Source organism: Euleptes europaea, chromosome 2 (genome assembly GCF_029931775.1).
Source record: "Euleptes europaea isolate rEulEur1 chromosome 2, rEulEur1.hap1, whole genome shotgun sequence".
Taxonomy (NCBI): domain Eukaryota; kingdom Metazoa; phylum Chordata; class Lepidosauria; order Squamata; family Sphaerodactylidae; genus Euleptes; species Euleptes europaea.
Genome location: NC_079313.1, coordinates 16194015 through 16336579, shown reverse-complemented (window position 1 = coordinate 16336579; position 142565 = coordinate 16194015). Strand labels below are relative to the sequence as shown.

At 48.7% G+C, this 142565-nt stretch overlaps 4 protein-coding genes and 1 non-coding gene across 5 annotated transcripts in view; 2 read left to right on the top strand and 3 right to left on the bottom strand.

Moving 5' to 3' along the window:
- Positions 1–18753, top strand: part of ALDH9A1 (aldehyde dehydrogenase 9 family member A1) — a 24380-nt gene extending 5627 nt beyond the window's left edge. Inside the window, exons 3-11 of the mRNA XM_056845277.1 lie at positions 2407–2536; positions 4317–4451; positions 5069–5265; positions 7435–7575; positions 9486–9674; positions 13408–13495; positions 15626–15767; positions 17181–17293; positions 18631–18753. Coding sequence (XP_056701255.1) covers positions 2407–2536; positions 4317–4451; positions 5069–5265; positions 7435–7575; positions 9486–9674; positions 13408–13495; positions 15626–15767; positions 17181–17293; positions 18631–18725 — 1230 coding nt within the window. The 3' untranslated portion in view covers positions 18726–18753. The remainder of the gene's footprint in view (positions 1–2406; positions 2537–4316; positions 4452–5068; positions 5266–7434; positions 7576–9485; positions 9675–13407; positions 13496–15625; positions 15768–17180; positions 17294–18630) is intronic.
- Positions 18754–42456: 23703 nt separating this feature from the next.
- On the bottom strand, positions 42457–60840 carry CRIP1 (cysteine rich protein 1). The gene is made up of 4 exons (XM_056845282.1): positions 60760–60840; positions 48723–48817; positions 43945–44002; positions 42457–42504 (listed from the first exon to the last, which is right to left on the bottom strand). The coding sequence occupies exons 1-4, from the start codon at positions 60797–60799 to the stop codon at positions 42464–42466; spliced, it is 234 nt and encodes a 77-aa protein (XP_056701260.1). The 5' UTR covers positions 60800–60840; the 3' UTR covers positions 42457–42463.
- Positions 60841–77489: 16649 nt separating this feature from the next.
- Positions 77490–111692, bottom strand: LMNB2 (lamin B2). The gene is made up of 12 exons (XM_056845275.1): positions 111480–111692; positions 103446–103582; positions 95851–96007; positions 93928–94053; positions 93018–93188; positions 92492–92617; positions 84111–84331; positions 82282–82567; positions 81741–81848; positions 80758–80877; positions 78895–78993; positions 77490–77538 (listed from the first exon to the last, which is right to left on the bottom strand). Exons 1-12 carry the CDS (start codon positions 111687–111689, stop codon positions 77497–77499), a joined length of 1803 nt encoding a protein of 600 aa, XP_056701253.1. The 5' UTR covers positions 111690–111692; the 3' UTR covers positions 77490–77496.
- On the top strand, positions 102153–102221 carry TRNAG-ACC (transfer RNA glycine (anticodon ACC)). The gene has a single exon. It is a non-coding gene; the product is annotated as a tRNA-Gly (tRNA).
- A 17428-nt stretch (positions 111693–129120) lies between the features above and the next one.
- Positions 129121–130968, bottom strand: LINGO3 (leucine rich repeat and Ig domain containing 3). The gene has a single exon (XM_056845274.1). It carries the CDS (start codon positions 130936–130938, stop codon positions 129121–129123), a length of 1818 nt encoding a protein of 605 aa, XP_056701252.1. The 5' UTR covers positions 130939–130968.
- Between the last annotated feature and the right edge of the window lie 11597 nt (positions 130969–142565).

Sequence of the window (142565 nt, the reverse complement as noted above, 5' to 3'; positions counted from 1 at the left end):
GGCCCAAGGCCAAGTGGTAGCTGGAGATCTCCTGGGATTACAACTGATCTCCAGGGAACAGAGATCAGTTCACCTGGAGAAAATGGCAGTTTTGGAAGGTGGACACTATGGCATTATACCCCAATTAAGTCCCTCCCCTCCCCAAACCCCGCCCTCCTCAGGCTCCACCCCAAAATCTCCAACCCCGACCTGGCAACTGCAGATTGGGGAGTCAGCCCTGAGTCTCCCAGATCCTACCGAGATGCTTTAACCACTACTTCACTCTATCTTGTCTTGTGTAGTTACAAGGAGGAGTAAATTTTGAGGAAGTAAAGAACAGATAAACAGTATTTTTCCAAGACTTGCCTCTATAAAGCCATTTCTTTCTAAAAGATGAGTGTGGATTTAGAAGCAGCTTACAGCTAGCTGTTCTTCCATCTGTAAATACTTCCGCCCTCCTATGGCTCAGCTTTGCCTCCCAGCTGCTGGACATACCGTGGAAAAAGGTAGAGTCCTCATAAAGGGAGCAGTTTTTTCCCTCCCGTTTCCCCCCCTAGATTTTTTCCTAGACCTTCACATTTTTACAGGGCACATGTCTTTCTCCTGGCCACACCAAATGTGGTGAAAACAAAGGAAAACAATAGATTGCCCTTTGCCTAGCAACATGGAGTAGCTTTTGTTGGCTAAATGGCAGTTACATCACGCTACAAATAAACTCTCAAAGTCCCAAGCCTCCGTTTTTGGTTTTTCAGCACACCTGGGAGTTGACCAGCTGGCACCAGCCGAAGAGGGAATCTTTCCCTTTTCACCTCATCCAGGCTGCCTTACATTTCCTGCGATCCTTGCTCTGTGAATTTCTCTGACATTTGTTTCTAATTCCACTTCTCAAAGCCTCTTGGTGAGTTCTAGATCCAAACAAAAACATCTATCAGGACAGGCCTTTGGCTGACCCCGCTGTTTCTCCCATTGTTCAGAAGTCTCCCAGGCCTTGTTTTGACACAGCTTGTAAGCAGAAGAAATTCGATCGGCTGGTGTGCAGCAGTGCATTATGCTGATCCATGCTTGTGGGGCTTGTTTGGCAAATGCAGGACTTAAGTTTTATTACGTTTAGCCAATGATTCTCAAGAGAGAGCTCATCCAGACACCAGGCTCAGACCTGCGTCGCTGCAGTAAGATAGCTGGATTATGGACCTTCAACTATATCATGGTGACCTCTGGTTTAATGTTTAAAAAGAAAAAAGAGAAAACAGCAGCCTATTTGAACAGTGCATGATCAGAAGAAATAGAAGAGTAGGTTTTTATACCCCGCTTTTCTCTACCTTTAAGGAGTCTCAAAGCAGCTTACAGTCACCTCCCCTTCCCAACAACAGGCACCTTGTGAAGAAGAAGAGTTGGTTTTTATATGCCGACTTTCTCTAACACATAAGGAAGAATCAAACCGGCTTACAATCACCTTCCTTCCCCCTTCCCACAACAGACACCCTGTGAGATAGGTGGGGCTGAGAGAACTGTGACTGGCCCAAGGTCACCCAGCTGGCTTCATGTGTAGGAGCGGGGAAACAAATCCAGTTCACCAGATTAGCCTCCACAGCTCATGTGGAGGAGTGGGGAATCAAACCCAGTTCTCCAGATTAGAGTCCACCTCTCTTTAGAAATATCATTCAGTTGAATTATGTAGTCCCCTCCCAAAAAAAACCTCTGATTTTTTTTAATAGGTTCACCACATATGTGTGAAACCCGCTTCACCATACCCATCCATGCTGTAAAATTTAATGTAGTTTAAACAGACTTTGGTACCAGTGCTATTGTATATCATAGCAGCTGGTTGTTGTTTTTTGTTCGTTTTTTTGTAATTTACTGTCGCAGTATTTTGTCTCACTCATTGCATGTCCAGTTTCATAAATGTGGGACAAGTGTTTGGGCCAGCATGGTCTAGTGCTTAAGAGGGGTGGTCTCTAATCTGGTGAACCAGGTTGGTTTCCCCACTCCTACACATGAAGCCAGCTGGGTGACCTTGGGCTAGTCACAGCTCTCTTAGATCCCTCTCAGCCCCACCTACCTCACAAGGTGTCTATTGTGGGAAGAGGAAGGGAAGGTGACTGTAAGTCGGTTTGATTCTCCTTAAAAGGCAGAGAAAATCTGCCTATAAAAACAAACTACTACTCTTCTTCTTCTTCTTTGAAAGTAACTGTGCATGTGCTTTGGAAACCTCTTTTTAATTGCCAGTTTCAGGGCTCAGCTCTGATACAGCATTTCCGTCACCGAGGGACCCATACACAAATAACTGTCCTAGTCTGATCATTTGTATACCTTTGGCACAACCTCTCTCTTTGGTCAGGTTGCTCCATATAGGTTCTATTCGGCACCGGCATGTTCTGAACTGTAGCAACCAGTTTTAAAAAAACGGCCTCTCTGTTTGAATTCCAGGAACGGAAAGAAGAAATTGCCAAAATGGAAACCATCAATAATGGGAAGTCCATCTTTGAAGCCTTGGTGGATGTTGACATATCTTGGCAATGCGTGCAGTATTATGCTGGCCTAGCTGGCTCCCTGGCGGGTGAGTGGCCATGCTGGGCTCTTTTCTTTCTCCCCAGCAAACTCACTTTATCTCTCTATAAAGTGCCAGATGTCTCACAAGCGGCTGAGCATAACAGGTCCAGGGAAAGGGCAGGATTCTCAGACAGGAGATAAGTTAGTTAGTTTAAACGGTGTAGCTCCCCTTCAGAGTTCTTTTTTGCTTCGCGGTGCCTGGAAACCATCTAGTCTGGTGAAAAGGTAAACCACTTGTTTAATTTAAAATAAAAATATCATTAGCCTTTCTTCCACAAGGGGGCCCTCGGTGCTTGAAATGTTCAAAATGCATCATCCTTTTCCCTTAAAACATATTTACTGCAGAAGCATCTGGCAGGAAACACAGAGCCATTCCTGGTTTCCCACAGAGTGCTTCTTAGGGAGGGGCTGTGACTCAGTGGTAGAGCATCTGTTTGGCATTCAGAAGGTCCCAGGTTCAATCCCCAGCATCTCCAGTTAAAGGGACTGGGCAAGTAGGTGATGTGAAAGACCTCTGCCTGAGACTCTGGAGAGCCGCTGCCAGTCTGAGTGGACAATACTGACTTTGATGGGCCAAGGGTCTGATTCAGTATAAGACAGCTTCATGTGATCATGTGTTCTATGCTGTTCATATGAGCTTCAGATGACCAGCTGAGGCAGTGCACAAGGCATTTATGATGTACAATAACTAATCAAGTCAACACCAGGCTATGAAGACTAACCAATATATATTCACAAAAATGCTCATAGTAACAATGTAAGGGTCAAATGTACCAATAACCAATATACAGAATAAACGCAAGAGCGCCAGCCCAACCCCACAAGAGAGGTAAAGTAAATGGAAGAGGAAAGACAATGATCGCCAAAGATGGTCAGGTAAGTGTATTCTCCAGTAGATAACCTGCAGTAGACAAGGTAGATCAATGGATTTCAAGCTGCTATCCAGAATGTCAGTCTCCTTTGATCTACCTTGTCTACTGACAGTTATCTACTGGAGAATACACTTACCTGACCATCTTTGGCGATCATTACCTGCAGAAAACGCTTTACCACAGATTTTATTACGTACCTGCTGGACTCTTCCATTTACTTTACCTCTCTTGTGGGATTGGGATGGCGCTCTTGTGTTTATTCTGCATGTTGGTTATTGGTTACTGTGAGCATTTTTGTGAATTGTGGTTATTTTGTGGTTATTGGTTACTGTGAGCATTTTTGTGAATATATATTGTTCAGTCTTCATAGCCTGGTGTTGTCTTGATGAGTTATTGTATTATTGTATACAACACCGATTTTTTCTGTTTTGTATTATTTATGATGTACAACCATTAAAAGAATTCCATTGTTAATTACCCTTAATGATCCCCCAGTCTGTTGATTGGCTGAACTTAAAACTGTAGCCTTGGGAAACTGTAAGCTGATGGGTCAGTTTTTCTGGCATAGCTGTTTGCCACATTTCGGAATACCAAGAATGTCGTGTTAATGTTCTGTGGTTTTTTCCAACATTTTGCTGTTACCCTGCAGGCCGAACGGTGCCGTTAAATTTTTTAAATGTCGAGATTGTGACTGTGATTGTAATGTTTTAAATTGTTATGACATGTTGTGAGCTGCCCTGAGCCCAGCATTGCCGGGGAGGGACGGGATAGAAATAGAAATTGGAAAATAAATTTTAAATAAATAAATAACCCCTCTCACGGGCACATACCATGGGCTCTACCTGTAAAAACGCCGTGAGTACTGGCTGCTTGAAGTAATACGCCTTCTCATCTCGCGTTCTCTTCCCCTCTCAGGTCAGCACGTCCAGCTCCCCGGAGGATCCTTTGCTTACACCAGAAGAGAGCCTCTTGGGGTGTGTGTTGGGATCGGGGCCTGGAACTACCCTTTCCAGATCGCCTGCTGGAAATCAGCCCCTGCTTTGGCTTGCGGTAAAGGAGATGCTCTGTTTCGGGGATGAGAGGGCAGGTATCTTCCCCAAGAGTGAGTAGGCGAGCAAGAGTGCAGTCGTTCTGGCTGTGGGTGGGCGGCAAAGACTTGGGATGGGGCAGGAAACAAAATCCTATACCGCTTCCTTTGCTCTCTTTGGAGCCTTGGGAGGTAAAATTTAAAAGAAAGATTGAGGAGGGGTTAGCAAACGCAAAGGCCATTCTATGAACCTTTGTTAAGCGTGTAGGGTAGAAATGACAGAAGGGGTTGACCCCTATTTAAACCAGAGAATCTCTGGTGAGTAAATTACATTACAATTGGATTACTTTGTTCCTGGATGTATCTGAGGGACCAGATTGCAACTAATCCGGCAGATTTAATAAAGGCAGAGGAGCAAATCAAGCTTATTCCAGAAACTCAAGTAATCCGAACAGCTCTACGCAAAAGATCCATAAATAATAATGCATTTTAATGAAATGTCCTAAACTGTCGTCTGGTTGGCTGCACATGTGGTGCAATCAGGGTATTTTCCTAGTCCCTCCCCTTCGTTTTATGTACTCACTTCCGCCTAGAGGAGGCTAACGCGTTCCCTTTCCAATTTCCCCCCTCCTTATCCTAGGTAACGCCATGATCTTCAAGCCATCTCCCTTCACCCCCATCTCTGTTGTGATGCTGGCGGAGATTTACAACGAAGCTGGCGTTCCCAAGGGGCTTTTCAACGTGGTGCAGGGCGGGGCTGCCACGGGCCAGTTCCTTTGCCATCACCCGAACGTGGCAAAGGTGTCTTTCACTGGAAGCGTGTCGACGGGCGTCAAGGTAAAGAAAAAGGAGCTCTAGCACTGCTGAGCAGCCAATATAGCCCTTCCTCTGATCTGGAGAACCGGGTTTGATTCCCCACTCCTCCACATGAGCGGCAGAGGCTAATCTGGTGAACTGGATTGGTTTCCCCACTCCTACACTTGAAGCTGGCTGGGTGACCTTGGGCTAGTCACACTCTCTCAGCCCCACCTACCTCACAGGGTGTCTGTTATGGGAGGGGAAGGGAAGGTGATTGTAAACTGGCTTGATTCTTCCTTGCGTGGTAGAGAAAGTTGGCATATAAAAACTAACTCTTCTTCCTCCTCCGACTCCTCCAATCTTCCAAGGTATCTGTAATGGGGCCTATGATGTCAGTCCTCCATAGGAGGAAATGCATGGTACACTAAGTCCACCTTGGGAGTATCATAGAGTCTACCCGGAGACTTTTTTCTTTTTTTGTGTGTTGTTAGTGGGAATCCTCTAGAAACCAGACTTTGACAGTAAACCAGAAAAGGCCAAGGAGCAAATCAAGCTTACCTCAGAAACTCAAGTATTCCAAGTAAAACAGCTCTACACAAAAGGTCCATAAATAATAATGCATTTTAATGAAAAGTAATGGGGAAAAATATTACCCCCCCCCATCTTCGGGGGTGTCTGCAATGGAAACTATGATGTGGTCAGTCCTCCATAGGAAGAAATGTGTGGTACATAATGGCCAGTTTAGGAGTATCATAGAGTCTACCCAGAGACTTTTTCTTTTTTGGTGTCGTTGATGGGAATTATCTAGAAACCAGACTTTGACGAGTTTTTGCCTGTCGCACTTGTGATTACCTGATCCAGAGGTTCCCAAACTGTGCCCCGTGGAGCACTTGGTGCTCCCCAAAACATCTCCTAGTGCTCCTTGAAGAGATTGGAAAGAGGAATACTACTGTCGTTTGATTTAGTCTATAGATGCTGGGTGAAAATTAGTGCTTCCTGACTAATTTCTCTCCTGAAAAGTGCTCCATGACTCAGAAAATTTGGGAACCTCTGATTAGATTCTAATCTTTTAGCATCTCGCTGGAACTCTAGGCTGATGGGATACAGGAGGAGAGTGGCTTCAAGTGAGTCACCTCATGTGGGGAGCAAAGGGCCCGAACAGCTCGTCCATGCCATAGAACACACGATGGGTCAGTTCTAGCAGTCCAGCTTTATGGCTCTTTCTCATGTTCCCCTCCCTGTAGCGGTCTTTCTGAACTAAGGAAAGTTTATTCCCCATGTGAGCCCCACATTAATAGTGACAAGGATCAGGAGGCTGCAGTGGAGATGTAGACGGGTGTGACGTGGCCATTTTTGCATGTTCCATCTGCAGAAAAGGAAGACAAGAAGAGACTTTTCCCCCTGCCTCCTGCAGCCTTTTGTCCTGTATGGCTTAGTAGTCAGGGTCAGAAAGGACTGTCGAAGGGGGGATGCAGGAAAAATCTGCCATTCTTGTGTTTCCCAGACCACTACTTCCAACCCAGTGCTTGGGCCTAGCTTTCTGTGGATAAGAAAGACTGTAGTTCTTTATCCTGCCTTTGGGATCCTTATTGCAGGAGAACTGTACAGCTGATCACAGCATCGCGGGAAATGGGACAACATTTCAGTCCTGTCAACTGATCTTTCATCTAAGATGCATGATGCCTTTATGCATGGAAGGCAGAGGGACGATATCTATTATACCAGGTTGCTAATGCTCGCATTCCTACCATGCAGAATGGAAAGGCAATTCCAAGCAGAGGGTAGATCTGTATGCTCGAATGGGGGGGATAGACCTTTTCACCCATGTAGAGAATTTATGCCAGCATGGAGTTAAGAGCGGTGGTTTGGAGCGGTGGAGTCTGATCTGGAGAACTGGGTTTGATTCCCCACTCTTCCACATGAGGCTAATCTGGTGAACCGGGTTGGTTTCCCCACTCCTACACATGAAGCCAGCTGGGTGACGGGCTAGTCACAGCTCTCATAGAACTCTCTCAGTCCCACCTACCTCACAGGATGTCAGTTGTGGGCAGGGGAAGGGAAGGTGATTGTAAGCCGATTTGATTCTTCCTTAAGTGGTTGAGAAATTCGGCATATAAAAATCAACTCTTCTTATGGAGCTGGGGTAAGCTAATTCACATTTCTCTTACACCCTCATCCTGTTGTTGTTGTTGTTGTTGTTTTAACTAGATCATGGAGATGGCAGCCAAAGGGGTCAAGCCAGTTACTCTGGAGTTAGGGGGCAAGTCCCCTCTCATCATCTTCTCTGACTGCATCCTGAAGAATGCCGTGAAAGGAGCCCTCATGGCCAATTTCCTCACCCAAGGCGAGGTACGCAGAGCTTGGGGGGTAGGCAAACAGCCGCCTTTTTCCTTGCCCAGGAAGTCCGCTTCAGGGTTTGGCAGCCAGGTCCTTCGAGGCTGGAGGAAGGAACATGCTTGTCCTCAGTACTGGACAGAGTCCCGTGTACTTCTCTCCCAGTGCATCATAGCACGTCCTCTTGGATCAACGAGAGGCTTATCTGGGCATGAAGATCCTGGCTGGCTGCAAATGCCTTCCGGCAATGCTGAGCAAGTTGTCACGGCTGGGTGTAATTATGGTCAGGCCAATTCGCGCCTAATGGCTCAACTTTGTCCCTTCTAGGCCTCCTTGCTTGCCCATCTGTAAAAGAAAGCCTGCCTTTGTATTTGGAATTCGCTGAAGAGTCACACAGGGCATCTTCTGGACCACCTCTCCTGGTACACCCCTCAAAGAGCTTTACGCTCGGCTGATTACAATCTACTGGTGGTCCCCGGCCCAAAAAGTATCCGGCTGTCCTCAGCTAGGGCCAGGGCTTTTTCAGTGGAACTCCCTTTCTGGTGGTACTCCCTTCCTAATGAGATCAGGGCCCTGCGGGACCTGAAGAGTTCCGCAGGGCCTGCAAAATGGAGCTACTTTGCCAGGCGTATAATTGAGGGCAGCTATGGTTTTCCAACAATGGTCTCCCTACCCCCTCATCCTTTTCTGTGTCTTTGATTTATTTACCGTCTGATAGGGGGCCCCTGACTGCTTTCTTGGCCCCATAGCGGACCCCATGTGCATAAAGGAGCGCTAACTGTTGTTTTGCGCTGATTTTATGGGGATAGCTAAATTGTTTTTATCTGTCAGGTTTTGTTGTATTTTATCATATTTATTGTATTGATGTGTTGTTAGCCACCCTGAGTCTGGCTTGAGCCAGGGATTGAGGATTGACGGTGGGGTGAAAAATCTAAACAAATTAACAAGTCTTCTGATGAAGTTATCATTGGGATTCTTGTGGATACCACTGGAGAGGGGGGGAAGCAAAATGTTAATTATTAAGCTTGTGATTACATTTTTGATCACCATCGGGGGTGGGCAGAAGGCACCATTTGGAATTTTGGCCTTGAGTGCCAGAAAGTCATAAACCAACTCTGCCATGCCTCCTGCCACCTCCTGCTATAGAAAGCAGTCTTGGTTATTATGGGATGCCACGTTGGTCTGCAGCAGCAAAATAAAACTGGAGTCCAATGGCATTTGAGAGACCAACGACATTAGTCCTTTCCTTTATTCCGTTCTTCATGCTCGCAGACCAACAGTCATGAACAAAACAAATTCAATAAATTCAATAATACAGAAATTACCAAACATACAGAAATACAATATTTGAGTACAGTTAAAAGGAATTATAATTAAAAACCATAGATAAAAAATTTGCTACGGTAAGGGTTACATTTGGATCAGTATCAGCCAATAGCTTTGCAACTATCTCTTGCTTTAGGGCCTCTGAAATTATACTGTGATCCATTTCCAATGACATTAGTTCGCAATAATGGACTCCTGTTTTATTCTGGTTTTGGTTCCTGTTCACCGTTTTCCCCATGTGGGGGTGCTGAGGACTAAAAGAATCTCTCTTATCTTGCTCTGCGGCAAACCCTGTTGCTTATCTCGGGACAGGGTCAAGCTCGCATTGTGTTGGCGTGCTTGGAGCATGAAAGGGGATACCTTTCACGACTGCCCTTATTTTGACTTCCTTGCAAAGTGTGGTTCTGCTGTGGTTGAGCGGGAGCCGTCCAGTCACTCGTATGTCTGCACGAGAGCTGACTGTTGGGCGCTCGTTGCTAAATCCCACCCCTGCCAGCCGTAGTCCAGGCAGGCGATCCAACGAGCAGGCGGCACCCCGTGCCGGGGAGGTATGATTGACGGGCTCACTCTTAGACCAGGCCTCTCTGTCTCTCCCCCAGGTCTGCAGCAACGGCACCCGGGTGTTTGTGCAACGCAACATCCTTCCAGCCTTCACCCAGGAGGTCGTGAGGCAGACCCAGAACATAAAAATCGGAGACCCCCTGCTGGAAGACACCAGGATGGGGCCGCTCATCAACCGCCCCCACCTGGAGAAGGTGCTGAGCTTTGTGAAGCAAGCCAAGGACCAGGTGAGAGCGACAGGCTGTGTCTGGCGGGAGAGGCTTGGCTGTGGCACGGGTGCTCCGTGGGTCCTGCCCACGCTGTGTGAACGTCACGCAGGCGCTGTGTTCCTTGCCTGCCGTAGTACAAGAATGAAGCTGACATCTTCTGGTCAAGGGGTGCGGCGTCCGTGTCGTGCTTCCCCGTGACTAGTGGTCAGTCATGCAAATTAAGCACATGACGCATCACAGATTTTCTTTACCTGCATAACTTCTTCCCTTCATACCATTCAGTTTACCGGTACCCCCCTTGCAATGGAATTAGGCTTTCTTTTTTTTGAAAACTGTTTGAGCGTATGCAATTCTAGTAATACCATCTTGGGAGGGCCTGATTTCCCCCCCCCCACACCTCCACAATGTTATTAAAGCAAACTCAAACGACCATAAACACATTAAAACAAAACATAAACTCATTATAACAATATGTATAAAACTTGCCATTCAAAATTACTATTCTGTTGTCAACCTCATTGAATTACATTACTCCTTGTTTATCACATACTCTTCCATATCAGTAGAAAAGAGCAAGAGTCCAGAAGCACCTTAAAGACTAACAGAAATTTCTGCCAGGGAAGGAGCTTTCATGAGCCACAGCTCATTCTTCAGATATCTCCCATATCAGTCATCACGATTATTGCTTATTACCTAAAACTCTTTTATGTTCTCTAAATTTGATTCAGTTCCGTTCCAAATTATTAGCTGTATAATTAAAAGACATTCCATTTTTCCCAAAATTCTGTGATCAGCTTACTATGTATAAAATATGCCGATTTTGCCATAGTTGCATATCCTGTTAATTTGTTAATCCATTCATCTTAATCTTGGCTTTTCTTTGCGTTTATATGGATTTTGCTGCATATACCACTCTCGCGATTAATTGGCACAGAGGCAAGGGGGCCTTGCCCAGAAGCACCCACCTCTCCTAGGCATGTGCAATTAAAGTGAGTGGGACGTGGACTAGGGCAGTGAGCAGCAAGGATTGGCATTCTGAGGGCGGATGAGCGCGCTCTGGTGCCAGACGTCTTGGGGAGGGAGCCGAGATAAGCAAAGGCCTAAGGTCAAGTGGTGGCACGCTGCCAGTCGAGCACTTGCCAGTCGAGCACTTGCCAGTCTCACAGCTTCCGATCGTTACCTCCGGTGCTCTTCTCGAGGTCTGAAGTGCACTCCACTGCGGCGTACTAAGCGACAGCGCAGCCTGTGGGTTCAGAGGTGGCTTGCCCCACCCTGCGACGTGACTTTGCCCCCCTCCCTGCACTTCTCCCGGGTGACCCATTTCAAGCTTCGGTTAAAGTTTGCTTGGCACCGTGGCCAAGGGTTGGCGCCTACTGGCCTCAGACTGGCTGTTCTCAGCAGTGAAGCGAGGCTGTGGATAACGAGGGTACCCTACGGAGGCCCTCCTGGGAAGGGGTTTAGAAATGGGCTTTCCTCTGAATTGATTGTTTTTTTCCCATTTTTTAAAAAATGAATATAATATCTATTTTACATCCAACTTTCTTGAAGAACGTTGACTTTAAAATTAAGTGCAGAAGTTGAAGAAGGATACAAGGGTATAGAGAAAGCTCTATGGAGAATAGTTTCAGAGGGGGGAGAAGGAGACTTTTTATTTTCATCATTATTACATTTTTTTAAAAATGCCAAATCCAAGCCTTAAAAAAGCACATTATATACAGAAAGAGTGGGAGGACCAGAGTGAAGAAAAACTACAGCCCTAACAAGGGGAAGGGAGATCTTGATATATGAACAGAAAAGAAAAATTTGACAGATAAGTTTTGATATTCAAAAACTGTTTAGGGGTGGTTGATTTCCCCCCCCCCAGGGTTTTCTTTCCTTCCCATTCTCAGGTAAAGCCAGCTCATTAAGAAATCAAGAAAAAAGCAAGAAAAAATCTACCTTGGTTACAGCCAACTAGCCATTGAGAATTTAAATGTATAGAGGGCTGTCTGTTATTCCCCTCTCTTCCGCACCCCAGAATCAAATCTACAGCAAAAGCTGGAAAGGGAACCCAATAGGCAACAAAGCTACAATCTACAAAAACAAGAAGCTCTCAGAGACGTTTGAACACAAAGATTTCCATGCTCCATTATAATGAGTCAGGAAAATACCTAATGGCAGGGTCTGAATTCAACAAATGTTCATTCTGTTGGGGAAAGAACATACACACCTTTCCCCCTGGGCCACTGTGTACAGATACCTGGTCTCACCGCTCTCCTGCGTTGATTTCCCTCTCGCGGTAATTTGGGAATCTGTGCAAAGTTGCTGCAGGCTGGACTCCAGCCTGGGGAACGAGCTTCAAAAACAAGACCAGATAAGATGTCAGGGGTTGCATGTTCAGAGCTTCCAAACACTTTTCTTTGTGGGGGGCCCCCGATTCAGATCTAAACCCTTCCCCCACACCGTTTTCCTGATTTGAAAAGGTCCTGTGGAACGGCTGTTTGTCCTCTCAGCATGCAAGCTACAGGTTGAGTATCTGATATCTGGACTGATCCAGAAACCGGACATTTTGAGCCGGCACGCAGGCATTAGTCACAGGCCCTCAGCAGCGCCAATGATGGTTCAATGTACACAAAATTATTAAAAAATATTGTTTAAAATTACATTCAGGCGATGTGTATAAAGTATATATAAAAACATCAATGAATTTCATGTTTAGACTTGGGTCCCATTCCCAAGATATCTCATTATGTATATGCAAATATTCCGAAATACAGAAAGATCGGAAACATGGACCACTTCTGGTCCCAAGCAGTCCGGATAAGGGATACTGAGCCTGTACGTACTAAGTGCTTGTATGTTTGCCCAAATAAAGCAAACAGGCCCATGAGGCAGGTTCAGGTTGGGAAGGATTAACGCACGCACATACTTTGCACCATGGTTTTGATCTGACTCCCACAGATCTGCTGCCTTATCCAGTAGAACACTTGCTGTTCCAGATGTCTAGTTCGACCCGTACTGCAGAATGGGGCATGGGCATAGAAGCCGACGGTCCCGAAATATCCATGGAATGCCTCATCCATGAGAAAGTGTAAGCCTGCTTGTTACAGGCTCGTCAGCCCACATTCAAGTCAAGTTCAAGTTTATTAATACGGTCGACTGACCAATTCACGGGCCAACACATCAAAATTTCCAGACACAATAGTTTTGCACCGCAGAATCACAGACTGCCTGTACATATAAAGGTGTAAGGTCAATAAAAGCAACCCCTGATTAAAATTATCACATTAAAATTGTAAAATATTCTAACAATCATTCTCTAATAAAGCTCTGCGTATTTTAATAGCAACAGCGCAGAACTTGGCAGTTTGGAGCGTAAGTTGAGGGTCTTCTCCTAATAGGAGCTTCTTTGCCAAAAGCTCAACTGACTCATCAGGGAATTTACCAAGTAGGGGGGAAATAAGCTTTGATCTAACTTCGTGGTAGAATGGGCAACATATCAGTGCATGTTCAATGGTTTCAATGTCCCCTGTTCCTCACGGACATAACCTCTCTGATCTAGGGATCTTATATTTCCCTTCTCAAACAACCGATGGTAGGGCCTGGCATCTGGCAAGGGTAAAGGCCTTCCTATAATTAACCAGCCTACATTGAGAGTGAGGGTGGCGGTTGACTCGGTTAAAGAGCTTGTAGCTTGCCTGCCAGCCCAGATCAGGAGGGGGGGGGCTGCTTCAGCTGGCTCACGCTTCTGCTACCTTTGCTTCATTTTCAGGGGGCAGAGGTGCTGTGCGGAGGGGAGCCGCATGTACCAGAGGACCCCAAGCTGAGCGACGGCTTTTACATGTCTCCCTGCGTCCTAGGTATGCTGTTCAGCCGGGCCCTTAACTCTCTAACTTGTCAAATCCCCCCTGACCGAGTTTTGTTGGGGGGCAGTGGAAGGAAGACTACCTGATACAGAGATAGTTGAGAAGGCAGTATGGCCTGGTGCAACTCCCTAGCAACACCAGAGCCCTGCGGGACCTTAAAATGTTCCGCAGGGCTTGTAAGATGGAGCTGTTCCACCAGGCCTACAGTTGTGGACAGCCGCAGATGTCATCTGTGCTGGCCCCCCTACCTTCCCCACCCACCCCCCATTTTTATTCTAGCTAAGTTTATGATCTATGGGGGGAATGTCTGGCTGCAAAACTTTTCATTGCGCCATCTGTTTTTTTAATATGATTATTTATGATGGATTTTATTGTTTTTAACGAATATGGATTTCTGTTGTGCTGGTCTGAATGTTGTTACCCGCCCTGAGCCTGGCTTCGGCCGGGGAGGGCGGGATGGAAATTTAAGGCGATAAATAAATAAAATATAATTTTTCAACCTTGGAAAGGAAAACAAGAGCCCATTTTTCTAGGGAATGAAGCTGGCTTGCATTCTCCTCCTTTCTGAGGTTGAGGGAGGGAGGGGAATATTTCCCAGGACGCCCCTAACTCTACATGAGCTACATCAGAGGTTCCCAAACTGTGCTCCAAGGAGCTCTTGGTGCTCTGTGAAGCATCTCCTAGTGCTCCATGAAGAGATGGGAAAGAAAAATACTACTGTCATTCGGTTTAGTAAATTGGTGTTTGGTGAAAATTAGTGCCATGGCGAATTTCTCTGCTGAAAAGCGCTCCGTGACTCAAAGAGTTTGGGAAACTCTGAGTTACATAATCAGGAGAGTAACTTCAGATTGCAGGGAACGGGTTGCATATTTGAATACTTCTTTGCTTAAAGACCTGCATGAAAATAGTAGTATGCCAGGGCCTTCCTTGTGGCACGGCTGTTTTTGATATGCAGGAAGCTCTCGTTTGCACAAGCCTTTACGCTGCAGGCGAAAGAGGGCTGCTTTAGAGTGGGAGGAGTCCAGCAAGTGAGAGCCAGAGTGGTATAGTGGTTAAGAGCGGTGATTTGGAGTGGTGGACTCTAATCCGGAGAACTGGGTTTGATTCCCCACTCCTCTACATGAGCGGCGGAGGCTAATCTGGTGAACTGGATTTGTTTCCCCACTCCTACACATGAAGCCAGCTGGGTGACCTTGGGCTAGTCACAGTTCTCTTGGAGCTCTCTCGTCCCCACCTACCTCACAGGGTTTCTGTTGTGGGGAGGGGAAGGGAAGGCAATTGTAAGTCGGTTTGATTCTTCCTTAAGTGGTAGAGAAAGTTGGCATATAAAACCAACTCTTCTTCTTCTATCCTGATCATGAGGCTTGGCTCTTAAAATGGCTGCATCGTCATTCTTTCAGAACTGGTTGCAGTGCTGTGCATGCTCACTTCCAAATAATTTAAGGTTGCCAACCTCCAGGTGGAGGCTGGAGATCTCCTGCTATTACAACTGATCTCCAGCCAAAAGAGATCAGTTCCCCTGGAGAAAATGGCCACTTTGGCAATTGGACTCTGTGGCATGGAAGTCCCTCTCCTCCCCAAACCCTGGCCTCCTCAGGCTCCACCCCCAAAATCTCCAGGTATTTCCCAACCCAGTGCTGGCAACCCTAAAATAAGTCCCATCGAACAAAGTGGAACTTCCTTCCCAGTAGAGAGATATAGGATTGGGCAGCTAGTTCAGTGGCTGATTCTTTACCTTGGGCAGCCGCTGGGGCTTTTAAATCAGGCAGATCTGGATCTCCGCCTCCACCCCCAGCATTGCTGAGAAGAAGGCTGTCTGTCTGTCTGTCTTGTTGACTGTTGCATAGCTGGGGAGTTACTTCTACCTTCTACCACATGGTTGCTTAGCTGGGGAGTTACTTGGTAAAATATAAATTGCAGGCACTCTTACAGTAAGAGTGGCTCAGCAGAGGAATCGGCAGGCCAGGGAGATGCTGAGCTCCTCCTCTCTGGCAGTCTTCAAGCAGCAGCTGGACGAACACTTGTCAGAGATGCTTTAGGCTGATCCTGCATTGAGCAGGGGGTTGGACTAGATGGCCTGTATGGTCCCCCTTCCAACTCTATGATCCCCTGTGTTGCTCCCAGGAAACTGTGAAGACAGCATGACATGTGTCAAGGAGGAGATTTTTGGGCCCGTCATGTCCATCCTGCCCTTTGATACAGAGGAGGAGGTCCTGGAGAGAGCCAACAGCACCCGTTTTGGCCTGGCAGGGGGCGTCTTCACCAGGTACTATCAACAAAAAAGGAGTGGGTTTCAGGTGGGGGAAGCGGGAGGTAAGTCTGGGGCCGGGCAGGCAGCAGGGTCTGGGTGTCCTGCAGCGCGGTGTTTATAACAGCTGCTAGTCAGGAAACAGCAAGTCAGCCGGGGACACGGAGAGTGGTACACTGCGCTCCATCCGCTTTGGCTGAATAGAATCAAGCGCCACCCCGATCTGTCGGCACCTCCTTAAAGCGGCAGGATTTGGTGCGGAGAGCTGGCGGTGTGTGTTGGTGAGAGCGTCGGACTAGAGTTTAAGGAAGAGAGCAGTGGCAGACTGTCAGGGTGTCAGCTTTCCCGACGGCAAGTGGGCCCTGTGGGCCCCTGATGAAGTGGGGGCCCTTAAACATTAGACAATATGTTTAAAATGTTAATGACCTTTTAGTAGCTTGAAAATATAATAGATTTATTTAAAATTTAAAAAATAATTTAAAAATTCAATTATAACAATCTGTATTTGCATTTAGTATCTACTGTATACTGCCAGTAATATGTACAATATATGTACACTGTAATTCCTAAAAAATGTACATTTATTTCTTAAAAAGTTTAATTGTACCTTTTTCCCACTTATGTATTTTTTGAAAATTTAATTTATGTCTTATAAAAAATTAAATGATAGTCTTATAGTTATGGGTGGGGCCCCCTTTGTCTCCTGGCAATCAATATTTTTAGATCCAGTCCGCCACTGGCAGAGAGAGAGACGTATTATTACGCCATTAGCCAGAAAAGATACAAACCTTGTCAATAAAACCCATGACATGGTAAAATAATCTTACGGACTCAGGTTTGAAACACGCAGGATCGAACCCCCCGCTCTGCCATAGAACCTTGCTGGCTGATCTTGGCTCTCAGCCTAAACTACCTCACAGGGTTGTTGTGAGGATAAAATGGAGGAGAGGAGAACAACGTAAGCCGTTTTGGATCCACAGTAGGGTGAAAGGCCAGGGGAAGAATGAAGGGAATAAATAAGACTTTGCTGTTGCCTTAAAAAGGTAAAGGTCCCCTGTGCAAGCACCGGGTCATTCCTGACCCATGGGGTGACGTCATATCCCAACGTTTACTAGGCAGACTTTATTTACGGGGTGGTTTGCCAGTGCCTTCCCCAGTCATCTTCCCTTTACCCCCAGCAAGCCGGGTACTCATTTTACCGACCTCGGAAGGATGGAAGGCTGGGTCAACCTTGAGCGGCTCCCTGAAACCGACTTCCGTCGGGGTTGAACTCAGGTTGTGAGCAGAGCTTGGACTGCAGTACTGCAGCTTACTACTCTGTGCCACGGGGCTCCTACCTGAGGGGAAGTCTAGGGGATGTGGCAGGGATTTTCTGATGGGGAGCAGAAGGCTGTGCTCTGCCCCGCCTCACCCCATCTCTTTCCTCCGCAGTGACATCCAGCGGGGTCACAGAGTTGTGGCTGCTCTCCAGGCTGGGATGTGTTTCATCAACAACTACAACATCAGCCCCGTGGAGCTGCCTTTTGGGGGCTACAAGATGTCAGGTGACCAGCTCAGCCGCTCTTTGCGGCCTGTTCTGGTGTGTTGAATCTCGTGGTGCTTTTGCGTGGCTAGGAGCAGTGGACTCTAATCTGGAGAACCAGGTTTGATTTCCCACTCCTCCACTTGAGAGGTGGACTCTAATCTGGAGAACCGGGTTGATTTCCCCACTCCTCCACCTGAGCGGCAGACTCTAATCTGGTGAATTGGGTTTGATTATCCACTCCACATGAAGCCAGCTGGGTGACGTTGGACTAGTCACAATTCTCTCTGAACTATCTCCACCCCATCTACCTCACACAGTGTCTGTTGTGGGAAGAGGAAGGGAAGGAGATTGTAAACCGGTTTAATTCTCCTTAAAAGGTAGAGAAAGTCAGCATATAAAAACCAACTCTTCTTCTTCTCCTTCCCCTCCCCTTTCTCCTTCTCAGCCCCTCCGTGTAGAAACCAGCCGAGAGAGTGGAAACACCAGCCCTTTAGCATCCTTTGTAACATTTTGTATTAGTGGTGAATTTCCATAAACCAGTTTTGGGAGCCAAGTTTTGGCTGAACAGTGGGAGAAATATATAAATACAATAATAACCAGCTTGGTTAAAATATCTGCAGAAGGTGACTGGCAATGAACTTGTGCAAGGGCTGGTGTGAACGCTAGATATGACTAGTAGCTGGTGGAATGCGTACAGCAATACATCATTTGAGTGATGGGGATCGTGGTGGAGGGGAAGTCACTGTTTTGTTCAGATGGACAAAGGTCAGGTCTAAGGGAAACCACACTGACCCTTGGCATCAGAAGCTGACCGCTTGCAGCGCCGCTTCGTTTACCCCGGGGATATTATAAACCTGCCTGCCTTCCCCAAATGGGAAAATTGTATTCAGAAACAAGTACCTCTGCATTTGAAAGATGGGGAATCCAGACTTGGTCCACAGGGAATGTCCCTTGCAGACTCCTGCTCTTAGGTGCTTCTCTATATACTAGGGGTGTCAAACATAAGGCTCAAGGGCCGGATCCGGCCCCTTGAGTGCTCTTATCCAGCCCGCGAGCCAGCCGCTCCCCCCCCCCACACACTCTCAATTTGGGCTGGCGAGGCATGGCCCAGCCTGACCAAGTGACATTTATGTTATATCTGGCCCTCATAACAATTGAATTTGACACCCCTGCTATACATCCTTATGCAAAGAAGCCCTGCCCCTTAATGACTGACTTTGTTATCCCTTACGCTCTTTATGGCTGGCTTCAGAACTCGGTGCCCCTGCCCCGTTCTGTCGAGAAATGCTTTTGAGAACCCTTGCCAGAGAGAATAGAGTAATCGCAGTCCACTCACGGATCTCTTCTTTTTTGCAGGGTTTGGCCGAGAGAATGGTGAAGCGGCGATTGATTACTACTCCCAGCTGAAGACTGTCTGTGTGGAAATGGGCGATGTGGAATCGGTCTTCTGATGTCCCTGGTTCAGCTGGCAGTCTCCTGTGAGCAGTCCAGGAAAATGCTCTGTGCCACGGAGAACGACCCGGGCAGGGTCATTGCGTTTCTGTCTCCCTACTCCTTTGAGTCCCTTTTGTTTTCTTCCGCTCTTGTCTCTTGTAGAGGAGAAAGAAGAAAACCGTTCGCCAGACGCGAGGCCTTCAGCAGCCTGATCCCACAAACCTTCCGTTATGCTTTTTTTCTCCCCTCCTTAGTTCTCAGGTCTGGGGAGCAGAAGGGAGGAAAGTATTGGCAGTGTAGGCCAGAGCTCTTCCCCTTGAACGAAGTTCAGGCCGCGCGTCTTCCTTCTGATCCTCCATTCAGCTGCCGTCCTTGGAACCCCTTCTTCCTCCTGCAGTAGCTGATGTCAGACTCAGAGCGGGATCGCTACCTTTTCTATGCAAGCACTTTTGTACACTGTTTTCTGAACAAATAAAGGAACTGGCTTGGAGTGGGTGTTTGAATAACGTCACCACCACGTGTCTAAGCATCTACTGCAGCTGCCCAGTATAAGAACAGGAAGGGCTGCCCTGCTGTATCAGGCCAGTGGTTCATCTACTCCATCATCCTGTTCTATCCAGCAGCCAATCACTGGAGGGCCAACTAACAAGCCATAAGTGCCAAAGCCTTCCCCTGATGCTGGCTGCTAGCCCCAGGAGTCAGACGTTTCCTGCCTCATACTGGGGAGCCATCGTGGTGAAGTGGTTAAGAGCAGTGGTTTGGAGCGGTGGACTGATCTGGAGAACCAGGTTTGATTCCCCGCTCCTCCACATGAGCGGTGGAGGCTAATCTGGTGAACTGGGTTGGTTTCCCCACTCCTACACATGAAGCCAGCTGGGGGACCTTGGGCTAGTCACAGCTCTCTTAGACACCTTGTGAGGTAGATGGGGCTGAGAGAGCTGTGACTAGCCCAAGGTCACCCAGCTGGCTGCATGTGGAGGAGTGGGGAATCAAAACCCGGTTCTCCAGATTAGAGTTCACCACTCTTAACCATGACACCACGCTGGGGTCAGGAAGAGCTGTCAAGGGGCCAGATCCGGCCCTCTGGCCTTATCTTTGACAGCCCTGGTTTATGGCATCAAAAGCCACCAGTGGTTTCTCAAGAAGGATGAAGAATGTACTCCCTCAGTCACTCTCCCAGTGAGGGTAGTCTGTCAGGACAACCAGAGCCATTTCTCCCCACACTTGCCTCAAAGGGACTCGTGGAGGAAAGAATGTAAAATGCAATCTGGTGTGACCTCGACAGATCACATCATATGGCGTGCATGAGTATGACCGGTCTCTGTCTAAAGTTCAACCCCTTGTTTGGCCCTTCTTATCTTTTTATGGAGGAGGGGAAAAGAGGGTGACAAAACACTATGTAATGAGGCCTGCGAAGCAAAGCCTTTCAAGCGTGCTTTCTCAATGAGACGAAGGCTTAGTTTAGTGGGTGTAACTCTTAAGAAAGGTTCCAATCAGGTTTATAACCGAGAAATCTGTGACTCAGCAAAATGACCTGTTTCCCACAGGAACCTGTTCTCGCTTGAACAGGAGGAGAGGGCAAGGGTTGTGGATTGCATGACCCTTGAGTCTTTCCTGAAGATGCATCTACACAGGAGGGTCTTCTGCCTCTCATCTAGCACTGTTGAAAGCGGTTGAAATGTAAGACCGCAGCTAAAAGAGCAAGTGAGAACAGCCCACGAGAGGGGGAAAGGACAGTCCTGCCCAGAGGGATAGAGGAAAGAGCAAAGACATCTTTGGCAGGTCCACAGGGAACGGAGGCTCACATGATAGCTCATGCGCTATCAAGTACTCTCCGTGCTGGTCCCACAATAGTCCCTGGCAGTAGCTGCAGGGCAAACAGCGGAAGCTCTTTATGCCTATGAACCCCATCACTGGCGACCGAGCAAGCAACGGTGGCCGCTTTGGAGCGGACAGCAGCTGTTTCCTTGGCAGCTGTTTCAGAAAGAGTACGGTGGCTATCAAGGTTTCTAGGGGCCTTTCCATGATGTGGGAGCCCCAGCCCTCAGGAAGAATTCTTTGGTAATTTCTCTGGCCTCCGAAGGGTTGTTTCATAGGAAAACTGCCCCACACCTGATCATTTGCTGAAGCTGCCATGGAAGAATTGCAAGTGCTCTGGGTGCCTGCCGGCCTAGTTGTCTCCTTCTGGCCTGATCAAAGCTGCCTTTAATTAAATAGGTGAGATTCAGAGCCAGCCTGGTGTACTGCTTAGAGAGCCAGCGTGGTGTAGTTGTTAAGAGTGGTGGTTTGGAGCGGTGGATTCTGAGCTGGAGAACCGGGTTTGAGTCCCCCACTCCTCCACGGGAGCGGCGGAGGCTAATCTGGTGAACTGGATTTGTTTCCCTGCTCCTACACATGAAGCCAGTTGGGTGACCTTGGGCCAGTCACAGCTCTCTCAGCCCCACCTACCTCACAGGGTGTCTGTTGTGGGGAAGGAAAGGTGATTGTAAGCCAGTTTGAGTCTCCTTTAAGTGGTAGAGAAAGTCAGCATATTAAAAAAAACTCTTCCTCTTCCTCCTCTTCTGCCTCTTCTTCTGTGTCAGACTAGGGGCTGGGACAATTTTTACTAGTGTACCGTAGTGTAGAAGAAGAAGAAGAGTTGGTTTTTATACCCCACTTCTCTCTACCTTTAAGGTGTCTCAAAGTAGCTTTCAATCACCTTCCCTTCCCGCCCCCCAACAGACACCTTGTGAGGTACGTGAGGCTAAGAGAGTTTGGAGAGAACTGTGATTAGCCCAAGGTCACCCAGCTGGCTTCATGTGGAGGAGTGGGGAAATAATCTAGGTTCACCAGATTAGAGTCCACCCCTCATGTGGAGGAAGAAGAAGAAGAGTTGGTTTTTATATGCCGACTTTCTCCACCACTTAAGGGAGATTGTAACGGGCTTACAATCACCTTCCCTTCCCCACAACAGACACCCTGTGAGGAAGGTGGGGCTGAGAGAGTGTGACTGGCCCAAGGTCACCCAGCTGGCTTCATGTGGAGGAGTAGGGAAACCAATCCAGTTCACCAGATTAGCCTCCGCCGCTCATATGGAGGAGTGGGGAATCAAACCCGGTTCTCCAGGTCAGACTCCACCCTTCCAAACCACTCTTAACCACTACACCACGCTGGCTCTCAGGGAACAGGCTCTCAGAAAACGCTGGCTCTCAGAACAGGGAATTAAACCCGGTTCTCCAGCATAGAGTCCACCGCTCTTAACCACTACACCATGCTGTCTCTGTACACCCTCACCTGGATGGCCCAGACCAGCCCGATCTCAGAAGCTAAGCAGGGTCAGCCCTGGTTAGTATTTGGATGGGAGATCACCAAGGAAGTCCAGAGTCATTACCCCAGAGGCAGGCAATGGCAAACCGCCTCTTGCCTTGAAAACCCTATGGGGTCGCCATAAGTCAGGTGTGACCGCGTATTCTACCGCCACACTCTATTGTATATTGATTATTTCTAACACGCGCGCATACTCAAGCCTGAACCCTGTGCAGCAATGTCACTCCTTCCTGCTGAATTCTTTGCACGTGTGCGCAAACACACACACACACACAAATTGTGCTATTATGGGTCAGTGCATCTCTAGGAGCACTATGTGGGGGTCCAAATTGGGGGGCTGCACTGAAAGGGGGGGAATCAGTGGAATCAGCCTCTCCTCCATCAGCATGGTGTAGTGGTAAGAGCGGTGGTTTGGAGCAGTGGAATCTGACCTGGAGAACCGGGTTTGATTCCCCACTCCACATGAGCAGCGGAGGCTAATCTGGGGAACTTGGGTTGGTTTCCCCACTCTTGCACATTGAGCCTGCTGGGTGACCTTGAGCTAGTCCCACTCAACCTCACCTACCTCACAGGGTGTCTGTTGTGGGAAGGGGAAGGTGATTTGAGTCTCCCTTAAGTGGTAGAGAAAGTTGGCATATAAAAACCAACTCTTGTTCTACAAGAAGCACCTACCATGACCAAAAAGGGAGATTAGGATCTGAGCCTTGGTTCTGGCGTTACTCACCGAGTATGCACACATGTTAATAGTTTTCTGCCCATCTATGACTCATGGGATTGGGTATAAGCTTGAAGTGATTGTTTTACCAACCATTATTAGGTCAATATTTGTTTTTCATCAAGAGCTCGCACGCAATGTCTGAACAATGCAAGCTGCGGCAATGCTATCGTCTTACCTATCTTGGGGGGGGGGGTAAACGCAAGCTACTGCCTGCCACGTAATGCAGTCTGTCATTCAGAGGGTCTGAGCCACCCCAAATAAGAAAGGCCCTACTGGATCAGACCAAGGCCCATAAAGTCCAGCAGTCTGTTCACACAGTGGCCAACCAGGTGCCTCTAGGAAGCCACAAACAAGATGACTGCAGCAGCATTGTCCTGCCTGTGTTCCACAGCACCTAATATAATAGGCATGCTCCTCTGATACTGGAGAGAATAGCTATGCATCATGATGACTAGTAACCATTTTGACATGTAGCCATGGAGAGCCCTCTCCTCCATGAACATGTCCACTCCCCTCTTAAAGCCTTCCAAGTTGGCTTAGTGTGTCTCACCGTTTACACCAAACACGAGGGCATTAAGAGCACTAAGAGAAATGCTTAGTGTGTCTCACCGTTCACACCAAACATGGGAGCATTAAGAGAAAAGTTGTGCATTTGTGTGTATGTGTGTGTGCTGAGTGCCATCAAGTATGGCGACCCTACGAATCAACATCCTCCCAAGCGTCCTATCTTTAACAGCCTCGCTCAGGTCTTGCGGACTGACGGCTGTGGCTTCCTTGATTGAGGCCATCTATCTCATGCTTGGTGAGCCAGCGTGGTGTAGTGGTTAACAGCAGTGGTTTGGAGCAGCAGACTGTGATCTGGAGAACCGGGTCTGATTCCCCACTCCTCCAACACAACAACCAGAAGGTGGTGACCTGCTGAAAGACAGGGACGTAAGGAAACAGTGCTTCAATATTATACTGAATATAGCAGTGGTTCCCAACCTTTTTTTGACCAGGGACCACTAGGACTTTTTTGTTCGGTGCAGGGTCCCCAAGGTTCAAAATAAAAATTCAGAGAATTTGAAAATAAACTTTAATCATAACTGTTAGTTAAACATTAAACTAAGAATAATATTTGAATACATATTTTTATAATCGAGAACTTTTAATTGAAAATATTAATTTATTATGGGTTTATAACTTTGTTTCGCGGACCTTAATTTAGTTCTCGCGGACCCCTGGGGGTCCACGGACCCCTGGTTGGGAACCAGTGGAATATAGAAACAAACCAGCAGTCAATGCCGCTGCTTTAAATTGGCAAGAAATGTTTCCCTCAGCAAGTTCCTGACCATAACCGAGTGGCTGCATTTCCAACCAGTTACCAGGTTGTCTTCAAGGGCAGCCCTATGCTGACCATGTTACAGTAGTCCAGTCATGAGGCTACAAACGCATGGATCAGCAAGGCCAGGTCAACTGGTTTTAAACAGTGACTCCTGAACCATTAAATTTACACTTACTGGTTGCCTTGTTTGCATCCTTAACCACTCCTCCACATAAAGTCAGCTGGGCGACCTTGGGCTAGTCACAGTTCGTTCCAAACTCTCTCAGCCAGACCTACCTCACAGGGTGTCTGTTGTGTGGAGAGGAAGGGAAGGAGATTGTAAACTGGCTTGACTCTCCTTAAAAGGTAGAGAAAATCGGCATATAAAAATCAACTCTTCTTCCTCTTCCCTAACGCAGAACCTCCGTTGGGGTGGGGAGTATAAAAAGTTTGGACACTCCTGGTATGCAGCCAGTCTGCCACATTCCCTTTTTAGCCTAACAATGGGCAAGGTATCATACTGTTATCTGAAAGGTTGCTGTGTACTTTTCTTCACCTGGTTACTCATAATAGTTGTTGCATGATGCAAGTGTCACCTCTGGTAATTTAAGTCTTCACCTGAGGCTGTCTAATCGCTGCTCAGCCCCACCTGCTCTGTACCGTCGTGCCCAAAGGGTAGCTTTTGACTTGCATGCATGCCATAGCTGGGCTGTTTAATGCCAAGCAACCTGTCAACAGCAACAATACACTGTTTGTTGCCACAAAATAAAGGAAGACGGTGAAAGGAAGACGGTGTTTCAACCTCTGAAGCTGGAAAGCTTAAAAGGAGAAACAAGGAATGTGCGCAGTCTGCCAGTTGCTTAAGTTACAAGGGTTTCTTGAGGATAGTTTCTGAGGGTAACCATGTGGGGTTGCCAGCCTCCAGGTAGTAGCTGGAGATCTCCCGCTATTACAGCTGATCTCCAGCCGATAGAGATCTGTTCACCTGGAGAAAATGGCCACTTTGGCAATTGGACTCTGGGGCATTGAGGTTCCTCCCCAAACCCCGCCCTCCTCAGGTTCTGCCCCAAAAATCTCAAGGTATTTCCCAACCTGGAGCTGGCAACCCTATCCACCAGGTTGGGAAATACCTGGAGATTTTAGGGGTGGAGCTTGAGAGGGGTGGGGTTTGGAGAGGGGAGGGATTCAATGGGGTATAATGCCCTAGAGTCCACCTTCCAAAGCTGCCATTTTCTCCAGGGGAACTGATCTCTGTTGCCTGGAGATCAGTTGTAATAGCGAGAGATCTCCAGCGAGAGATCTCCAGAGATCATCCTAGGTACAGATAGGTTTCAAATAGCATCCTATGCGGTTTTTCATGTCAAAGGAAAAGCAGTGGGGGGGGGGGGCAGACTTAAGCACCCTCTCCCAACACACCATGGTCCCACCCTGAATCAGGCCCCATGCACCTGGGAACTGAGAACCCAGCAAGGAAGTCGCAACACACACCTCATTGGAAGTACCCTGGGGGACCCAGACACAACATGAGGACGTTGTATTGTGCAGGGCGGAGGTGGAATGTGTAAGATCGGCAGACATTGCTGGGCTCCAGCCTTTTGATAAAGCGTCAACATTTTCATTTTGGGCTCTGATGTGTGGAAGTACATAAACCAGGAAGTTGACTGTCCAGATTTCTCAGCTGGAAAAAATAAGAAACATCTGAGATCCTTCAAGGTCAAATAACACTGGTGAACCTGAACCACTCCAAAGCTCTCTTGTTTATGTATTCTGTGCACTCACAGCATCTGGGGATGTGGGGGAGAGAGAGATAACACATCTTCCCTTTCCCCCTTGCACACAACAGTTCAGCGGACCGGGGAAGAGAAGCTACACTACAGCCATCTCCACTGGAGGGACTGTGACTATTCAGTGGTAGAGCATCTGCTTGGTATGCCGAAGGTCCCAAGTTCAATCCCCATGCTCTCCAGTTAAAGGGATCAGTAGCAGGTGATGTGAAAGACCTCTACCTAAGACCTTGGAGAGCTGTTACCACTCTGAGTAGATAACACTGATCTTGATAGACCAAAGGTTTGATTCAGTATAAGGCAGCTTCATGTGTTCATTGGTACCACCAACCCGCCCCAATGATGAGGTTTGCCAAGTCCTTCTTTGCCACTGGTGGGAGGTTTTGGGGGCGGAGCCTGAGAAGGGTGGGGTTTGGGGCAGGACTTCAATGCCGTAGAGTCCAATTGCCAAAGCAGCCATTTTCTCCAGGTGAACTGATCTCTATTGGCTGGAGATCAGTTGTAATAACAAGAGATCTCCAGCTAGTACCTGGAGGTTGGCAACCCTACTAATGATGCCTCCTGTGGCCATGACTCTCCAGCTTCCATTTTGTTGGCATCAGTTTCTGCCTCTTTGACCACAGCACCTTTTCTACAAAGTTTAAGATTTGGGAAAGGAAAAGTTGGAGACGGCAGGAAAAGAGGAGGACCCAACATGAGATGGGTTGACTCTGTAAAGGAAGCCACAGCCCTCGGTTTGCTAGACCTGAGCAAGGATGTTAACAACAGGATGTTTGAGACGACATTAACTCATAGGGTCGCCATGAGGCAGAAGCGATTGAACGGCCCTAATTCCAACTAGTGAGTGTCTAGTCACTAGACTCTAGTGTACATTTGCACTCTCTAACATATATGGTAATGCTATTTGCAAGCTGGCAGAAATGGGGATCAAGCATGCCCCCCTTTGACTCTCTCTGAAGGGAGATCACTTACTTGTTTACTGTGTGGTGTAGTGGTTAAGAGCGGTGGTTTGGAACGGCGGACTCTGTTCTTGAGAACCGGGTTTGATTCCCCACTCCTCCACATGAGCAGTGGAGGCTAATCTGGTGAACTGGATTTGTTTCCCCACTCCTCCACATGAAGCCAGCTGGGTGACCTTGGGCTCGTCACATCTCTCTCAGCCCCACCTACCTTGCAGGGTGTCTGTTGTGGAGGGGAAGGGAAGGTGATTGCAAGCTGGTTTGATTCTTCGTTAAGTGGTGGAGAAAGTTGGCATATAAAAACCTACTCATCTTCTTCCTACTTTCGAGTAGAAGAGAAGGAGACATATGGACATAGAGCAGGAGTCATTGGGGAGTGAGGAGAAGGAGAAGAAGAAGAGGAGGAGGAGGGTTCTATTCTATTCTAGGAGGAGGAGTTGGAGTTGGTTTTTTATAACCCGCTTTTCTCTACCTTTAAGGAGTCTCAAAGTGGCCTTCCCTTCCCCTCCCCACAACTTGTGAGGAAGGTGGGGCTGAGAGAGTTTGGAGAGAGCTGTGGCCCAAAGCTACCCAACAGGCTACATGTGGAGGAGTGAGGAATCAAACCCGGTTCTCCAGATTAGAGTCCGCCACTCTTAACCACTACACCACGCTGGCTGGTTGTGAATTTCCTGCATTGTGCAGGAGGTTGGACTAGACCCTTGAGGTCCCTTCCAGCTCTATGCTTCTATGAATCTCCCCTGCAACTGAATTGAATAGCAATGCAGCAGTGACCACGGGGAGGGCCACTTCTGCCCCTGGATGCCTTTCTGCACCGCTATCCATGACGGCAACTCAAAACGTTGCAGACATGAGCTGGAGCCAGGGCACGTAAGGTCAGCCAAACATCTGTTTTGGCATTCACTAGGGACTCCGCAGGGACAGAGAGCCAGAGGCTCACAAGGAGCACATTGGGTATCACTGGCCTGGGCCTCGACGGAGTCTGTTCATTTCCCGCAATCCCCAAATAGAAAGAATGCATTCCCTTCGGGGAAATCTCCGTTGCTAATCTGAAGGCTTCTGTGGAGGCTTCTGACTTCCCTGTTGGTCCCTCACAGCCGTTTCCACCATTTTTCCTCCAGCTTTGTGACATGTTTATGGCAATGCCCGGCTTTTCCCAGGCCTCTACATGTCAGCATAAAAATATCCGCGCATAAAGGTCCTCGGTTCACTAAATAGGATATGCAAGATATTAATGGAATGCACTGCGCCCTGGGAGTCTTGGAGGAAAGAACCGGCCCCTTACTTTTCTATAAGGGATAGATGTTGATGTTTAGGTGCTGTCTATGTTCTTTCCTCGCTTGAATCGAACGAGGCAGGCAGATCACTAGATTTAGCAAAAGAAATAAGAAAAATAAGTATTTTTTTAAAAAATGGCTATTCTAAAGGGGCCCAAGGGGGCTATCTGTAGGGTTGCCAACCTCCAGGTGGTGGCTGGAGTTCTCCTGGGATTACAACTGATCTCCAGGCAACGGAGAACAGTTCACCTGGAGAAAATGGCCACTTTGGCAATTGGACTCTATGGCATTATACACCACTGAAGTCCCTCCCCTTCACAAACCCCATCCTCCTCAGGCTCCACCCCCAAAATCTCCAGGTATTTCCCAGCCTGGAGCTGGCCATCCTAGTTATCTGGGCTGCCTTTAGACAGGTCTGCCTTAAGTCCTCAGGTGGAACTTCCTTTTGAAAACTGAAAAGAGGATGTTCACCAGTTTGTTCTGGTGCAGAGTTATTGTTAATAACCCGATCTCTATGATCAGTTCACCTGGAGAAAATGGCCACTTTGGAAGGTGGACTCTATGGCATTATACCCTACTGAAGTCCCTCCCTTCCCCAAATCTCACCCTCCTCAGGCTCCACCCCTAAAATTTCCAGGTATTTTCCAACCTGGAGCTGGCAACTTTACATAGAATCCACCCTCCAAAGCAGATATTTTCTCCAGGAGAACTGATTTCTCTAGTCTGGAGATAAGTTGTAATTCTGGAAGATCTACAGGCCCCACCTGGAGGATGGCAACCCTACATTATGATCTCCCAGAATACACCACCATATGTTCCACCTTTCCCCATCCCTTTGCCCGCGCATTCCACCTAAATTATAGTAATTAAATAACAGCTGGCCCATCCCAATTAAACTCAGAAGATTGTTCGGGTAGGACTTTCCGTGTCCAAACACATCCCGTGGTTGGACTAGCATCTGAAGAGAAAACCGATGGGGGCAATGGTTAACTTTCTCACAAGTCTGTAATTGGAGGTTAGTGTTGGCAGCTGATAGGGGTGCTTGGTGGTGCCAGCGTAAAACCAGAGCGTTTCTGGCAATTCCTAGGGCAAAGTGAAGTATGTAATGTCAGTGATTTAAAAAAATATTCTCCTGCCACCCAAAGGATCAGTAGCAGGAGGAGAGGGTTGCCAGATGAAGTCCTAGACATGAGACATACCAATACCAGTCCTCGTGAATGAGTGAAGTGTGTAGTAGCCAATAGGAGTTGGTAAACAACACTCTGGGGGTCTTCCTCTTCTGCAGGGATCTCCGCAAAGGTGTGAGGGAAGAGGGACAGAGCAGAGTAGACCCACTAGCAAATTCAGCCAATAATAATCATAATGTAGGGTTGCCATCCTCTAGATGGGACAAACACAATAATCTATGCCGAAATAACTAGGTTAGCAACAATGAACAGCAAATAGGCTCCACTTTCTAATTATTACATTTGAAATAAATTTCACAAATTCAATAAAGTCATATACTGAATTGTAATCAAAACTGAGAAAAATAGTGTTAATGTCAAACTTGCATCAAATATAATTTCAACAAATGAATACAAATTGTGTTAACCTCACACAAAGGTAATAATGATTTCAATAGTTGCATAAACCCAACATACATGCAAAGGCAAACGGCACTAAAACAAAATGAAAACACCACAGGGTAAATTAAAGATATTAGATCAGTCCTTTCTGACTGTCCATGGCTATGGAAAGCTGCTAAATGTGGTTTCGTGACCAAGATCTCAGCGGGAAAGTCGGAGGAAAAAGGAGCCACACGTCACGATGAAAGCAGCAGTACTCACGGAGCGGCCAAGCCGCAAGACTGGAAAGCCCACAGCTCAGGCACAAACAGTGCTGTCTTCCTGGCAGGGAGAGATGAGCCTCCCGGACGGGAGTCTCCCGGGAGAGAAAGGACGGGTTTCCAAGTTCCCGACGGAACAAATGACAACACCAAAGGAAGGAGAGTAGCGAGAAGTCCAACCTGGACGCCACCTCTAGGTTGGTAGGCGTTTCGAAGCTTCTTCAGCTAGTTGGTCTTCCTTTTCATTAATGTTGTGATTTTATGTGGGTGGATTACCCACTTCTATGAAATTGGCATGAAAGCCTCTGTATGGATAAAGACCTACAACGATTCCCAGTCTAATTAGCGGCATGGTTTGAATTGGTGAACTGATCCATGTATAGCTGGCGTCTTGCGTTACAAAATTGCTGATAAAAAGCATCGGTGAAATGCACTGCGGCCATCTTAAAAATACATGGATGGTTGAAACCGCTCAAGCAAAACAAGAGGCAGTCGGAGAAGATTTAAAATATGCAACAAACACAGAAGGCATAATTTTGGACGCATAAAGTAATTGACTGAAGAAAGACAATTTGAAACAGGAACTTTACTGGAATCCTGTCTCTTTAATTTCATGAGTTTTGAAACATTTTGGACACTTAATTTGGAAATTACTTTATTATGGTGTGACAACATTGTAAACAATCATATATCATTATGTATAGTTCTTAAAAGTGTTGTATAAATTAATCTGTGGTTTGTGAAACAAAAAACATACAAAAAATACACCAATGAGTAGAAAAGCAAATTGTGTAACAGTATTTCAACATATTGAGCCATAGTAGCTACAAGCGCTTAATTTAAGTACCTGGAGGCTGGCAATCCTACCAAGAGTACAGCTTTATATGCTAAGTTATATGCAATGCATTTGATGTTGTTAAAGAAGTAAAATAAGTTTAATAAGAAAATATTGCATATATTTCAGTTTTCCCAAAATTTCTGCTTTGTTGTGCACACACCCCTGTTCTGTGTAACTGTCATTTAAAAAATCCTTCCGTCAATAGCTGCTACTAGTAAGGAAGTGCTATATAGTAAGTGGAAAGAGCTGTAGACTATGAAACATAGGGTTGCCAACCTCAAGGTGGTGGCTGGAGACCTCTTGCTATTACAACTGATCTCCAGCCGACAGAGATCAGTTCACCTGGAGAAAATGGCCACTTTGGCAATGGGACTCTATGGCATTGAAGTCCCTCCCCTCCCCAAACCCCACACTCCTCAGGCTCCACCCGCAAAATCTCCAGGTATTTCCCAACCTGAGCTAGCAACCTTAACACACCTATACAGGTGTGTTAACCTATACGCTCTGAGCACTGGTGGGAAATGAGAGCTCAGCATATCTGTCGGTGAACTCTTGACTTGAACAGCAAAACTGTAGTTAATAATAAACAGCCGCAGTTCTTTCCACAGTAGAGAAGAACAAGCCGGCAGTCAATTACTAGCAGATCAGTAGCAAATTAGAATTCGATTCGGAGCAAGTCAGTAGCCAATTAGTGTTTAGTGAATAGCAGCAATGAAGACCTGAAGGACATTCACACAGCAAGTGGTGTAATAAGGGAGTTGATTGGCGGCCCTTCTATTGATAAAGGAGAGCAATAAATCAATATTCAATTAGCGGCAAGACTATCCTGTTAGACTCGGAATATAACATCCAGCAAATCCCATTGGGGGGTGACTGATCGGTAATCAGAGGAGTCTTAAGCCTTTCTCTTGTGTCTTGATGAAGCCAGCAAAGCTTCAACACCCCAGTCTTAAATCCAAAGTTATAACTAAGGTTGCCAACCTCCAGGTGAGGCCTGGAGATAGCCTGGGATTAGAACTGATCTCCAGACGACATATATCAATTCCCCTGGAGATAGGGTTGCCAGCTCTGGGTTGGGAAATACCTGGAGATTTTGGGGGGTGGAGCCTGAGGAGGGTGGGGTTTGGAGAGGGGAGGAACTTCAATGCCACGGAGTCCAATTGTCAAAGCAGCTATTTTCTCCCAGGGAGTCGATCTCTTTTGCCTGGAGGTCAGTTGTAATAGCAGGAGGTCTCCAGCCACCATCTGGAGGTTGGCAACCCTACCTGGAGGAAACAGCTGTTTTGGAGGCTGGACCTCATGGCATTATAACCTGATGAGGTCCCTCCCCTCCCTGAACCCTCCCCTCCCCAGGCTCCACTCCCAAATCTCTAGGAACTTCCACCAACCCAAAGCTGGCGACCCTTTGGTCACTTTTTGGTCACTCTTTCAGCATTCTTTGTTCCCAAACACTGTTTATTAGAGGGTTAATTTTGAATCAAATGGGGAAGAATCACTCCGTGTTCCACAGCTTGGTGTATCAGCCTGCATTCTTCCGGGTTAATGAACGACGGGGTGCCGGATTCCCATAAGCCACCAGCATGCCAAATTCCCTGCCAGACCTCTTGCTTCAGCAATTCTTGATTTCTCAGTGCTGCAGGCTACTGGAGAGCCTCCAACTGAAATCCTCCAAGCTCAAACCCCCAGCTTTCCCAAATGGGTCCCAGGTACCTGCACCTGGATGGCCCAGGCTATCCCGATCTTGTCAGATCTCAGAAGTTAAGCAGAGACAACCCTGGCTAGTACTTGCATGGGAGACCACCAAGGAAATCCAGGGTCACAACTCAGAAGAAGGCAATAGCAAACCACCTCTGTTAATCTCTTGCTTTGAAAACCCTTTGGGGGTCGCCATAAGTTGGCTGTAAGGTTGCCAGCTCCAGGTTGGGAAATACCTGGAGATTTCTGAGGTGGAGCCTGAGGAGGGTGGGTTTTTTTGGGGGGGAGGGACTTCAATGCCACTGAGTCCAATTGCCAAAGCAGCCATTTTCTCTGGGGGAACTGATCTCTATCAGCTGAACATCAGTTGTAATAGCAGGAGATCTCCAGCTCGCACCTGGAGGATGGTAACCCTAAGGAGGAGGAGGAGAAGAACAAGAAGAAAAAGAGGTGGAGGAGGAAGAGTTGGTTTTTATATGCCGACTTTCTCACACCCATTTAAGGAAGAATCAAACCACCTTACAATCGCCTTTCCTTCCCCACAACAAACACCCTGTGAGGTAGGTGGGGCTGAGAGAGCTGTGACTAGCCCAAGGTCACCCAGCTGGCTTCATGTGTAGGAGTGGGGAAACCAACCTGGTTCACCAGATTAGAGTCCCCCGCACGTGCGGAGGAGTGGGGAATCAAACCCGATACTCCAGATTAGGGACGAGAACCATGTGTGATTCCCTGAGTTCTTTGGAGGGAAGGAATTAAAAATGTCCTTAATAAATAAATAAGATCCAAATTCTCTCCCCTACAAGGATCCTTCATCGGCACAGCAAACGGCTATCGGAGGGAGGGATCCTTCTCTTTGTGGTAGAGGTGGCGGCTGATATGATACAGCCAACAGCATGTGGTCTCTCCTGTCCCACACCCATTTTATGCACCCACACAGTTAGAGAAGTTATGGAGATGGTTTATCTTCCCCCATTACTCCTCCCCATATATGGGTAAACTGGAGAGTCTAATAGTTACCTGCATCAGTGAACATCAGATCCTGGGTGGGTACTGATTCCAGAGGCATTAATACCAAGAACAATGGCAGGAGCATGTACTTATGGCAACAGGCCAGTGTTTCAGGGCACATGCAGTAAGAAAGGGCTCAAGAGGATAAACTTCAAGAAGACAAAGAAGAAGAGAAAGGAGTAGGAGGAGGAATTGGTTTTTATATGCCGACTTTCTCTACCACTTAAGGGAGACTCAAACCGGCTTACAATCACCTTACCTTCCCCTCCCCACAACAGACACCCTGGGAGGTAGGTGGGGCTGAGAGAGCTCTAACAGAGCTGTGACTTGCCCAAAGAGGAGTGGGGAAACCAATCCAGTTCACCAGATTAGCCTCCACAGCTCATGTGGAGGAGTGGGGAATCGAACCCGGTCTCCAGGTCAGACTCCACCGCTCTACTGCCAATCCCGTGTGGGGAAACACCTGTCTATGTGTTCTTCCATTTCAGCAACACATTGGGGAAGTGATGGCATCTCAAGCCGTATGACGGCTTCATTCACATCTGCACTTGCCATCGATGGCACTGCTTGGTGTACAAAGTGAAGGGCCAGTGCCAAAGGGTTCTTGGCCCTTGGGTCTGAGTCCCTGGCTCACAGCCTGTGTCCCTGAGTGAGCCAGCTGGGTAGATCCAGGATCAGCCCAAGGGGTTGGATCTAGCCTTACAGAGCAATCCTAAAAACATTTTCCAGAGAGTATACCCCAGAGACTAGACCTGCTTAGGAATGCACTGTAAATGGTCAATTCTCACCCATTTCCACTTCCTGCTGCAGATCACCCCCCTGTCATTCCCCAGAGCCCCCTCAGACCGCAATGGGCTGCAGTGGGAGAGAGTAAGCATGAAAATTCCACTGATGGAAATTTTCATCTGGAGTTGGAGATGTGCTGCACATATTTTTGTTTGTCCTATTAATATCTTTCTAGCTTTTCATAAGTTGCTTTCAGTTTTCAGTGGAGGAAAAAGCAGGATAAAAATACCTAAGTAGATAAATAAATACATATAAAGCTACCAAGGGAGGGGGCATGGCTCAGTGGTAGAACATGTACTCAGCATGCAGAAGGTCCCAGGTTCAATTCCCAGCATCTCCAGTTAATGGGATCAGGGAGTAGATTGGATGGCCAGGCCTCCCCACTACAGCAGGAGACCTCCTGCCTCGGGCCAGGCCTCCCCACTACAGCAGGAGACCTCCTGCCTCGGACCTCCTGCTACTCAGCTGCTCAACAGAGCAGTGGGGGAGGAATGGGGGGGGATTGGGCATTGCATCAACACTGTGATGGCAGTGTGAACTGGAAGTGATCTCATCGTGTTGACACAACTCTCTAGGATTCACCCAAAAATCAACATGGGTGAATCCTAGAGCATCATGCCAACACGATGACATCACTTCTGGTATAAATCAGATGTCATGCTATCAACATGATGCTGATCAGGTGTGGGGGGAGTTCAGTGTTATACCAACACAGTGACATCGTAAGAACATAAGAAAAGCCATGCTGGATCAGACCAAGGCCCCTCAAGTCCAGCAGTCTGTTCACACAGTGGCCAACCAGGGGCCTCTAGGAAGACCACAAACAAGACGACTTCAGCAGCACCATCCTGCCTGTGTTCCACAGCACCTAATGTAACAGGCATGCTCCTCTGAGTCTGTAGAGAATAGGGATGCATCATGACTAGTATCCATTTTGACTAGTAGACATGGATAGCCCTCTCCTCCATGAACATGTCCACTCCCCTCTTAAAGCCTTCCAAGTTGGCAGCCATCACCACATCCTGGAGCAGGGATGCATTTGCATTGGCATGACACCCTAGCATTCGCCAAAAGCCTAAGGTGGGCTTTAAAGGCAGAGGTTTGAGTGATACTGGGGCCTGGTCAAGGCCACCCAGTGGTTAAGCAGGGGTTTGGATTTGTCCTCTTACTATACCTGCTGCCCCTCTCCTGATGAGCTCCATTTTATGTAGAGCTGGAGTGGGAAGTTAAAAGAGCCCAGGAGCAAGCCAGAATGAGTAGCCCTGGTGGCATTACAAGCCCCCACTGCAGGGCCTGCTCAGCTCCGGTTGGTAGAGTTGCCAACCTCCAGGTACTAGCTGGAACTCTCCCGCTATTACAATGGATCTCCAGCTGATAGAGATCGGTTCCCCTGGAGAAAATGGCTGCTTTGGCAATTGGACTCTATGGCATTGAAGTTCCTCCCCTTCCCAAACTCTGCCCTCCTCAGGCTCCGCCCCAAAAACCTCCCACCGGTGGCAAACAGGGACCTGGCAACCCTAGAAATGGCCAATCTGGCCTGATGCCTTGAGATCATCTCTATGACTGCATATCTCTTATGGACACTGTTCCTTCCTTCTTCCTTCCTTCCTTCCTTCCTTCCTTCCTTCCTTCCTTGGGCTTCTAAGGGCTTTTCCCCACTATGACTTTCAGAAACAGCCAAAGAACATCCCCGGCGATTGGCAAAGCTTGAAATAGTACAGGAGCTTTCATTCGCGATCAATACACAGTTTGGAGTCCTCTGCGAAACCACATCCCTCCAAGACCGGTCTCTTATTCGGTGACTATCTTCTCGGCAATCTTCTGATTAATATGAGACAGCGGAACCTCGAGCGGTCAAGATTTGGCAAAAGAAAACAAACAACGGAAGAAGACTTTGAGTACGCAAGTCCATCTTTTTTCCGGCTGGTTTCCCAAAAATAGACTATTGAACACAATGGTGCTGGACAAAAGCAGACAGAATAAAATAATTAGCAGCCCTTCTCCCCCCCCCCCCCCCGCGCGTGCACCAAAATTCTGTGCAGGGCGCTGCAGAAAAAGCTCTGGCGGCAGCTGTTGCAAAGATTGCCAGCTTCCTGTTCCATTCTTTCCGCTCATTATCTTTCCGTTTCTAACCCACACCCTGAGCAGCAGACCGAAAACAGAGGTTTTGTGGAAATTCTGGTTGCTATAAACATTCAGTCCTCAAAGCTCAACAGTTTATAGCAACTCGAATTGCCACAAAATCGCAGAGGCGGTGAGGGCGACCTCCCCAAAGTTTCCCGCTCGGGTTCATGGGTCCGGAGTGAGCTGTGCATCACTGCTTGGCAACAAGGGGCTATATTTGGGCTGTCGCTTCCTTCTGCGGCCCAGAGGAAGAGGCTCGCAATCCCCAAATCTCAGGCTTGAACTAGGTGTGGCGGGGCTCCCTGTATATTCCATTGTGCAATCCTATGCCGAGTTACTCCAGGCCAATTTAGTGGAGTGGTTAGAGCAGGGGTGTCGAACTCGGTTGTTACGAGGGCCAGATGTAACATAAATATCACTTGGTTAGGTGGGGCCATGCCTCGCCACCCAGATTGACACCCCTGGGTGAGAGATCCACTGTGCCACGAAGCCCGCTGGGTAGGGTTACCAGGTCCTTCTTTGCTACCGGCAGGAGTTTTATGGGGGCGGAGCCTGAGGAGGGCAGGGTTTGGGGAGGGGAGGGACTTAATTGCCATAGAGTCCAATTGCCAAAGCAACCATTTTCTCCAGGAGAACTGATCTCTATCGGCTGGAGATCAGTTGTAATAGTGGGAGATCTCCAGCTAGTACCTGGAGGTTGGCAACCCTACCACTGGGAGACCATGGCCCAGTCACCTTCAGCCTAGGGTTGCCAGGTCGCTCTTCGCCACCGGCAGGAGGTTTTTGGGGCGGAGCCTGAGGAGGGCGGGGTTTGGGGAGGGGAGGGACTTCAATGCCATAGAGTCCAATTGCCAAAGTGGCCATTTTCTCCAAGGGAACTGATTTCTGTCAGCTGGAGATCAGTTGTAATAGCAGGAGATCTCCAGCTAGTACCTGGAGGTTGGCAACCCTACCTCAGCCTAATCTACCTCACAGAGTTGTGAGGGTAGAACGGATGGAGTCTCGCTGGAGAAAGGATGAGGTCAAAATTAAACTATTTACATAGAGGTTAACTGCACAGGACTGTGCTGTTATTCACTTGTTATGTATGAAGCAGGAAGACCACATTGGAGGAGGGAGGAACGAAACTCTGTCCTTTCCCCCTCCTAATCTTATTTGTGGCTTTTTTTCACACAACCAGGCACATAATGTCAGACTTCGTTGTTTAAACAATGCAGCCTAAGCTTTCTGAGTGAATTCTTTCTAGGGCTGCCAACTTACTAAAACAGGTCCCATTAAAAGAGTGTTTTGTTATTTCCTGGTTTAGATAATGGGGAGATTGATTCGGGGAGGGGCCGTGGCTCAGTGGTAGAGCATCTGCTTGGCATACAGAAGGTCCCAGGCTGGGTTCAATCCCTGGCATCTCCAGTAAAAGGATCTGGGAGTTCGTGATCTGAGACCCCTGCCTGAGACCCTGGAGAGCCGCTGCCGGTCTGAGTAGACAATACTGGCTTTGATGGACCAAGGGACTGATTCAGTATAAGGCCGCTTCATGTGTGTTCATGTGATTTATTCTGTTAATGAATGCATTATCAGGGAGGGAAGGTAGCATGGCATAGCACCTTCTGGTCAGATTTCGGAAGCTAAGCAGGGTCGGTACTTGGAAGGGAGACCTCCAAGGAAGACTGCAGAGGAAGGCAATGGCAAACCACCTCTGCTTAACCACCTGCTTCGAAAGCCCCTTGCTGGGGTCATAATAAGTTGGCGGCAACTCGATAGCACTGCATGCACACACACAATGCATTATCAAAACTTGAAGACATTGAAGGTTGCACATGGTCCATAGACCAAAACCAAAGGGGGGGGGGGGGGAAACCCTGTCGTTAGGACCAATCAAAATATCAAAAGACATTATTCAAGTTTTGGAGTTGTCTAGAAGTCTTCCTAAAGCTGGATGGTTAGAACAAAAAACAAAGGAGGGGCAGGGAGACAGAAAATAAGTCGTTGGAAGGGGGCACAGCCCAACGTCTCCAGTTGCAGGCTTACAAATTGAAAACAGGATATGCCGAAGACTGAGCCGGGTTAGGTTCCAACAGTGGTGAGAACAGAACAGGTTTTTAAGTTACACCAAGTTACCAGAACAAAGGCGACGGGAGGGGGGAATGTTATTTGCCCTTTGTGAATATGAATTGTGACAGCTGATCTAACCTTTCTCTCTTTCTCTCTCTCTCTCCTTAAAGGTCTCCAGCCGATAGAGATCAGTTCACCTGGAGAAAATGGCCACTTTGGACTCTATGGCATTAAAGTTCCTCTCCTCACCAAACCCTGCCCTCCTCAGGATCCACCCCAAAACCCCAAAGAAGGACCTGGCAACCCTAGACATAGACTCTGCTGGTACTGCTATGATCTCTGTTCCTTTTGAGCTTTTTCTTCCTGTTGTTTGTCTCCTGGAAGAGAGATGAACGTCCCATTCAACATACTGTGCCAGACTTTTGGACCCGTGTTTATTTTGTCAACATGAGGCTGAAACTCTCAGGGGAGGGGGGGTTAAGCACCTGCCTTTGCTTTGGCAGAAGAGCCACAAGTTGGAAGAAGGTGGGGTCATCTGCTGAAGCTGGAGGGTGATTCAAAACTGATAAAAGGAAGTATTTCTTCACACAACGCATAGTTAAATTGTGGAACTCCCTGCCCCAGGATGCGGTTATGGCTGCCAACTTGGAAGGCTTTAAGAGGGGAGTGGACGTGTTCATTGGGGAGAGGGCTATCTACGGCTACTAGTCAAAATGAATACTAGTTATGATACTCTCCAGGATCAGAGGAGCATACCTAATTAAATTAGGTGCTGTGGAAGACAGGCAGGATGGTGCTGCTGCAGTCGTCTTGCTTGTGGGCTTCCTAGAGGCACCTGGTTGGCCGCTGTGTGAACAGACTGCTGGGTGGACCTTGGACTGACCCAGCATGGCCTTTCTTATGTTCTTAAGGCATTGCTGAATGGAATTACTAGAGTGTAGTGAACAATTACAACATGTGGGATTGCCAGAGCAAAAAGTGTATATTAATTACCCGGACCACTAGGCCATTTCCCTAAATTATATTTATGTTATTCAGGAATTTATAAGGTGCCTTGAAAAAGCCTCTGATGTATGTGTGTTAAGTGCCATCAAGTCACTTCCAGCTCATGGCGACCCTATGAATCAACGTCCTCCAAAACAGCCTTTCGTTAACAGCCTTGCTCAGGTCTTGCAAACTAAGAGCTGTGGCTTCCTTCATAGTCAGTCCACCTCATGTTGCTTCTTCCTCTTTTCCTGCTGCCTTCAACTTTTCCTAGCATGACTGTCTTTTCCAGTGACTCTTGTCTTCTCATAATGTGACCAAAGTACGTCAGCCCCAGTTTAGTCATGTTGGCTTCTACGGACAGTTCAGGCTTGATTTGATCTAGAACCCACTGATTTGTTTGTTTTTGACAGTCTATGTTATCCATAACACTCTTTCAATACCACCTCTGAGATGTGGTATACAATATAATCCTTTCCCTAGATTTAACAGCCATGGGCTATTCATCTAACATTTCACTTTTAAAAAGGGTAAATGAAATTTAATTTTTTCTTGACACTATAAAGAGAAAAGTTGCCACATCTCTCGCGCAATTGACCGATCTACTTGACAGCAGATAATGCAGTATCCGGTTCTCAGAAAGTGTCTTTAACTGTTTTATCCAGGGAGTGACGTGTTTATTTTGTGCAGTATTATTCTGTGGACATGCTAAAACAATGTGGGCTAGGGAGTCTGCTTGATATGGACAAAATGGGCATTTTTATTCTTCTGTGATAATTTTATAGTGTCGCCCTTCTGTCTTGGCCGAGTCTAAGGCCGAGACACATCTTGCCAATAAGAAAGCTTGTACGAACTTATGGATTTCTAACCAGCGGAAATAATCTGGCAAGGAGAAAATTCTGTTGAAGGGTATCTGGAAGAAGAGAGCTGAACATTTGCGGTTTGAATCCTTAAACATTCAGGACCAATCCTCATTTAAGATCTTGTTTGGTAATTGTTTACAGCTTGCTTTCCGAGTACTAAAGAGAGGGGTTAGTTCTTTCTCAGCAGACCTCTTCATGTCTCCCAGGTTCACAACTGCTGTACGAGAGGGAGGGAACTGCGAAAACCTTGAAAAAGAACCTCAAAGATGACACATATATGAAAAACCTTTGTTTGTTGTTCTGTAACCTTAGAACGGTTTAAACACTCTTACGTTTTGTGTCACGCCTGCCAGTTGCAGCGTTACAGGAAAGATGATCAGCCACTTATCACTCATAGGTCCATATTCAGTTACCATTTTGTCTCACTTTTGAACTGAAACCGGTGTCTGCCTCAATCTGTTTTCAACACGGCTGGCTACGTCTCCAAGAATCGCTTTCACTATTGCTCAGAAGGGAGCAATGACACAGATCTTCTTCCTGCCCACCCCAAACCTTGCAAATTTCCACCATTTTTAGATCGAAAACAGGGCACAGTCTGCAAAAAAAGAGGGCCAGTATGCACAGTATGCAAAAAAGGAGGGACCAGAATCAGATTAGCCAAGGCCTAGAAAATCTTCCTCAGCAGCAGGTGAGGGCCTAACCCCAGGGGTCCCCAACCGTTAAGAGTCTGTGGGATTTTGAGTAAGGGGATTGGGCACCACCACAAAATGGCTGCCGTCAGTGCCAGGACCAGTCACTAACTGGCTGTCCTGGGAGAGGGATCATTACAAAAAGAGGCAGTCCTAAGACAGGCCTTCTCCTATGAGGGAAGCAGCTATTTCCAAATTGCACTCCCCGAACCCCAAAGGTGATGCCGCCTAGGGTCTACTGAAGCACTTTCTACTCCAGTGAGGTGGAGAAAAGCCCAGGATTGGCTCTTTTATTTGATAAAGAGGCTCTCTGCAGAAGTAGCGCACGGGTGCCAGGAAATCCACCCTGTCGTGTACTTCCACCCATGGGCACCCTACTGGAGATCACTGACCAAACTAATGACGTAGTTAGTGTATCAGCTGGGCTGAAATGGGGCTATAGCCCATTATTTGATTTCAGAAGAGGAAGAAGAGTTGGTTTTTCTATGCCGACTTTCTCCACCACTTAAGGAAGAATCAAACCTTCCCTTCCCCTCCCCACAACAGACACCCTGTGCGGTAGGTGAGGCTGGGTGTGACTAACCCAAGGTCACCCATCTGGCTTCATGTGGAGGAGTGGGGAATCAAACTTGGTTCTCCAGATCAGAATCCACCGCTCTTAACCATTATACCATGCTGGCTCTCCAAGGCTCTGTTGCTGAACTTGTAGGACAAAACAATTTCTTATGAACGAACAACAAAGACGCATGGGCCACCTCTTAACAAAACAGACGGCGGCCAACAGCTTTCATTCAAGCTTTTAATACAGATACAGAATCACCGTTGCTTGAGAACAGGGTCTAAAAGCAGGCTCAAGGGGGTTGGCTGGAATTCCTTATTTCCAGGAAGCTCACCGCCGTCGTCATTATTAGCAAACTGGCCCAGCTTCGAATAAGCGCCAACGCTTATCCACCCTGTCATGTTTTCCAACCGAACAGGAAATTTTCCAGCCATTCAGCATGATTCCTCTTTGGAATACCTTTTTTTAATATGCTAGCTTGCTATGATTGGGGAGGGGGAGGAATGCATCATAGGTATAACGCCTGTGAAATTGCCAGGATTCACATAATATCCCATCCTTCCAGCTCTAAAGAGAAAAAAAAAAGAACGGTGTGAGTAAGAAGGACTCAAGGAAACCAGCCTATCTTTCAACAGTCCATGTATGAGATGCCAGGGCATCCAGAAGAAAAGTTGGTTTTTATATGCTGACTTTCTCTACCACTTAAGGGAGACTCAAACCAGCTTACAATCACCTTCCCTTCCCCTCCCCACAAGAGATACCCTGTGAGGTAGGTGGGGCTAAGAGAGCTCTAACAAAGCTGTGACTTGCCCAAAGTCACCCAACAGTCTTCATGTGGAGGAATGGGGAAACTAACCCGGTTCACCAGATTAGAGTCCGCCGCTCATGTGGAGGAGTGGGGAATCAAACCCGGTTCTCCAGATTAGAGTCCACTGCTCTTAACCACTACACCATACTGGCAAGGATGATTATAATTACCTGAGCTTCATTTGAACGTGTGGCTTTCAGCACCGCCACGGCCAAACCCTGAAAGACAACAAAGATGGATACTAAATACTCCGTTTCACAAATTCTAGTTAAAATAAAAAACAGGATCCTTCAAGTTTAGGCATTGATGAGGCCAGGTAAATTGAGGAAAAGTTAATGCCTCTTCAATGCAAGTCACACAAACACATGCATCTGCCTTATACTGAATCAGACCCCCCCTTGATCCATCAAGGTCAGTAATGTCTATTCAGACTGGCAGGGCTCTTCATAGTCTCAGGTGGAGGTCTTCCATGTCACCTACTGCTTGGTCCTTTTAACTGGAGATGCTGGGGATTGAACCTGGGACCTTCTGCATGCCAAGCAGATGCTCTACCTCTGAGCCACGGCCCCTCCCCAAAGTCCCAGCTAGGGCCATTTGCAGAACCAAGGAGGTTAGTGGTAAGAGCCTCTTGCTGTGTATGACACAGACAAGGCAGCTATACAAACAAGCCCAGAAATGTTATGTGCATAAGAAAACCCAGAGAGAACCTGATCTGGTCACTCATGGAAGACTCCTGGACTATTATGCAAAATATTGTGGTTCAATAAATGTGTCCTCTGGTATCTCACGTTGTTCAACAGTCTCCCCTAACAAAAGACCACCCACCTGGGGGGGAGGCAAGCAGCCTGTAATTTAACTACCTTTCAGAAAATGTACACCTCTCACCCTGATGAGCTAACTCCTTCCACTCCTGATGTGGGGTTTCACTTCGGACACTCCCTCGGTCTCACTTCCGCTCTTGCCCCCAACCCCCAACCCTGGTTTGGAAAAGTTGCTCGGCTTGAGAACATCTCCACCTCCTCCCCCCCCCCAAACCAATCTAGAGGGCTTATCCTTGACTTAACCTAAATACATTAAGCTGCCTTCTATTGAACCAGACCCTTGGTCCATCAAAGTCAGTACTGTCTACTAACACCGGCAGCGGCTCTCCAGGGTCTCAGGTAGAGGTCTTTCACATCACCTACTTGATTGATCCCTTAAACTGGAGACGTTGGGGACTGAACCTGGGGCCTTCTGCATGCCAAGAAGATGCTCTGCCACTGAGCCACAGCCCCTCCCCTACTTCTTTCCAAGCCTGGCAAGTTCTGTTTCTTTTATCCTCTGGACCAGAGCTGCTATAATTTCTCCAGCCCATGCTCCGCTTTGCATCTTGAGCCATTCTTGTTTTGTGTACCCTGAGTTTTTGCTCTGCCCAGACATGTTCCATGCACTTTACACTCTGGCTCTCCGCTGGATTACTACCTGAATCTCTGTTTGGAATCCCATGGGGCTCCCCAGCCTAGTGATCCCTCCTGGATCTTGTGTGAGCGAGAGGGGCGTTGGAAGCACTGCCCTTGGGGATCCACAAGATCATGCTTCTAGGTGATAATATCCCAAGAGAATGCGGGCTAACTGATACCCGGCGACACCTTCCCTTTCCCCTGCAAGATGCCTTTTACCTTTGGGTCCAAACAACGCAGCGTAGCAAGGGTGGTTGCAGTAGGGTTTCCCATCATGCTGCAAAGACAAATGCAATCAACTCAGGAAAAGCACCGGTAACAGGACCTTTGAGTTCTGAGGATCAGTGGTATTAACCAGTGAAAACGGAGGAAGACGCAAAACCACAGGTCCGCTCCATCACACACACCGGCAGAACAAACAAATTTTGAACACATGAAGCTGCCTTATAGCGAAGCAGGCCCTTTGCCTGTCAAGGGAAGTATTGTCTACTCAGACTGGCAGCAGGTCTCCAGGGTCTTAGGTCCAGGTCTTTTGCAACACCTACTACCTGGCCCTTTTAACTGGAGATGCCAGGGATTGGACCCGGGACCTTCTGCCTCCAAAGCTGATCCTCTACCAGAGCTACAGCCCCTCCTCTGGAGCTGCTGCCAACTCCAGTAAGGACTAGAGCTAACTTTTCTCCCAAAGCCTGTGAGCTTTGGGCACCGTCTCATAGAATCACAGTTGGAAGGGACCACCAGGGTCATCTAGTCTAACCCCCTGCACAATGCTGGAAATTCACAATTTCCCCCTGCACACCTCCAGTGACCCCTACTCCATGCCCAGAAGATGGCCAAGGTGCCCTCCCTCTCATAATCTGCCTAAGGTCATAGAATCAGAATTGCTGACAGATGGCCATCTAGCCTCTGCTTAAAAACCTCCAGGGAAGGAGCACTTACCACCTCTTGAGGAAGCCTGTTCCACTGAGGAACCGCTCTAACTGTTAGAAAATTCTTCCTAATGTCTAGACAGAAACTCTTTTGATTTAATTTCAAACCATTGGTTCTGGTCCGACCTTCTGGAACAACAGAAAACAACTCGGCACCCTCCTCTATATGAAAGCCCTTCAAGTCCTTGAAGTCTCCTCCTACACAATCAACACTGAAGTATTCATGAAGGTAGAAGGAGGCGGCAGTTGCTGGCAGCCAAGAAGCTGCTGGGGAAAACAGCTTGTGTAGTGCGTTCCCACTCAAGTGTGTGTGCCAAATTGGTCTGCCAACAGTAAAAATCAAAAGAAGAGCCAAAATATTTTCACCCACAGGAAAATCAGATATCAGTTGTGTGAATAGGTAAGTACAATTCGGACTGGAAAGAAAGAGGCTTCTTAGTGGAGAAACACAGAGCACTTTTACCAGTGAACATGATAATTCCAAGCCCACAAGAAGATGTTGTCACACCAATATAGTGTCCAGATCACGTGAAGTGATGGTATCGCTTTACTCTGCTCTGGTTGGACCTCACTTAGAGTATTGTGTTCAGTCTTGGGCACTGTAATTTAAGAAGTATGTAGACAAGCTGGAACGTGTCCAGAGGAGGGCAACAAAGATGGTGAGGGGTCTGGAGACCAAGTCCTATGAGGAAAGGTTGAAGGAGCTGGGTATGTTTAGCATGAAGAGAAGACTGAGAGGGGATACAGTAACCGTCTTCAAGTACTTGAAGGGCTGTGGTATAGAGAAGGGTGCCGAGTTGTTTTCCGTTGCCCCAGAAGGTCGGACCAGAACCAACAGGTTAAAATCAAATCAAAAGAGTTTATGTGAAGACATTAGGAAGAACTTTCTAACAGTTAGAGCGGTTCCTCGGTGGAACAGGAGGTGGTAAGCGCTCCTTCCCTGGAGGTTTTTAAGCAGAGGCCATCTGTCAGCAGTGCTGATTCTATGACCTTAGGCAGATCATGAGAGGGAGGGCACCCTGTCCATCTTCTGGGCATGAAGGTTGGGGGGGGGGTCCACTGGGTGTGTGTGGGGGAGGTAGTTGTGAATTTCCAGCATTCTGCAGGGGGCTGGACTGGTGATCCCTGGTGATCCCTTCCAACTCTATGATTCTATGATTCAATAAGAACATCAGAGCTGCCCTGCTGGGTCAGACCAGTGGTCCATCTAGTCCAGCACCCTGTTTTCAATCAGTGGCTACCCAGTTTCCATGGAAGGCCAATTAACAGGACACAGAGGCCAAGGCCCTCCCCTCATGTTGCCCCCGCTAGTAATCCGCATTCAAAGATAGAGTGCCTTTGAACATGGGGGTTCCAATCTAGCTGCGATAGCCATGGAGGGGCCTCACCTCGGCGGAAAATCGTCTGAGCATCAAGAAGAGGCAGATGGCCTGAAATCCTTGCCTGAAGGTCAGTTCAAAAGCGGCTCTGCACACGGTCTACATCCTGCCTGCGGTCAATAGTTGTCTGCCCCCAATAACCACCATCCGCTTCTGTCCATTAGGATGACTCGTGCTGCTGGCAAATGACTGTGAAATATCTGATCTGGGGGTGGGGATGCTATCTGGATGTGTGCAGAGAGATCACGAGAACAGGAGCCAGCTGGGGGCTTGCTGGCATGGTTGTCTTTGTCGTCCCCCATTCCCCCCCTGCTGTTCCTACCACCATTTCCTGCTTGTGACACTATCCCACAGGGCAGCACATTTATTGACAGCCTGATAACATGTTTTCTGGGTTACTGCTCTGGTCATAGAATCATAGAGTTGGAAGGGACCACCAGGGTCATTGAGTCCAACCCCCTGCACAATGCAGGAAATTCACAACTACCTCCCCCACACACCCCCTGAGTGACCCCTGCTCCATGCCCAGAGAGAGTTGCCAACCTCCAGGTACTAGCTGGAGATCTTCTGCTATTACAACTGATCTCCAGCCGATAGAGATCAGTTCACCTGGAGGAAATGGCTGCTTTGGCCATCGGACTCTATGGCATTGAAGTCCCTCCCCTCCACAAACCCCTCCCTCCGCAGGCTCCGCCCAAAAAAACTCCCACCGGTGCCGAAGAGGGACCTGGCAACCCTATGCCCAGAAGATGGCAAAAAATACCTCCAGGATTCCTGGCCAATCTGGCCTGGAGGAAAATTCCTTCCTGACCCCAAAGTGGATATTGGCATTTCCCTGGACGTGTCAGAAAGGGCCACGAGAGCCAAACACGCAACCCTCCCTGCCCTCTCACTCATGACCTGCCTGTATCCTCCGGGATGAGCTACTAGAGACAGTAAGGACAACGCCCTTCCAGATGATCTTTGGAAGGCAAAAAGGCAGCATTATTTCAAAGGTGTTTTGATTCTTCTGATTCACGGGCTGGTAATGCAATGGAGGCTTACTGCTTGGGATGCTCTGCGTCATCTGTCATGGGCTGCTGACGCTATTCTCTTCGTTTCTATACATTTGCCTATATTTTGTAAGCTCCTTGGTGCCCCACCCCTCGTTTTTAAGAAGAAATAAGTAATAACTTTTTTTAAAATGTGGGCAAAAATAACAAGCACATGAAACTGCTTTGTACTGAGTCAGCCGCCCATTGGTCTTTCAAGGCTATTATCATCTGCTCCGACTGGCAGCAGCTCTCCAGGGTCCCCGGCAGAGGTCTTTCACATCCCCTACCATCAGATCCTTTTAAATGGAGATGCGGGGGATCGAACCCAGGACCCTTCTGCATGCCAAGAAGATGCTCTGCCAACCGAGCCATTGGCCCCTCGTTTAAGATACCATATCCTGAGTCAGGCCCTTGGTGTATCAAGGTCAGTATGGTCGACTCTGACTGGCAGCGACTCTCCAGGGTCTCAGGTATAGGTTTTTCACATCGCTTACCACCTGGGGACTGCACCTGGGACCTTCTGCATGCCTAGCCAATGCTCTGCCAACTGAGCCATGCACGGCCCCTTGATTAAGTTACCTTATCCCCTAACCAGACTCTTGGTCTACCAAGGTGAGTATTGTCCTCCCAAGTCCTATTCAACTCTCCACTGTATGTCAGAGGTCAGCTCCAATTACTAGACCCAATATTTGCGAACAGGGAATGGTTACCTGTAAGTATTAAGGCCTCTCTCCTTACAAACAAACAGGATACACTAGTAATTGATGTGTTGGCAAGATTCTAGCAGAGGGCAATTTAAAGTGCATGAAGGTTTGTGTAAATCACAAGGCGATCTCAGGGCTCTGCAGTGAGTAAACTACTTATTGCACTTAAAACTGTTTTAGGGCTAAATTTTATGGAGGTGATCATAAATCGTGTTTTATGTTTATGCAGTAGCTACTGTTTGTAAGGATGTGTCACTGGCCACAAAGACTAGATTAATTCATGCCATCGTCTTCCCTATTACTATGTATGGGTGTGAAAGCTGGACAGTGAAGAAAGCTGATAGGAAGAAAATAGATTCCTTTGAAATGTGGCGTTGGAGGAGAGAGTTACGAATACCCTGGACTGCCAAAAAAACAAAACAGTGGGTTATAGATCAAATCAAGCCTGAACTGACCCTAGAAGCTAAAATGACTAAACTGAGGTTGTCGTATTTTGGTCACGTCATGAGACGACAAGAGTCACTGGAAAAGACAGTCATGCTAGGAAAAGTTGAGGGCAGCAGGAAAAGAAGAATTCCCAACAAGAGATGGATTGACTCAATAAAGGAAGCCATGGCATTCAATTTGCAGGATCTGAGCAGGGTTGTCAAAGATAGAACATTTGGGAGGACTTTCATTCAAAGGGTCGCCATGAGTTGGAAGCGACTTGACGGCACTTAACACACACACACACTGTTTGTATTGCTAATGCCGACAAAGCCTTCGTATTCAGTGAGTATTGTCCACTGTGACATGCAGCAGCTCTCTAGAATTTTGTTCAGAGGTCTTTCCCATTGCTCAGTTCACCTGAGCCTTTTAAGTGGAGAAGCTAGGGATCGAACCTGGGAGCTTCCGCTTGCAAAGCGGACACTCTGCCAATGAGCCACGGCCCACCTCAAGCCCTGAACGTACCTCTGCGTGGCCACCTGCAGTCAGGGTCTTGTTGCATTTTTCACACTTCAAGCACGGCCGGTGCCAGTCTTTCCCCAGGGAGGTGACTTTTTCAGCTGCCAGGACAAGAACACAAATAAGCAGCACTGATCAAAAGAGCTCAAAAGCCCTCGAAACACAGGCCATCCCGGTCTCTATCTGCACCCGCAGTCTTATGTTTATTTTTGTGATTTCATTTCGTTTGTAGCCTTCCTTTTCCCCCTTAATGGGGTCTCAATGTGGCTTACATCATTCTCCTCTCCTCCGTTTTTTATTCTCACAACGGTCCTGCAAGGTCAGCTATGAGGAGGAGGAGGAGGAGGAGGAGGAGGAGTTGGTTTTTATGTGCCAACTTTCTCTACCACTTAAGGAAGAATCAAACCGGCTTACAATCACCTTCCCTTCCCCTCCCCACAAGACACCTTGTGAAGTAGGTGGGGCTGAGAGAGTTCAGAGGGAACCGTGACTAGCCCAAGGTCACCCAGCTGATTTCATGTGTAGGAGTGGGGAAACCAACCAAATTAGAGTCCGCCTCTCCTAACCACCACTCTTAACCACTACACCACGCTGTGGGCCCGAGGTCACCCTGAAATCTTTCACAGCAAAGTAAGGATTTGAACTTTGAGGTTCTTGGATCCTAGTCCAACAACTTAACCGCTGCACCGCTCTTGAAGAGTGAAAGAAGCTCCTCCGATTCCCACCAGCACAGCTATGCTAGCAATTCTGTCCTGTGCAGGCTCTTGGCTCTTCTAGCAGCACAAGATCCATTGATCCTGGGAGCTCGCACTGCACACACAAAGATGCCTTCTACTGAGTCAGACCTTTGGTCTCGATAAGACTAATCAGTAGGTCAGTTATGAATGGGTACTTTCACTCCCATTCGCCCCCGGTCTGTCTCGGTTGTTCCTTGGAGTTATGCATGAGTTTTCCGTCCATTAGAGAAGACTTCATGGCCAACCCTCACAAATCCCGGGACTTCCTGTTCCTCTATTAACCCAATTCTTCCATCTCCCTTGAGCTCAGCCCGGGTGAAATCCCCACGCATAAGGCAAAACACAGGACAGGGAAGCTTGGGGAAGTGATGTTTCTCTCAAAGAAAGCACTCTAACCAATTACAAAGCAGCGTGTCAAGAGGCGAAGATTCAAATGCTTCCTGGGAGTCCTTTCTGAGCAGAAGAACGGATTTAAAAATTAGGCTTGGGTTCCTCTCCCCCATTCCTTTCAGATAGCTCTGATTTGTTGTTTTTGTTCTTAAAATGCTTTTTTATGTGGCAATTGGTTTTTGGGGGGCGGGGGACTCCCAATAAGCAGTACAGCCAATTACAAAGCAGCGTTTCAAGGGGCGGGGACTCCAAGGCTTCTTGATTTGAGCTTGGAGACTGCTGGTGCATAGATTCCCAACAGGAAAGTGTGAGTCCAGTGAGCAACGAACCTCAGGTGAAACTCCCAAGCATAAACGACCAGTGTAGATAAGATGCTCTTCCACTGAGCCCCTCTCTGCCTTGACAGCACAAGGAAGGTGCCTGCAATGGCTTCATTCCCAGGGGAGTATGCAAGCCCAAACCAGCCATACAGGAATTTGCAGTGGCATCCCGGCCACAGCTGAAGTGCCCCCCCCCCACATACAACTGTAAAAGCGGAGGCAAAAAGATGCAGTGACTCAAAAGAGCAGCCGTGGTGAAGTGGTTAAGAGAGGCAGACTCTATTCTGGAGAACCGGGTTTGACTCCCCACTCCTCCACGAGAGGTGGACTCAAATCTGGTGAACCAGGTTGGTTTCCCCACTCCTACACATGAAGCCTGCTGGGTGACCCTGGGCTAGTCACAGTTCTCTCCGAACTCTCTCAGCCCCACCTACCTCACAGGGTGTCTGTTGAGGGGAGGGTAAGGGAAGGTGATTGTAAGCCGCTTTGAAACTCCTTAAAGGTAGAGAAAGGCAGGGTATAAAAACCAACTCTTTTTCTTCTTCTACCCAAGTGCTTTTCCACCAAGTCCTGGACACTCACAAACACACCTTAATCTTGGTACAAAAGGCTAGATTACTAGGTGTCGTTTCCTTCAGCAGCCACAAATATTGACAAAAGGAATAAGGTTAGATTTTCGCAGCAGCACCCAGATCTCAGTCTTTGACCAGCTCTCTCCCCTTCCCCCTCCCACCTAATAAAAAAGATCTGACAATAGGCTGGCCAAATATTGTCAAGTCTTTTTAAAAACATTAACTTCCTCGGAGCTATAAAAATATGTTTTAATCAAACACAGGCTCATACTTTTCTAACTGCAAACCAATGAGTTAACCCTTACGGTAAAACAAAGAAATTGACTGAGACGCCGGAAGGGACCCTGGCCACGGAGGATGGCTGGTTCCCGGCTGGTTCCCGTTTTGTTCCACATGGCTCAGAATTACAGCGATTTGTTTGCACTGCTTTGACGGGGGATCTAGACAAATCACAGTTGGCATTTTCTGCAGTGTTTTCTCTTTTCCCAGGCCTGATTGGTGGCAATTCCCGAAAACCACCCCATGTAAAATGCAATCGGCAACTGTCCATATGGTGATGCTCAATGTGCTGTCCTAGAAAATCGCGTAGAACAGCCACAATGCAGTATCAAAATATATTCAGCATGTGTAAAAAGGTAAAGGTCCCCTGTGCAAGCACTGGGTCATTCCTGACCGATGGGGTGACGTCACATCCCGATGTTTACGAGGCAGACTTTGTTTACGGGGTGGTTTTCCAGTGCCTTCCCCTGTCATCTTCCCTTTACCCCCAGCAAGCTGGGTACTCATTTAACCGACCTCGGAAGGATGGAAGGCTGAGTCAACCTTGAGCTACCTGAAACCAACTTCCATTGGGATCGAACTCAGGTTGTGAGCAGAGCTTGGACTGCAGTACTGCAGCTTAACACTCTGCGCCAAGGGGCTCTATTCCGCATGTGTACTCACATAAAAAAGAAATACACAAACAACAACACGACCCCAAAAGCGCACATACATATATCTAAGTCACACAAATATAATTCACACCAAGATAATTTTCCACATGAATTTTTCAATTGTAGCCCTTCAAATACCACAGTCCTGATAAGTGCATCTGACTCTGTAGGATCTTTATTCACAAGTTCATAATACACACGATTATTGAGCTGTGACATAGCTTCTGCAATACAATCAACTTTATCCAATAACACGATAGCCCCTCCCTTGTCTGCAATTTTAATGACAATTCTGTCATCACTACTGAGATTTGTAATAGCTTCACTCTCTTCCATAGGCAATTTAGGCTATGGCTACTTCTTGGACCTAGGAGGGCAATGTAATTCACAAACGGGTATCTAGAAGGAACGGTAACCTTTGTAAGCTGAGTGTTACATTGAGATTACATTAAGATATGTGTGGTGAGTAGCATTGCAATAATGGGATAAGAATGGAATAAGCATGTGGTGAGCTTGAAATTGTAAAACAAGAAATGGAACGTTTACCCTAGAAGCTAAAATGACTAAACTGAGGCTGTCGTATTTTGGTCACATTATGAGAAGACAAGAGTCACTGGAAAAGACAGTCATGCTAGGAAAAGTTGAGGGCAGCAGGAAAAGAGGAAGACCCAACAAGAGATGGACAGACTCTATAAAGGAAGCCACAGCCCTCAATTTGAAAGATCTGAGCAGGGCTTTCAAAGACAGGACATTTTGGAGGACTTTCATTCATAGGGTCGCCATGAGCTGGAAGCGACTTGACTGCACTTTATACACACACACACACACACATGCAAATTGTAATAAATTATACGTATAAAGTATGGCCATATGATTTAAATTTTGTGATTCTACAGCATAGGAGTACATGCGATATGGAGCTAAAGAAACAGCAAAGAATGAAAAGAAACTGACAAAGTACTTTGTACCAAACGGCTTGAGTTCCTCTGGAGGATTTCCACCCCCACCCCCACCCCCCGTCTTTCAGCAGAGACAGTGGTGCACATTTTGTGCATGTTCATGGGATTGTTTATTTAGGCTTTTGTCCATAATTGAAAAATTCGTGTGGAAAATCATCTTGATGTGAATAATATTTGTGTGACTTGGACATATGTTTGTGCACTTTTGGGGTCATGTTGTTGTTTGTGTATCGTGTTTTATGTGAGTACACATGCTGAATATATTTTGATACTGCATAGTGGCTGTTCTATGTGATTTTCTGTGACATTGTATGTGTACATAGGTTGGTGTATATTTTTTGTTATGATGTACTGTCCTGGCAGTCCAGAGCTCCTGTCTCTTTAAATACTCCCGTTTCTATTTTCGTTCTGAAGCCCAATCATTCTTTTACCTGTGCAGGGAGGCCTTGGTAACTCCTTTTTTCTCCTCTTTGCAACAAATGAGATCGTTCCTTAATATTTTCCCCCCAATGCTTGTAACTGCACAATTAGAAGAAGCAGAAGAAGAAGATTTGGTTGTTATACCCTGATTGTCTACCTTTTTAAAGGGGACCAGCTTATAATTGCCTTCCCTTCCTCTCTTCACAACAGACACCTTGTGAGGTAGGTGGGGCTGAGAGAGTTCGGAGAGAACTGTGAGTAGCCCAAGGTCACCCAGCAGGCTTCATGTGGAGTGGGGAACCGAACCCGGTTCTCCAGATTAGAGCCCGCTACTCTTAACCACTACACCTCATTCATGTTCTCTTTTAATAAAGAAACACGCTTTGCAATTGAGACAAAGCAGTAATTAAAGCCTCCCCTCCCGATCTTCCTCCTCCAAGGAAATGATTAGGAACACACCTGAGTATGGTGAGGAGGGAGGCTCCTAATTAAGCACCATGGAGAACCACAAGATGTTGGCCTGGGATCCTTCCTAGCAATCTCTCTGTTCAAAACCCGAGTAAAGGAGTGGCAGGAAAGAGAGACACAGATATTGATGCAGTATCAAGGGAAGAAGAAGAAGAAGAAAGAAGCGGAAGAAGAAGAGGAAATCGGAAACAAGGAAGAAGAAGAGAGAAGAAGGAAGAAGAGGAAAGAGGAAACAAAGAAGAAGAAGAGTTGGTTTTTATATGCCGATTTTCTCTACCTTTAAGGAGACTCAAACCGGCTTACAGTCACCTTCCCTTCCTCTCCCCACAACAGACATCTTCTGAAGTAGGTGGGGCTGAGAGAACTGCGACTAGCCCAAGGTCACCCAGCTGGCTTCATGTGGAGGAGTGGGGAAACCAATCCAGTTCGCCAGAGTAGAGTCCGCCGCTCATGTGGAGGAATGAGGAATCAAACCCGGTACTCCAGACTAGAGTCTGGAGCTCTTAACCACAACACCACGCTGTGCCTTCACATCTGCCCACTAACTTCTCAGGGGAGAGCCTCCACCCGGCAACAGGAGCCATGGATCCTGGTAAAAGGACTGATACACACACACACACACACACAAATATATATACATATATACATAAATACACACACACCAAGGAAGAAGGATGGTGGTGAAGACTTTCCACCAGGTATAACAGACCCAAGAAGAAGAGGAGTTGGATTTTATACCCCGCTTCTCTCTACCTTTAAGGAGTCTCAAAGTGACTTACAATCACCTTCCCTTCCCCCCCAACAGACACCTTGTACGTGAGGCTGAGAGAGAGAGTTCGGAGAAAACTGTGACTAGCCCAAGGTCACTTAGCAGGCTTCATGTGGAGGAGTGGGAAATCAAACCCGCCGCTCTTAACCACTACGCCACTCCAAAGCTCCAAGTTCAAGCCCTCCTTGCAAGGAGCATTGGAAGGTCAGGAAAGAATCCCAGCCACAGCTGAGGTTCTGCACCATCAAACACAGGCACATGCAATAAGCTGCTCTTGCTGAACGGCCACCCCCATGTGCCAGTCCTTCTAGCTGGCAATCTCCCATGCGCCATTCTAGCATTCCTTGTTCCCCATGCTTCCCGACCTGCCATCCAAAATGATTCCCCTCTAGCTAACAGCAGGAAAAGAGGAAGACCCAACAAGAGATGGATCGACTCAATAAAGGAAGCCACAGCCCTCAATTTGCAAGACCTGAGCAAGGCTGTCAAATATAGGATGTTTTGGAGGACACTGATTCATTGGGTCGCCATGAGTCGGAAGCGACTTGACGTCACTTAACACACACACACACACACACACACACTAGCTAGACCCCAACTGTATAGGCAGTGGAGGGCTACACCCTCTGTCCCCTCCCCGGGGGAATCCCAGATTGAAGACAGATAAGGTCTCAGGAACGGGGGCAGCAATCAATCCCTGCCTGGAGAGGCATGGGACAGAAATAATTAAAACAAATAAATAATAAAAATATATAGGCACAATGCAATCCAATGGAGCTATTTCAGGCTAGGCCCATTGATTTCAAAGGACTTAGGACTGAAGTGTCAAGGCACCGTTCGGCAGCTCAGATAGCAGCTGGGCCATGCCTAACACTGGGTACGGTTGTAATTATTGTTCTAATCAAACAAAAGCATTGATCATTTGCTGGCTAACAGAAGGAGAAGCTAGGCCGGATGGCTAGCGGAACCGGCCCGACGTTCTCCTTCTGAGGAATTGCAGAATAACTGCGCTTTCGCACCTGCCGAATAATGCACTTTCAATCCACTTTCAATCCACTTTGCAGCTGGATTTTACTGTGCGAAATGGCAAAATCCACTAGCAAACGATCGTTAAAGTGAATACATGAAGCTGCCTTCTACTGAATCAGCCCCTGGGTCCATCAAAGTCAGTATTGTCTACTCAGACCGGCAGCAGCTCTCAGGGGTCTCAGGCAGAGGTCTTTCACATCACCTACCTGCCTAGTCCCTTTAACTGGAGATGCCGGGGATTGAACCTGGGACCTTCTGCATGCCAAACAGATGCTCTATCACTGAGCCACAGCCCCTCCCAGATTGAGAGTGCACTGAAAGTGCATTATTCAGCATGTATGAAAGTGCCCCAGGCCACCAATGGAGTCTGAAAAGGGAAGAATGGTCAGGCAGGCTGCTAGAAGGGAGTTCACCCTCTCTCCGTTACATAGCTCTCCATAGTTGCAACAGGTAATCCATATTAGTTAGCAAGCAACCGCGCAATCCTGAGCCTGTAGCACAGACATGTGGAGAAATGGCTATTCCCAAATGAGAAGCCGTGTTACACCAGCAAAGGAAGGTGCTGTCAAGTCACAGCTGACTTATGGCGATCCCATAGGCTGTAGGGTTTTCAAGGGAAGAGATATGCAGAGGTGGTTTGCCATTGCCTGCCTCTGCAAAGCGACCCTGGTATTCCCTGGAGGTCTCCGATCCAAATACTAACTAGGGCCGACCCTGCTTAGCTTCCAAGACGGGGCTGGTGTGAGCTCCAGGCAGCTGGCCTTCAAGGGTCTGTTTCTCAGAAGTTTGTTATGACTGCTTTCTCTCCGTTTGCGTGATAACTGTAATCTACCATGGGAACCAGGCTCGGCTTGGTAACCAACTGTGCCTTTGGTTTTCTGTATATGTTCCAACCTGTCTGTATTCCCCGCAGTAGAGTCCTCGTACCTTCCCCTGTAAGTTCCTGCTACTCACCTTATGCTCCCCAAATAAACCAGCCTCTTAGAATACCCTGTCTGGACGTTTGGTGATTGGGATTCAACAGGTGAACTCAGACCTTACATTTGGCCTGGGCCATCTAGATCAGGGCAGCACAATAAAACAGGAGTCCCGGAGGCACCATAAAAAAAAACCCTAATTTCCCGCCATCCCTGTAAAAACAGAAGGACTCTCCTCTCACTAATGTTAGCAGGTAAGAATCGAAAGATCACTGTTAAGGTTGCCAAGTTTGGTTGGATAGCCCATAAGATTAGAAAAAATCGGGTAAGCCATAAATAGGCTTTTTAGCAAAACGTTTAGCCTACAAGATTAGGAAACTTGGGTGAGCCATATATAGGCTTTTTAAGCTATACGTTTTATAAGATATTGCATAATTCTGTGACTCTACAATTTTAAATGTTTTTCCCCCCATGAGTTAACTGATATTCTGAAAGTTTGAATTATAGTAATGATCCTATTTTTATTGGTCTTGGGCAGTATTAAATAAATGTGTTTGTTTGACAGGGCTGGCCTGGGCCATCTAGGTCAGGACAGCACAATAAAACAGGAGTCCCGGAGGCGCAATAAAAAAAAAGTTTATTCTACCGTGCATTTTTTGTGAATCAGAGCTCACTTCCCCAGGTGCATAAAGCGCATATAAATATGTCACCTATGCATGGACACTCCACCCCCTCGGATGAAGTGAGCTCCAACCGACACACAAAACGCATGATAGAATTCAGTTTCATCGAGTCTTTGGTGCCACCGGATCCCTGCTTTATTTCAACATCTACCCTTATCGAGTCACACGGTTTTCTCCCATTGTTCAGGGCACACAGCCCGACAGAGGCAGCCTGCCGGATCAGATCAGTGGTCCGCCGCGTCCAGCATCCTGTTTCCCACAGTGGCCAAACCCGTTGCCCTGGAGAGTCAACAAACAGGGTGGAGAGGAATTCCTCAATGGGCGGCTCCCATTCTGCCAGCCGTTTCAGCAGCTGGGCCAAACTCTGGCATCGGTTCACTGGCGGGCAGGCGCGGCCCTTCAAATCTGCTCAGGGCAGGAAGCGCTCCCTGCCTGACAGGGCCGTCTTACCAGCATTATAGGCCCCTGGGCAGAGCAGTGCCCTGGAGCCCCTACCTACACAACCACGCACAGGAATAAAAATGTCCATGATCGATAAAATTAAATATATATTTATTGATACTTCCATAATGAACAAATCCTATCTTACATCATACTTCAGTATTTATTCTTAATCCAAACCTACATGAACATTAATAATTGTTCGTTATCTTCAGTAAAACACATGCTAAATATGCATTTTTCAATAACAAATATTTATAGTTTAGTATAGTATTTATGTAAAGAACCCCGTAGCGCAGAGTGGTAAGCTGCAGTACTGCAGTCCAAGCTCTGCTCTGCTTACAACCTGAGTTTGATCCCAACGGAAGTTGGCTTCAGGTAGTCGGCTCAAGGTTGACTCAGCCTTCCATCCTTCCGAGGTCGGTCAAATGAGTACCCAGCTTGCTGGGGGTAAAGGGAAGATGACTGGGGAAGGCACTGGCAAACCACCCCGTAAACCCACAAGTCTGCCTCGTAAACGTCGGGATGTGACGTCACCCCATGGGTCAGGAATGACCCGGTGCTTGCACAGGGGACCTTTACCTTATAGCACTTATGTATTCATTGACAGCAAGTCACACATGAACACATGAAGCTGCCTTATACTGAATGAGACCCACAGTCCATCAAAATCAATATTGTCTACTCTGACAGGCAGCGGCTCTCCAGGGTCTCAGGCTTAGGTCTCTCCCATCACCTACTTGCCTAGTCCCTTTAACTGGAGATGCTGGGGATTGAACCTGGGACCTTCTGCATGCCAAGCAGATGCTCTACAAACTAAGCCACAGCCCCTCTCTCCCAACATACATAGATTAGCGTGGGGACGCTATGCTCGTGGGGGCCCCGGGCCACTGCCCAGGGTGCCCATGCGTTAAGATGGCCCTGCTCCCTGGGGGAAGCCAGGCTCAGCCTCCCAGCTCAGGACACAGGACTGAGCCCCAACTCCTAGCCTGAGCTCTAAGCGAGCATGATCCAGGTCAGGCCCTAACCTGGCTTCAGGCACACGCCGGTTCCACGTCAGTTCCCGCTTCATCCCAGCGCCACACGTGACCAAAACGGCAGCTGAGCGACTCACAATACTGTCAACAGGGAAAGGCTGTGGGTGGGTGTGTTTTAATCTAACCTCAAAGTGCAAAAGTACGGGGCTGAGGAACATTTACTCATAAATATAATTTATCATGTACAAACATTATGACTACCTACATATACTGACTAAAATACATCCAAGGTTACAATCCCCAGTAATTCTACTGTCATAGAATCAAGAGTCCTGTTGCAATCCTGTAAATTTGTTCTTTCATATGTTGTGGCTATTTCTTCAACGACGCAACACCAGTAGACCAGTTATTAAATAAAGCTGTAAATCATCTCTTCAGCATCGGTAGAAAAATAGCAACAAATCAGCTTCCTTGGTACTATTAGAAAAATACGACGGGCTGCCGGCTCCTAATCCCGCTTCGTAAAGATCTTCATCAGAACTTCACATTTGTCTTATTTGTCCAGAGTAACATATGATCTGGAAAGGACTGCAACCGGACTCTTGATTCGATGCCAATAGAATTACTGTGGAGGTATTTTAGTCAGTATATATAGGTGGTTGTAATGTTTGTACGTGATAAATTATATTTATGAGTTTATGTCCCTTGGCTACATACTTTGGTATTTTGAGCTGTGGCATAGCTACTGTTTTGCTAGATTGTGTGTTTGAATTTCCTATTTCTAGTTTCAATTGCCTTGCAAACACTATAAGCCAGAGCTACCCTGGAGCATGCCGGCCGCACCTGCCTGCCTGAAATCTCCGGCAAACGGCTGAGGCACACCAGATGTGTAGCAATGGGGAAACAAAGCGAGGGAAGAAGAGGAGGAGGAAGAAGAAGAGTTGGTTTTTATATGCCGACTTTCTCTACCACTTAAGGAAGAATCAAACCGCCTTACAATCACCTTCCCTTTCCCTCCCCACAACAGACACCCCGTGAGGTTGGTGAGGCTGAGAGAGCTCTAAGAGAGCTGTGACTAGCCCACCAAGATCACCCAGTTGGCTTCATGTGTAGGAATGGGGAAACCCACCCCGCTCACCAGATTAGCTTCCACCACTCATGTGGAGTAGGGAATCAAACCTGTTTCTCCGGATTACAGTCCTCTGCTCCAAACCACCGCTCTTAACCACTGCACCACTACAAATATCTAAATGAAATAAATTATTCAAATATTCAGGTGCCCAATAGCTCAAGCATGAGTCCAGGGAATACAGATGACGGGAGCAAAGCCCCGCCCGCCCCTGTCCCCACCTCATCTTTCTGTGCTCTGAAGCATTTTTCTTTTGCTTGCCCACCCCCCATTTTCAGATGTGATCTGAACGCTAATCTATCCATCCCACTCGTTCCCCCCAGTGAGCGGAGAGAGGCATACACGGTTCTCTCCGCCTCTCTTTTATCCGCACAACAGCCCTGCGGGGCAGGTAAAGCTGAGAAGAAGCTCAGTTACATTCATGGGGGGAAGGGGGGTGTTTCCGATCCTCGTTTTCTCAGATGCCAGTACACCGCGTGGGCACCAAGAAGAGGAGGGGGGTGTCGCTGCCTGGTCGGGACCCTCCCGGGCTCCGAGGAGCGACTCCGGCTTCACCGCTTCCTGCAAGGGGCTGACCTAGGGCGAGAACGCGCGGTCGCTTGAGCCTCCTTTCTTCCCTGTTCCAGCCAGGATTCAGCCAGGATCGAACGCACGGACGTTCTTCGAACGCACGGACGTTCTTCCCTGTTCCAGCCAGGATTCAGCCAGGATCGAACGCACGAACGTTCGAAGAACGTTCGTGCGTTCGATCCGGGCTGAATCCTGGCTGGAACAGGGAAGAACGTCCGTGCGTTCGATCCTGGCTGAACGTTCTTCGAACGTTCGTGCGTTCGATCCTGGCTGAACGTTCTTCGAACGTTCGTGCGTTCGATCCGGGCTGGATCCTGGCTGGAACAGGGAAGAAAGGAGGCTCAAGCGGCCGCGCGTTCGCGCCCCTCGACAGGCAGGAAGAGGCTCCCGGCGAGAGGACGGCGCGGCCGACCGGATCCCGCCTCGAAGGGCATCCCTCCTCTCTGCCAGAGCGGCGCGGCGGCGAAAGCTTGGGGTCAGCCCTCGGAAGCCCTGGGTTCAAATCCCCGCCCGGCCAAGAAGAGGACCCCCGCTCATGGGGTCGGGAGGGGGCGCGCGCGCTGGGCAAGCCGCCGGGCGCTCAGCGGGCGAGGACGGCTGGAAGCACCACCACCACCACCCCTCCCGCAGCCTTCCCGGGGCAGATCCTCGCACCCCTCGCTCTTTCGGTCTCCCCCGTCCGGATCCCCCCTCGCCAGCAGGGCACCCTCGCCCCGGCCACCCTCCTTACCGAAGTAGACCTCCTTCGCGCAGCGGGGGCACTTGGGCATGGCGGCGGCGAGGAGCGCGCGGTGCGTGCGGAAGGGAAGGAGGGAAGGCAGAGGCAGTGTGCGGCCGGCGGAGCCGCGCTCCCTCGCCGCGCCCAGCGCAGCCCCACCCCGCCCCGCCGCCCCACGCCACGCCCGCTCCCTCGCCCCACGGACCCCGCCCGGCCAGCAGGGCGCGCCCCGAGGAGGCGGCGGCGGCGGGGCCGCGGGTCACTGGTCTCGGGGTGGGCTGTACTGGGTACCTTCATCATCATCATCATCATCATCATCATTTGTTTATTACGGTCAAAGACAAAAAGAGATACCATAAGAATTAAAACAAAATGTCCATGCTCAGAAGATGGCCCAGATGCCCTCCCTCTCATCATCTGCTTAAGGTCACAGAATGAGCATCGCTGACAGATGGCCATCTAGCCTCTGCTTCAAAACCTCCAGGGAAGGAGAGCCCACCACCTCCCGAGGAAGCCTGTTGCGCTGAGGATCCACTCTGTTAGAAAATTCTTCCTAATGTCTAGACAGAAACTCTTTTGATGTAATTTCAACCCGTTGGTTCTGGTTGGTTGAGAGAGTTAACTTCCTTTGCCCTCCAGTGTCAGCAGAACTTCTCCTTTCAAGCTTGGAGATATGCCTCCTGAGGACATGGCTACACCCACCTAAAACCAGGAAGTCTCTAATTCTTAATTTTTGAGATCGGGGTTACCTGCTGCATGGGGCAGGGTGGGGGTGAAAAGCTGGCTCAAACCCAGCTGCTGCTGGAAAGCTGCTGATGACCGTGTGTTTCCCACCCAACTTCTTGGTGCTTTCCTAAAGCGCCTGGTGACTGGCTGGGCAGCTTTCCTGCTGGCTCAGCAACCTTGCTGAAGTTCCTACTCTTTCCTTTGCTCTGCAGCTTTCCTTCCAGAAGATGACCAAGATGCCCTCCCTCTCATCATGTGCTTAAGGTTATAGAATCAGCATTGCTGACAGATGGCCATCTAGCCTCTTCTTAAAAACCTCCAGAGAAGGAGAGCTTACCACCTCCGGAGGAAGCCTGTTCCGCTGAGGAATAGCATTTCATCACCCGTCCATGCCCAATGCGACTGGGCCATACTTTCACATCCACAAGTCTCTTAAATTGGTATTCCACCCTTATTTACCTCTGTTCAGTGTTAATCATAACTCGACTTGACTGCCTTGGAAAAATTAATGTTAATAATAAACTTAATAGTCAGCCATTTACAAATACCTAGTAATAAGTGTGATAGTACCTAACAATGAACTAAATAGTCAAATATTCAGTGATACTTGTCATAATCTAATTCATATCTTATCTCTATCCTTGAATCATATTACAAACCAATCTATCTCTATTCAAACATATCTATCAAAAAACGGTTGCCATCTTCGGTTTTCTTCGAAGCTGTACTGGGTACGTTCTAACCAAAGGCTTGATTTTCAAAGGTTTTACTTAAAAATTTTAAAGGTTTTACTTGTGTTTTTTTTTAAGGTGTCCTAAGAACATCAGAAAGGCCCTGCTGGATCAGACCAAGGCCCATCAAGTCCAACAGTCTGTTCACACAGTGGCCAACCAGGTGCCTCTAGGAAGCCCCCAAACAAGATGACTGCAGCAGCACCATCCTGCCTGTGTTCCACAGCACCTAATATAATAGGCATGCTCCTCTGATCCTGGAGAGAATAGGTATGAATCATGACTGGTATCCATTTTGACTACTAGCCATGGATAGCCCCCTCCTCCATGAACATGTCCACTCCCCTTTTGAAGCCTTCCAACTTCCTCGGCTCAGAGTTGGCTGTACTGGATACGTTCTAACCACAGGCTTGATTTTTCAAAGGTTTTACTTAAATGTTAAAAGAGTTTACTTGGTTTTAAAAGGCGTCACTTACAAAAAGAAAAAAGTTTGGAACCCCGGGGCTGATTGCCACGTTAGATGGACACGCGTTCCAGGTGCTGTACACAATCCAGACGTGCTACAGCTCTCCCAAACTACAGAATCAACTGTGCCCCCTCCCCTGGCTAAACCTCGTGGGCTGTGCGCACAGGTTCCTCGGGTCTTTGCAATGGAGGGACTTGGCCGGTGCAACCCCCACCCCACCCAAGAAGCCCTCGCTGCAGAAATTGTGCCTACAGATGGATAGGTCCAGCCAGGTCTCTGGGGAGGGGAGGACAAAATGGGGGGCCCACGCACTAGATTCAGTGGTTTGGGGGGCTGTAGCACGTCTGGATTCTGTACAGTGCCTGGCACACGTATTAATCTAAAGCATTAATCAGCCACATGGTTCCAAACTTTTAAAAAATGACACTCTCAAGAAAACCTTTTAAAATCAAGCCTTTGGTTAGAACGTATCCAGTATAGCCAACTTGGATGAGAAGGTGGGGGTTGGGGAATGAAACACCAATCCAAAGCCTGGGAGAAAAGCAAAATGAAGCAAGGCTTGCTGTAGGATACAAAATCTCTCACTCCAAGCCTGAGCCACCTAAAGAAAGGTTTTTTAATGCTTGCTTTCCATCATTCCAGGAAAAGCTTCCCCTGTTGAATTCCCAGGGATCAGGCTGCTGTCCAAGGCACAAGCACAAGAAATCAGTACATCTGCTAGTCTATCCCCTGCGGCACCTTTGGAGTCAAACCCTATCCATAAACATGTTCGGCTGTTCAGACATTCTGCCCCCCTCCTCCCGTACACACCCTTTTCTAAGTAGCAGAGGCTACCAGGTTGGGCTGCCTAGAAGCATCTGATTGGCCCCTTTGGAAACTGGAAGCCGAATTAGAAGAAGAGTTGGTTTTTATATGCTGACTTTCTCTACCACGTAAGGAAGAATCAAACCGGCTTACAATCACCTTCCCCTCCCCTCCCCACAACAGACACCCTGTGAGGTAAGGGGGGCTGAGAGAGCTCTAAGAGAGCTGTGACTAGCCCAGCAGGCTTCATGTGTAGGAGTGGGGAAACAAATCCAGTTCACCAGATTAGCATCCGCAGCTCATGTAGAGGAGTGGGGAATCAAACCCGGATCAACCCACCATGATCCGAATCCAGGAGAGCTCACCTTACCTTCTCCTAAAAAAGAGTTCGCTACACACAAGTGTTTATCAGTAATTATGAGAGGTGAGAACTAAGGATAGAACCCCCATGTTCAAAAACAGTCTACCCCTGAATTCTAGTTGTCAGGAATAACGGGAGGAGGCATTCCTGCCCTGCTTGTCAATTTTTGGGAGGACTCTGGCAAGCCGCGTCAGGAAAGGATGCCACGTGGACTTGAATCCAATGGGCTCTTGTTATAACATGAAGGACAGGAAATGAGAGCTTCCTGGGGGGAGTTATGAAGCATGGGGGGGGGGGAAGAGAAAAGAGAGCCTTGTGGGGATTTAAAGACCAAGAGATTTCTTGCAGCGTGAATTGCTCGGGGGCTACCCTTCCCAAACGGGTAAATCTGCCTCTCTGGATTTGGATGCGAGAGAAGCATAGGACACTTTCGTCTCTGCACCATAGGCAATGATCTGCAGTTGTGGAGGGCTGGATTCCCACCTTGCATCAGCTGGGAGAAAGGACTGAGCATCGGACCGAATTGTGTTGCGCATCACGAGTTGGACTCTGTGTCTCCAAGCACCCGTGCAGAAGGCTCAACTTTACAGGTAACCGTTTGGCCACCCGTTCATTGAGCGCTAGCCACTTTAATTTAGTTTTAACCTGCTCACTTGTGGTTATTTGTTCCAGGCATGATTTTATTTTTGTAACGCGCAAGCTGTGGCAGGTGCTTTTCTGTCTGGGTTTGCAGACTCTGGTCCAAGGCAAAACCCTACACAAAACAAAAACTTTTCTTAAGACCAACCCAAAGAACACAAAACTGCCTGCAACCTTGTGAGTTCTTCATGAGGAGGGAGAAACACTAGACACCTGGAAAATCAGAGGAGAGGGGTTTGTTCACCCTGTCCTTTCAAGTATTATTTTTTAACACCCAGACCGGCAGAGTTCTGGAGAAGTTGGAAGCCTGTGCGAGGTTTTGTGTGATCTGAGTTTTCTATCATTCTTTTGCTTTCTCTAGAACTCTTTGGTTATCAGGGAGGAGGGAGAAACTTTAGACCAGTGGTTCCCAAAGTGGGCAGTACCGCCCCCTGGGGGGCGGTGGGTCCTAGGGGGGCACTAAGAGGCAAGGGGGCAGCGGGGGGGGGGGCGCTAGAGGTGGGCCCCTTCAACTGTATTGTTGGATAGGGTAGGGGGCACTGGGGTTGAGTTTGTGGAACCAAGGGGGCGGTGGCCTGAAACGTTTTGGAACCACTGCTTTAGACTCTTAAAACATTGGTTTTATCTCTCCTTTTAAAAACATCCAGACTGATGAAGAATTATGCAGAAGCTGAAAGGTTGCATACAGCCTTGTGTAATAAAATAATGTGTGATAATATAAAGTTATCGCACAACCTTTTGCTTGTCTCTGTGAAAATTCTAAGTAAGTCTTTTCCCCGCCCATGATTGATAAATGTGTGGGCAAAGCATCTGACGATGTATGCTATTTTTACCCCACCTTTCCCACATGGAGCTCAGGGAAGTGTTCTCTCTCATTTCATTCTCACAACACCCCTGTGAGGTCAGACAGGCTGAGACCGTGTGACTGCAGATTATCCAATGAGTTCATCGCTAAAGCAGGGATTCAAACCCCGGCTCTCCCAAATTCTAAGCCGATCCTCTCAGAGCCAGCTTAGTGGTTTGGAGCAGAGGACTGATCTGGAGAACTGGGTTTGATTCCCCACTTCTCCACATGAGCCCCGGAGTCTAATCTGGTGAACCGGATTGGTTTCACCAATCCTCCACATTAAGCCAGTTGGGTGACCTTGGGCTAGTCACAGTTCTCTTAGAGCTCTCTCAGCCCCGCCTACCTCACACGGTGTCTGTTGTGGGGAGATGAAGGGAAGGCGGTTGTAAGCTGGTTTGATTCTTCTTAAAAAGGTAGAGAAAGTCGGCATATAAAACCCAACTCTTCTTCTCTTCTTCACCAAACTCTCAACACTCGAGCTTAACAATGTTGAGGTGTCGGCTTCTTTTGACTTTCCCAGTGTGCTTGTTTCCAAAAGCTTAAGAAGGAACAACCAAGATGAGAATGCCTCAGAGTATGCACAGAGTGCGCTTTTCATTCTGAAGCTGGCAGTGGACTCAGAACAAGTAGATGTGCAAGGGTGCTCCATGGCATGGGCAGAGGGCTTCCTTTGCTCCAGGTGGCCAGTTTAAAACTCTCACATGTTTACAGCACAAAGCCTCTTTTGCATGAGGGCTGAGAACATGTTGAGAAATAAAAGATCATCAGTAGGACATATGTGAAGAAATAAGAAGAAGAGTTGGTTTTTATATGCCGACTTTCTCTACCACTTAAGGCAGAAGCAAACGAGCTTACAATTACCTTCCCCCCCCTCCCCACAACAGACACCCTGTGAGTCAAAAAGCAAATATAAGATTAAAATAGAAGCAACAGACAAGGTTTATAATGTTAGAAATCAGAGCTTTGGAATCTGGAATAATTAAACTAGTTTTGTGACTAGTAAAGAATAGAAAGCTTATATACACAGATGAAGAAATGTGTGATGTATACTATTATTTAAAATTGTTCAGTAGTTTCCCTGGAAAAGCCCAGTCTGTATGTGAATGGGTATGAGTATGTCTATGTTAAATTTGAAAATGTTAATAAAAAGTATTTTAAAAAAACCCTGTGAGGTAGGTGGGGCTGAGAGAGTTGGGAAAGAACTGTGACTAGCCCAAGGTCACCCAGCTGGCTTCATGTGGAGGAGTAGGGAATCGAACCCAGTTCTCCAGATCAGAGTCCTCCCCTCCAAACCATTGTTTTTAACCACCACTCCATGTTGGCTTTCGCCACGTGAGAGAGTTACAGAAAGGGCCCTACATTCCAATGCCACAGCAACCGCTCTGGCTTTCAAGGCGACACATGCAGGGAGGCCTTTTCACAGTTAATGCGCAACTTTGTTAACTTGCTGCTATGTCGCCCTCATTAAGACGTCCCTGGCAGGATCAGACAAAGCGCCGCATTCTTTCTTTGTGAGAATCTCAGCAAGGAAGGTCTCCTGGACACCGTCCAGCGGTGGTCGCATGATCAGGGCTGCTTGCGGCAAAATTGCACCTAAGCCGTTTCCAAACAGTGGGAGCCTTTGTGCGAGAGACAATGGCATCTTTCAGACGCATGGCACATGTTCCTCTTCACTGGGCCCACATTGCCTGATTAACGTGGAATAGCATGCCAAGATCCCTGGTGTGCATTCTCCCGGGGATCTCTGCTGTTTTATGCAAGGCAGCAGGAGCTCACATGAACTGGGATGGAAGCATCAGCATTTGGTCAGAGGTTGAGGAAGCCGGTCCAGACCTCTGAATTAGGGAGGAATCTTGAGTTGTGGGGTGATGGGGAAACTGCGACCAGCCCTGAAAAACTATAGGATCAATTCCCCCCTTCCCCCATTCTTCAGCCTTTGAGAGCTCCCCTTCAAAATTGTGTACTAATTTCTTAATCAACACAGAAGCTCATAAGCAGTCTAAATATGAAATTGGCACTTACACTCTTTGACACACACACCCCATCAAGTTTTGAACACCCAACACAATGGTCCCTGCCGTTGTCACTGGGACAAAGTTTTGTGCATTATACTTTAACAAATTAAACTTGCAGGACAAGCTTGCATAGTGAAAGTGTGGAACTCCCTGCCCCAGGATGTGGTGATGGCTGCCAACTTGGAAGGCTTTAAGAGGGGAGTGGACATGTTCATGGAGGAGAGGGCTATCCAGGGCTGCTGGTCAAAATGAATACTAGTCATGACACAGACTTATTCTCTCCAATATCAGAGTAGCATGCCTATCATATTAGGTGCTGTGGAACACAGGCTAGATGGCCATCTGTCACCAATGCTGATTCTATGACCTTAGGCAGATCATAAGAGGGAGGGCATCTTGGGCATCTTCTGGGCATGGAGTAGGGGTCACTGGGGGGGGTGTGTGTGGGGGAGGTAGTTGTGAATTTCCTGCATTGTGCAGGGGGTTGGACTAGATGACCCTGGTGGTCCCTTCCAACTGTGATTCTATGAGACGGTGCCCAAAGCTCACAGGCTTTGGGAGAAAAGTTAGCTCTAGTCCTTACTGGAGTTGGCAGCAGCTCCAGAGGAGGGGCTGTAGCTCTGGTAGAGGATCAGCTTTGGAGGCAGAAGGTCCTGGGTCCAACCAGGGGGTTGGACTAGATGACCATGGTGGTCCCTTCCAACTCTATCTATGATTCTAATGCTGCTGCAGTCATTTTGCTTGTGGGCTTCCTAAAGGCACCTGGTTGGCCGCTGTGTGAACAGACTGCTGAACTTGATGGGCCTTTGTCTGATCCAGCATGGCTTTTTGTTTACTGTCTTATGACAATAATAAGGAATCAAGAACTGGGAGATTTGTGCTTTTCACACACACACACATCCCCCCCCAAGCTTTGGACCAAGCCAAATTGTTCACACCACCATCAGGAGATGCCCCCTAAGAGATGGCCTACTAGCACACGAGAACCAATGTTTTGCATTCATGCAAACTGCTGTTAAGTGTGATCCCTCCAGGCCAATTAGGGAGGGGCCATGTGCAGATCATGTTTGCAGTAGCTCATGGAGGGCTGTGGCCCAGAGGTAAAATATCTGCTTGGCATGCGGAAGGACCCTGGTTCACAATGGCTGGCATCTCCAGTTACAAGGATCAGGTAGTCAGTGATGTGAATTGTTATGCTTGCCCCATTTCCTCAAATGGCAAGACGTTCCAGAGGCTAGCACTTAGAATCAGTCATAGAGTTGTAAGGGCCATGAAGGCCATCTAGTCCAACCCCCTGCTTAATGCAGGATAAGCCTAGAGCATCCCTGACAAGTGCTTGTCCAGCCTCTGCTTAAAGACTGCCAGCGAAAAGGAGCTCGCCACCTTCCTAGGCAGCTGGTTCAACTGCTGAATTACTTACTGTAATTCCCCCCCTCAATATCCAGCCAGTACCATTCTGCTTGCAATTTAAACCCATTATCACAAGTCCTGTCCTCTGCTGCCAACAGGAAGAGCCCCCTGCCCTCCTCTAAGTGACAGCCTTTCAAATACTTAGAGAGCAATCATATCCCCCCTCGACCTCTTTTCCAGACTGAATATTCCCAAGTCCCTCAGCCTTTCCTCGTAGGATTTGGTCTCCAGGCCCCTGATCATCCTCGTCGCTCTCCTCTGCACCCACACCATTCTGTCCACATCCTTTTTGAAGTGAGGCCTCCAGAACTGCACACAGTACTCCAGGTGCAGCCTAGCCAATGTGGTGGACAGCAAGACTATGACATCTTGCGAGCTGGAAGTTATGCTGCTGTCGATACACCCCAAGACCGCATTAGCCTTTTTTGCTGCTGCATCACACTGGCTGCTCATATTTAGCTTACAGTCCATTGATACTCCAACATCTTGTTCACACACTTTGCCTGTATTAGTTCCCTTTGGAGAAGAGAGTACAAGGAGGCGCTGTAGCTTTTGTTTACAAATATACAGGCAGAGGCACCAGATCCCCAGCGTTCCTGCACCCTCCAGGTGCTTCAAGCCTGCTTCCAGCAGCGGCTTTCTGCTTGTCATTTTTCAGCATAGCCATACCCCTGCCCTCTCCCTTCAGCTGGGTATGTGGTTTCACTTCCCCCAAGCCCTTGAGTACTCAAGCTCTTAGAGTGCTTAGAAGTATTACCATTTCTCATGTTCTGGTCCCAGAGTTCCCCAAGGCATGTCACTTTAGGCCATGTCTATAGGAGAGAACTATTCACAAGTTCCTTAATATATTTCCTTTGCCAGTATTTCCTGGCTTTGGTCTCTGCTCCCCCCGCTGGCCAGCGATTCAGTATGAGGCTTACTGAGTGGCAGGGAAAAGTGGAATTATTCCACCAGGCCTACAACTGAGGGCAGCCGTAAGTTGTCCATTGGTGCTGGCCTCCCACAACCCTCCCCCCACCTTCTGTTTATTTTGTGGGGTTCAGCTGCTTGACCAAGTCTTCAGTGGCTATTACCATTACTAGAATGAGCGCCATTTTGGTATATTTATTTTATATCCATTTATATGTAGATTGATGATGACCATTGCTGTTTTAAATTGGAAATTTTATGTTGTTTTAAAGTGTTGTTGCCCGCCCTGAGCCCGGCCTGGCCAGGAAGGAGGGCAGGCTATAAATTTAAATAAAGGCAGCAGCCACATGAACACATGAAGCTGCCTTATACTGAATCAAACCCTTGGTCCATCCAAGTCAGTATTGTTTACTCAGACTGGCAGTGGCTCTCCAGGGTCTCAGGCCCTTTAACTGGAGATGCCGGGGATTGAATCTGGGACCTTCTGCATGCCAAGCAGATGCTCTACCGCTGAGCCACAGCCAGCCTGTCCTACCTCTTTAGATCTTTGTGTTGCTCATGTTTGGTCTTGGAAGGTGACTCAGGCATGCTGGGCTGCCAAAGGTTGTGTGAATTTGCTACAGAACTTTGCATTGTCAGATCTGGACTTGTAGTCTGAAGCCATTCACAGTTGTATTGGTTGAGGCTCAGCTGATTGATCTCTGGGTACTTGGAGGGATACCCTCCCACTGTCTGGTTTTAAAAGAATTATTAATACTTTCTGAGTTACTTGACCAGTTGCCTTTGAAGTATAGCACAGGAGTCTTTTTAAAATGAACATTAACTTTTAATTTGGATTTTAGTCCACATAGCAAGGTAGTATAAAACTGTCTGACGGAATTGGCCTGTTTTCTAAAATACATTGACAGCAATTATTGGCTGAACCCCTAATAAAGTCCAGAAAATGTAAAAAACGTCTTCCATGTAAACCAATACCGCCCCCTCCTGGCGACCAGGAGGATAACAACTCCATAATATTGTAGAACCGCTAGTCACTACATGCTCATGCTGGAGGAAACTGCTGGTTAAACAGCCATCTCTGTGTTGCGGGGACGGCCATGGTACACTGGCACAGGGCTTTCTGGCCACCCTAAGACATTCAGAGTGGCTTACAGCTGCTCCCTAAAATTTGGCCAGATGATCTCAGACAGGCTCTGCCATCACTCATACAATTCCCAGTGTGGCAGCTTTTCTTTCTGCCTTCTCTCCACCCCCCACGCATCTTTTTCTAAAACACTCGTCCACTTCCTTCTTGCTCCCAACCCTAATGGCTACATAGATAAACCAAAGGAATGAATGGTTCCTACTGGTCCAGTGAGTATGTGGGGTCCTGTGGGGACATAGAGTCCTAGAGTTGGGATTACTAGGGTGTAAGCTCTAGCCCTGCGGCAAACCCATAAACAGATTCCAGCAGACGGCAAGTCCACGAAAGCAGTTTTATTGGTTAGGATCGACAGGTTTCAGAAGCCATATTCAAAAGGACTCTAGTAAGGGGCACAGGCAAGGTACACAGCATATATGGAAGAGCAAAAGGAGGTAACTGGTAACCCCCCCCAGAGGCAGGAAGGAGTACTTGGCGATTCCCACAGTATGGGAATACATGAAGACTAAACACAGGGCATAGACTGGCCTTGGACAGAATAGCACAACAGCACCTGGAAGCAGTACAATCAGACTACCGCATACCATCCCATGGCCTACTCCTGGCATAGGATCATCTAGTCCAACCCCCTGCATAATGCAGGAAATTCACAACTACTCCCCCCCCCCACACACACACCCCGTGACTCCTGCTCTATGCCCAGAGGAAGGCAAAAAATCCTCCAGGATCCCTGGCCAATCTGGCCTGGAGGAAAATTTCTTCCTGACCCCAAAGTGGCAATCAGCATTACCCTGGGCATGCAAGAAAGGGCCACGAGAGCCAAACACTGATGCAACCCTTCTTCCTGCCCTCCCTCTCATGATCTGCCCAAGTTCACAGAATCAGCATTGCTGACAGATGGCCATCTAGCCACTGCTTAAAAGCCTCCAAAGAAGGGGAGCCCACCACCTCCTGAAAAAGCCTGTTCCACTGAGGAACCACTCTGTCAGAAAGTTCTTCCTAATGTTTATCCGGAAACCCTTTTGATTTAATTTCAACCCACTGGTTCTGATCTGACCTTCTGGGGCGACAGAAAACAACTCTGCACCATCCTCTATATGACAGCCCATCAAGTACTCGAAGATGGTTATCATATCACCTCTCAGTCATCTCCTCTCCAGGCAAAACATACCCAGCTCCTTCAACCTTTCCTCACAGGACTTGGTCTAAAGCAAGTCACTACTCTTATTGGAACCACAGTAATTATCCTTGGCCAGATGGTGCGGATGCCGTCTCACCCAGAGGCCCCTCCACGGACATGCTGCACTTTCGCAGGCCATTCTAAATCACAGCAGCATTGGTCACCAAGGCGATCTGCAACCCCATCTGCCTTAATGGAGATTTCCTCCAGACATAACACGCTAGGGACAAGTAAAATGCAAAACATTTATTGGTGTGTTGTACAAAAAGGCTTCCAGTCATAAAATGTAAATTACAAATCATTTTTTTTAAAATACAAGACATTTGGCATGCATATTTATAAGGTTAAAAAAAAAACACCCCGCTGAAACGGAAAAGTCTAGATCACGCGTTCTCGCGGGGCCGTGAGGTTGCCAGCTTTTTCTGTGCTGCCGTGCCCTTTCCTACCCATGTTTTTCAGATGGCAACTTAAGGTGCCTGATGGCCATGTGTCAGTATTCTCAACCCGGCTGCCCCTTTTTATTTAAAAAAATTAGTGAAAAAATGCATTGTATACACAAAAGTATACCTGCAACGGGAAATGAGGTTGTGTACCAACTGTGCATCACAAGCCCCCTCCCCGAGCTTATTGCTGGTAAATTTAGTGTAACTCAACAGGGTAGCACAGTGCCCGTGTTTCTCTTGCAACATGAGGGTCTAAGCAGCCCGCCTGTGCCACCGATTTCCCTTCACTCATAGTGTGTGGGATTCCCATAAAACACTGATTTACAGTGATTGGTGGTTGCCCTTAGTGGGTCACGCCCAGAATTTGAACGTGGCAGTAGTGGAACAGACCTTCCATCTCCGGCATCAACATGAAGATGAAATGCAGGGCGGGATTGTATATGTGTAGCCTCGACGGGGGTCCAGGTGCTTTGTGCAGCAGCCAACAGTTTGTTCACTAGACTTTAGCATTTCAGCAAGGCGTCTTTACCTTTTACATGTACATCATATGTAGAAAAAAATGTACATTTAACAAAAAAAGATGTAAAGCTAGGCATATTTCAAAGGGCAAAGAAAATTCTGTTTCTCAGGTCACACCCAAAAATGCATCTGCAGCCCCTCACCCCCCAATCCTGGATCTATTTCAGCTTGGCTCTTGTACTGGCAAGAAAAGTAGTCCTGCTTAAATTTAAGATTCAAAAAAGAAACAAGAAAACCAGGTGGGGAGAAGACTGGTTTCTGTATTCAGCTACTGGTTCCTACTGCCTTTTTCGGTGGCAAGCAGAGACAGAGGAAGAGGTTACCTTGCTGGCTTAAAGGAAAATGGGATTGACGCTCTACAGACCCCAGCAAAGGGCCTTTCTCTCCCAGCTAAATATACACAGTGGACTCCACGGCAGCTCCAGTCCTTAAAAAATCGAATGTTTTGAGCTGGACCCAGGGGTTCCTCTACAAGACTGCAGCACATGTGTGTTCAGGGGGGGAATGGAGGCTGACAAGAACAATCGGCTTTATTTAAACTAGCAGTTGAAGACATGGCCTGTTCATGCAAAGGCTGGAAGAATAGAGGGGTCAAGGTGGCCTGCGGGATAGAAAGCAGAAGGACAAAACAAATCCAGGGTTGAAGAAATGGGACCTGAGGCTGTATTAATTTGGGACTTCTGGCTCAGAAAACAATGGGAACGTGAGCTTAGCCGCAAGATCCCAACACTGTAAATGCTGGCACAGCTGCAATTAAGCCGAGGGTGTAACGGGGTCCAGGAAATCCAGGGAGACATCTCACGGTACGAAAGGCCAGACATAAGCTTTCTGAATGGGGAAGGTTTACGAATGCAAAATGCTGGACAAAACAGCACGGTTCACAAGTTACAGTGCACGCAAATACAACCTGCATGTATGCGCACGCACGTTTGTAAGAAAGAACCAACGCACGTTCACTTTGCAAACGAAACTGAGGACCGGTACCTGCATAAATGCGTGGCTTGCAGCTGTCAGCATGCTAAACACGAGAATTACTCAACGCATGTTTAAAGTTACCCATGTGTTGTACATGCGTTCACGGGAATTTGTGAGCAAGGTTACTGATTTCAGCTTGACGAAGACTCGTCCCTTCTAAGATGCGGAGACACAACTTGCAGAAAGGAAGGAAGACAACTACAGGGACAGAATTCCAGGGGGCCATGTCACCCCGTGGGCCCATGCAGCCGGGCAAGTCACGCTTTCCTTAAGGTCTTGAACCATCTTTGTCTGGGGGACTACAACAGGTCTCAGCTGCCCCAGAAGTGTCCTGAGACCTACAAGAGGCGCTTTCCTCTTGTTTCAGCTCATGGCTCGTCCGGGGCCGATAAAAGTAAAACTGAACTGTTCTGCGCCTAGAAGTTTTAACAAATGTACACACGTCTGCAGAGGGTCTCTCTCCTGGACTCATACGCAGAGCAGGCAATGGCTGGAATCTGCACACACAATGGCGGAGATGGTGGGAAGGGGGCAGGATCCTGGTTCGGGGAAGGGAGGGGATCTGCAGAACAGAGCTGAGCGCCTTCGAGGCGCCTGTATGAGGGACGGGGAATGGCTCAGACTGCATTCGCTCAGCTGCCTGCTCAACTCGGCCTATTTTAAGTAGTCTTGTCTGCACTGAACGGCACATTCACATCTTTTGGACAATTTTAAAAAAATCACAGGAGTATGGGAATTACTGGCCAGAATCAAGGAAGTTTGAGCCCCTGCAAATCTTATAGGAGAGGTGGGCTCAGAGAGGGAGGGAGGAGCCAGCCGCCAGGGATAACCCAGGAGAAGCAGCCCCCCCACCCCACCAGTGGCAGGTTGTCAAGAGGTAGGCAAAGCAGCTTTGGTGTGCCTGAGAAACACAATTTTAAGGAAAAGGATAAGCATGATCCACTACGTTTTCAGCCAACTACTCCAGCTGAGTGGGAAGATTATATAAGGGAGAGACAAACGTTGACTGACTTTTGTTCCAGATCTTTCGCACAAATGGCTCAATAAAAAAAAAGAAACGCATCAGTCTCTAAATCTAAACACTTTTTACAGTAATTCAACATTGGTAATCGTCAACCCACCGGGCGGCGTTGAGACAGATGTGGAAATTAGCACCTTTGATGTTTTCTTTTAAAATATAAAGGGCTGGCGTTTCATTTCAAAACCACGTTCATTCCCACCCAGCTCGCTCTGAAGCTAAGCGATTGAGTAAGTAGTTGGGTCATTCTCAGCCAGTCTAAATATTCTGTGATCGCAATAGCCAACCATCACCAAACGCCTCCGCCACCCCAGCCACACTGTGCGGTGAGCCAAAGCCATACATGTGCCACAAAAGCAGTGCACTCAGCATTACATGGGAGTTAAATGAATGGGGCAGGACCTGTCCGTTTACATCACTGCGAAACAAGAACCGTTCGCCTCTGGTCTGCCTGCAGAATGTGATAACACCCTGTAAAAAGGTCTACTGGCCCAAATGACTACCTCTCTGGAAATGTGTGACATGCTTCTCTTACGCTCCATTCAAAAAGGTGCGCTCAACCCTGGCTGAAAAACCACGGGATGGCTTTCGGCATTTTGAAAACGGCTGTCACAGATCTGACGCACCACCACCGAGCCGTTCTGCAGAGGTAGCCAAGAGCCAGCGGACGATGCGATGTTGGGCAAAGAGTGATGTACGCACGCGTGAAGCACGGTTGACGCGCAATGACTTTTGCGCAAAGGTTTTTAAAAAGCAGTAGCAGCCAGAAGCAGCCCCGAGTGAGCTTCGATCCCAGTGTTCAAAAATAAGAGGGACTATGCTGGGCACAAAACTTAAGGTCTTCCTGCCAACTGAAGAACTGCAGAGTAAATTAAAACTTCAACTGTCTGCCTCCATGTCAACAAAAAGAAACTTCAGTTTTGTTTCAACTGGAGAGAGCCCAACTATTCAGATTTCACAGCTGGAAGCAGGAATGAGAATTGCAGCACCTCCCCTATTGGAATCTGCAAGATTCAGATTTGGAGGGGGTCACTTTAGCAGACTGATGGACTTGGGTTTTCAGCTAAAAACAAGTCAGGTGTCAGGGCTGGCAGACTGAATTTCAACACAGGATTCTCTCTCGCTAAACCTTTCTCCTATCTTTCTGCAAGTCACTAATTTGGTTTCAAAAGCCGGCTTTGCTTTTCCGTCCTTTCTTGTAAGCGGCACAGCGTCCACTGTCAGGCTAAGACGATGCACAGAATTTTACAAACAGCTCGAAACGCTTAGGCTCCCAAGCCGCATTCCCCATGAATTCAGGGGCTGTGGCGAGGACCTGCTCAGAGGTAATCCAGTTTACAGGGAGGGGGAAGCTTTTAAAGAACACATGTAGTTGTTGAGCGTGTTTCAAAACCCACTTAGGTGCACGATTTTCTGAGACATTCAATCTGTGTCCAGTCAGGGAGCGCCTGCTTGAAGAGCACTGAAGCATTCGCCAGAGGGTCGGCTCTGTGGCGCTTCCAGATTAAAATCCTCTAAAACTGAAGAGAATCTTTCCAGCCAGGTAAACCTGCTGAAGTGCACATCTGCAGCAGTATGCAAGGGCAGTTACAGCCATGGGATACAGTGTCCCCCCCCAGTGCTTTCCTCTGCTGCTTCAAACACCCACGACACAGGGCTGGAGGAATGTGGTGGTTAGAAGTTGGGGTGGGGGAGAGAGAGGTACCCAGAATCATGAAAATTGCTAGACCGGTCAGGTGCAGCCGTTATTCAACAGCTAACACTTGATATATATTTCTGTCAAGAGAATCTATTTCTGTCAAGAGAATCTATTCAAGCCTTGAGCTAGACATGCACGTCCTTCCGGTAAGACACGAGCGTCAGGATTTACCTGTCGAAGAACTACGGCGCCTTCGATCTGCCTTGCATCTTGCAGGAAAAGGGCACCAACGGGGAGCAACAATCTGGCCTTATGGAGAGAGGCCCGCCTGCTGACCACAGAGTAAACCCTCCCCATTCTGCAGAATTCGTTCACACAAGAGTTGCCACTGCTCTCTTCCCCCAGAACATCCGGCCGGCCACCGCTAGACAGATGGAACGCAGGAACAGACAGACCCTGGGCCCGAACCAGCACAAATGCCTGGCTATATGAAGCTCAACAGGGCAAAAAAGCTGCAGGCACAGAGACCTTCAAATGGAGGCGGGGGGATGTTGAAGCCTCTAATTGCTGAGGATTCGGAAGCCGTTTCGGGGTTAAGCTGCGACAGCACGAGCGTGAGCTTATGGGACCGTCCGGCTTCTAGGCCAAATGTGAAGGTCTTTTTTTAAAAAGGGGGGGGGAATCAACGTAGCACTGGGGGGTCGGGTGCGGGGGGAAGAGATGAAGGAAGAAAAAACATCAGGAAACCATGGAAGTTCTGGCCAGTTAACATTTCCTTTAAAGATTAAGACCACAGAATCAATTCCGCTTTAAAAAAACAACAACTTATGAGACATATAAAAATAGTTTTCAGTGGCTCTGGACAAAATCAAAAAAATAAAACAGCAAAAGGAAAGAAGAAAAACGGTTAGCGAAGGTGTTTCCTTTCACATGACTGCGCATCCTCTGGAGGTCGTTCTGGGATCCCCCTAAAACAAGAAGAAGAGGAGTTGGTTTTTATGCCTCGATTTTCTCTACCTTTTAAGGAGTCTCAAACCGGCTTATAATCACCTTCCCTTCCTCCCCCCATAACAGACACCCTGTGAGGCAGGTGGGGCTGAGAGAGTTCGGAGAGAATTGTGACTGGCCCAAGGTCACCCAGCTGGCTTCACATGTAGGAGTGGGGAATCCAACCCGGTTCACCAAATTAGAGTCCGCCACCCCTAACCACTACACCACGCTGGTGGAGAGGAAAAGGAACTGATTTTGGCAAGGGACCCTGAGCATCAGCTGCTCCCCTGGCTTGGGGGGAGACTCAAGGCAGTCCTCACTAGGGTAAGAAAGGGGGCTGCTGCTGAACCCGAGAGCTGCTCAATGACTTTTTGAGGTTCCGGTTATTTTAAAGTGGGGGAGGGGCACAGATCCCCCAGTGACACCCCACCCCCAACGAAACAGTTCAAATCGGAACTGGTCTGCATGCCAGAGACTCCAAGTGCCCCGTTCTGTAAAGCCACGGATTCTCCCTGTACTTGAAATGTCAACATTTTTCTGCCAGAACCTCAGTGCAGAGATTTTGCTCGGCTGTGCTCAGCTTCACACAGTTTACAGCAGGCAAAAGCCCTGGGGGAGAAGCAGCCCAAGACTACAGAGCAAAGAGCTGGGCCCTGAACTTCTCTGACATGGTCTTGGAGCCGAGATGGACAGGAAGGCGCTGCAAAGCAGAAGTCAAAAAGGTAATGCCACAAATTAAGCAAGAAATTAAATCGAAAGAGTTTCCGTCTAGACGTTAGGAAGAACTTTCTAACAGAGCAGTTCCTTGGTGGAACAGGCTTCCTCGGGAGGTGGTGGACTCTCCTTCTTTGGAGGTTTTAAGCACAGGCTAGATGGCCATCTGACAGCAACACTGATTTGGTGAATTTAGGCAGATCATGAGAGGAAGGGCATCTTGGCCATCTTCTGGGCATGGAGTAGGGGTCACTTGTGTGAGTGTGTGGGGGGAGGTATTGTAAATTTTCTATGTTGTGCAGGGGGCTAGACTAGATGATCCTGGTGGTCCCTTCCAACTCTATGATTCTATGAAATTTGCAACTGTGTGCATACCAAGGCTCATTAACGCAATACTGGCTGCCTTTATTAAAGGGGGGGAAAGAGCCACACGTCGGCCCCCCTTCCTGCCTCCGCAGCTGCAGAAATACGACGTACTGGGAAACCCCGGACCTTGGCTTTTTAGAGGCCTAGTCACTACAAGGTAGGCAAAAATAGTTTGCCCCTTAGACATCTGACGAAGACCGCTCGGAGGTGGGCCGCTCTTTGGGCTGGGAGAAGCAAAACACCCTTTCCGCTACCTGCTGGTGAAAGAGGTCCTCCTCCCCAAACTCCGCCTCGTCGTCTTCCTCGTTCTCCCGCAGAGCACTGGACTGTGTCAAGCTCCTCACAGCTACTTCCTAAGAACGAGAGAGACACAACTTACGGTGCCACGTAACGACAGGCACGCTCAACAATCGGCAGCAATATCGCAAAATATGAGGGCTCTCGCAAACCCAGAAAAAGAAAAGAAACCGCATCATTTAGTTTTTACTCTCATACTAGAAGAGTTGGTTTTTATACGCTGACTTTCTCTACCACTTAAGGAAGAATCAAACCAGTTTACAATCACCTTCCCTTCCCCTCCCCACAACAGACACCCTGTGAGGTAGATGGGGCTTAGAGAGTTCGGAGAGAGCTGTGACTAGCCCAAGGTCATCAAGTGTCAGATAGGGCTTCTGATAGCCCCGTCCCCAAACAAGATGGTTTCCCAGCGAACAAGATGGAGTTCTCCATGCACTCCCCCCACCCTGTTTTGCACACGAGCTCCGGCCAGGGATTTACAATTGTATTGGGACCCGCCCGTGTAAATCTCCGATCTGATATCGGGTCCCACGCACAAAGACGAGAGCTCAGCCATCTCCTCCACTGATTGTTCCTAATTGTTTCTGTTTCGGTTTAACTTAACTCGTCACTGGGAGGAAGCAACTACATTGTTTCTTTGTTCCTGTAACCCAATCATGTCTATTGTATTAGCCCTATATATGTATCCATACTTCCCCAGCCATGTATTCCAGCCTTGCTCGTCTCCTTACTGAAATCATCGACTTTCGGAATAAATCCTTGAATCGCTGCTCTGTCTGGATTTGAGTTCTATTGCCTGAAACGTTGTGCATTTGCTGAAGCCTGACACCAAGCTGGCTTCATGTGTAGGAGTGGGGAAACAAATCCAGTTCACCAGATTAGCCTCCGCAGCTCATGTGGAGGAGTGGGGAATCAAACCCAGTTCTCCAGATCAGACTGTACCGCTCCAACCACCGCTCTTAACCACTACATCACGCTGGCTCTCTAAAACATCTACTAAGGTGATATTTTTCAACCATTTGTAGGTTTGGAGACCATCCAGAAGGATCAGATTCAACAACAACAAAACTTTCTCCATTATTCCAGAAATAGCAGTGGAGTAAAGCTAGATCTTACACAAGCAGGTTCAAGAGTTGAGCCAATGGCTTTCAGAAAAGGGAAGACACACACTTTAAATTAATGATCTGAGGAGGCGTCAAGAGACTACAGACGGATTGGTAGGACTTTCTCTGCCCCCACCCCAACAGCCACGAGGACCATTTCACCTTTCCCTTCACACCTTGCTCTGCCTCTCTCCAACCCCGCCTCCCAAATCTGCATCCTGTTTTACCCTCCCCAGGCTGGCTTCTGCCCCAGCTCTCCCAAACCAGTACACACACAAATTTCTGTGGTCAAGACAAAGGGGCCTGAGCAAAATCTGCAACATCGGTTGTAGGGAATTCCCAGACTTTTACAACACAGAAAAAAATCAGACACAGGAAAAGCTATGAAAAAGAAGAATTGGTTTTTATATGCTGACTTTCTCTACCACTTACGGAAGAATCAAACCGGCTTTACAATCACCCTCCCCTCCCCACAACAGATACCCTGTAAGGTGGGTGGGGCTGAGAGAGTGTGACTAGCCCAAGGCCACCCAGCTGGCTTCATGTGTAGGAGTGGGGAAACAAATCCAGTTTACTCTATGAAGCAGTTTTAAGGATAAAGGGATCCTCTCCCTTCTGTTTCCATGCGGAGACATACAAATACCAACAGTACGCCAGCAACTCTGTTGTGCCCAGTCCCCCGCTTGCTCTCAGGTGACTTTTCCCACGGCCACCTACCTCTCCATCAGAGTTCACCAGGTAAGTGTAGATGTTGGCACCGGAGCCCCAACTCCCCTGGCTTTTCCACACGAGGACCGATGGTGGACTGTGGGCCACGCCGGCATCAGCAGCCCAGATCTAGACAGGGGACAAGACAGGCATCTCCAGAGAGTGCTCATGGAGGGCGTCCTTTCCGTAGTTTCACAGAACAACTGCAAAGGCCTGGCCTCGCTGTCTGTGGCTGGCAACACCGCTCCAACCCAAGGCCATCCCGCCTCACCGCAAGGATGGCTCAAGTGGGAATATCAGATGCCTGACAAAGGCAGTGTTGCTGCAGCCTCTCTCAACCAGGGGGGTGTGTGCGCAAAAGCTGTACACATCCTATTGCCTGCAGGCAAGCTAAGTCGTGAAGCTTCCTACCGAGTGCTTCAGATTCTATTGCCACAGAAGGTCGGACCAGAACCAATGGGTTGAAATTAAATCAAAAGAGTTTCCATCTAGACATCAAGAAGAACTTTCTAACAGTTGGAGCTGTTCCTCAGTGGAACAGGCTTCCTCAGGAGGTGGTAAGTGCAGAGGCTAGATAGCCATCCGTCAGCAATGCTGATTCTATGACCTTAGGTAGATCATGAGAGGGATGTCATCTTGGCCATCTTCTGGGCATGGACGGTGGGGGGGGAGATAGTTGTGAATTTCCTGCATTGTGCAGGGGGTTGGACTAGATGACCCTGGTGGTACCTTCCAACTCTATGATTCATAAGCGGCACTGGAGTTGTGCAGGAATGGCACGGAGCTATGCAAAGAGGCTCATGCTATATCAGGCGCACAAGGCCTAGGGAAACGTGTGTGTGTGCCTGCAAACCCCCCCCCCCAAAACGCATTGGTCTAACACAGCAGTATCCGTGGGTCAGATTCCTTCACGCGCACACCTTCCTTCATGATCAAGAGTAAGCCCAAATCAACAAACACCAGAGCGCGAGTTGCACAGAGCCACGACTTACCGTGACAGTCTGCCCAGCCCTGAGGACATACTTCGGAGTAAACTTGTAAGCAATCTCTTCCCCGTCTCCAATCCTTCTTTTCAGTCTCCAGTTGCCCAGGGACTGGTCCTGACGCGGAAGAAATGACACAAAAAGGAATCTCTCAGCAGCAGCAGAAGCAGGTGATCTGGGACAGTTCGGTACCTCACAAACGGACCGTGCTCGGCCAGGCTCCCAGGAGTCCACTTCATCGGTGCCTTGGCTGGCCCGAGGCACCACTGCACACTTTAGGAACAGCAAAGGATCCGTTCCCAAGGAGCTGAGGCTCAGCGGTAGAGCATCTGCTTGGAATGCAGAAGGTCTCAGGTTCAATCCCCAGCATCTCCGATGAAAGGGACTAGGCAAGTAGGTGATGTGAAAGACCTCTGCCTGAGACCCTGGAGAGCCGCTGCCGGTCTGAGTAGACAATACTGACTTGGATGGACGATGGTCTGAGTCAGTATACGGCAACTTCATGTGTTCATGTAAGTTATTCTACTCTCTCTCAGAGGAGCAAGCATACCTTGTCTGAGCGGTTCTTCAGCTGGACGTACTTCCCTTCCAGGTCCACGTCCTCGATGCTGATGCTCCCTTTGGCCGAGGCCTGCTGGGAGACCTGGAAGGCGCTGCTGGCAGTGCTGCTGCTGCTCCCAGTCCCAATCCCACTGGAGCTGCTGCGGGAGAGCTCCTCTGCCTCGATCCGCTTGCGTTTCCCTCGGGAGAAACGAGCCATGGGGGTGCCGGCGGTGCTGCTGGAGGTGGCCCGTGAGACGGTGATGTGGGACTGAGGGCTGGGAGAAAGCTTCAACCTAACGGGGGAAGGCAGAGACCAAGTCGCACGCATGAGATCAGATGCGGCAGCGCGGGATTACTCCATGAATTGTGCACAACTGTCAGTCGAGGAAGCTGAGGGGCTGCTGGGGCAGCCCCGCCACAGGTCACAATGTTTGCTTTCTGATGGAGTTACAAAAGACATTTATGAAAGGATCTTTAGCCCACAGTGTGATTTTAGCTCCAGGGGCAGACAGGGTCTGGTTGGGCTAGTGCAAGAGATTCATCACATCTTCCTCCCTGACACCACACCCAACTCCCTTCCCAAAACATGACATAACCCCCAAGACAGAAAAGGACCCAATTATACAACGCAAAGCCTGTCGTCAGAGCCCTTTCTAAGAATTCAAATGTGATTCTGACATAGCTGATCCAAGCTTCAACTTTTGTTTTAATCACTTGACTCTGCTATTGATTTACTCCATTTTAAACACTTTGTACAAAACCTTTTCTTGTATAAAAGGCCATGAGCTGTATAGACGGACTCATTAATAACTGGACTTAAAAACAATCTCATCTGAGTAGACGGGAGAATGTTGCAAAGAGAGCGGTTTTAAGGAAAGATCAAATCAACTCTAGATCTGGATCTAACTCTAACCAGATCTGCTCAGATCAGATGCTATGTCAATCCTGCTTCACTTATCAGGTGGGAGTGATCCTCACTGAATGGACTGATTACTCTTGACGAATCTGTTTGAAGTTGGCTTCTCTTTGTAATATTCCCCTTTGTTTTCAGACTTGGCCTGATGAATGAACAGTTCACCCATCTGATGAAGGAGAGTCTGACTCAAGAAAGCTTTTTGCGGAATAAATTTTGTTAGTTTTCAACTCGCCATTGGACTTGAATTTCGCAGCTACAAACTAACACGGCTACCCCTCTGCCTTTGCCTTGTTAAGCTTAACAAAGGAGGATTCTGTGTGGATGGTCATCTCCACAGGACTGTCACACATGAACACACATGAAGCTGCCTTATACTGAATCAGACCCTTGGTCCCTCAAAGTCAGTATTGTCTACTCAGACCGGCAGCAGCTCTCCAGGGTCTCAGGCGGAGGTCTTTCACGTCACCTACTCGCCTAATCCCATTTACTGGAGATGCTGGGGATTGAACCTGGGACCTTCTGCATGCCAAGCAAATACTCTACCACTGAGCCACAGCCCGTCCCATCGGTATGCTGAGTGCCCAGGAGCCTGGTCTCTTTCAAGAAAAAATTTCCTCTCTTCAACCATGGAACAGCATGAGCATCCAGCTGTCTGAGCAGCCATTCCCAGGGAGGGAGGGAAGGCTGCCCCCCCCCTTGGAGAAGCCACAAAGACAAGGTTTAGCCATAACCTGCATTAACAAGTAATGCCCCCCCCACACACAACTTGAGGCCACATTTTCAACTTTGGGACTCCCCCTAGCTAAAGCTGAGCCAACAAACCCTGAAAACCTTCCGCAGAGGATCTTGCCAGGCTGACTGTGGAGACCCCTCTCTCTCTTCCCCTTGGGGAAAGATCCCTTGGTGGGACTCCTCCCTACCTCTCCTCTTCGCCTTCCAGGAGCTTCCGGTAAGCGCTGATCTCCATGTCCAGGGCCAGCTTGACGTCCAGGAGCTCCTGGTACTCCAAGAGCTGCTGCTGCATCTGGTCCCGCATTTCCGTCATCTCCCTCTCCTTGGCATCCAGCATCTTCCTGAACTTCTCTCGCTCGTTGGCCATCAGCTCTTCCAGCTCCCGGATCCGTTCCTCAGCAGCATTAGCCTGCCCCGGGGGAGGGGGGAAGAGGAGGAGAGTGCTCAATGAGGGCAGCTTAAGATTGGGGTCTAGGAAGTGCAAGTCCTGGAGGGTGTGGGCAGAACTGGCCTCGGCTTTTACGGTAAAGGCGCTACAGCTCCATGGGCTACAAGGGGAGGAGAAGCTCTACTGACTCAACTGTCTGATGCAGAGCACTGGTGTGGGTATCTCTTGCACAATTATCTAACGATAAGACAGAGGCCTTTTATGAGGCTGTTTATTTGGTCAGTTTCTCAGAGAATGTTGGTCAGTTTCAGACCTCACCCTGATCCAACGGGTTTTGTTTGCGAATAGTGAAAATGCTGAAATAATCACAAACTACCTTGGTTAGTTTCACAGCTTTAGTCAGTTTCAGACCTCAGCCTGATCCAACAGGAACTACGCTGCTGCTTATTTGGTCAGTGTTGGTCAGTTTCAGACCTAAGCCTGATCGAACAGGTTTTTTTTGTTTGCAACTAGCAACAATGCTGAAATAATCACAAATGACCTATGTGGCTGCTTATTGGGTCAGTTTCACAGTGAGTGTTGGTCAGTTTCAGACCCCTGTGCAGTGATTTGAGAATTCAACTGCAAATACTGTGCATCGAGAGAGCAATATATCATAGAATCATAGAGTTGGAAGGGACCACCAGGGCCATCAAGTCCAACCCCCTGCACAACGCAGGAAACTCACAACTACCTCCCCCCTCCACACCTCTAGTGACCAGAAGATGGCCAAGATGCCCTCCCTCTCATCATCTGCCTAAGGTCACAAAATCAGCATTGCTGACAGATGGCCATCTAACCTCTTCTTAAAAAACTCCAGGGAAGGAGAGCTTACCACCTCCCAAGGAAGCCTGTTCCACTGAGGAACCGCTCTAACTATTAGAAAATTCTTCCTAATGTCTAGACGGAAACTCTTTTGATTTAATTTCAACCTGTTGGTTCTGGTCCGACCTTCTTGAGCAACAGAAAACAACTCGGCACCCTCCTCTATATGACAGCCCTTCAAGTACTTGAACATGCTTATCATATCCCCTCTCAGTCTTCTCCTCTTCAGGCTAAACATACTCAGCTCCTTCAACCTTTCCTCATAGGACTTGGTCTCCAGATCCCTCACCATCTTTGTTGCCTGTGAGAGCCAGGTGCCTCCGTTCCCCCTTGCTCCTTTTGCATTCCCTATCTCGAATCCTTTGAACTCGTAAAAGCAGTTCACACCTCCCTTTTGCTTTCCCGGACCTCGGCACCTCTTCAGCTTCACCCAGGTGCCAGGCCTGCCCTCCCCTGTGGCGTATCCTGCCTGCACTCCCTCGGGCCGATTATGGCCTTGAGGAACTGTGACTCCTAACAGTCTCTCAGGGACCTGTTTGATGTTTTGTATTGCGCCCATCTGTCATGTACCTTCCCCCCACTGTAGTGTGAATCCTGCTGCCCTGTAGTCTATATATTCTGTGACCCTGATAAGGTATCTCACTTGCAACTTCTGATCTGTGTCTGTCTTCCCTATCTGAAGCCTTCAATAAATCCTTTGTTTCTGCATCCAAGTCTGAGCAAGTGATTTTGCGAAGTTAGCACAGCTAGGCTGGGACTCTCACATTAAGTTGCAAGTCTTTGCCTCTTTGTCTGCACCTGTACCTGAAGGACAGCAATGCCAGACAACGAGGATACCACCACACCCCCGGCCTCCCCGGACAAGACCGAGCCTCCGACGAAGCCGGACCCGAAGGAGGAGGTCCCCAAGCGAAAGGTTCCTGGCCCCTCGCACCCGGGGACCAAGCCAAAGACCACTTTCAACTCCTGGCTGGACTCTCCTAAGGGTTGGTCGCTCTCTCGGAATGAGGCGAAGCACCGTCGCATGGCCCTGTCGGGCACCAGGCTCGAGGACGACCCCGCACGCTTGGAAGTCGTATTGGAGGAGGAACGGAGGCAGTGGCAGGAGGAACGCCAAGCCATGCTGGAACGCATGGATGCCATGCAGGCCGTGATGGAGGGGATGGCTCACACCATGGATGCGCTGAAGATTCAGCCCCCTACCGACACCCCCCCAGATGGGACACCAGCGGCACCCCCTGCGCCTCCCAGCGCCCCGGCCCGTCGGGACCTAAAGATCACGTATGATGGGTCGGGGGACCAGCTGACTTTCTTTTTAGTCCAAGTGGACATTTTTATGCGGGAACAAGGACGGACCTTCAACTCGGAGGAGTCTCAGGTCCAGTACGTAGCCTCCCTATTGCAAGGGGAGGCAGCCGCCTGGATGGTGTTACAGTATGAGCTGCGTTCCCCGGTTTTGCGTAACCTGGACGAGTTCATGATTGCCCTTCGCAACCGGTTCGAGGATCCGAACCTGGGAGAGAGGGCCAAGGCTACCCTGATGCAACTCCGCCAAGGGACTAAGTCGGTGGCGCAGTATGCAAGCGAGTTCCAATCCTTGTCGAGCCGAATTTTGGATTGGAGCGAGGCTACCCGGGTGCAATGCTTCCGGGAGGGATTAAACCCGGACCTGCAACATTGGGCCTTCATGCAAGGCAACCCCCCGGACGTCGAAGGCTGGGTGCGCCACGCCGCCGACATCGAGAATCGCAAGCAACTTCTCGCCTTGTCTAAACAGCGCACCGGCCGCGACTTTAAGCCCAGGGGTGACCGGCCCAGCACACCTCGGGATCCCCGCGCTCCAGGCAGCGGCGGCCCTTCAGCAGCGGAACGCCGCAAGCGCTTTGAGACGGGAGTCTGCTTGGTGTGCGGAGGTAAGGGTCACTTCGCCTCCCAATGCCCGTCTCGGGCCAGTCGCCCGATGCCTCCACGCCCGACCCCTCCCGAACCGGAGAAAGCCCCCGGGGAGGGCCAAGGTCGACGCCGGAGCAGCGCCCCGGGGCGCCGGAGCACGCCTTCCGCTCTACAGGTGAGCGCCCATGGCGAAGTCTCTACTTCATCGGGTCCATCGGGACCCCGGATTACAAATGCTGTCTTTGACTCGGCTGAGTCACGGAGTACCACTACTACCTCCCCTTCGTCCAGCGAGGAAGAAGAATGGGAAACGCCGGCAAAAAACGCCGGCGGTCTGCTGTAAGAGGGGCTCCTCAGCAGACCGTCCCTATCGTTGTGCAAGGAGCTCCACCAATGGTAAGCGCCCAAGAGGATAATGTGTATATCCGGGCCCGTCTCTCCCTCCCGAAAGGGGGTCCCGCTTTAGAATTTCCCGCGCTAGTTGACTCTGGGTGCGCTCGCACCCTGATTAGCGAGGAAACTGCCAAGAAGCTGGGCGTTCGACGCAAACGGCTCCCGGGCCCCCTTCGATTCTCTCAGATGGACGGTAGTGACTTTAAGAAGGGACCCGTCACTCACCGGACCTCCGAGGTGGTCATGGCGGTGGGGGAACATTGGGAACGACTGTATTTCACCATTGCCCCCATAGTGACACCCGTAGTTTTAGGGATGAATTGGTTGCGGGGGCACAACCCTTCCATTGACTGGGTCAAGCGAACGCTCACTTTCCCCGAGGACCCCTGCGCGGCGCACGACAAGGACAGAGTTCTGTGCGCCCCGGCCGCCGCGCTAGTGGGGTCCCCGGGGCCTCTCCCCGGACCACCCCAACTGCCCTCGGAGTACTCTCAGTTCGCCGATGTGTTCGATGTGAGGGAATGTGATGAACTGCCCCCACACCGAGAGACTGATTGCGCCATCGAAATTGTGGGAGAGGGCAAACTGTCAAAAGGGAAAGTTTACCCCATGAGCCCCAGCGAGAAGGCCGTGTTGCGGGACTACTTAGACACCAATTTAGCGAGGGGTTTCATACGGCCCTCCAAGGCTCCGTATTCCGCCCCCGCCTTTTTCGTCAAAAAGAAAACGGGGGACTTGAGACTTTGTATTGACTTTCGCAGACTGAACGCAGTTACTCAGTCTAACGCATACCCCCTCCCTCTTATTCCAGACCTTCTAGCACAACTGAAGGAGGGCCGGATCTTCACCAAACTGGACTTGGTGGAGGCTTACCACCGCATCCGCATTAAGGAGGGGGACGAACCCAAAACTGCCTTTTCCAGTTGTTTTGGCATGTTTGAGTACTTAGTAATGCCGTTCGGACTTTCTGGGGCTCCGAGTGTGTTCATGCAATTAATTAATGAGGTGTTACATGATTTGTTATTTCGGGGGGTGGTAGTATTTTTGGATGATATACTCATTTATTCTGAAACCATGGAAGAACATGTCCGACTGGTACGGGAGGTCCTCCAGCGTTTGCGGAACCACAGATTGTATGCCAAAGTGTCCAAGTGTGAATTTCACCAACCCTCTATCACCTTTCTGGGCTATGTAATTTCCCACCAGGGGTTAGAAATGGATCCCGGGAAGGTTCAGGCCGTAAGGGATTGGGACCCCCCCACCACTCGCCGCCAACTCCAACAGTTTCTGGGGTTTGCCAATTTCTATCGCAACTTCATTCCCAATTTCGCCCAGGTGGCCCTTCCCCTCACTTCCCTGTTGCGTACCAAGGGGAAGGGGGCGAACGCTGCGCTACCTTCGGCTCGGTTGCAGTGGTCGCCTTCTTGCCAGCAGGCGTTTGAAGAGTTAAAAGTGCTCTTTTCATCCGAGCCGGTGCTGGCACACCCAGACTGCACCAAGCCTTTTGTGGTCCAAGTGGACGCCTCGGATGTGGCGATGGGGGGGGCCCTCCTGCAGAAGGGCGATGATGGGGTATTGCGCCCGTGCGCCTATTTTTCCAAAAAGTTTTCCCAGGCGGAGATCAACTGGGCTATTTGGGAAAAAGAGGCGGCGGCAGTCAAGCATGCCCTCACCATCTGGAGGCATTTCCTGGAGGGGGCAGAATTCCCGTTTGAGGTGTGTACCGATCACAAGAATCTGGAGGCTCTCAAGGGAGCTCGAAAGCTCAACGCCAAACAGATTCGGTGGGCTCAGTTTTTCGCCAAGTTTCGCTTCACCCTCAAACACGTTCCCGGAAAGGAAAATGCCTTAGCCGATGCCCTGTCCCGCCTTCCCCAATACCGCAATGATTTCGACCGTCCGGTGGACTCCCTGTTCACCCCCGAGCAACGGGGAGAGGTTCCCAGCCTGGCGGTCACCACCCGATCCCAAGCCCGCCACCCGTGTTCCCCCTTGTTCAAAGGGATCCCGGAGGTTTTCCAACAAAAACTCCGGAAGTCTTCCCTGCAGGAGGCGGAGCAGCAGACTCTCCCCCCCGGGCTGGAACAACGGGATTCTCACTGGGTGAGAGGGGGGAAACTCTATGCCCCAGCCCCTCTCCGCAAGGAGGTTTTGGGACTAGTCCGCGGGGCTAAACTGGCTGGGCACTTTGGGTTCGTGAAGACCCTTCACCTAGTTAGGCGGCAGTTCTGGTGGCCCAGCATACGGGCCGATGTCGAACTATACGTGCGCAGTTGCCCCATCTGCGCCACGGCCAAGAAAAGAATGGGAAAGCCCCCGGGGCTCCTGAAACCTCTCGAGACACCCTCTCGGCCATGGGAGGTGATTGCCATGGACTTTATCACCGATTTGCCCCCCAGCAGGGGAAAAACTGTCCTTTGGGTAATCACGGACCTTTTCTCTAAACAGGTCCATTTTGTACCCTGTGCCGGGCTCCCCTCGGCCCAGGGATTGGCTAAACTTTTTATTACGCACGTCCTCAGACTTCACTCGATCCCTAGAAAGGTCCTCTCCGACAGAGGGGTTCAGTTTGTCGCCAAGTTTTGGCGAGCCTTCCTGAAACTAATGGGGGTGGAAGAGCAAGGGCTTTCTTCGGCGTACCACCCTCAAACTGATGGACAAACCGAACGGGTCAATGCTGTGGTCGAGTGTTACCTCCGATGCTATGTCAATTATCACCAGGACGATTGGGTTGACTTGCTTCCTTTCGCAGAGTATGCCTATAACAATGCCCCCCATTCCTCCACTGGTTTCAGCCCGTTCCAGGTAGTGTACGGAACGGAGTTCGGCCCTTTTGGTTCCGCCCCTATCACGCCCGATCTCGAGACTATCCCCGAAGCCCAAGAATGGGTGCAGGTAGTTCAGTCCACCTGGCCCTGGCTGCAAAAGAACCTCGAGCGGGCCAAGCGCAAATATAAGGAACAGGCCGACAAACATCGATCCCCGGGCTGGCAACTCAAAGTGGGGGAGCTGGTTTATCTCTCCACCAAGAACCTTCGCTCTCTCCGACCCTGTAAAAAACTCAACGATCGGTTTGTAGGGCCTTTTCCCATCTCCCGGGTGATCAATGAAGTCACTGTGGAATTGGAGCTGCCCAAGACACTTCGGGGCGTCCACCCCGTCTTCCATATTAGTCTGCTCAAACCCTATGTCTCTGCTCCCCAATTCCACTCTCCTTCCCAGCCCGAAATTCCTACGGTGGTGGGCGGAGACACTCATTTAGAAGTCTCCAAGGTGTTAGACTCCAAATGGAAGAAGGGAAAACTGTTCTATTTTGTCCGGTGGAAACATTTAGGACCGGCACATGATGAATGGGTGGCAGCCCCTCACATGGCCGCCCCCCGACTCATTCGGGAGTTTCACAACGCCTACCCCGATAAGCCACAGCCTCCCGACCTTGCGGGAGGGGGGCCTTAAGGGGGGCAGTATGTGAGAGCCAGGTGCCTCCGTTCCCCCTTGCTCCTTTTGCATTCCCTATCTCGAATCCTTTGAACTCGTAAAAGCAGTTCACACCTCCCTTTTGCTTTCCCGGACCTCGGCGCCTCTTCAGCTTCACCCAGGTGCCAGGCCTGCCCTCCCCTGTGGCGTATCCTGCCTGCACTCCCTCGGGCCGATTATGGCCTTGAGGAACTGTGACTCCTAACAGTCTCTCAGGGACCTGTTTGATGTTTTGTATTGCGCCCATCTGTCATGTACCTTCCCCCCACTGTAGTGTGAATCCTGCTGCCCTGTAGTCTATATATTCTGTGACCCTGATAAGGTATCTCACTTGCAACTTCTGATCCGTGTCTGTCTTCCCTATCTGAAGCCTTCAATAAATCCTTTGTTTCTGCATCCAAGTCTGAGCAAGTGATTTTGCGAAGTTAGCACAGCTAGGCTGGGACTCTCACATTGCCCTTCTCTGGACACGTTCCAGCTTGTCTACATCTTTCTTAAATTGTGGTGCCCAAAACTGAACACAGTACTCTAGTTGAGGTCTAACCAGAGCAGAGTAAAGCGATACCATCACTTCGCGTGATCTGGACACTATACTTCTGTTGATGCAGCCCAAGACTGCGTTTGACTTTTTAGTTACAGCATCACACTGCTGACTCATGTTCAGTGCTGGGTCTACTAAGACCCCAAGATCCTTTTCACACACACTACTGCTCAAACAAGTCTCCCCCATCCTATAATTATGCATTTGATTTTTTCTACCTAAATGCAGAACTTTACATTTGTCTTTGTTGAAGGGCATTTTATTAGTTCTAGCCCATTTCTCCAGCCTGTCAAGATCATCCTGCATTTTGGCTCTGTCTTCTACTGTATTTGCTACCCCTCCCAATTTAGTATCATCTGCAAATTTAATAAGCACCCCCTCTATTCCTTCATCCAAATCATTTATAAAGATGTTGAACAACACAGGGCCCAGCACAGATCCCTGAGGAACTCCACTAGTCACTTCTCTCCAAGTGGACGAGGAACCATTAACTAGCACTCTGGGTACGATCTGTCAACCAGTTGCAGATCCACCTAACAATAATAGGATCACATTTTCCCAATTTGTCAACTAGAATACTATGTGGAACCTTATCAAAAGCCTTACTGAAATCTAGATAAACTATGTCTATAGCATTCCCCTGATCCAGTAAGGTAGTAACTTTCTCAAATATCCAATGGAAACAACCTGTGCATAAAAGGCCAGAGACAGCTTGTATAAAGAGGACCTTTTGAATGTTCTAACATCAAAACTCCAGGACAGAAACCTAGCAGTACAAACAGAGAACCGTCCTCAAATTCAGAGAATTTGGGGTCCTATGACTGCAATTATAGCTCAGATCACAGCATCCTAACTCTCTTTTCTTCTTGACTTACCGTGGAGCTGTGGGACATGGAAAAGATGCCCTCACTGGATTAAAACCAAAGGGGAAATGGTGTGCGTGGGGCGGTGGTGGTGGAAGCCGTTACAGAAGCAGCTGTGCAGAAAGAAATGTTCACGTGTTTCCCCCTCACCTGCTTTTGCAGCCCAGAGAGCTGGTAGCTGAGAGACTCTATCCTCATGCGGGCCTCCTTCAGTTCCTCCCGCGCGGCGCTGGCAGCCTTGTCATTTTGATCGGAGCAGAGCTTGGCATTCTCCAGCTGGAACAATGGGGGACACCACATGGCACTCCTCAGAGCTGATCTCAACAGCTGGTTATTACCTACCCATTGCCTCCAAAGCGGGGTGGAATAAATGTAAATGGAAGCCCTTCCTTTTTAGGGGCCCAAGTGCAGATTGGGGTTGAGGTAATAAAGCAAGAGGGTTTCTGAAGCAAGAAGAAAACTCTGCGGAAATGCCACCCCTGCCAGCCAGTTCAAATGGGCTGAGACACATCCAAGACTGCGCCGGCTTGAGCCCTTCCCATCCACGGTGCCAACAGCTTCTTATTAACCCCTTTTTACAGCTGAACGACTGACCTCTCCGAGGCTTCGACAGAACAGGATGATAGCCAGACTCTTGGGAAGGAGCCTTTGCAGGCAGCTCACGGGCAGGACTCACCTTGGCCTGGTAGGTCTGCTCCAGCTCCAGCTTGTAGAGTCGGACTTGCTCTTCATGCTGGCCACGCAAATCCTCCAGGGCCTGGGCCATCTTGGACTGGTAGTCCTGCTTTGGGCCGCTGTCTACTTCTACCAACTGGCGCTCGTGCCGCTTCCGGGTCTCCCTCACTTCCTGCAGGAAACCAATTCAAATGCGGCCCCAGGTTAAGGGGCCCAAAACGCAAGGGCGAAAGAGTGGCTGGACTCCCAAAGTGGGGTGACGAAGCCAAGCCAAGGTCTGTTGACCCTGCCCGCCAGGCCGTTCTGAGGGAACATGGGTGGAACCACCTCTGAAGCTGGAATGCCAATGCACATTTCCTTGCATATTATGACTGAATCGTCTGCCCTGGAAATGCTCAACGCTAACTTGAAAGCCATCCCTAACCTGGATAGCCCTGGGATCACCCCAGGCTAGCCCAATCTCGTCAGTTCTCAGAAGCTAAGCAGGGTCAGCCCTGCTTAGTATTTGTGTGGGCAACCACCATGGAACACCAGGGTTGTGATGCAGAGGCAGGCATGGCAAACCACCTCTCAATGTCTCTTGCCTTGAGAACCCTACAGGGTTGTCTTAAGTCAGCTGTGACTTGATGGCACACACACACAATTTGAAAGCCAATCCCAATGGCATCTTTAGCATCTTCTTATCCTCTCCCTGCCCCCTCCACTTTCATCCAACATAGCAGGCTGGGTACCAGCCAAAGGGCTGTTAAGTGTCTCTGCAGCTGCAGGCCCCCCCCCCATGCCAATGCAGGTAACACAACTGGGCCCCTCTGTGCCCTGCTTGTGACTCTGGAAACCCCGCCTGCCCGGGTGCCATGGAATAACCTCCCCTCCCCCACCTCAGCAGGAGCCTTCCAGTCTGATCAGCCCACCTCTTCAAAAATGCTCTTCCTGAAGTCGAGCTCCTCCTGCAGGCTCTGGCAGCGGTTCTCCAGGTCCACCCTCATCAGCGTCTCCTTCTCCAGCTGCTTCTTGGCCACCGCATGGGCGTCTTCGGACTGGGTGGGAAGAGGTCAGAGTCAGGGAGGAGTCCGTTTGTGCGATATGGGGAGGAAGCAACACTGGCACACACTCAGAAACATTAGGAATTTCATCAGCAAGCCAATCATTTTTAATTTTTGTCCTAACTCAGGATGCATCTTTCTCCAAGTGCTGAGAGGCCATCTGCCGCCAGAACGGACACACCCATACAGAAAAATCTCTCCCAGGCACCTACACCAGGGGTGTCAAACTCAATTTTTTGCGAAGGCCGGACATAAACGCCACTTGGTCGGGCCGGGCCATGCCTTGCCAGCCCCCACCCCCCCGATCGTGGCCAGAGCTTTCAAGGGGCCAGAACCAGCCCAAGGGCCTTATGTTTGACACCCCTGACGTTCATCAGTTCTGTGGAATAAATTTCAGCTAAGAAGTTTTAATTTGATTTTGAATAGATGTGCAATTAATTGTTACAGTTTTGAAATTTTATTGCTACTATCTTCTTTAGTGAGTCATGCAAACCCCTATTTTGAATAATGCTTTTTATAGGATAGGGTAGGGGACGCTGGGCTTGGGTTTGTGGAATCAAGGGGGCAGTGGCCCGAAAGGTTAGAACAGTGGTTCCCAAACCTATCATAGTAATTTCCAATGATAAGATCACCTTCTAAAACAACTCTGCGTGCTTTAATAATGCCTCAGTGTGTGAAGTTGTGAGTTGCTGGGCGGGGGAAGAGAGGAAGGTTGTTCATAAACACACACACACACACACACACACACACACACACACACACACACACACTGTATGGTTAAAAAATAAGGGGCATGTACACCAGAGAGAAAATATTGCCCCTAATTAAACGAGGTATCCGTGGTACACTAGCACCATCTACTGGCCACCAGTGGAAGTATCAGAACATATTTCAGAGTCTAGTCACAAAAATTTACACGTTGCAGCATACGGCGGGGAGGGGAGGGATAAAACCAGGAACAGCATAGCAATAAGACAAGCAACCCTATAGCTACACATGGCTCTCAGGCTACACAATCAGGACCCAAAGAGACATCACTCAAAAGACATTTAACTCCAACCCTGACAGATGGAACTAAGCCCTGCCCCGAAAACAAGACTGCCAAGCCGCAGAAAGAATAGCCCCTGTACACTCCCAACAACATGAGCCCCAGGGTTCATCTGAGCACTCTGAAACAGCATCACTGGGAGAAGAAGCATCAGGAATCCCAGCCAAGGTCAGTCCATATGCAGCACTGAAGCTTCTGCCCTTCCCAGAAAAGGCACGGGCGAGACACCGATAGCTCAATAGGAAAGGTATATGCTCTGGCTTCATGCAATCCCAAGTACTCAGCTTTATATATAACAATGAATAGTAAATATGTGCATTTTCTGAAAACCTCCCCTGAATTCTGCACTGCAAACCCAACAAGCTAGCCTGCGAAAGAACGCTGGTTCTGTTTTCTAAATGAGACGATTGTAATGCTTTTGGAACCGTGAACAGAGAATTCTGGTGATTTTCGTTCCTGCAGAAACCAAGTGCATTCGAGCATGGCCCTACATGCTAAAATCCCCAACTTCGGTTCTATGCTAAACATATCTAGATTAAGGAAGAAGGTATTCCCATTACCGACTGAAGAAATGCAACGCTGTAGAATCCAGCAGGTGAATAGGAAATGCACCCTCCTTCCCTGGCAGCGCTGCATCTAGCCGGTTAAGACGGGCATTTCCAAATCTAAGCAGTGCCCCAGCATTTCACCTGAGTCACACCGCCCACCATCAAAGCCTGTGTGCGGCACCACTGCAGTTTTACCTTCGCCAGCTGGGAACGCAAATCCGCCACCTCTGCCTCCAGGTTGCGCTTCTCAGTCAGGGTGGCCGTGAGCTCCGCTTCGCTTCTGTGGAAGAGGACTTCAAGCTCTTTGATGCGACCCTGGGACGTGGACCACTCGCCATCTTTCTTTTTATAGCTAGGGAAACCAACAAGAGAGACGTCAGCTTTGCCACCGGGGTCCTGGTGGATGCAGATCTTCTGACCTCCCGGGGGGGTGGGAGCAACCAGAAGAAAAGGGCCTGACAGCCCCGCTCCTTCACAGTTTTATTTGGAAAATTACAGGCTTTTCCGGAGACCTGCTGGAGGAGGCCCACAAGTAAAAGCGACATTAGAAAAATCATTATAAATTATCAATATTAAAAGCAAGCTGTTAAAATAAGCTAGGAGAGTATAAAACCAGCATAAAATGATACTCAGAACAGTCTTCAGGCTAGAAGCAGACCATAAAAACAGCTAACAAACAAGACAGAACCTGGGTTAAAAAAACTGTTTTGTCCTGGTGACTGAAAGATGTTACAGTAGGGAGAGGGCATTCCAAAAGCAAGCTACCACCACTGAAAAAAGCCCTGACTCTAGTTGAGAGCGGCCTCATCTCTGCAGGTGAAGTATGGAAATCAGAGCTTGGGAAGAAGCACCTAGCTCATGAGCTGGAGGAGTATGGAAGGAGGTGTCCCTTTCAGATAACAGGCTTTATAGCCCCGAAATAGGCTCAGCTGACCTGGACTATAGCTAACAAAAAGCAACAAAAGATCCAGGGATAGTGCAAAGAAGGAAAATGCAGCTGCCAAGAGATGCAGACACCAGGGACACCCCCCCCTTAAAGTGCAAACAAAGGAAGGAGTCAGATTTCAAATAGTGAAACCCAGTGGAGGTTGAAGGGTTAAGCCTTTCCTTGCACAAGGCAAATTGAGGCTGCATGAGCCGGCAACATTAAATTTATCTACTGATCTTCATCTCCTCTGTTGGAGCCTTGCTCTTGACAAATCCCCAGCAGCCAAATCCCTGATGAAGAATATGGGGTGGGGCCTGGTGCTGCCATACATTTCACAGTGCTGCCTGCTTAATCCAATCACGGTAAATTCTGGGCCACATAACCAAATTGCGGGCCCCTTCTACAGAGGAAGAACTGCTGTTCTGAAAAGCTAAAATTGTTCCGAGGGGCCCCATACCTCTGCCCTTAAGTGGCCGGTTGATCCGTGTTCACGCGTAATGCCCCCCCCCCCACACACACACCTTCAGCGTGAGCTGGGCTCCTGCCGGGCAGGAATGCAGAACCAAAGCGAGGAGTCGTCCCTGGCCCTCTTCCAGGAGCTCTTCTGTGCTCCCTATCACGTACAGTATCATCACGCCAGACAAGGAGGTCAGGCTACAGTCTGGGAGGATTGCATTTCAGAGTACCTAGCGCAGCCTCTGAATGACCAATCCAAAAAACTGCTGGAAGGCCGCTGACTTGAATCCACCTAAGAGGTCCCTGTGCTGAGTGCAGCAACACCAACAGCCACATTTGAACTGCCACTGACAGTGGTGGAATTTTCCCAAACAGAGTTTAAATTCATGCTCGAGAGGAGGAAGTAAAAGAAGAGAACACAGTGGTAGCAAGATTGCAGAGGGGGCACTGGGGCGGGGGTGGGGAGAGCCAGGGCACGGTGGGGCGGGGAGGAGTGTGTCATTGAGGGATCATTTTGTCAGTGAAAATCCTACTCAACCCGGCCCCCACTTGATTTGAAAGCCACATTTAACAGAATCTGAAAGTTACCCTGTGGCAGAAAGAGCTAGTCTCTGATTTTCGGTTTAGAAGAAGAGTTGGTTTTTATATGCTGACTTTCTTTACCACTTAAGGAAGAATCAAATCGGCCTACAATCACCTTCCCTCCCCCTCCCCACAACAGGCAACCTGTAAGGTAGGTGAGGCTGAGAGAGTGTCAGCCCATTCCTGAAGGGGGTGGCCAAAACCTCTTAGGAGGCAGTCTGACCCCGCCGCCAGCGTAACTGTGTGTAAAACCGTGGTTACACACACTTACGCAGGCGGCGAGGACAGTCCCGCTGGCGGCAGAGCGCTGAGGTTCCACGCCTTGCCCCTCCGCCAGCGCGGCCTCTCCATGGCACAGGCCACGGCGTAGAGTGCCAGCTCCGGTGAAGGGGGGCATTCCGGGGGGAGGAGCCGCCGGTTAGGCGGCTTCCTATCCCGGTTTGGCCAGTTATGCCAGCGCTAGGAATGGCGGTGCTGCGCTTGCTTTTGAGCAGGCGCAGCCTTGCTGTTTTCAATGGGGCTTTTAGCCCCGGTAAAACAAAACAAAAAAGCCACGAAACGGCTTTTTGTTTTATGGCGTGTGTGAATCGGATTAGGAGGAGGTGCCGCTGCGCCTCTTCCCCACTGACTCTGCTCGCCGTCATTTCAGAAATGGGCTGTGTGACTAGCACAAGGTCACCCAGCTGGCTTCGTGTGTAGGAGTGGGGAAACAAATCCAGTTCACCAGATTAGCCTCCGCCGCTCATGTGGAGGAGAGGGGAATCAAACCCGGTTCTCCAGATCAGAGTTTAGTTTAGTTTAGTGAAAACACCACCCAACTTTGCAATTGCAACAGTTTAGAATGCCAGTGTCTTAACAATCATATGGGATCTTTGGTTGCAAATTCAATTGAAGGAAGACCCTGTAAGGTGAGAGATTTCTGGAATTCAGTTTTGAGTGATAAAGGTAAAGGACAGAGCACAAAAGGGAACACATGCTGAGAACAGATTTTTTAAAAAAAAGATTTTTGGAAGCACAGCTCCTCTGGCATAAGCACCACGCAGTTCCAGACAGTGCAAGGCAGAGGGCAGAATATTTGGCATATTTCATATCAGCATGCAAAATTAAAGTCTTGGTATGCTAACTATGCCCTGACCTGGATAGCCCAGACTAGCCTGATCTTGTCAGATCTCAGAAGCTAAGCACAGTCACTCCTGGTTACTATTTGGATGGAAGAGCACCAAGGAATCAGAGTTGGAAGGGACCTCCAGGGTCATCTAGTCCAAACCCTCCCCCCCCCCAACACCCCCACTGACCCCCAACTCCATGGCCATCTTCTGGGCACGGAGTAGGGGTTACTAACGTGTGGGGGGAGGCAGTTATGAATTTCCTGCATTGTGCAGGGGGTTGGACTAGATAACCCTAGAGGTCCCTTCCAACTCTATGATGCTTATGCTGGAAAAGCCGTGCTTCCAAAAAACTTTACCAAAAAAACAAAACAAAAGGAAGACAAAGGTCACTACACAGAGGCAGGGAATGGCCAACTGCCTCTGAACATTTCTTGCCTTGATAACCCCATGGGATGATGAAGAAGAAGAGTTGGTTTTTATATGCTGACTTTCTCTACCCCAAGGGAGACTCAAACCGGCTTACAATCACCTTCCCTCCCCCTCCCCACAACAGACAGCCTGTGAGCTAGGTGTGGCTGAGAGAGTGTGACTGGCCCAAGGTCACCCAGCTGGCTTCGTGTGGAGGAGCGGGGAAACAAATCCAGTTCTCCAGATTAGCCTCCAACGCTCATGTGGAGGAATGGGGGAATCAAACCCTGTTCTCCAGACCAGAGCCCACTGCTCCAAACCGCTGCTCTTAACCACTATACCACACTGGGATCACCATAAGTAAGCTGCAACTTGACGGCAAAAACAAACACCCAAAAGTATCTGGCATGCAGTCAAAAAAGTACTGCACATTCAGACACAGCAGCAAGCTGCAGTGCCTGCAGGCCAAGCAGGCTGTCAAGAGCAGCTTATTCAGACAGGTTTTTAAACAGTTAGCATGAACTCTCTTGAAAAAGAACAGGAAGGAGGACATAAGCAGTCTAAATGGATAATTCATTCGGTACGTGGTATCGCTGCTTGGTCCCGCTTTTCTCCTGCATCTTGCAAGGAGGCAAGCTAAACAGATCATAGCAATTTCAGCTCTGTAACACATATCTGCACACAGATAACCTAAGTGGGAATCAGTGCTCAAGACTATTTTCACTGCTTTAAATATAAAGACAGCAATGGGAGACCAGCAAAGTGCTCATTAAAGCGTTTAGCTTGAAAAGAAGGCGGTTAAGGGGACACATGATAGAGGTCTATAAAATTATGTATGGTATGGAGAGAGTGGACAGGGAGAAGCTTTTCTCCGTCTCTCATAATACTAGAACGCGGGGTCATCTACTGAAGCTGGAGGGTGAGGGATTCAAAACAGATAAAAGGAAGTATTTCTTCATACAACATATAGTTAAGTGGAACTCCCTGCCCCAGGAGATGGTGATGGCTGCCAACTTGGAAGGCTTTAAGAGGGGAGTGGACATGTTCATGGAGGAGAAGGCTATCCACGGCTACTAGTCAAAATGGATACTAGTCATGATGCATACCTATACTCTCCAAGATCAGAGAAGCATGCCTATTATATTAAGTGCTTTGGAACACAGGCAGGATAATGCTGCTGCAGTCGTCTTGTTTGTGGGCTTCCTAGAGGCACCTGGTTGGCCACTGTGTGAACAGACGGCTGGACCTGATGGACCTTGGTCTGATCCAGCATGGCCTTTCTTATGTTCTTATTGATAAGGAAACTGAAGAAACATTTACATGCAAATGTGTGCAACAAAAACACTAACAGTTGAGCAGAGAGGATACTCCTCAATCCAGATTGTTTAACTTCAGACTAGCTTTCAGTTTCAGATTCCTCATATAGAATCATAGAGTTGGAGGGGCCATGCAAGCCATCTAGGCCAACCCCCTGCTTAATGCAGGATCAGCATAGAGCATCTCTGGCAAGTGTTCGTCCAGCCACTGCTTGAAGACTGCCAGAGAGGGGGAGCTCACCACCTCCCTAGGCAGCCAATTCAACTGCTGAACTACACTCACTGTTAAAAATATGTTTTCTTAATGTCCTGCCACTAGCTTTCCGGCCATAATTTTTGCCCATTACTGCGAGTCCTATCCTCTGCTGCCAACAGGAACAGCTCCCCGCCCTCCTCTGTGACAGCCTTTCAAATACTTAAGTATAAATCAGCCCTCAATGTAAAGCTCTACCAACAAGATGCCACCAGCTGATTAATACATTAAGGACAAATGATCTGGAATTCAGGGTGAGCAGCAAAGTGGCAACGTTTTTGGACGATGCGAAATTATGTGAAGAACTCCAGGAGGATCTCTCTCAGTTGGTTGAGTGGGGGCAAATGAAGTTCAAGGTAGAAGAGTTGGTTTTTATATACCAACTTTCTCTACCACTTAAGGAAGAATCAAACTGGCTTACAATCACCTTCCCTTCCCCTCCCCACAACAGACACCCTGTAAGGTAGGTGGGGCTGAGAGAGCTCTAAGAGACCTGTGACTAGCCCAAGGTCCCCCAGCTGGCTTCATGTGTAGGAGTGGGGAAACCAACCCAGTTCACCAGATTAGCCTCCACCGCTCTGGTGGAGGAGTGGGGAATCAAACCCAGTTCTCCAGATCAGAGTCCACCGCTCCAAACCACCACTCTTAACCACTACACCACGCTGGCCCACATTACACTCACATTAGGTGAGTGTAATGTTATGTACCATGGATCAAAAAATCTGAACTTTAAATATATGCTGATGAGATCTGAATGGGCCATCAGTGATAGGCAAAGAGATCTTGGGGTGGATAGCTCAGTGAAAATAACTCACTGTGCAATCCTGAAGTGGGGGGGGCAAAGCTCCTTAGGAGCTGGTGTGACCCCGTGCCAGCTTAAGTGCCCACATGTTGGTGTCAGGGAGCCGCAGAGCTGCGCCGGCCCCTGCCGCGAGTGCAGCCACGCTGGCAGGGAATTCCCTGAAGGAAAAGCCTGCACCAGCGTGGGGGGAGGGTGTTCCCGAGGTAGCTTCGTAATCCCTAACGTCCTGGGAACTCCCCTTCGCGCTGCGGCATTGCTGTGCCGCCTTTTTCGGTGGCGCAGCCCCGTTATTTGCAGTGGGGAGCATTTTCTTTTATTTTCTTTTGAACTGTTTGAATTTTCTTTGTGGTGGCTGGGAAGCCTCTGAGAATGCGGCGCAGCTGTGCCACTCCTGGCTGCCACGGACCTACCCCCCCTTCAAGGATGGGCTGTCAGTGTACGATAGTGATGAAAAAGGCATACTCTGTGCTGGGATTTATTAGGAAACGGGTGAAGATAAAACAGCCAATACTGAAATGCTTTTGTATAGATCTATGATTTAGCCTCATTTGGAATACTCTACAGGGTGCCGGTTGCTGCATCAAAAAAGTTACTGCAGAGATGGAAAAAGTGAAGAGGGCTATCAAGATTATCAGAAGTTGGAGCCGTGGCTCAGTGGTAGAGCATCTGCTCACCGTGCAGAAGGTCCCAGGTTCAATCCCCGGCATCTCCAGTTAAAGGGACCAGGCAGGTAGGTGATGTGAAAGACCCCTGCTTGAGACCCTGGAGCGCCGCTGCCTGTCTGAGTAGACAATACTGACTTCGATGGACCAAGGGTCTGATTCAGTATAAGGCAGCTTCATGTGTTCATGTGTTCCCATGAGGAAAGGTTTTTCAGTTTAGAAAAAAAAGAAGAGTAAGGCAGATGGTTGGGAGAGATAACATGATCAGAGGTTTATAAAATTACTCACGCAATACAGGAAGTGGATGGAGAGAACAATAATCTCCCTCTCCCATAACACTAGCATTTGGGGGCACCCAATGAATCTGTTGGGCAATAAATGCAGGATAGACAAAAGAAAAGACTTCTTCATTCAACAAGAAATTACACTGTGAAATCCCCTGCCGGTGGCCATGAGCACAGATAGTTTTAAATGGGGATTAGGCAGATTCACAGAAAGGAAGAGTTGTATAGGTGGCTACTGGCCAAGATGATTAAAGGGAACCTCCACGCCCAGAGGCACTAAAGCTTTGAATATCAGTGGCAGGGGCACCACCAGGAAAAGGGCCTCTGCTACTGTGCCCTCTTTGTTGGCCTTCTGGGCAACTGGCTCATCACTGTATGGAACAGAATGCTGAACTAGATGGGACTTCTGGCTGAGTGATCACAGCACCTCTGACTTTTTTAGGAACCAAAAGACATGGCTCTGTGCCTGAAATTTCAAAATCTGGTTGTATGAACTCCTGCTCTTTGAAAGGAGGGGAGCTGATTCACATGAACACATATAACGCTGGCTTTTACTGAACCAGACCCTTGGTCCATCAAAGTCAGTATTGTCTAGTCAGACCGGCAGCGCAGTGGCTCTCCAGGTTCTCAGGCGGAGGTCTATTCACATCACCTATTTGCCTGGTCCCTTTAGCTGGAGATGCCGGGGATTGAACCTGGGACCTTCTGCATGCCAAGCAGATGCTCTACCACTGAGCCATGGCCCCTTCGTTCAATCCCCTTCCCGTGAGGCAAGAGTCCATGCCTCCATTCCCAGAAAACGAAGGCGGCTCTGTTCTCCCATGATGTGGATGGATGAAGAAGAGCTCAACCAAAGGACTCTCGGACATCCTAGAGTACCCTTCTTGGCCCCCAGACCACACAACCCTTTTTGTAAAGCTGGCTTAGAAAGGCCTCCCACAGGTTACCACCCTATTCCGAAACAAAACAGCACCGACGATTCCCTCTTACCTCTTATTGAGTTCATCAAGCTCTGATCTCAGTTTTCCTATTTCGATCTGGAGCTTGGCCCTCTCTCTTGCAGTCTCATCCAGAACTCTACGAGCATCTGCCAACTCCGACTCATAGAGGGCCTTGATCCCAGTCACCTGTGTTTGGAAAAGCAAGAATCAGCTGTCAGAACCAGCACCTTCAGACCTGGCACTACTCAGCATGCAAAGTGGCAGGTGGGAGACTGTCTGGCATTCTCCTGATTCCAAAAAGCAGAAGAGGAATTGGGGTGGGGGTTTCAGGACCCATCTAAAGAACACTGTTTACCACTCCAACATGGCAGGCACAGCGGATATGGCAGATGGGTTCAAGCCTGCCCCACTAACGGGAGGGGGCTTCAAAGCTTGTCTTTTAACTGGTTTGGGGACAACAATTTTCATCTTGTGCTCCCTGATGCCTTTCGCAGTTGGCTTGCATGCAAAATGCGAGAGGCTGCCCTTACTCCTGATGCAAAGATGGGGAGAGGCTAAGCCAAAGTCACCGTGCCAATGGGCAGGATAACGTAGTGGTTAGAGGGTGAGACGAGGATCTGAGAGACCCAAGAGAGAATCCCCACTCTGACACAGAAGCTTGTTGGGTGGCCTTGGACCAGTCACTCCCTCAGCTTAACCTACCTTACAAGGCTGTTGTCAGTGTAAAATGGAGAAGGGGAGGATGTTGTTAAGCTGCTTTGGGTCCCCACTGGGGAGAAAAATGGGGTGTAAATGAAGTAAATAAATAAATAAGTAATGTGTTGTTGTTAATATATAACTAACCAACAATTAAAAAACAGATGCTTTGTTTGAAGGGTTCCATGTAACTAAACCCACCAGCAGGGCTAAGTCACTTTACTGATTCCCTTCAGGAAAAAGCCGCCTGCAATCCTCAGATAATCACGCTTATCAGTCTTGCTTCCTTACTGAGCTTTTCCTAAGGCACTTCACATGAATTATCTCAGGAAACTTTGCAACACTTCCATGGAGAGGCCAGGCCTCTCCTTCTTATCCCTGTCTGGAGGCGAGACAGGAATTTAAGTAACACTGGTTCTCTTTGGACTCCATCTATCCAACGTGAGAGCATACATATCTTTTCAAATCTACTCTAGAATTTCCAGTTGGGTCACAGGAGTCTAGGACAGCACACGCCTGTCCGTAGCAAGCTAACGTTGGAAAGGGCTCAGCTTTGAGCTAAAACGTGCAACTCGTCAGTCAACGTCAGTCTCCTTACCAGAGGACCAGAAGGAAGCCAATGGAATGAACTTTTTTTTTAACGGCGTTATAAGGAAAGCAAGCAAGCAACAGGTCAGACTGTGCCAGGCAAATGGATGGAAAGCCTTGTAGGCAAGACTAGTTAAAACAAACTGAAGAATAAGCTTTGATGAGTTTACAAAAAGAAGTGCTGCCTTGCAGGCAGGCTCAAGTCCCTCAGCATATCAACAGGGTTAGGAGCAGACATTGTAGCCGGGCTAATCTAGCAAACATACATTGCAATCCCAAAGAGAGCTAAAAGCTTCTGATTCCACTGAAGCTAATGGGCTTAGAAGGCCATGATTTTGCTTAGGATTATACTGATGATTTACTAGAGTTTTAATACTGTTTTATCTGTTAAATATTGGTCATTCATGTGATTTTGTGGAAATCCTACGGTATTGTTTTTACTTGTGTGCCCCTGCGAGTAATTGTCCAGAGAGGCAGCACGCAAATTCTCTAAATAAAAATATCAAAATCTTTGGATGAATTCCCCTGTTGTGGCTCTTAAGTTTAGCATCCCTGGATAAGAGGATTCCCTTGTGAGGCAGTAACTGGTTAAATGATAAGCAGCAGTGGGGAATGAATAAGAGGGCAGGCAATTTGTGCGACAATGGGAAGCAAGCAATGAGCTGTACTGGAATGGATGCTGCTTAAATAATTCATAAATGAACCCGAGTCAGAAGGGGAAGACAAAGCGGAACAATTTGTCGAAAACACCAAATTATTCAGGATGGTGAAATCCCGAGCAGACTGCAAGGAGCTCCTAAAGGATCTCTCCAGACTGGTGTGAATGAATGATTGACAAAAAGGCAAATGAGAAAGAGCAGAGGGAAGCACACCAGAGCAAAAGGAAAACAAACACTGTTGCTTCACATACAGGCCAACATCCTTAGCAACATATGAACATAGGAAAAGCCATGCTGGATCAGACCAAGGCCCATCAAGTCCAGCAGTCTGTTCGCACAGTGGCCAACCAGGTGCCTCCAGGAAGCCCACAAACAAGACAACGGCAGCAGCATTGTCCTGCCTGTGTTCCACAGCAGCTAATATAATGGGCATGCTCCTCTGATCCTGGAGAGAATAGGTATGCATCATGACTAGTCTAGATAGCAGCAGAGGCTAAGAGGGCTTCAGCTACATTCAAAGTGACCAACACGCCCACCCTTTGAACATAAAAACTGTCATTCAAGACAGGCTGAAAAACTTCACCTACTTCAAAACACTGCTGCCCATTTCCTCTATGGCCATCTTACAGTGATTCCACTGGCTAACAAAAAGTTTTTGGGGGCCCTTCAAAGAACTACCTTTGAAACCACAAATGGCCTCAGGGTGAAGACTGTCATCTCTTATGACCTCCTCTCCCCCCACCCCATGTTTTAAGATCTGCCAGGGAAGCCCTGTTCTTTTCTGGATGCAAGGGTGCCATCCATCCAGAAGCGGGGGCTTTCCAGGCACTGCCCGAACGATGTTCTGGAATGCCCTTTGCATGCCTCGTTTAAGAAAATGTCAAAAACATACTTGCCCCACCAGGTTTTTGAGAAAGTGGCTTCTGCCTACTGGTTTTATTTGCTGTTTCTGGCTTGCTTCACTGTTTGAAGCAATTACTAATTAATGTTGTTTCAAGTTGCAGGCTGCTTTGAGAACTGCCATTTAATTGCAGTCACACAAATAAATAAATTTGACTGCTCAGGAAAAATTTCTTTTGAGTTGTGTTCACTGAAAAGGATCACTAATAAGCAAATTTAATTGTAGGAATTCAATTAAGGTGGTAACTAAGAAAAAATAAGAGTGATTTATAATGACATTTTGTTAGGTGACCATGGGTTGGCTCCAGACTGAGTGGTTAAGAGTGGTGGACTCTAATCTGGAGAACTGGATTTGATTCCCCACTCCTCCACATGAAGCCAGCTGGGTGACCTTGGGCCAGTCACAGTTCTCTGTGAACTCTCTCTGCCTCACCTACCTCACAAGGTGCCTGCTGTGGGGGGAGAAAGGGAAGGAGATTGTAAGCAGGTCTGAGTCTCCTTAAAAGGTAGAGAAAATCAGCATATAAAAACCAACTCTTTTTCTTCTAATACTGTTTTCTACTACCAAAAGGGGTGAGGTAATTTCTACCAATTCCTCCTCCCTGCTACAGATACAAGTTGCTACTCATGCTGCTTCTGAGGATCCCCTGTTCCTCAATGATGGCCCTGATGAAGGCAGAAAGGCAGGGTATACATTTTGTAAATAAATAAATTTCACAGAGATCAGCAGGCTGCAGGGGTATTATTCTGTTCCACTGATGGAAGAGTCCTGGGTGAGTGGAATATTTAGTCTAGATCCAATCCCATATTTAGTACATTGTGTATAGTGTTGGGCACCCCATCTCCAAAAGGGGAGATGATCCAGCGACTGGAGCATCTTCCCTTCAAGGAAAGTTTTAAAAGTTTCGGGGGGGGGGGAGAGGTGACAGCCAGGGAGCCAGAGAAATCATAGGTCTATGGCTTAGTGATAAAGCATCTGCCTAGAATGCAGAAGGTTCCACGTTCAATCCCCGGAATCTCCAGCGAAAATGATCAGGTTGTGTGCGTGCTAAGCGCTCCCAAGCTGCTTCTGACTTATGACCTCCAAAACATCCTATCATTAACAGCTTTGCTCAGGTCTTGCAAACTGAAGACCATGGCTCCCTTTATTAGTTGTAGGTGATGTGAAAAGACCTCTTCCTGAAAGAGCTATTGCCTGAGTAGGCATACTGAGAGGATCTGACTCAGTATACGGTACTACGTCATGAATAGTGTAGAGTTAATAGAAAACATATTTTACTCACAGCCAAGGTTATTAGAGAAAGAGAGAAAAGGATGTTCTTCACACAATGCATAATTAACTTACGGAATTAATTATCACAGCATGTGGTGTGAGCTATTTGCTTAGGGTACTTTTTTTAAGGAGGAAAGGATTAGTTAAATTCCTGCAAGGGAGACAGATCAATGAGCATTTACCATAAGAAGCTGGCCAGGCAGTGCAGGGAAACAGAACGCTGGACTGCTGATCCCTTGGTGTTTTTTATGACTTTGTTAGCCAGTCCCTATAGCTAAAAATAAACCCTGAACTGTCCACACTCACCATAAGAGTTAGACTCGCAGGAACTGTAAAGATCTCTGTAATTACACCTCATGAATCTTTTAGCGATTGGCTCTGCTCCCTCGCTGCTATCTCTGCCACTAGCACACTTGATGTGTTTCTTTCTGCACTGCAAAGACCACCAGGAAGCCCCCCCCCCTCACTTCTAGGCATAGGACCGCTTAATTTGACTAGCAATCTTCTCAAAAACAATTGCTAAAAATGGCCAAAATTTCTTCCTGGAAGGTTCCCCACAACCTATTAGCACCAGTAGAATTATCACTCATGGTTGCCGCTTTTATAAGACTGAAGTCCTTGTTTCAGTACAAGGCAGCCCCTGCTCAGTTTGTCGGTAAGGACCACCCCCGAGAACTGGCCCTGTGACTGGGAGACCCTCTGAGATGGGCAGCCAGCTCCACCCCAGAGCAGAAAATCCTGTACCACGCCCTTCCTAACAACCGGTCTACGGATATAACGGTCACTTCATATTTTCAAACAAGCCGCTAAAACTTTACACGCCAGGGAGCACCCCAGACTGGCTGGCGAAGGGCCAAGCTCCATTCATTCCTCCACCACAGACTCAGGCAACCAGGGACAAATAAGGGCTGGGTTAGTAAAGCATGGATCTGCAGCGCGCTTCCTGCCAGTCAGAACTTCTGCATCTCCAAAGATTTGCACAACAGATAAAATGCCTTTACAGAACTAAGCGTGTGAGTTTGGCAGCCACCGCTCCAATACAAACACACCCTTGGGTGCTTTTGCAGCACCCCACCCAGGCCGTAGCTATTCCAGCAACCGCTTCTAGGCTTCCTAAGATGGTATTTTAGCTGTCTTATCACACAAAGCCTAGGAAATGTAGTTCACTGAAATCAGTGGGGCTTAAGCTGAAGTCTGACAGAGGCTGAATGTCAAGATGCTGCCTCCCCCCCACCCCGAGAGTACACTGGAGTTGACAACAATGTCCCTCTTTCCAAAGAGGAGCTGCTATGCTATTTACTCCAAAACATTAAACTTAAATGGGATTGCCTCATTTCCCAGGAGCTGCACGCTCCTCTGCTTGAAGACAACTGAGTAAAAGGAAAAGCATGTGCACACAATGTACAAAAGCAGGCCAGAGCCACAGAAGAAGAGCTGGTTTTTATAGGCCAATCTTCTCTACCTTTCAAGGAGAATCAAACTGGCTTACAATCTCTTTCCTCTCCCCACAACAGACACCTTGTGAGGTGGGTGAGGCTGAGAGAGTTCTGAGAGAGCTGTGACTGGCCCAAGGTCACCCAGTTGGCTTCATGTGGAGGAGTGGGGAAACCAACCCAGTTCGCCAGATTAGAGTCTGCCACTCATGCGGAACAGTGGGGAATCAAACCTGGTTTTCCAGATTAGAGTCCACCACTCCTAACCACTACACTGGCTCTCAGAGGCACACTGGATCTCAAAATGCAGGGAAGGCATTGGCTATCTGAAGAGCAAACCTTTTAACAGCTTACAGTATTTCAAAATGGAACTGAAATTGAAGTCAGCGGGGTGCACACTCACATCGTCTGGAGCGCAGCAGTCTTACACTGGTGGGGGGGGGATTTCCCAACTGATGAAATGCCCTCCCCTCTTCCTCCCCAACTGATTCATCAACTTCTTCTAAAGCCCATCTTGGAACTCTCCACAGACAAGAACATAAAAAAAGCCATGATGAATCAGACCAAGGCCTATCAAGTCCAGCAGTCTGTTGACACAGGTGCCTCTAGCCCACAAACAAGATGAGTGCAGCAGCATTATCCTGCCTGAGTTCCAAAGCACCTAATAATATAATACACAGTGGGTAGCCGTGTTAGTCTGTTTGCAGTAGTCAAAAAGGGCAAGAGTCCAGTAGCACCTTAAAGACTAACAAAAATATTTTCTGGTAGGGTATGAGCTTTTGTGAGCCACAGCTCACTTCTTCAGATACAGGTATCTGAAGAAGTGAGCTGTAGCTCACGAAAGCTCATACCCTACCAGAAAATATTTTTGTTAGTCTTTAAGGTGCTACTGGACTCTTGCCCTTTTTGACTAATAATATAATAGGCATGCTCATCTGATCCTGGAGAGAAGAGGGATGTATCATGACTACCATTCATTGTGACTCTCCTCCGTGAACACATCCACTCCCCTCTTAAAGCCTTCCAAGTTGGCAGCCATTGCCACATCTTGGGGCAGGGAGTTCCACGATTTAACCATGTAGTCCTGCTGCAGGAGATGGCCCACAAAGAGTCAGGCCAACTCCACGGGGTTTTTGAGAAGTCAGTCTGAATTTACAAGGGGGGAGCGCAATTCGATTAACTTGCCTTTACTTCTGAGAAATAAGGGCTTCGGGCCGATGGCCCAATAAAAGATGGGCATGCACAGCCATGCTTCTGCCTTGTTCACACACACACACACACACACACACACACACACCCTGCAATGAAACACCCCAAAGTCTTGCATGTGCATGAGTGGAGGATTTCTACAGCTCTGTGATAGACAGTATCCTGGACCCCGCCTACTACGCCCTGGCAGTTATCCCAGGGATGGTGGAGGGGCACAGAAATACCTAAGAGCGCGTTAGCACATTCAGGCATATCTGCCTCTTACATAAAGTGTTTGTGTGGGGCGGGGGGGGGGGAGCAGGGTGGAGAACTCTTGTGTTTTTTGGAACAAAGGAGCCCCTCCCTAATCCCCTCTTTTTTTCAGGGAGGTGGAAAGGCCTTTTTGTCCCAACTGCAAATGCTCACCAGGCTGTGAATCACTGTTCACTGGCAGGCACTACTTAAAAGTGAGCAACAGCAAACGCCGCTGCTAGAGAAAGAGCCCGCTTCTGCGCTTTACCCCGCCTCCCAGCCTCACATTCACAAAACCAAACACCAATAACCTTTCCTGGCGCTTACAACCCAGGTCCATGCAAGCGGGCAATCTCTCACAGACCTAAGAGCTGGGCTGGCGGCTTCCCAAAATTCTCCTCCTCCAAGAATTTGTGTATTTCACCCCCTCCCAATGAACACACGAAGCTGCCAGATACTGAATCAGACCCTGGGTCCATCCAAGTCAGTATTGTCTACCCAGACCGGCAGCGGCTCTCCAGGGTCTCAGGCAGAGGTCTGTCACATCACCTACTTGCCTGGTCCCTTTAACTGGAGATGACAGGGGATTGAACCTGGGGCCTGCTGCATGCCGAGCAGAGGCTCTGCCACTGAGCCACAGACCCCTCCCAATAAAAAACCTGCAAAAAGCAGCCCTCACTGGATCATGCCAAGAATATCCATTCATATCAGAACAGGAGACCCTTGCAGAGTAGACCCATTTGAGAGCCCACCCCCCCCCCGGCCAGGGAAACTCCTGGAGCACCGGGCAGCGAAGCCCTGCCCCACGCAAGCCTCCGTGCCCAGAGGCGATCCTCCCGCTAATCGGGACGGAGCGAGCAGCCGACGAAGGCCGCTACGGAATCCCTTCTCCATGAGAGCCTCCATGTGCAGGGACAGTCCACCCGCGTATGAAAAAAGGAACACAGCCGGTCGGTGCGCCTGGAGGCTCGGGGAGGGGGTTTCCCAGCGGGACTGGGGACCAGCCGCTTGACGGCACGGCGAAAGGGGCCTCTCCCCCCACACACACACACGACAGCCCTGCGAGGTAGGCCCGCAGGCGCGCGCTCACCCACCTCGCGCGTGACCACCTCCTCCTTCTCGGAGACGCGCAGGAGCAGGCGGTCGTTCTCGAGCTCGAGGGAGCGCACGCGCTCGATGTAGTGGGCCAGGCGGTCGTTGAGCTGCCTCAGCTCCTCCTTCTCCTGCAGCCGCGAGATGCGCGTCGGGGAGAGCGGCGTCGACGAGCCCGGCGGCGGGCCGGAGCTGCGAGGGGTGCCCGACATGGTGGCGGCGACGAAGGGCCGCTCATTCAATCCGCCCGGCAACTCGGGCGAGTGGGCGGGCGGGAAAGCAGGAGCACAAAATGGCGGCGGGCCGTTGGGCGCAAGCGGCGCCGACGCCTCGCGCGGGGCGCCATGGGAAATGGAGTCCGTTCCGCCCCTGGCCCGCGCCTACCAATCGGAGGAGGCAGAGCGCCAGGCGGGCCACGCCGCCGCCCCTTCTAAACCCCTGGGAAATGTAGTTCTGTGGGCGGGTCCGCCATTTTGTGGCCTTGTTGAGCGGGGGCGAAATCTGAGCCTCGCGCTGTAAGACTGCAAACATCGGTGCGGCGGCCCTGCAGATCTATGTGCGAAGCAGCCCTGCTGGACATAGGGGACTAGGCTCTTTCTGAGGACAATAAAGAAATAATAAAAATTCTAAGAGCCGTACAAGTAGACAAATCCCAAGAACAGAAGGCGTGAGAAACCTTTTGATGTGACCGACTAAAAATACACTGCCAAAAAACGTGCAAACTTTCATTTCCAGCACGCTTTATCCGGTTGGACTCTGAATACAAAAAAAGGGAGTCATGCTTTGAAGCTTTGGCAGTGCGATCCTAAATGGAGTTCTGCCACAGGCACAGACAGCTTTAAAAGGGGATTAGTCAGATTCATGGAGGATAAGGTCTATCAGTGGCGTAGCCATGGTGACTAAAGGAAACCTCCACATATAGAGGCAATGAGCTGAATACCAATGTCGGGAGGCAACGTCAGTGGAAGGCCTCGACCTCTATGCCCTGAGAGGAACTGGTTGGCGACTGTGTGAGACAAGATGCTGGGCTAGGTGGACCACTGGCCTGATCCGGCTCGGCTCTTCTTATGTTCTTTAAGCCTACCAAAACCAATGGCCTTAGAAGTCTATACATGTGCTAAAGATGGCAAATGCCAACAGCCTGCGAAACACGGTGATGGAGAACACCTCTTTGTGCAACACACACACACACACCCCGGCCTCAAATCCCCATAAGGTTGCCAACCTCCAGGTACTAGCTGGAGATCTCCTGCTAATAACAACTGATCTCTAGCCGACAGAGATCAGTTCACCTGGAGAAAACGGCCGCTTGGGCAATTGGACTCAATGGCATCGAAGTCCCTCCGCAAACCCCGCTCTCCTCAGGCTCTGCCCCAAAAACCTCCTGCCGATGGCAAAGAGAGACCTAGCACCCCTAAATCCCCAAGGACCCCAAAGTAAGGAACTCGCTTTACTGAAAAACATCAAAGCTTAAGAGAGAGAGAGCTAAAATGGTGCAATAGTGGATCTCAGAAAACTGATCCCAACCAAGGGGGTCACCGCACTTTGTATTCCCAGCGATGTATTAAGAGTTTGAAAATGTTATAAAAAGCATCGCTTTAAAAGGGTTTTTGGATACCACGGCTTATAAATGGTTGGAAGACGTCTTCACAGCTAAAGGGGCCAAACAAAGTGCGAACAGTATTTTTTTATAACGTTTTCAGACTCTTAATACATCGGTGGGAATACACAGAAAGTGCGAACAGTATTTTTTATAACATTTTCAAACTCTTAATACATCGGTGGGAATACAAGTGCGGTAACCCCCCAAGTCTGGCTTTTCCACTTTGTTCACCCGTCCTCATTCCTCAGGCTACAGATGGCCATTTGGGCGATCCCCCGTCCCCACTGAACACTTTAATCCGGGGTTCTCACACTTGGGCCCCATTGGAGCACTGGTCGCTTGTTTCTCCTGCTGAGGCTTGCCTTTGCCTCTGAACTGCCCTCTTGCCACTGCTGGCACTCTCTTGGGACGGCTAGCCAATGTTGCCTGCATCTTGGTTGCTTTTGGGAGCTTTGCACCTTTTCCATTGCTTTGACTGGTCCTGACCAGGAAAAATTGGACAGAACCGCGAGAGCAGAAAGAAATCCCTCATCTTGGCAACTTGTGACCTTTTTGTTTGCACCTGCTGAAAAGATGGCAGCTGACAGAGAACTGAATGGGATCCATTGACTTGGACGTACAAGTGCTTTTTCTGGCCAAGAGGGCGCTTGTCAGTTCAGCCCTTCAGTTCATCTTCCTAGAATCAGCCCTAGGACGTGTTGGCAGCGCTTCTCTTCCCCTCTGCTGAATGTTGTTATTGTGTCGGTTCGAAAATATACTTTCAGATCTCTGTTCAGTGTATTGAACATCCCTGAGGCGTCACGCACAGGTTTATGTTCACACAATGTGATGCTGGTCTTTATCGGACTAATAGTGGTGCCTGGAAACTGAACGTTGCCTCTTCCCATTCAGGCGGGCTTGTTTCACAGGTTGCTGCCTCGAGGAGAGAGGACCACCTACTCCCTTACGAACCTACCCAGCCACTGTAGTCACCTTCAAAGGTCCTGTTGCAGGTGCTCCCGCCTTCTGAGATTAGGCAGGTGGTAACCTGGGAGAGGGCCTTCTTGGTATTGGCACCAAAAGTCTTAGAGCTACAGTTTATTGGAAAAATGTGATAAATATAATATCTGAAGGTCTGGAAATAGAAATACCCATGAATCCAGAAATAATCTTGTTAAACCGTTTACCAACTATGAATAAGAAACTTCTTGATGTATTCCTCCACATGGTAACATTAGCCAGGATAAATGTTGCCAGATGCTGGAAAGGAGCAAACTCTCCAAGCTTAAATAGTTGGTTCGACAAAGTAAGAGAGATCTATGTGTTGATTAAATTAACTTACTATCAAAATAACAAACACATAGAGGAATTGGATAGAATATGGAATCCCACTATATCCAGGATGGAGAACATGCTTAAAAGTTTAGATTCTGTTGGTGGTGGTTCGTAAAGAGAGTGATTATTTAGAAAGTTATAGGTTTTATAAGTACTGGTAGATGTTTGTTAAGAAGGTTTTTTTTTTTAATGTATTACTGTAAATTTTAATAAATATATATATATTAAAAAATAAATAAAAAATCTTTTTAAAAAAGTCTTAAACTCTCTCTTCAGGGAGACTCGTCTATCCCCGTCTGTTGCCATCTTCTGCCAGTTTTGCTTCATTTGGCGTTCCCTCAGGGACCCCTCCTTCCTGCCCTACATTTTAATAATTTTAATGTTATTCTAGCTCTGGTTTTGACTGTTTAAATTATGCATTTTTGTTGGGTTTAATGGTTATTAAGATGTTATTTTATTATGCATGTTTATAATTTGTTGGCTGCCTTGGTGACCCCTTGTGCGTGCAGAAAGGCGGGTATGAATATTTGTAAATAATAATAATGTGAATGTGTTTTTGATACACATTTTGTTTTGCTCTCGTTGAGTTGATCCTAGGAATTTTCTAAATCCACAGCTGTTTCTTTTCTTTATCAGAGATGCCACCGGCAACAGTTTTTCCACTTTCACAGTTTCTGTACTTACATTCATACGTGTGTTCATTTAAGTCCCTTCGGTTTTTGAATTTAAACAATTGCTGCTTCGCTAACACGAACCACAGCTCTGTTTTTCTTAAGATCAGAATCTCATTTTCTTCCTCAGATATTTTCCTTCAGGGACTTTCAGACGTCACCTGTCACCAAGTGCCAGTTCTGCACCACCCTTCCTTTCTTCCCTAGCCAAGCTTTCAGTTAACGTCCTGTTTCTAGAGGAGATGTTTGGTGGGGGAGGAGGCTCCCGTTTTTCCAGATAATATTTTTCTGCACAATTGGGAAGTCCTCATGTCCCCACCCCAAGGAAGCAGAAGCCCCTCCACTATTTGTGGATGATCCTGTTCCCCATCTGGAATGAAGACATCTCAGGTATTCCAGAAAAACCTCATGATTTCACAATTCTTATCATTACAATGCTATTTTCATACATGTACTTTTGTCAATTTTGTAATATAAAAACCCCTGAATCTGGAATGGACCTGCCTTCCCTCTCCCATGCTTCAAAGTTAGTGGTTTGTGAATTATGTCTGTCCCATTGGTAGGTCCCTAAGGGTGTTTCACTGGTGGGCTAGTTCAGCGTATGTTTGTGGCCATCAGCTCTCTGCATACTGCTTTTAAGGGGGATGTACCTCAGGTTTCCCCTGACCAGCAAATTTAAGGCTTGAGATTAGGGTTGCCAACCTCCAGGTACTAGCTGGAGATCTCCTGCTATTGCAATGATCTCCAGCCAGTAGACATCAGTTCACCTGGAGAAAACGGCCACGTTGGCAATTGGACTCTATGGCATTGAAGTCCCTCCCCTCCCCAAACCCCGCCCTACTCAGGCTCCGCCCCCAAAACCTCCCCCCGCTGACGAAGAGGGACCTGGCAACCCTACTTGAGAGTCACTGAGAAGCACGTGCCTTTGAATATGTGCAAAAAGCTCAGAGGCTCTTTATTCCACAGCCGTGTAAGATGCAGTGATGGCTTTGAAAGGGGGAGGAAAGGTCGAGCGACGGGCCCTCATCAACCACAGAAGCTGAATGGAGCCTCCAGGTCCAGGAGCAGTCTACCCCCCCCCCCAAGCGCCAGTTTCCAGAGGGCAATAACTAGCGATCTTCTTACTAGGATCTCTGGTTGACATTACTTGGAAAGGGAATCGCCAATCGGCCCAGCAAGGCTCCGAAAGGCACGGACCACGAAGCTCCCCTCCCCTCCCCTCTTGCTGGGGAGCTCGGGAAAGGCACGAACTACAACTCCCAGCATGCCCCGGGAGCGCCTCCGGCGGCGTCCTCCTCTCCCGCGCAGCTTTTTTTTTCCTCCGCGCGATTCAAACTTAGGGCGACTTTTGAATTTTGGCGGCGGCGGAGGCAACCGCTGCTGGCGAGGGTCCAGCTGACGCGCCGCCGCCGCGCCCAGGCCCAAGATCCCTCCGCCAATCGCTCCCTCCGCCCCTTAACGCCATCTCCCACTTTGCGGCAACTTAGGGCGAGAACGCGCGGCCGCTTGAGCCTCCTTTCTTCCCTGTTCCAGCCAGGATTCAGCCAGGATCGAACGCACGAACGTTCGAAGAACGTTCAGCCAGGATCGAACGCACGAACGTTCTTCCCTGTTCCAGCCAGGATTCAGCCAGGATCGAACGCACGAACGTTCTTCGAACGTTCGTGCGTTCGATCCTGGCTGAATCCTGGCTGGAACAGGGAAGAACGTTCGTGCGTTCGAAGAACGTCCGTGCGTTCGATCCTGGCTGAATCCTGGTCCGTGCGTTCGATCCTGGCTGAACCCTGGCTGGAACAGGGAAGAAAGGAGGCTCCAGCGACCGCGCGTTCTCGCCCTTAGAAGGAAGCCAAAGGCCATTGATGCCTGGGAGGTTTTGCCTCGGATTTGCCGCTCTCTAGATGCGCGTTTCCCCCCCCCCCCATCCGAATCCCCAAAACTGCATTGGGGGCTTATTGTGGAGTTATGAGGATTTAGATGGAGGGAAATGCGCGTCTAAAGAGCGGCAAACCCGAGGCAAAACCTGCCCGTGCATCAGTGGCCCTGTTCCAAACAATAGGGGTGTGCCTGCGTGCCTGGAGGAGACAGCATGTAAATGGTGTGCCCGCGCTCTGAGATGTCAGGGCAGTCTTAAGTTTCATATTTGTAGGGAACAAAGATGTACGTTCACTTGTCTGGGGGGGGGAGCTCTTTTTAGAAGAGGCAAAATTGCGGGGTGGGGGGAGTCTCGACAGGGTCAGTTGGGGGCTCCTGGGTAGGAATTCTGGACCCAGCACAGCAGTAAATGGGGTGTGTGGGTTTGTACAAGCAGTTTGTTGTGTTTCCCTGGGCCGGGTTGCAGCCCCTGGCATCATCCCCAAAATCCAAGTGGAATCAAGAGTCCCATTCTTATACGTTTGACATTTGGTGCCTCTACCAAGTGGGGAAAACAGCTGCTTGACCAGCACCTGTTAGGGGTACAGCAGGGTTGCTCGCTCTCTCCCCTACCCCCATTTTTCTTTCCAGTAACTGCAAGGATGACAGGAACTGGCACAGAACTTCACAGTACACAAAGTAGATCTACACATGTCCACGTAGCATCTTTTCCAGCAGTATCAACAGACGTATAGTGTCCAGATCATGTGAAGTGATGGTATCGCTTTACTCTGCTCTGGTTAGACCTCATCTAGAGAACTGTGTTCAGTTTGGGGCACCAAGTCCTATGAGGAAAGGTTGAAGGAGCTGGGTATGTTTAGCCTGAAGAGGAGAAGACAGAGGGGATGTGATAAGCATCTTCAAGTACCTGAAGGGCTGTTGTATAAAGAAGGGTGCCGAGTTGTTTTCTGTTGCCCCAGAAGGTCGGACCAGAACCTTTTCTCCAGGTGAACTGGTCTCTGTTGCCTGGAGATCAGTAATGGCGGGAGACCTCCAGCCACCACCTGGAGGTTGGCAACGCTACACTGTGCACACCAACACCTTTCTTGGCACCCACCATGTGGTTTTAGAAAGTGGGTGGGACAAGGTGGAGCTCTTGGCCAACAGGGCTTCTGGTTGGCCACTGGAGATCTGATTGCCTGTGCAGATTAGAATAATGTTGCAGCAGCAGTTTGTCACCAGTGTTGGTTTTATTCTCTCTCACTCCTCTTTTCCCGGAGTGTTTTTTTTTTTTTTAATTATCCCTCCTTTCCCCTGCACACGGGCTTCAGCTGGTTTGTGACTGCGCCCACCACAGTGCGTCAGGATTTCAAGGGTGCCCGCAAGCTCAGAAAGGTTGGGAACCCCTGGTACTGCCTACTTAGACTGGCAGCAGCTCTCCAAGGTCTCAGGCAGAGGTCTCTCACACCACTTCCTATCTGACCTTCCTTTAACTAGAGGTAATAGGGACTGAACCTGGGACCTTCTGCATACAAAGCCGATGCTCTGCCGCTGAGCCACAGACTACCCCACGCAAATCTCTTTAATTTGTTTAGGCTGTCCTGCCCTTGCTACAAAGAGCTCAGGGTGCTATGCACTGTTTGCCCCGCCTCCATTTTATCCTCACAACAAGCTAAACTTGCAAGGTAGGTTAGGTTGAGAAGGGGTTACTGGCCCAAGGTGATCAAGCAGGAATTTGAACCCAGGTCTCCCTGGTTCAAGAGAACCAGCTTAGTGTAGTGGTATAAAGTGGTGGTTTGGAGCAGTGGAGTATGATCTGGAGAACCAGGTTTGATTCCTCCATATGAGCGGCGGCTAATCTGGTGAACTGGATTTGTTTCCCCACTCCTACATATTAAGCCTGCTGGGTGATCTTGCCTAGTCACAGTTCTCTCAGCCCCACCTACCTCACTGGGTGTCTGTTGTGGGGAGGGGAAGGTGACTGTAAGCCGGTTTGATTCTTCCTTAAGTGGTAGAGAAAGTTGGCATATAAAAACCAACTCTTCTTCTTATCCAGCACTCTAACTACTACAATTTAGGAACCACCTTATACCGGAAACCCACTGAGCTGTGCACATGTATCTCTACATCTTTCCAGTGACTACCACCCACAGACCACATGATCCACTGCCTGCAGCCATGTACTGCGTTACAATTGTATTTGCTTGAATTCCTCAGGCAGGGAATGACACCTCGAGGTTATATATTCTTGGGATTATTAAACCCACCCAAAGAAGCAAGGGAATCAATTGACAAGGCCGGACTGGTGCTATGGGACTGACCCCCAAAAGATAAGAGGCCGCCACCTATAGCTCAAACCACTCCAACGTCTCATCAGTTATCTACAGCCCATTCTAGCTAATGATACTTCTTTCACACAGGCCTCAGGCGATGATCTCACTTGCTCAGATACTCCTTCCTCTCAGTTTAAGAGTTACTCAACAGCAACATTGGACCATCCAGTAGCGAAACAAGGCCAGGGACTCGAACCTGCAACGAACCCAGATCTCCACATCTGTCTCCATATAACACAGTTAAGTGAGGTCAGCCGTGCCATCAGAAGCTTGTTCCGCTCATGTTCTGATGTGATTTACACCATCATCTGTCATCCACAGCCTTCTGCTGTCTACATGAGACAAATAGCTCTGTGCCAAGTTTGGCAGCAAAATGGCAACATTCAGAAACGGACAGAAATTTCAGTCTCAAGATGCTCTGCTGCTGCCCTAAAAATCACCTTGCTTCCAAGGGAGGCTCCAGTGTGAAACTGCTAGATTAGAATTCATCGTGAAAGTTGATTCTCAGCCATTATCGATCTTAATCAACTTCGCAAAACTAGGGAAACCATGTTATCATCAGTTATGGCTATTGTAAATGATCACAGTGCTTACCTGGATTAAACCTTGCTTAATGGGACTGCGTTTAACCCATTAGTGCCCTTCTAGATGTGAGCATTGATTATGGAACACAGGGTGTAACGTTTGGTCCTGTTTAATATATAACAAAATCTATTTCCTCATTCTTTCAGTTTTAATTCTGTACTAAAACTGGCTGCCACCTGGCTTATCCCAGGGCTGTCTTCTAGTATATTTGCCAGTGTCTAATGACTTCTGAAATAATTTTGTTTTTTGAGAGTGAAATATTAGAAAGACTGGAGAACACTGGATCAACACAACAACAACCCCACAAACAAACCCAAAACGCTGACCTCACTTTAACGGCTGATTTATTTCCGCTCTTTCAGACATTAAAGTGAGCTGAAAAGGTCACAGTGGTTCTTTACTCACCTGACATTCTTGGCAAAGATCAAGTAAATCAGTAGTTCTCGTACACTCATCAAGAGTGAGACGCACGTGATCTTCATACATGATGCCGTCCACCAGTGGACGTTTCCCCTTCTGACAGTTTAACACTCTGGATTCAGGATTGCCCGTCTCCCCAAAACTGCTAATGCGTAGACTGATGTTCGCAATTAAGAAATAGAGCTGACCGAATCACCAGGAAGGAGTGACGTATTCCAAGTTTTTAAAGGGGGAGCGAAAAAGACAATTTTACAGCTTCTTCCCACCCAAGCACAATCCACTAGGTGAAGCACAAGGCTCAGCTTTAGAAAGCATTCTCCTTCAAGTTATCTGACCGTTGGCAGTCCGTAAGGGGCCCACTCTTGGGAGAAAGGCCCTCTCCAGCTATAATTTGCATCTCTTTTTGTTCTGGTCCTAGCCAGACAGTGCTTCACTGTAAACGGACCCCCACAGGAGGGCACCCTTGTCTTGTTGGGAAACCTACAAAATCTGAGAAGATAACTCACAGTGGGTAGCCGTGTTAGTCTGTCTGCAGTAGTAGAAAAGGGCAAGAGTCCAGTAGCACCTTAAAGACTAACAAAAATATTTTCTGGTAGGGTATGAGCTTTCGTGAGCCACAGCTCTGAAGAAGTGAGCTGTGGCTCACGAAAGCTCATACCCAACCACAAAATATTTTTGTTAGTCTTTAAGGTGCTACTGGACTCTTGCCCTTTTCTACTACTACAAAATCTGAGGTTGTCCAGGGAAGAGATTGGGACGGCATAGGAAACATACTGCAGGCAATCTCTCGAGATGTACCCTTAGAAGACCTCCGAGCTCAGAAGTCTCCAACAGATACGGTTACTGCTCAACAGCTTGTGCATCCCCTAGGAGACTCAAGAAACAACCGCGGGGAAAACTTTTCAAGCCTTTTTTTCTTTTACAAAATAAAAGTTTTTCTCTCATAGGCTTTTCCTCTGTGCTGAGTTTCATTTCTGGCGCCCTTTCTCCCAGAAGCTGGGTACCCAAGGTTGGGTGGGATAAACAAAATATGTAGATAATGAAAATATAATTTATTTAAAGCGCTATGTCAAGATAAAAATTAGTTAAAAAACATTAAAACAGCACAATGGCATTTCCTAAGGTTGATATCTATAACCACATGCCAGACGCAATTCGGCCTGTTTGGCCTTCCTCAGTGGTCAATTGAAATCCATGTAAAACATACACACATTTACAGATAAATGTATACATATACAGACATTATAAATCAGACTAGGTATGTATATAGAGCACTGGTTCCCAACCGGGGGTCCGTGGACCCCCAGGGGTCCGCGAGAACTAAATTAAGGTCCGCGAAACAAAGTTATAAACCTATAATAAATTAATATTTTCAATAAAAGTTCTCTATTATAAAAATATATTCAAATATTATTCTAAGTTTAATGTTTAACTAACAGTTATGATTAAAGTTTATTTTCAAATTCTCAGAATTTTTATTTTGAACCTTGGGGTCCCTGCACCGAACAAAAATGTCCTAGTGGTCCCTGGTCAAAAAAAGGTTGGGAACCACTGATATAGAGTGTATAATATATTGCCAATTAGACAAACATCTAGTAAGATTGTCTCAAGTTGTTATACTGGGCTGTATATGTCTCCCATATAAAATGTGTGCAATTATCAACCTGATAATTTAAATACATTATATTTTCATTATCTATATTTTTTGTTTATCCCACCCAACCTTAAGTACCCGGCTTCTGTTTTCTAGGTTGGGTTTCATTCCCCTCTTTTTTCTTCTGCCCTTTTTACCAGTCCGCGCTCTGTTTCTAGGACAGAACAAAACTTGGGAATGTGTGGGAAAGAAGTCGTTTGGATATTTTTCATTATATAGAAGATAGCTCTCAGTAAAGAAAGGTTTGGTGACCTCCGTCACAGCCAATGCCAGCCACTTGCCAAACCTGTTACCTCTTTACAATGTATGCAAACAAAGACCACATATTCAATTGCATGCTCTTTGTTATCCTGCTAAAAAGGGAGACCAGTAGCCATGTGCAGGAGTTGCTAGTTAAGGGGCGAATTTAGCATGACCCTAACCGAACCCTGTTTCTGTACCCATTCCACGTCCATTTGCTTCACCTTGGTAGGTAGGAAAAGTAACAAACACCACACAGGAAACACAGGTTTAGATATAGATATATATATTGTTCATGCATTGGTACATATAAAAATGTGCAGGATCTGTATAAACAAGACCTCCCATGGAGACAAAGAGATTTCCCAGATCCCGGCAGTTAAAATTTCCCGCTCCCTCCTCCAAGTACTGTAACAAAAGTCGGCATGCAGAACACCCCCCCCCCCCACACACACACACACACAAAATCTGTGGCTGTTTCTAAACATAACTGGGCTTTTTTTTTCAAGTTCTGGGTGCGAGGGATTCAGTTTCCCATCATTGTGGTTTCTGTTAGGTAAAAGGTAAAGGTAGTCCCCTGTGCAAGTACTGGGTCATTACTGACCCATGGGGTGACGTTACATTACAATGTTTACTAGGAAGACTATGTTTATGGAGTGGTTTGCCATTGCCTTTCCCAGTTGTTGACACTTTAGCCCCAGCAAGCTGAGTACTCATTTTGCCGACCTTGGAAGGATGGAAGGCTGAGTCAACCCTGAGCCGGCTACCTGAGACCAACTTCCTTCAGGATCAAACTCAGGTCGTGAGAAGAGCTTGGACTGCAGTACTGTAGCTTACCACTCTGCGCCATGGGGCTTTCTATGGTTTCCGTTACCTGTAATTTTTCTCCCTCTTTCCAGGCACTGCATTGCAAGATTGGAATTAATAGCAGCAGTCCCCAAATGGTAAATAAGCTCCCTTCTTTATGATCACTTTCTAGGGATCCAAGATAACGTGGATCAATTTATAGAACACTTCCTTCGTTCTCAAGGCATGTTATAATCTTGCGGGGTGGGGGGAAGGGTTGCCCTTCCAGAAGTTCTGACTGTTCATTCTGGTTTCTGTTTTACAGATGGACTGTCATGCAGTGACACAATCGAAAGACACCCCAAGATCTCCCAGACACGCCTAGTAGTTAGGTTTAATCCCAGCCATACTGACCTTTTCCTCCTCCCTCACAGAACCTGCACTGCATGTCCACCCTCCAGTACTGACATCTTCCTCTCCTTAGCCTATTCAAGGGCATTCCATGACCCAGCAGTAGCTTAGTGAAATGGTTGAACAGATCACACAAGACCTGTGGCCAGATATATGTCACCCTCTTGTCTATCCCAGATGGAGCCATCTCAAAGCCATACATGGAGACCAGGATGTCAACTTTGCCCCAAATGAAACAGGAGCCTTGCAGCATCTGAAAAACTAAACAAATTGCACGTTACACAGTCTCCCATGGCCACAAGAATTTCTGATCTGATGTGTTCTGGGAGTCTATGCTCAGAATTTAATGCCCAGATGTGTGGGGACCACATTTGGAACAGGACTTCAGGAAGAAAGCTTAAGCTTGACCCCCCATGCCATTTTTCAAACTGAAAGGGTCGGGGGGGGGGGGGAGACACACTTTTTGCCGTTAGGGAAACTTGCATGTTCTGATGGCTACACATAATTTTTCCCCAAAGCAACAACAGCAGGAAGGAGGAAAGCTCTCTTTGGTGTTTTATCCATGGTCGCTTAACCCTCCTTTATTCCCTGTTTCAGCCAGGATCAAATTTTTGGGTACGCACGTTACCTCATTCCTTGGAAGCTCAACGCTGCTTCAACGCAAAACGAACCTGGCTTTTCCCATTCCTCTTCTTGCCCGAATTAAACAGTGGATCCTGGCTCATTCCAGAATCACTGAGCGAGCGTACAACTTTCTCGAGTTGAGCTTCGCCCCACCCTTTTCCAAACCCCTCTTCAAGGCAGCATGCTGATAGCCAAACAGGGGAAGCACAGAAGATTGGCTTCTCTCACAGCCAATCACGAAGCAGTGTGTAAAGAGGCAGGGATTCAAGGGCGTCCTGCTTCCTTGGAGCTCTTTCTGAGCAACAGAAGTGCATTTTTAAAACAAGGTTTGGATTTCTCTCCACCCCCCTTCTTTCAGATTGCTCTGTTTTTTGTTCTTAAAATGCTTTTTTATGTGGCAGTTGGGTTTGGGGGGAAGGAAACCATCTCTCGCAAGGTATGCCAATTACAGAGCTGCATTTAAAGGGGTGGGACTTGATTTGAACTTGGGAGACTGCTTTTCTGTATTCACACCTCCATTAGCACACAGTTTCGGCCCTGATCATTCCAGCCAATGCATACAGTTTTCCCGGGTTACTTTGATCCTGGCTGAAAGGGGGAATAAAGGAGGTTAAAGCGACCATGCAAAAATGACCTTCCTGTATGCTGTGGTGCCACTCCAAACTGGGCCTGCGAGTGACTGGGAATTAAACTCTGTTCATGGAAGCGCCAGTGCATGTCTGATCGGAAAGTCTTAATAGGGACTACGCAGGGGACACAAAGGCTTTATAATGTGTGAATAAGTCCTAATGCGATCCTTACTCCAGCATAAGCTTCCGGGACTCATCAGATGCAATGGGGGGACTCTAGACCACGAGAATTCACGCTGGAATAAAACCTCGTTAAATCAGGCGCTGCAAGAGTCCTGTTTTTTTCCTGCTGCAGACAAGTAATGCTGCAACCCTCTGGAATTATCTTCCTCTAATCTATGCCATCATATTCCCTATTACTATGTATGGGTGTGAAAGCTGGACAGTGAAGAAAGCTGATAGGAAGAAAATAGATTCCTTTGAAATGTGGTGTTGGAGGAGAGTGTTACGGATTCCGTGGACTGCCAAAAAAACAAATCAGTGGGTTCTAGATCAAATCAAGCCTGAACTGACCCTAGAAGCTAAAATGACTAAACTGAGGCTGTCGTATTTTGGTCACGTCATGAGACGACAAGAGTCACTGGAAAAGACCGTCATGTTAGGAAAAGTAGAGGGCAGCAGGAAAAGAGGAAGACCCAACAAGAGATGGATTGACTCAATAAAGGAAGCCACAGCCTTCAATTTGCAAGATCTGAGCAAGGCTGTCAAAGATAGGACATTTTGGAGGACTTTCATTCATAGGGTCGCCATGAGTCGGAAGCGACTTGACGGCACTTAACACACACACACAATCTATGCGTGCTCTAACCTGCCATGCACACACAAAATACCCTCTGGGAAGTTTAAACGCTGAACTGCTCCCTTAATCAGAACCTGAAAACACTTGGGGAACAGTATAATTACCTGGTTGGCCACTGTGTGGACAGACTGCTGGACTTGATGGACCTTGGTCTAGTCCAGCATGGCTTCTCTTATGTTCTTATGGGGGGAGGGTTTTCAGGAGTGGGTGGTCCTCAGGAACATGGAACAGAAGTGCAAATGGGAAGACAAAAAGGGCTGGGTGAGGAGTAGATTACCAACAACCAGGTGGGCCTGGATATCTTCCAGAAATGCAACTGATCCCCAGACTACAGAGATCAGTTCCTCTGGAGAAAATGGCCGCTTTGGATGGTGGACTCTATGGCATTATTCCCTGATGAGGTCCCTCCCCAAACCCCACCCTTCTAAGGTTCCACCATCTCAGTCTCCAGGAATTTACCAGCCTAGAGTTGGCAACCAGCCTGCACGGAGAGCCAGCGTGGTGTAGTGGTTAGGAGCAGTGGACTCTAAATCTAGAGAACCAGGTTTGATTCTCCTCTCCTCCACATGAGCGGTGGACTCTAATCTGGTGAACTGGGTTAGTTTCCCTACTCCTACACATTAAGCCAGCTGGGTGACCTTGGGCCAGTTCTCTCTGAACTCTCTCAGCCCCACCTACCTCACAAGGTGTCTGTTGTGGGGAGAGAAAAGGAAGGTGATTGTAAGCTGGTTTGAGACAAAGAAATGAACTGTTTGAGGTGCTACTTGGTGCCACTTGAAGACAAGTCCTGCATGCCTCCAGAAGACTAGGAGGGGGGTAGAGGTAAGGAAGGGGCAGCTGGGGTAAAACAGGCTGCTAATATGGATGGAGGAGAGCTAGCATGGTGTAGTGGTTAGGAGTGGCGAATTCTAAACCGGAGAACCAGGTTCAATTCCCCACCCCTCCACATGAAACCTGCTGGGTGACCTTGAGCCAGTCACAGTTCTCTGAGAACTACCCACATGGAGGCAGGCTATGGCAAACCACCTCTGAATGACGTCTCTCGCCTTGAAAACCCCTACGGGGTCTCCATAAGACAGCTGCGACTTGACGGCACTTTACACGCACACACAATAGGGACAGGATGGACAGGCGAGGGAGCTGGAATCTGTTGTGTGGTTCTTGCCATGTGGCTTTGCAGTGATGACCCCTCTGTGCATCCATCTGTCCACCAACACATGCCGTCGCAAACCCTCCGCCAACTGCTAACCTTTCAGGGCCGAGTTTCGGTGCGGAGGAACAAGTCCAGCAGGTGCATCTTGAATTCATTTCATTACTATCGATCCAGCCGCTTTGCCAAGCTAAAAGCTGTTAGAACGCCTACACCTCTTTTCTTGAAGGTAAACATCAAATCTAATCAGATCTATGCTGAATGCTCAGTTCTCTACCGCCCCCACTGACCTCGTATCTCATTAAAATAATAATTTCCTGTTGTCGGGAAGATGCCCGTCTTGCACGGCAGTTGGTGTTTTCGTTTGAAACGGAAACAGATGCCTGAAAATATGGCAACTGAAACCTCGGGTAGCGCAGACATGCATTATCAATGAGAATAATCTTCCAGCAGATGCATGGATGTGTGTCCCACCCACCACATTTCCACAGAGACCCCTGGAGGGAACGTCGCTCAGCAGGTTGCTGCGCTTAGGTTTCCTTTCTACAGGGGAAAAGGGATTCGATGGGAGTGATGGTGCCGATATTTTGCTATTGTTTGATGTGCGGCACATGTCCGAGTATCACTGAGTGGTGCCGATATCTGGCTATTGTTTTATGTGCCGCACATTTCCGAGTATCACTGAGTGGTGCTGATATTCTGCTATCGTGTCATATTCTGCACATTTCTGAGCATCACTCAGTGACACTGATATTCTACTATTGTTTCATGTGCTGCACATTTCTGAGTGCCACTTGGTAACTCCCGGGTACTTGAGAGCTGAACTTGGTATTTTTGTAGCTAGGTTCTTTATCCCTTGATAAGGATTGTGGAAAGGCAATGGCTGGGGAAGTGACCTATGTGCAATACCCGTGTTGAGGACTAGTCAAAGCCAGGCTGGCTCGGCGCTACCCTTGCAAGGACACCCTGTGCAAGTCACTCGCTTCACTTTGCGTGTGTCACAGGGGGATGAACATGGTGGGAACTGTAACCCTGCAGCACTTGATATATATCCCTTGTAAATGATAGCTCTGTTTAGTAAAGTCAGACGCTGAACCCCTCGTGCAGACTTGCTCTGTTTTCCATAATTTGTAGCCAGAGCTGCCGATCCTAAGAAACCAACATGGCATGGGGGATACATCCAACACTACTTGAGGAATTCTGTTTCCCTTAGGCCTTTCTTGGAAGCGTCTCAGGGGAGCCAGCCTTGAATCTGGACCTTTTATTTGACCCTGAGAACAATGAAGGAGTTGTCTTGGTCAAGTGTGGCTCCCCTCCGCCATGTTGGCCTTAAAAGAGAAATGTAGACAAAGGACACGGTTCATTAGGAAGGCCTCGCAATGATCCCACTCAACACAGTGGGGCTGCGGCGATCCCAGTGGACCGTGCCTCCCAAAATTGTAACCTCCTCTACTTATTAAAAAGCTTTAAACAAAATCTACACATACAATTCCTGTTCCTTTCCTTTCCACTAAACCGGAAGTACACACTTTCAGCCTTGCCAAAGGCCCACCGGTATCAATGGGATTTACTTCCTAGCAAGCGTACACAGCCTGCGAGCCTGCATCGCACGCATGCTTTTGGCATGCTCACCAACAATGGAGGGAAGGGAATTACAGCTGGGTCACTGATAACTAGAAGGGTTCACCTATCCCTGTGAACTCCCACTTCCAGGACCCCGTGTTCAACTCAACATGTCTGAGTGGAATAAGCAGGTTATTGCTTTGGGCAGGTAGGACAAACCTTTGCAGGAAACTCTTATTAAAAAGACTAGAAAGGACTCAAAGGCACTACATCTCCCAGCAAGCTTTCACATCACTGGATCGCATTCAAAAGGATGGGCAGGTGGGCCGGGACGGAGAGGTCCCATAGGCCAGATGCACTGGAGTCCTCGGCTATACAGGAAGATGTCCGTCAGGAGTGGATATAAAATGGTTTAAAAAGGAACCCACGCACTAGATCAAGATTTTCAAAACAGTCACTGAAAAACAAAATACAACAATATGAGGTTCTTCAAAGCCCAACCATAATGGATGCTCTCGTTATTTGAGAAATGCATAGTTGATACAAAAAAAAAAAAAAGCTACAGTGTGAGGACTTCAAAATCACAAGTTGTGTGTGCGCATGCCTCATTGGTATTAGGGGAATTCAGGGCAATGGAAGCACAGTTATTGTGTCGTTCAGAGAGCACAAGAGACATATCCATAATAGGAGAGAAACCTCCGGGAAGACAGCCAAGGCTATCCCATGGGGAACGCTTCCGCTAAGTTAATTTCTCCAGCAAGATCAGGGAGGTGAACCCGTGAGTTCACTGCTCTCCTCTAAGCCCTTGAAGTTGAACTTTATGGATGGAGGTACAATGTCCCCCGTGATCACTCGTTCTTACAGTGTTACCAACTTAAACCCCCAGCAGAAAAGATTCCCCAGCAGCCCCTGGTGGCTACTAACCCCTCTCCCAAAAAAACCCCAACCTGCCTTGTTAGTAGCAGATGGCACATTTAGAGACTATCCCACTCCCACCCATCCCCAGATCTTTAAATCATCTTCATGTTGAACTTTCTGGCACCACCCTGGCCCGCTGTTGTGGTTGGGCCGTCGACCTTGCGGAAGGAATATTCCACTGAGAAGTTGTTCTTATGCTGCCCGCGTCCCCGGCTCCAGACAAAAAGGAGGAGGAAACAAAAGAGGACCACGCCCAGGAAGGTGATGCAGCCCATGGCCGTGGACACCAAGATGGTTTTGAGGTCCAAAGTAAACTTTAAGAAAACATGCGTGTTGTTGTGGAAAGTGTCGTTGAACTCGCTGAGGTACAAGGTCCTGTTTGCATAGAGGGGGCCGTTGACGGAATGCCCTTTGACTGTCAATGTGGCAAAGTATGTGTCATTGCCCCCCGCGTTACTGGCAATGCAAATGTAGGTGCCGCTGTCTTGGACCTGGGCATAGCGGATTTCTAACGTCCCGCTAGGCAAGACAGTGACTCGCCCAGCACTCTTGGTGGTGATCATCCTGTGCTGAGGAGACACCCAGATAATTGACGGGATGGGCTCCCCATCAGCCCGACAGAGAAAGGACACCGACTGTCCCTCGTAAGCGGTGATATGCTGGAGCTTTCGGTCCCTTATTTGGGGCTTTTGGCAGGTGAAGTATTCAAAGAGGACAGAGTCCGGGAAATCTTGCAGGGCATTGCCCTGTATCTCGGGTGGCGAGGAACACATTGGCGGTTGTCCGTCAAAGTTCAGCGTCTTGCGGCGCTGAAGGATCCAGAGGAGACGGCAGTCGCAGACTAAAGGGTTCCGGTCCACTCGGAGAGTTTCCAGCGTGTTCACAGAGTGGAAGGTGCTTTCTTCCAAAGTGGACAAGAAGTTGTTGGATAGGTTGACGAGGCGAATCTGCCTCAAGCCGAAGAGCGCCTGAGGTTCAACCGAGACCAAAAGGGCACCCACCATGTGGAGCTCTCTAAGCCGTATGAGATCCTTGAAAGCCCCCTTGGGCACAGTGCTGATGGGGTTGTAGGATAAATTAAGGTACATGAGATGCACCAGGTTCCTCAAGGCAGCTGCGGGCACCACTGTGATATTGGTATAAGTTATGGAGAGGAATGTGAGGTTTAATCCTTGGAAGCCGTTTGGTGAAATGTCCTCCAGGAGTGGCCAGTTTTCAATTTCCAGGTGCCAAAGGTTATAAAGCTTCTTAAAGTTTTGATCATCTACTGAGGCAATGCTGAGGTGTCGGAGGCGGAGGACCTCCAGGTTTTGGAGGCGTGAGAGGGATTCGGCTGAGATGCCGGTCAGGTTACATTTCTCTATGGTCAGCTGCTGAAGGCTGACTAGGCCAGAGAAAGCCTTTCGGGAAATATACACCAAGTCATTGTCGCCCACCTCCAGGTTCTTCAGGTTCCTCAGGTCTTGAAACATGTAGTCCAAAAGGATAACCAGTTTGTTCTCGCTTATGTCTAGAAGGGTGAGATTGGACAGTTTATTGAAGACACCCATGGGGATCAGTTTGAGCTGGTTGCCACGCAACCGCAAGGTCTGCAGGTTCAGGAGGTTACTGAAAGCCCCTGGTTCCACATTCATGATGATGTTCTCACTGAAATCTAGTTCTTCCAGTAGAGGATATGGGGACAAGTCCCCCGAATTCAGGCAGCGTATGCGGTTCTTGTTGAGCTCCAGGATCTTTGTTTCCGTCGGTATCCCCTCAGGTATGGAGGTGAAGCGTTTGCGATGGCAGATGACCGACTTGATCTGAGGGACACACTCACAACGAGCTGGGCAAGCGGCTACCGGGGCAGTGCTGAGGAGAACACAGTGGAGGACCAGGACCAGAAGACAACATGTCATTGTGTAGTGCATTGTCTCACGGTGGCACTACCATTTTCTCACACACCTGGAAGACACAGGGAGACAGAAAAATAGCCACTTAAAACTGATTTGTGGTAACATGAGAGCACTGCAAGTTCTCTTAGGTTTCAAAGCCAAAACGAGTATGTGCTTCTTGGAAAGCATGTTCACAGAATCACAGGTTTGACAGAAGGGCGCTGTAGACATAACCTGGATCCTTCTTTTCCTAGCCTCCCAATAGCTGATATTCCACTGGGAATCCTGCAACCCTCTCAAGGGAACGAATATTTAAAAAAAAACCATGCAAGTTGTGCGCAATTCAACACAAGCCCCAGGCAACACAATTGTGGTAGGAGTTACCTGAATCTTGCCCCGCCTCCCCCCACCCCCCAAGCTCCACAGCCAGTGTGGTGTAGTGGTTGAGAGTGGTGGACTCTAATCTGGAGAACGGGGTTTGATTCCCCGCTCCTCCACATGAGCGGCGGACTCTAATCTGGTGAAGCGGGTTGGTTTCCCCACTCCCACACTTGAAGCCAGCTGGGTGACCTTGGGCTAGTCACAGTTCTCTTAGAGCTCTCTCAGCCCCACCTACCTCACAGGGTGTCTGTTGTGGGGAGGGGAAGGTAATAGTAAGCCGGTTTGATTCTTCCTTGTGGTAGAGAAAGCCGGCATATAAAAACCAACTCTTCTTCTTCCTATTATCCCATTTTACAGATGAGGAAAATAGAGGTAGAGTGAGTGCATTTCCTAGAGTCTTCCCCTAGTGAGTCAGGGGCTGAGGTAGGTACCCACCTGGCCCTTCGTTGCCAGATTCCAGCTCAACGCATTATATAGTAGAGAGAGAGAGAGAGAGGACAGCAAAAGAGAGGGAAATTAAATGGAGGGGGGGGGGAACTCCCACACACTCCTCCCCTCTGTAAAAACAGAGAAAATGAGTCCAGTGCTATTTTTAGACGGGCCTTTGCATTTTTGCTCAAGGGTGAGCTGCTGCTACTAATCCATAATCTACAAAGGATGGATTCTGCAGTCTGCAGTTTTCCAGAGATAAAAAGCAGGCAAGGATATATATGTTTTTTTACAAACTGCAAGGAAAAGGAAATCCTCCTGGCTGCATGCTGCCAGGCGTGTGCTCAGGTTGTCTGCGGAGGGCTCTAGACCCTCGAGACACACGTGCGCACCCCCCTGGCCCCACTCACGAGGCATCCCAACTGAAACACCTTGCTCTCTCCGGTCCGTATGCGCTTCTCTCAGCCTGATCTTTAATACTGCGCAAGGGACATCGGCTGTTTTGCATAGCCCAGGTGCAAGGGATCGTGAGCTGATTCTGCACTGAGGTTTTTCTCTTCGTTGTCTTCTAGAGGGCTTTTTTTGGGGGAGGGGGGAATGTCCACATAACATCATGCTCTAATTGTCCCATATGTCTATTCAACAGATGTCATCTGGGGAGTTCCGTGCTCAGGAACTTAATTCCCAGGCATACGCAGTCCTGATTTGGATTGGGACTGTGGAGAGAGGAGGCTGGAGATCAGTTGTAATATAACTCAAGTCCTCTTCTTCTAGCGTTTAAAGAAACTGACCGTAGACGAAGATGTTCTGGGCTTTTGTACCTTTAAATAGTTGTAGTAAAAATACAACTGGGAAACACCTGAGCTGGGAATTACCTGGAGATTTGGGGGGGGGTGGAGCCTGGACAGGGCAGGGTTTGGGGAGGGTCCTCAGCAAGATATAATGCCATTGAGACCACCCTCTAAATTCAGCCATTTTCTCCAGGGGAACTGATCTTGGTCGCCTGGAGATCAACTGTAATAGTGGGAGATCTCCAGGTGCCACCTGGAGGTTGGCAATCCTAGGCACTCCCCATGCTAGTCTTGGAGTTGTCTTTCCTCCAACCCTACAATATTCATGCTGACACACACACACACACAAACCCCTAATTCTTTTTGCAAAACAATGCTATTATCCTACCACTCCATGGGCTGAAGCGCCACTGAATTTGAAGGAAGGCTCCAAACATTGCTCAGCAGAGTGGCAGGATACAACAGACGGCTGCCAAAAACGTAAATGGATTATTTTGACTTTTAATGATGCAACATAAGGTTTCGGTAACTGCATGATTCATTGTCTAGCTTCCCTCCTCCCACTAACTTTTACTGTAGGGTCAGTATATATTTAGAAACTTCTGTTTTAAAAAAGTGGAAAAAAGCAAAAGTTACAGCAACTGGTAAAAAAAAAAAATCAGGTTTCTCTAAACATGCCTGATGGGGGCCTTGGTCTACTCTTGCCCATGAAGGTCTCCCAGGGGAGAATGGAAAAGGCTCTCCCCCCTGTCCTTGCCAACAAACAACTATAGAATGAAATTAAAAGGTACGGCTGCCACTAGGGTTGCCAGGTGCCCTTGGCCAAGGGCAGGGGATGGAGGGGTAGGGTTGCCAGATCCAGGTTGGAAATATCCTGGAGATTTGGGGCTGGAACCTGGGGAGGACAGGAACCTGATTGCTCTCTTTCAGTATTTGAAGGGCTGTCACTTAGAGGAGGGCAGGGAGCTGTTCCTGTTGGCAGCAGAGGATAGGACGCAATAATGGGCTTAAATTGCGGGCGGAGAGGTACCGGCTGGGTATTAGGACAAACTTTTACAGTAAGAGTCGTTCGACAGTGGAATCGGCTACCTAGGGAGGTGATGAGCTCCCCCTCCCTGGCGGTCTTTAAGCAGAGGCTGGACAAGCACTTGTCAAGGATGCTCTAGGCCAGGGGTGTCGAACTCAACTGTCACTTTGTTGGGCCGGGCCACATCTCACCAGCCCAGATCGAGAGTGGGGGGTGGCTGGCTGGCTCGCGGGCCAGATAAGAGCCCTCAAGGGGCATGATCCAGCCCTTGGGCCTTATGTCTGACACCCCTGCTCTAGGCTGATCCTGCATTGAGCTAAATGGCCTGTATGGCCCCTTCCAACTCTATGATTCTATGACCTCAGTAGGTTACGATGCCGTAGAGTCCACCCTCCAAAGCAGCCATTTTCTCCAGCGGAACTAATCTCTGTAATCTAGAAATGAGCTGTAATTCTGAGGGATCCCCAGGTCCCACCTTGCGTAGTCCCTTTAACTGGAGATGCCAGGGATTGAACCTGGGACCTTCTGCATGCAAAGAAGATGCTCTGCCACTGAGCCACGGCCCTTTTAAAGAACATGGGTAATTATTCTGTTAAGGTGCATAACTTTAGTTTGAAATGGCAGGTGAAGTTTGCCAAGAGCTCTCGGATGAATCACAGCCAGCCAGGATGACTCCTTGTTTTATTCTCTCTCGTAAATTAGCTCTTGAGCACTATCTTTTTGTCTGACATTTTCCATCAATTGCACTCCTTCTGGGCAAGCACCTCTCCAATCCGCTTCTGCAGTGAAAGACGGATGCAAAGAGTTAATTTTGATCTCTAAAGAGTTCCCCCACCCACTTCACTGTTCCTCTTCTGTCATCTAACAGTCAGGGAGGCTTCTGGTATATTTAAAGAAATGCTTATTATTCATTAAATATATATCATTAGCAATTTACTCCTCTATGTCCTTTTTTCTCTCCCTCACTCCCCCTCTCTTACGCTCACACACAGAATTTAAAAAAATAATAATCCAGCTCAGGATCGGATGACACACCAGGGACCTATTTAAAAACATCTCTGTCTTCCTTGCAACTTCTGTCATCCACCCAACACGCCTCCTTTCCCAGGAGTGTGCCTGGGCTTGTGGAAAGTCGCCACAGCAGACACTTTAAGACATAACTTAGAGAACCAAAAAACATCCAGTAACTGGAGACTGCGTGGCGTAGTGGTTAAGAGTGAACACATGAGCACATGAAGCTGCCTTATACTGAATCAGACCCTTGGTCCATCAAAGTCAGTATTGTCTGCTCAGACTGGCAGCGGCTCTCCAGGGTCTCAGGCAGGGGTCTTTCACATCACCTACTTGCATTTTCTCTTTAACTGGAGATGCAAGGGATTGAACCTGGGACCTTCTGCATGCCAAGCAGATGCTCTACCACTGAGCAGTGGACTCTGATCTGGAGAACCAGGTTTGATTCCCCACTCCTCCATGTGAGCGGCGGAGGCTAATCTGGTGAACTGGATTTGTTTTCCCACTCCTACACATGAAACCAGTGGGGTGACCTGGGCTAGTCACAGTTCTCTCAGCCCCACCTACCTCACAGGGTGTCTGTGGTGGGGAGGGGAAGGGAAGGTGATTGTAAGCCGGTTTGATTCTGCCTTAAGTGGTAGAGAAAGTCGGCACATAAAAACCAACTCTTCTTCTTCTTGAAATCCAAAACTCCTTCAACCAAAATAATGGCGTGCAAGTTCATAGTTTCAGAAGTGGAGTGAGAACTACTCATCGATCCCAACCCCATTTAGTTTTTAAGTCCAGAAGCCGAACATTCCCCAGAACCATCAGCCTCTCCAACTGGGTGACCTTGGGCAAGTCACGCTCTCTCAGCCTCACCTACCTCACAGAGTGTCTGTTGTGGGGAGGAGAAGGGAAGGTGATTGTAAGCCAGTTTGAGTCTCCCTTAAATGGTAGAGAAAGTCGGCATATAAAAACCAACTCTTCTTCTTCTTCTTCCTCCATGTCATGTCATCCCTCAGCAAACTGCCTCCCCCTATTAACAGCTCCCTCGATCCTGGCCGCAAACCCACTGGCCTTCCCCTCATTCTTTTTTGCAACGTCCACTCCATAAATACCACCCTGGGTCATATTTAACGGAAAAAGCAATGCCATTCCCTTTTCTTTGGGACGGGACATGCCACGGATCGTGTTACCAAGCGGCTAAACGAGGCTGGGGGATTTAATGAGAGCTAGCCTCCTCTTCCCCACAGAGAAAGAGGATTCGGAAGCCCCAATTGTTGAGAGGGTGGAAATTCCTTGTAAAGGCTGGGACTCTAGCCTCAATTAATTAAAAGCTAAAATAGGTGGATGTGTCATTCCTCATCCAACGCCGTCACTGTGGGGACCAACTGAAAACCGCACATTTTAATTCTCGGAAAAGGTCTTCAGACAGACGGCTGGTGCAGTGCGGTGGCTGGAGGGCAGGCCTGCGAGTAGGGAAACACCTTCGTTCAAGTCCTCGCAAGGTCTCCAACCTTTTTGAGACTGTGGGCGCCTTGGGAATTCTCACCCCGTGTGGTGGGCGCAGCCACAAAATGGTTGTCCCAAAATGGCTGCCGCAGGAGGCGGAGCCAGCCACAAAATGGCTGCCACAGCTCACCTTCTGTCATATCATGAAGATCCTTCTACTTTGGTGGCAGCTGCTGTCAAACCAATGTTTTAGAAAATTTGCACAGCCAACCCAATGGCCAATGGCCAATAGCCCCATCCTGGCCCTACCTACTTGTAAAAACACTTGGCAGGCTCAGGAAAGGTGACAGTGGGCAACATGGTGCCCACGTAGGGTTGCCAGGTCCCTCTTTGCCACTGGCGGGAGGTTTTTGGGGAGGAGCCTGAGGAGGGCGGGGTTTGGGGAGGGGAGGGACTTCAATGCCATGGAGTCCAATGGCCAAAACAGCCATTTTCTCCAGGGGATCTGATCTCAATCAGATGATCAGTTGTAATAGCAGGAGATCACCAGCTATTACCTGGAGGTTGGCAACCCTATGCCCACGGGAACCATGTTGGGGGCCCCTGGTGTAGGCTCTGGTAAAACCAGGATTCTAATCTCCACTGTGTCATGAAGCTTGATGGGTGACCTCGGCCTAGGGCTGCCAACCTCCAGGTACTAGCTGGAGATCTCCTGCTATTACAACTGATCTCCAGCCAACAGAGATCAGTTCACCTGGAGAAAATGGCCGCTTTGGCAATTGGACTCTATGACATTGAAGTCCCTCCCCTCCTGAAACCCCACCCTCCTCAGGCTCCACCCCAAAAACCTCCTGCCGGTGGCAAAGAGGGACCTGGCAACCCTACCTCGGCCAGTCACTCTGTCTCTCAGCCTAAAGTACCTTACTGAGTTGTTGTGAGGATGAAACTGATCAAGGGAGATGGATGTATGCCATCCTGAGATCCTTGGAGGAAGGGTGGAATTAAAAAACACTAAATAAATAAACACCATAAATTTGTGTGATCTTGGGCCAGCCTCCGTCCACTCAGCCTTACTTATCTCACTAGGGTTTACGATGAAGATAAAATAGGGCAGGGAAGAAGAAGAAGAATTAGAAGAAGAGTTGGTTTTTTATGCCGACTTTCTCTACCACTTAGGGCAGAATCAAAGTGTCTTATAATCACCTTCTCTTCCCCTCCCCACAACAGACACCCTGTGAGGTAGGTGGGACTGAGCGAGTGTGACTAGCCCAAGGTCACCCAACTGGCTTCATGTGTAGGAGCGGGAAAACCAACCCGGTCCACCAGATTAGAGTCCACCGCTCATGTGGAGGAGTGGGGAATCAAACCTGGCTCTCCAGATCAGAGTCCACCGCTCCAAACCACCGCTCTTAACCGCTACACCACGCTGGCTCTCATGGAAGGGGATAATGGACAGGACCAAGGAGGGGAAGGGAAGGGAAGGGGAAGGAGGCCAGCTCTTGATCTATACCAGGGGTGGGGAACCTTTTTCCTGCCAAGGGCCATTTGCACATTTATAACATCATTCGGGGGCCATACCAGGTGTAGATCTCCCGGGGGGGGGGGAGAGGCTAGGGTTGCCAGGTCTCCGGCCACCACCTGGAGGTTGGCAACCCCAGGGGAGGCCACGCAGAGAAGGCCTGGAGAGCTCCCCCAGTCCTCCCCCCCAGGTGGAAGGGCAGCCAGAAGTGGGCCCAAGCAAACGAGGCACCAGGGAGGCGCAGCCCGTGGTCTATCGGCAAGGGAGGAAGAAAGGAAAACAGAGAAAGAGGAAAAAGTAGAGAGGGAAAAAGAAATGGAAAGAGGGGGAGAAAGAAAAGGACAGAGGGAGACAGACAAAGAGACAGAAAGAGAGGGAGAGAGAAAAGCCTTCCCCCCCACACACACACACACCTGCCGGCCCCACACGACCTGGCACCAGGCTCCATGCCCTCCCCACCCCAGAGTCCACAAAAGGCCCCCTGAAGCCCGATTGGCATCAAGAGGGGCTTACAGTGTGCCCTGGCGTTCCTGCATGCTGCGGCTATAGGGGGCAACCTTGGGGGAAGCGTCCCTCCCCCTTCTCTCGCTGACCAACAGCTGTCAGTTGGCGAGAGGAGGTCCAAAGGGCACCGCAGCACCCCTGCGAGCCGTGGCCCCAGGAACACCCTCAGGGAGGGCCGCCCTATGCTGCGCCTCTGCGGCAGGGCACCGGAGCTCCCGAGGGCCACAAAAAATGTCCTCGGGGGCCACATACGGCCCCCGGGCCCGAGGTTCCCCATCCCTGATCTATACCATACCAGCATCCCTCCCTGTGCTACAAAACTGGGCCTCCTGCCTTGTCCTCATAATCTCTGGACCCAAGGGCGGTTCAGTAGGGACACTGTCTCTCCTGCCTAGGGTTGCCACGTCACTCCAACCACTGGCGGGGGATGGGGGGGGGTAGGGTTGCAGCTCCAGTTTGGGAAATGCCTGCAGATTTGTGGGCGGGGGGAGCCTGGGAAGGACAGGGACTTCAGCGGGGTACAATGCTATACTGTCCACCCTCCAAAGCAGTCGTTTTCTCCAGGGGGAACTAATCTCTCTAGTCTGGAGACGAGCCGCAATTCCAGTAGATCCCCAGGCCCCATTATTATGGACAGCTATATTGTTGTTATGTGATCCAATGGACAATTTCCTTTGTTATATTGCATATCTTGCTGGACTATTTATGCTAATTGTATAGAAAAACTTTGATTGTGTTTCCCTTTAATTCTTGTATATATGTTCACTTCTTGCACTTACCTGCACTCTTATAAATTTATCTTTTGTTTATATTACCTTGTAGTGCTGTTTGGATCTCTTCCATTATCTATACAGCACTGAGCCTTCATTCTCTCTAGGCCCACCTGGAGGATGGCAGCCCTACTCCTGCCCTGTCTGGGCTTGGGGGTCAGAAGCTGCCCTTCATCCTTAGAGGGCAGGGTTGCCAAGCCCCTCTTTGCCACTGGCAGGGTTTTTTTTGGGGGGGGGAGGGAGCCTGAGGAGGGCAGGGTTTGGGGAGGGACCTCAATGCCATAGGGTCCAATTGCCGAAGTGGCCATTTTTCTCCAAGTGAACTGATCTCTGTCGGCTGGAGATCAGTTGTAATAGCAGGAGAGCTCCAGCTAGTACCTGGAGGTGGGCAACCCTATTAGAGAGGGACTTGCAAGTCCCCCCCCTCCAGGTTTAAGCACCATCCCAACAGGCTACATGAATTTCCCAGGCACCAGGAGGCAAGCCTCTCTTGCCCACATGCCCTCCTAGGCCTGGATTACTGCTGATCCCCCAACTAATTTTGTAAAAAAACACACCCTGTAGTCAGCTGCTAACCATGCTTGAGGCAACTCTCCCAACACATAATCCATAAAACGCAACGATGAAATTGTTACCGTTATATCAAACACAGAGAAACAGATCTAACTGCTCGTTATTTTCCCCGAGCTTCAAAGTGAAGATTTAAACAGACAGAACCGAGGCCCACAACCATCCCTCCTGGCCCAGTTCTGCCTGTTGCTCGCCCACACAATGTTCACAAGCGAAAGGCTTGAGAATGCTCCTGCTTGCTCCTCACATCTTGGTCAAGCCGGGAAGACGCCTTCCACCAACAAGGATTTGCCTTCACCGAGGCCTGGAAAAACTCCCCGTGCCCGCCTTCCAGTTCACTTTCAAGATGCAGAGGATCCCGATGCGCCCACGTGCCCCTCCACGCGCACAGCTCTCATAAGTACGTCCCCCCCCTATTTGATGGGGAAATTATCTGCCTCCCTGAAACTCTTCCCAATTTGACTCATCCCCAACACAGCCCTAACAGATTGCAAAGGATTCTGGGGCACACTGTGAGGCGCATGGACAGTCCACACAAAGTGCCAGTTGGGTCTCACCGCTGACGCACACCAAACATGGGGCCTTGAAACAACACCCCAGGAGTCTTTCACATGGAGGTTCCCCCCATGGTTCAGGGGTCGAATCGCAGCCATTTTTCTCAGCGCTCCCTCGCGACATTGTCCCTTTTCTGTCTCTCCACAGCTTCCTCGCCGTTCCTCCGTGCTTTCTCTAAATTGGTAGTTTGAGAAGGCACAGAGGAATGAGGGAAGTGTGATAAAACAATATTGTCGTGAGGAAGTTGGGGGGGGGGAACGCTGTAGTTCAGCCCACACACTGCCCGGAAACCTCCAAGTGAAAGACCTCCGCACTCCCTCGTGGCTTCACAATGCGCGAGAAGATCTCTTGTGGAAAGCAGTCTGAGGGAAAGCCTCTCTACCATTTGTGGTCTAGCGCACAGGAAACCACGAACAGGTTTCTGAGAACACACACTGGAAATTCGCTGACTGGGTAAGGGGGCTAAGATAGTCCCCCGAGCCTTCAATTCGCCCTCTACAAGAGATGCTTCAGCTGCTGCAAGGTTGCCCCCTCCTCCCCTCCAGTGACACCGTCGTAAGAGAACGACAGAAACAGGTCAGCGGCAGACACAGGCCATGAATACCCTTACGCCAGCCCTCTGGAAACTCATCGCGTCCCGGAAAGCAAACTGTATTTTTAAAATGCCCTGCCATTAAAATACAACACACTGAGCCCCTAAAACAAACGGCCATTTATTTGCTTTCTGAATAGACACCTCAAACAAAGGTGCATCTCTGTGCTTCTGGGAAATGCTCAAGCCTGGACTTCACAGGTCCCTGGGGAAGGGAAGGGATGCTAAAGCCACCAGGAACAGGGACGAGTCCTGAGCGAGCGCTGTGCCCCTGAGAACCCCCCTAGAGGGATGTCCACTGCCCTTTCTTGTATGCTGGAATTCAGTCCCTGAAGCCTGACAGCTGACAGTGCAAGAACAAAAATGACAGCAGTGTTTGCACACCAATGCGGCGTTACCCCTGGCATGTGCAGATGCCCCCCTCGCTGCATCTTGCAAGTGGCAGGGATGCGAGGCATGCCGCCTCCTGCACGTGGATGCACCTCCGTTTCCCCTGCATGCAACAAGCAGTTCCTCAGACCAACACCTGTGCTGTCCTCAACCACGGCCACGAAAAGGAACGACGACGAGAACAAAAATGCCTTCTAGCGGGTCCCCTTGCCGCTAGGACCCCTTCCTCCACATATTTAGGATGAGGGGTTCCAGGCTAGAAGGCAAAGTGACAAGTCAGTCTTGGGCCCCCCGTGTTTTGCACCTGAGAAATTAAACACCGACACAAACATCGCAGGTAACCCCGCCTTATGGCTCCTCACCTTATTCCCTGTAGCATGGCAAGCTCCCGAGGGGCATTGCGCGCCTCTCTCATTTCCATGCGACCAACAGCCAGCCGGGTTTGCCCAAAACTTTCCAGGCCAGGGGGTGGCAAGCACAAGAGGTCAAGGCGCTCTCCTGTGGCCCGCATTCTCTCGCCATCCCAAGACTAAAACATGCGGCTCCCAGCGATCTCTAGGTCTCCGGCTCTTCTGTCTTCAAAAGCAAACAGAGCTCCGTTCGCGCACTGGGATCTCGCCACACTGCCTGGGAGGGGGGACTCCTGGACTCGCCACACAGTGCCGGGCAGCCAAGGCAGGACATCTGCCGGCACCTACCAGTCCTGCAGCCCCCAGACTTGGTGGCTCGTCATTAGGTATGCGGGTCCCACACCGCCTGCACAAACTGCACTCGGCTCTTCTTTGTTCTCTAATACCAGACAGCCCGAGACGGCTGCTGTCAGCGCCGCATTCTTACTCGCCCTGCCAGATTAAAATTAGCAGCGAGAAGGGGTGGGGCAGTGGGGGGACACACACGTATGCACAGAGTGTGGAGCGAAACGGGTCAGTCACACAGCAGCTGGAAGGTACAGGGGGTTTGGAACGAAGGGGTGGGCTGCCTCTGGAAGTCCTGGCGGTATCGGCGCACTGCCCCAAGTGCACCAGTTTGGGCTTTGGTTCTTCCTCGCCCATGCCAACCAAACCACATCCCTAGGTGGCCTCCCCCCCACCCATCCTAAAGATTGCATGCTGCAATCAGCACCTTGGCATGATGTTCGCTCCACAAAGGAAATGATGCCTGTACAAGCCCTATGGCTACCTGTGTACAAACTGTTAATTATTTGGGGGAAACAAAACACAATCCAAACACCCAAAGGGGTAAGAGGAAAGGAGAACGGCGGTTGGACAGCACACTTCGCAGGCATGGAAAGAACATTGCCAAATGATTAGAATGGACAAGCCTCCAAGAGAGCTCTGGCTCATGGGGAAATTTTAGGGGAGCTTCTTCTAGGGGGCAGACACAAAAACACATAGATTTGTCAGAATGGATCAGCCAGCCACCTTGCTCCAGGATGTTCTCCTAAGCCAAGGAAGGAGTCTGTGCATCCCCTATTGCTCCACATGCCTTTTCCAGCCTTGCTCAAGAGACACCCCCCATGCTCAAATTCACCTCCCAGTTCCACCCCCACGGCTCACTCCTTTTCACACGCTTGGCGGCCCTTACTCACCTTTCAGCTATTCTCCCGAAGAAGAGCTTTTACTCCAAACACCATGGCATCTTCTCAAAACCACTGCGATGGCGCCATTTCGGATTTCCCCCTCCGGTTCTG

Bases quoted from the DNA above. Each gene is read 5' to 3' on its own strand.
- CRIP1 (XM_056845282.1), bottom strand. From the start codon at position 60,799: ATGCCCAAGTGCCCCCGCTGCGCGAAGGAGGTCTACTTCG. The intron at 48,818-60,759 runs GTAAGGAGGGTG...TTGTCCTGGCAG, and splicing joins CGCGAAGGAGGTCTACTTCG to CTGAAAAAGTCACCTCCCTG. The intron at 44,003-48,722 runs GTACGTTCAGGG...TTGTCTTTGCAG, and splicing joins CTGCAGGTGGCCACGCAGAG to CATGATGGGAAACCCTACTG.
- LMNB2 (XM_056845275.1), bottom strand. From the start codon at position 111,689: ATGTCGGGCACCCCTCGCAGCTCCGGCCCGCCGCCGGGCTCGTCGACG. The intron at 92,618-93,017 runs GTGAGTCCTGCC...CCATTGTTCCAG, and splicing joins AGCAGACCTACCAGGCCAAG to CTGGAGAATGCCAAGCTCTG. The intron at 82,568-84,110 runs GTAGGGAGGAGT...TTCCCCCGTTAG, and splicing joins CTGGAAGGCGAAGAGGAGAG to GTTGAAGCTTTCTCCCAGCC.
- LINGO3 (XM_056845274.1), bottom strand. From the start codon at position 130,938: ATGCACTACACAATGACATGTTGTCTTCTGGTCCTGGTCCTCCACTGT.